The sequence below is a fragment of the Abrus precatorius genome, unplaced genomic scaffold (genome assembly GCF_003935025.1).
Source record: "Abrus precatorius isolate BTA unplaced genomic scaffold, Abrus_2018 Scaffold3, whole genome shotgun sequence".
Classification (NCBI taxonomy): Eukaryota; Viridiplantae; Streptophyta; class Magnoliopsida; order Fabales; family Fabaceae; genus Abrus; species Abrus precatorius.
This window is the reverse complement of record NW_020874373.1, coordinates 24,460,362-24,604,540: the sequence shown is the minus strand read 5'-3', so window position 1 is coordinate 24,604,540 and position 144,179 is coordinate 24,460,362. Positions and strand designations below refer to the sequence as shown.

The following is a 144,179-nucleotide window of genomic DNA, read 5'->3' as shown; positions in this document are numbered from 1 at the left end:
CTGAAATGCCTGGTCTAAGTCCTAGGTGGGGAAAGCATCTGTTCTAACCACTTTTCAAGGGTTTCAAAATTCAATGTGCATATCTCTCTGATCTAGCTGTCTAGTCTTAATTGTGTCCTCATCAGGGATCCCTTCTTTTTAAGATTCAAGTAGCTTATTGCTCTTCTCCTTCTCCCTTATCCTTCCGCCACTGGCTCAATGAATTCTAGTAATTTGTTCTAACCCAAGTGTGGACTCATTCCTAACGCCATAACCATTTTTTTCCATTCTTTCTCCCCGTACAAGCAATCTACCCCTATGTCTGTCTGTATAAATGGCCCTAACATTGCATTCTAAGCGCCAATCTCGATTCAAGCTGAACTATTGAAACCATTTTTCAAGAGTAGCGGAACACTTTACCTTCCTTTTACTGCTCTGTGGTACTGCTTTTGCTTTGTTCGTAAATAAGAGAAAGCAGCTTCTATTTAAAGACGTGGGAAGCTCTAAGCAGAAAAAAAAAAAGAGTCTTTCGTTTTTCGCGGGTATCACCATGTGGCTTAATCCCGATCACTCTATCAAGAATAGAACAAAATAATATAGCGCACATCAGAGAAGAGCCTCCCCTCTTTGTAATATAATAAGAGAGGCCCCTGTGTTCTTTCTTCATAGATGGAGCAATCCTCACTTGACACTCCGTCCTAGCGTAGGCGATTAAAGTAAAGCCTCTGCCTCTATTGCTTGATTGAAAGGATCAGACACTTTCCTCTACTTTTGATAGCAGAATGAATTATATTATTAAAATAAGTAAGGTAAACTTGCTTTTTTCGATTGTACTCGGATAGCGGCCTGGGCCGTCCTGGAATGGGAATAAATTAAATTAGATGGACTGGACTTCGATGGGCTTTGTTTGGAAAGCCAGGAAAAGGTGGCTGAGGATTTGAATGCTAACATTGGGCTAACCTTCACTCCAATAGAATGGGGAAACGAGCAGAAGCATATTTTGTCTGCGGGCAAATCTGTCTTCATCACAGGCTCTGCTGGGACCTATTGCTTGAGGAAATAAAAAAATGACCAATATGTGGTTTTGTCATACAATAAGATCCAATTTTTTTGGACTCGTTAGGTTTGGCCCATTACCTTAAGTGAGGCCGAACGTGTACACCTTTTGTTATAAAGATGTGATCTTATCCACCGATGGGTCTTGTTCTAAGCCCAACCCTCTCATCTTATGGCCAGAAACCTTAAATCACGGGAACTTCCCCTTTTTGGTGGACAACCTATGTTGGGCTGACTAAGCCCACTATCCTACCTAATAGGGTCCCATCTTGTGTCGGGTTAAGGGCGCTTAGTGGAACCTAATTTTTTCACTTGTACTCACTCCAATACTTGTCAAATTTTTCTTTCATCTTTATTGCCATATTTTTTTTATCAAGTCATCTTCATTTGTCAAATATACATTCAAAAGATGTTCAATCCTCCATATTTCTCCAAAATATATATTTGACATAGGGTTAGAAGAACCAGAGAATAAGTTGGTAATATTGTAAAATGGCTTCAAAATTTGGCATATCAATTCTGCCCTTCTCCACTCATCATTATTAAGGCACCATTTTCTATAATTAGTATCATATAATGCTAAGTTATGAAAGGCACAATGATAATTGATTGCACTTTCAAGCATTATATAAGTGGAGTTCTATCTTGTAATCACATCTGGTTTTAACCCAATTGTTGTATTTATCCCACCAACATCTTCAACACATTGAAAAAATTGTCTTGTTCTAGCCTCTGATGCTCTCACATTATTCACACTTTGTCTAAGTTTTTATAATGCATCATGAGCTACTTTCAAGCCATCTTGAACTATTAGGTTTAAGATATGAGCACAACATCTTATGTGGAAAAACTCTCCATTAAGTAACAAATTATTGGACAATACTAAATGCTCTTTCAAAAAATTTTGCATGTTGTCATTTGAAGATGCATTTTCCAATGTGAGGGAAAGGGCATTTTTTTCTATGCCTCAATCTTTCAAAAATTCCAATACCTTCAATACCAATTCGTGTCCAATGTGTGAAGGTTTCATGTGAGCAAATGCTAAAATTTCACTGTTCAAATTCCAAATTGAATCAACATAATGAGTTGTTAAAGAAATGAAACTATGATTGGTGCATGCAGTCCAAACATTAGAAGTCAAGCAAATTCTTCCATGAATACGAGCCAATTGCAATTTTAACTTCATTTTCTCAACTTCATAAGTTTTTAACACATCATCTTTAGCAATGCTTCTACTAATAGGAATACAATCTTCATTTAAAAACTTTTGATACTTTCTAAACTTTCTCCACTCAATAATATTAAAAGAAGCACCATGCTTAATAATCAACTTAGAGATAATTTGATGATTAGTAACAAGGTCAAATTTTCTTTTTTGCAATCTTCCTTTTGTATCAATTACCATCTTTCCTACATCTAAAAATTTAGGAATTAACTTACAATCATTCATATGACGTTTTAAATAAGTTGTCCTATTCTTAGGGTCACACCCTAATTTTTTTTCCACATGCCTTGCATTTACACTTTAGTTTCCCATCTTCAACACCAATTTTCACAAAATAATTCCAAACTTCAGAGGTTAGAGTCTTAGGCTTTTTGGTTTTTTTTTTCTAACTCTAAGTCATTAATTTCTACTTGTGAACTATCTAAATTTGGTTGAGTTTCAGGTGTTAGATTGCTTTCCACTATTTGACATTCTTCCAAATTTTCCAATCCCACACTAGAATCCATTGACAAACTGCAAATAATTTAAAACTTATTTAGCTATTGAACCAAAAAAAAATAAATTTAATAACTAAATTAGAATGAGAAACTAACAAGATAATGAATTAATTAAAAATAAAAAATCAATGAGCATCAAGCTAAATTTAATTCACCTAAAAATAAATAAATATTTAGTATTCAAATAGAATACTGGAATAGAAATAAAGTACCTTAAATGGAATATTGGAATAGAAATAAAGCAACTTGTTCAATGTGTCTGCATGTGGCAATGGAATACTTGAATGCAATTGCAAATGTCTCTCGTTCAGTTACTAGCGCGTGTGAAAATTAGAATTCAAATGTAATTTGCAATTTGTGTTTAGCGACCAACATGTGGAGAGAAGTGGTGAAGCAATGCAAAAGTAAATAGTTGAGACTTTTAATTTTAAGGTTCTAAAACTAAAATATATTCCCTCCCAAAAAGTCATGGTTTAATCTCTCTCTCTCTCTCTCTATATATATATATATATATATACTGGCTGGTCGAGCCCACATGGGCCAACCCGGTTAATGTTTTATTAGGTATCGAGCTTATCTAAAGCGGGCCAAATTGGTCCAAAGTAATTTTTTAAAACTCAAACCTGCCTATTTAACGAGTTTTTTTTTCTTTTGTCTAATCCATCAGTCCAACCCATTTTCCCAGCTCTAATTAAGAATTGGTTACTAAGAAACCCCTTCTAAAAAGCTGTAAATAAAGGTCCCATTCCGTTTTGAGTTTATAATCCCAATACAAAACTGGTTCGGCCATGTAATGACTTAAACTATTTATATATAAATATAAAATCTTTTTAAAATGGTCAAAAAGTTAATTTTTTTAAAATTAATCTATTTTATAGCAAAATTTTTCATAATACTTTAATAAAAAGTTGATAATTGTAATAATATTAATGCGAGAATAAAAGCAATAAATAATTATTATTATTAAAGCATTATTTTATTCCATTGCTATTATTATTTGATATAAATCTTTTATATTGTCTTTCTATTTTATATTGTAAAATTGTATTTTTTAAAATTATTAACGATAAATAAAATTATTACAATAGTTTATAATTCTAATGTATAATTTTTTTTTTATCTTTTATGCATTATAAATCATTGAAGTCTATGTACACTTATGTTATCTAGCTTAGATTTGTGTCATATAAATTTATTTTAAAAAATATTAAATCTTATTTTAACTCTAATTAATTAAATAATTATTTTATTAATTATTCTAAATATATTTGTAAATATTCTTTTAATTATTAAATAGTTAATTTATTAATTCTTTAACTAAGTTAAAGTTATTTTATCTCATTAATGTAACAATTTGTAATTCATCTTTAATTAAATAATTATTTTATTGATTAATCAAAATATATTTTGTTAAATATTTCTAATTTAATATAAAAATTTATAATATTAACATACAATTTTTTAACTTTAAATTGTTAAGACTTATGTGTAGATGTTACTGTTGGATATTTTATGAGTGAACTAACATAAATTAATTCATGCTGTAAAATTTTGTTTAAATCCAGATTAATTAGATGTCAAAATTATTGAATTATATTGTTTAGCCCATATTATAAATAATTATTGTTATTGGGCTTATCAACGGATAGGTTTGTATGGTTATTATTATTGGGTTAAGTCATAGTGGGTAGGTTTGACCCATTTGATTATTAACTAGAGAGGCCCCTGCTCCTAACCACTTTAAAGTAAATGTTGTCCCATTGAGACAGCTTACGTAAAACATCTGAAAGGGTGATAGGAGGAACTTTCTCTCTCTGTTTTATGACTCTTTCATCAATCATAGAAAGCACTCAGTCATGGACTCATCAACTTCAACTGTTCCGGGTAATTCTAACACTGATCTCATTATTGTATTTCTTTATCACTTGTCATATTAAGAATTGGATTATAATTTTTCCTTCAAATGGTATTAGAGCCTGTCTAATTCTGATATGTTAGTCTTATTATCATTGTTAGAAAAATATATTGATACATATAATGAGCTCTAATAGATCAATTTAAGTTTTTTGTGTTTTCTTTGATTAATCTTAAAATTAATTTGGGGCTTTTGTTGCTGATAATATTGTGATAATTTTGACATAAAAATCATGCAAAACAAATTACTATACAAAGGAGATTTTAATTTTGAAATTACAAACCCTAATTTATTTTTTTTGTTTGTCGCGTTTCTGGAATGGGTGAAACAATATTACATTAATCACTTTTGCTGAATCAACATTTTATGATAATTTCTTTTATATTATTATATATTGTCGAATCCCAGTTTTATAAAAATTTCTTTTATTTACTGTGTTTCGACATTGTTAATGTTACTCGAATCTCAATTGTTAAATTCACGTTTTATAAGAATTTTTTTTTATTACTTTGCTAATAAAAACCTTACGAGCGATAAAAGCTTTTGTTTATTATCTTTGTGGATGAAGGCAATTGAGATGGAAATATTATATAATATTACGCTATGTTTCATTGAGATAAATTATACATTCTGTGATGAAAGATTCAATTAAAATATCTATAATAATTTACTCAATTTGTACTTCATCGTATGTTTATTGTTGATTATTATAATTATGTCATATTGTTGTTAAAGAATTTTGTGACATAATTTTATTTATTTTTTAGATGTGTTGATTCTAGACCCTTTTATATTGTTGTTGAGTATTTATCATAACTGTGAACCACCTTCGTGGGACGGATTGTGATGAAATACTATTATATGAAAAAATATTATTATTAATGTGGCATTGGGAATTATTTTAAATAATGCACATACCTTATCAGTTTGTCTTTATTAATATAGTTCCTAATGATTAACAATTATATTTTAAAGTTTTCAGTATCCTCTTGATATTAGCTTTAAGAATATGATTGTTTTTCTGTATTGTGAGAGTTAACTCTTGTATTATAATTCTGGACCCTTAGGCAGGATTATAATTGCATGAGGTAACCTTATTGTTGTCATAAGCTCTATTTTGTCTATCGAGTTTCCTTGACAAAAATCTCCCATTTATGTATAAACTCTAACTTTGTCAATGACCATGAACTCTTTACCAAAGCTGAATGGTAGTAATTATGAGGACTGGGCTGATTCTGTTAAACTGTTCATTGCCTTTTCTAATGTCGATATTGCCCTTACTGAGGATGAGCCAAATGCTCCCACACCTGAATCTTCCGTTGCTGATAGAAGAGAATATGATAAGTGGACTCATTCTAATAAAGTGTGTCTAATGACTATGAAGTTTACTATGGACAAGACCATCAAAGATAACATTCCCGAGACGAAGAATGCTAAGGAGTTTCTTGAGTCTGTGGGCAAGAAGTTTAAGAAGTTTGATAAGATAGAAAAGGCCTATTATCTTTCTTTGTTGACAAAGACTAGATATGATGGCGTGTCTGGTGTTCGTGAACATGCTATGAAGTTTACTAATTGGTACAACAAGTTGAAATCTATGAAAGTGGAGCTTGGAAGTGATTTTCTAGTTTGGCAAGTGTTGGACTCTCGTCCTTCTGAATTTGATGTTTTGAAGACTTCTTATAATGCATAAAAGGAAGAGTGGTCTATTGATGAACTTGCAACCATCCTTAATTAGGAGGAGCAGACTATGAGGAAAGGAAAAACTCAAGTTGCTCAGATGATTTCCCATAAGAGTTATAACAATAAGAAGAATCACTTTGAAGGGAAGAGTAACAAGCCTCAATTCAAGAAGAAGGGGAATAATAATTTTGGACCTTCTTCAATCCATGAAAATGGTGAACCATTTGGTGTGAAATGGAGATTCAATGGCACTTGCAAGCATTGTAATGTGTATGGGCACAAACGATCTGACTACTTTAAGTTCAAGAAGTGGCTAGAGTGGAAAAAGAAAGGTATTCATCTAGCTCTAGTGTGTTTTGAATCTAAACTTGTTGATGTACCTTCTCATACTTGATGGTTAGATTCTGGGATGACTATTCATATTACAAAATCTGTGCAGGAGCTCAAAACGAGGAGAAGGCCAAATGATGGAGAGGTGTCTGTTGCAGTTGGAAATGGAATGAGTGTTAAAGTAGAACATATAGGAGTAGTGGCTTTGAAATTAAGTACTGGACATGAATTGATTTTGCAAGACACTCTTTGTGTACCTTCTAGGAGAAGGAATTTGATTTCAATTTCTGTTTTGGATGATTGTAGTTACTCCTTTCAATTTGGATCAAATAAAGTTGTTTTTTATTATAAATCTGTTGCTGTTGGTTATAGTATTAAGTTGAATGGCATGTATATGTTGAATTTTGATTATCTTTCTATTGAACAACAATATTCCAATGTTAATAATGTTGTTGGGCAAAAACATGGGAAATTTGTTGAGAATTCTTCTATGTTATGGCATAAGAGATTGGGACACATATCACGAGAAAGGATGGAGAGATTGATCAAGGAGAACATTCTTCATGATGTGGACTTCTCTGATTTTAATACTTGCGTTGATTCTGTGAAAGGGAAGCTCACTACTGGAATAAGGAAGAAAAGGATTGCTAGGAGTGAAGGAATACTACAGTTGATCCATACAGACATATGTGGACCAATTACTCCCATTGCTCTAGGAGGATTTAGATATTTTATCACGTTCACTGATGACTTCTCTAGATTTGGTTGGGTTTATCTGCTACGTGAGAAATCAGATTCTTTGGATGCTTTTAAAAATTTTAAAGCTGCTACTGAGTTAAAGTTCAACTCACAAGTTAAGTGTGTTAGGTCAAACAGAGGTGGTGAATTTTATGGAAGGTATGATGAAACTGGTAGAAATCCTGGTCGCTTTGCAAGATTTTTACAAGATTTTGGTATTGAAGCACAATATACTATGCCAGGCACTCCGCAACAAAATGTTGTTGCTGAAAGGCGAAAGCATACTCTCATGGAGATGGTTAGGTGTATGCTTAGCCATTCAACTCTTCCTGATTTTTTGTGGGGAGAAGCATTGAAGACAACTGCCTATATTTTAAATCATGTGCCTAGTAAATCAGTTCCAAGGACTCCATATGAACTTATGACAGGGAGAAGGCCTACTCTGAAGCATTTTCGTGTTTGGGGTTGTAAAGTAGAAGTTAGGCTCTACAATCCAGAAATAAAAAAGCTTGATTCAAAGACAATTAGCGGTTTCTTTGTAGGATATTGTGTAGGCTCCAGGAGTTCTAGATTTTACTGTCCCACTCATACCACCAGAGTTATTGAGTCTGACCGTGCTGTCTATTTTGAAAATAATTCAGAACATGTTATAAATCAAGAGCCACATATTGTCAACTTTAGAGAAGAACATGTCACTATTCCTGTGCCTAGTACTTCTTTGTCTGAGCCTATGCCGACTGTTGTAGCCCATGCTGAAACCACTGATCCCATTGTTCATGCTAATGTTGATCCAGATGTTGATCATAATGTTCAGAATCTTGATATTGTTGTGCCTCAATTGAGGCGATCTGAACGTGTTCCTAGATTTACTGGACCTACTAAGTTCAGGGATTATTTTGTTTATTTGCAGGAACATGAGTTTACTTGTATTGAGGATTCTGATCCCATTACTTTCCATGAGGCCGTTTCTAATTCTCATGTTTCACAATGGTTAGATGCCATGGAAGATGAATTGGCTTCCATGCAAAAGAATGATGTATGGGATTTGGTGGAATTGCCCAAAGGTTGCAAACCTGTTGGTTGTAAGTAGGTCTTTAAAACCAAACGTGATGCTAAAGGAAGAATAGAGAGGTACAAAGCCAGACTTGTTGCTAAAGGATACAACCAAAGGGAGGGCATAGACTATAAAGAGATGTTCTCTCCTGTCTCTACTAAAGACTCTTTTCGTATTGTAATGGCGTTAGTTGCTCATTTCGACCTAGAACTTCATCAGATGGATGTAAAGACAGCATTCTTGAATGGTAATTTATTGGAGAATGTCTATGTGAACCAACCTAAGGGTTTTGTTGAAAGTGGTAAGGAACATATGGTCTACAAATTAAAAAGGTCCATTTATGGTTTGAAGCAAGCTTCTAGACAGTGGTATTTGAAGTTTGATCATATTGTAAGCTCTCTTAGCTTTAAGGAAAATGCAGTTGACCAATGCATTTACCTAAAGAATAGTGGGAGAAAAATTGTTGTTCTTGTTCTTTATGTCGATGACATCCTTTTGGCTAGTAATGATGTGAGTTTTCTAAATGATACTAAACAGATGCTTATAACTCATTTTGATATGAAGGATCTTGGTGATGCATCTTTTGTTTGGGCATCGAGATTCATCGTAATAGATCTTATGGTATCCTTGGGTTGTCTTAACAAGGATACATTGATAAAATCTTGAATCGGTTCAATATGCAATTTTGTAAGCCCTGTGTTGCACCTATTCAAAAAGGTGAAAAATTTTCCAATGCCCAGTGTCCTCAAATTGAAAATGAAATGGTAGAAATGAAGAAAATCCCTTATTCTTCTGTTGTTGGTAGCCTTATGTATGCTCAAATTTGTACACGTCCTGATATTGCTTTTGTTGTTGGTGTACTTGGGAGATACTTGAGTAAACCTGGTATGGCACATTGGCAGGCTGCAAAGCGTGTTTTGAGGTATCTAAAAGGTACCAAAGATTATATGCTTACATATAGGAGGTCAGATCATCTTGAGGTGATAGGTTATTATGATTCTGATTATGGTCTTTGTCCAGATGATCATAAATCTACATCAGGTTATGTATTCATGTTAGCTGGAGGAGCTATCTCTTGGAAGAGTGTCAAATAGACTCTTACAGCCACGTCAACTATGGAAGCAGAGTATATAGCTTGTTATGAGGCTACACGTCAAGCAATATGGTTGAAAAACTTTATTGCTGAATTTGATTTCGTGTAAAGCATCTCTAGGCCTCTAACTATATATTGTGATAATTCTGCAGTAGTTAGTTTCTCTCTCAATAATAAAAGCTCAAAGCGAACAAAACACTTTGAGACAGTTTATGTTTGTGAGAGAGAAAATACAAAAGTTTAAAACTCGTGTCGAGCATATCTCTACTGAGCTTATGATTGCTAATCCCTTAACAAAAGGGATAATTGTTAAAGTTTTTGTTGATCATATAACCCGTATGGGTGTAATAAAATCTCTTTAATATTTTAGATTAGTGGAAGTTTATTCTTATATTTTGTTATGACCTCGTATTTATGATGTTTTTGTGATATTGATAATATTTGAGACATTATTCAAACAATAGTCATTGTTATTTCTTTTTGCCATATATAATTGTTTTGTCCAATTTAAATTATTATGACTATTATTGTATATGCATATACTGTGATGGCAAATTATGGAGACATTTTGGACCCAGTCTCAATATTGTTGTTCTAATAAGATTTATTGAATCTTATGAAGCATCTTGGGCGGATGCTTGGGTCATTTTGTTGGGAAAATTGCACTTTGTTTACAGCTTGGCATGCCGTTTTGTTGTGCTTTCCCATTTGTCCATATTTCACTTTGTTGTTGAGTCACTGGATATAAGTATCTTATAATGTATGATCTCACTACTCCTTCGAGTATGATTTTCTGCGTTGTTGAGATGCTTATAGTTTGTGTTGGCTTATTTTGGCATCTTGTTGTGACCATATATTGTTGATTAATCTGGAATAATATGATGTTTTGATTTATGTTGTCCAAGTGGGAGATTGTTGGATATTTTATGAGTGGACTAACATAAATTAATTCATGCTGTAAAATTTTGTTTAAATCTAGATTAATTAGATGTCAAAATTATTGAATTATATTGTTTAGCCCATATTATAAATAATTATTGTTATTGGGCTTATCAGCGGATATGGTTGTATGGTTATTATTATTGGGTTAAGCCATAGTGGGTAGGTTTGACCCATTTGATTATTAACCAGAGAAGCCTATGCTCCTAACCACTTTAGAGTAGTTGTTGCCTTATTGAGATAGCTTACGTGAAAGATCTGAAAGGGTGATAGGAGGAGCTTTCTCTCTCTGTTTTGTGTCTCTTTCCTCAATTATAGAAAGCACTCAGTCATAGACTCATCAACTTCAACTGTTCCGGGTAATTCTAACACTGATCTCATTATAGTATTTCTTTATCACTTGTCATATTAAGAATTAGATTATAATTTTTCCTTCAGTTAACATAAGGCAAAAGCAATATAAATTTTATTTTAAGTTAAATGATATTTTATCTCTATCAAAGTATATAATTTATTAATCATTTTATATATATTCTTTTGAATATTTTCTTTAATTATTAAGTAATTAATTTATTAATTCTGTAATTAAGTTAAAATTAATTTATCTTATTAACGTAACAATTTGTAATTTATTCTTAATTAAATAATTATTTTATTAATTAATCAAAATGTGTTTTGTTAAATATTTTTTCAATATAATAATTTATAATCTTAGTGTACAGTTTCTCAACTTTATGCATTATAAATCGTCAAGACTTATGTGTAGGTGTTACCTTAAGTCAAAAAGAATATAAATTTCATTTTAAGTTAAATCATGTTTCATCTTCATTTAAGTATATAATTTATTAATTAATTAAAATATATTCTTTTAAACAATTTTTTAAATTATCAATCAATCAATTTATTAATTTAATAATTAAGTAAAATATTATTTTATTAATGCAAAAATTTATAAAACTAATGAATAATGTTTCTATCTTTATACGTTACAAATTGTTAATCCTGATGTGTACATACATTACCTTAGGTCTAATGCAATATATTTTTTAAAAATTAAATCATTTTTTAATTCATTAGGTAATTATTTTATTAATTAATCTTAATATACTTTTCATTCTCTTTAAATATTCTCCTTTTTATTACTTAAATAATTAATTTAGTAATTTAAGATATAAATTATATTTCTAACTTAATTAAATGATTAAGTATAGGGGTATCAAAATAGACTTAACCCAACGAGCCGACTTATCTAGCCCACCAAAATCGGTGGGTTAGGTTGATGCTATGGATCCATTAGTCTGTCTCATTTTAGTCCACTAAAATGCGGGCTAATAATAGGTGAAGGTGAACTAACTTGTTAGACCCAAAAAAAAGTTTTGAAATTAAAAAAATTAAATATTAATAAAATAATTTTTATTAATATAAAAATATTTTTAAATATTTTTTATTATTTATTATAACTTTTTTTTGGTTAGTTTTTGGAAGACTAGTCGATTAATCTAAACATTTCCCAACAATGTCAGGTGCACCTTAACAACGCACTTTATTTAGATTTGGTATGCTTATGCACCCCAATAACTTTGGTACTGCAAACACGATGCCTCTGCAAGGTTTCTTTTTTAAATTTGTTGTGGATTTTGGAAAACTATTGCTAAATGCTAATTACTTAACTAAAAAAATGAAATAAGGATGTATAAAAAATGAAATAGGCATATAAGGTTGAAGACACTTTGCAAATAATGTATATTGCACCAGAAAAAAGAGAGGTTTTTAATTTCATAAATGTCATTTTGTGTAATAATGATGTTGATCATAGCATGATACGTGCATTAAGATTACCAAATATTATTAACAACTTGATATGGAAGATGGAGTGCCAATTTTGATATTTGACTTTGCTTTTCATACTTTCTTTTAGAAATTGTCTTTAAAATGGAAAGTAAGGGAGAGGGAATGAAATGTTTCATTGATCGTTATAGTCCAATTCACTTTTGAGATTGTTTCTTTTTGGGTTCCCTGTCTAAAATTTGTACTTAGTTTATCAGTATGAAATCTAAATATTTGACATTAGAAGAGGATTACTTAATTTTGTTCAGTATAGGCAAATGCAACTAAAATGGTACTACTATTATAGTATTATAATTTTGGCTAAACTGTATTTTGATTGTAATTTAAATTTTTACAAGCATTCTTAATTTGGATAATTGGTGGAATTTTTGGTTGGCAAGTAAATAGACATTCTTAAGTAATTAATTGTTATCTAAATTTGAAAATTATTTGTAAGCCATGAAAACTTTATTATTTTGACAAATTGCTTAATATTATTTATTTGTTAGATATGTCATCTACTAATATATTATTATTTTAAGAAGTATTAAGTCAAAATTCTCCTCAAATTCAAATACATATAAAGGGAAAAACTTATTTAACTTGGACACATTGTAAACAACTCATTTAGGAGAGTGGAAAACAATTTTGCTATGTCGTTACTTTGATAAAGTTATTAGAGGAAGTGACATTAACTAACTTATAGGTTGAAAAATGTAGGAAGGTGTTAGCATATATTAAAAATCAAATGCAACAATTTATTGATGAATGCATAAATAAGAAAAGGAAAGTTCAAGAAGAATGTGAGGAGGGTAACAATCTATTAGATGAAGATAAAATAAGAACAATTGATGAATAATTGTTAATGAGAATGTCTAATCCTCCTAAGCATACACCTTCTACATCTCAACATGGAAGAATGTCACTTAGATAGATAATTATTTTATGTTAAGAAAAACTACTAGAGGTCAAGTTAGCTTAAAAGTATGATCTTGTTATCTTAAAATGAATAAATGATGATTCTATGTCTTTTAATGCTATTAATTTATCATATTATCAATATATGATTAATGCTATTTTTTTGTGGTCAAGATGATTGATGCTATTTGTAGCATGGGTTCAGCTTACAAAGGTCCAAATTTTTTTAAAAAATTGTGGTTATTTATTAAATAAGTGCGTTGAAGATAAAAAGTCACTTATGGAGAGTTATTGAGATATTTAGAAGCAAACTCGATACACTTTTATGGATGATGAGTGGACTAAGTATATTAAAGGTAAACTCTTATTAACATTTTGGGTTTATTGTTCTAAATGAACTATTTTTTTAAAGTTTGTTAATGCCTCTCATGTTTTTAAAATTGCTAAATTATTGTGTAAGTTTTTCAAGGAAGTGGTGTTATATGTTGGACTTGAAAACATTATCTAGTTAATTTGTGACTAATAATGCTACCAATTATGTTGCTACTTGTTATAAGAATTTAAGTTTACTAAGTTATTTTGGTCTTCTTATGTTGTACATTACATTAATTTGATACTACACGACTTTGGAAAACTACAGGATGTAAATGAGATAATGGCACATGCTTCAAAAATTACCAAATACATATATAACCATTATTATTCATTGTATTTGATAAAAAAAAAAAAACAGGTTTCATCTATCTCCAACTCGTTTTGCAACTAATTTTATTGCTTTGCAAAATATATTAGTTAAAAAAAATGCACTAAGCGCCATGGTAACATCAAGAGAATGGACAACATCACCTTGTGCAAAAGAAGACAAAGCAAAAATTTTGTGAAACACATCATAGATTTAGGGTTTTGGAATAAATATGTTGATATTGGCAAACTTACCAAGCCTCTTGCTCATGTGTTACGTATTGTTGATAGCGAAAATGATAAAGAGGTTTAGAAGAAAGTATAGCCTTATTTATCTTAGATAATTGTTAGGATTCTCAACTTCCAAAATATCTTCACAATGTTGGTTATTGGTTAAATCCAAGTTGTCGCTTCAATGTTGAAAAATTTGAAAATCATAAATTCACAATGTAACGCCCCGAATTTTGTAATATTAATTATTGTTATTTATATAAAAATGCATATATATATATATGTGTGTGTGTGTGTGTGTGTGTGTGTATAAGTGTAAATGAATGTTGTAAATTTGCATTGAATACGTAGTGATGGTGTTTTTCTGTGTAATGAGTATGAATATGTGTGTGTGTGTGTGTGCGTGTATATATATATATATGTATGTATGTATGTATGTATGTATGTGTGGAGGTATGATTAATTGAATTGGACTGATCAGGCTGAAAATAGGCTAAGTGCCTAGTGTAGAGAGCTTTCGTTGTAACGAGAGGGCTCTAGGCGAAAAGGGCAAAATTGTCGCATTCTCGCTGTAGCGAGACATGTCTCACTGTAGCAAGAGAGCGATAGAGAGGGCTGCATTTTTGGGTTCCATCTCGCTGTAGCGAGATTATGCAGAAATTAGGGTGCAGTTTCATCTGAAATTTTCGCTGCAGCGACAGAGGGCGTCGCTGCAGCAACAATATCTTGCTGTAGCGAGAGTGTCACAACCAAAGATGATTTAAAGGGATTAGGGTTTGAGTAGATTTCATTTCTCCCTTCTTCTTCGAAATTCCTCTGATCCCTTCACTCCCAAACCCTATTCTACCGATTATATTGCCTCCAAAGCCGTTCGTGAGCTAGATCGAAAGTTGGATTTAAGTGGAGGATGCTTGGAGGTGAGTTTTTATGGTTAGGGTTTCGATTTTTCATCCATTTCTCTATTTTCGTGGTTTCCCTGGGTTCTCATGGAGTTTCTCCATGTGTTTAAGGCAAAATCCGTGAGGGGAGCACTTCTTGGTGGATTTAGCATGTAGGACTTTGATCCGAGGTAAGGGAAGACTCTACCCTATCTCAATGTGTTGTAATTCTTGTGTGTGTTGTTGATTAATGTAATGTGGCTAAGATAGGGAGTAGAAATTGTGTGTTTGATGGAAATTGGTGTGCAATGTGATGTGACTGGAATAGTTAGGCCGTAGGGGTGATTGTGTGTGATAGAATGCCATTAATTGGTAAATTAATGTTATTGTGAATAAACGAAGGCTATGTGCTGTACATTGTGGATAAAATGTGGGCTATGCGCCATGTTATGTGAATTGAATATAGGCTGTGTGCCATGTGCAAGTATGAATATTGCATGTATAAATGAAATATCTGTGTGAATGGGGCGTGTTAGCGTCGTTATAATGTGTTATGGATGGTTCAGCGATACACTGGGGGTGTGGAAGATGAGGACGGTAGAAATACCTTGGGGAGGAGAGAGTGGTGGTGACACCGACTGTGGAACAGGTGCACCATGGGCCACACACTCTCTTACTGACTAGACCTCTGACCATTACCTTTGCTGAGCGACCCGTGACTGCCCACATGGTATCCGTAAGGCGGGGGTAACCAGCGACCATTCATAGTGAAAATCTGTGATAACAGTGTCACAGTAAGCGTGGCGGCGCGCCTTAAAGGTGCAAGTGTGCATGATTGATTGGTGCATTGGTGTCAAGTTAAATTGAAATGTATGAAATGTTGTTTATGTTGTATCTGTATAAATGTGTTAGAAATGAGTTAGAGGTGAGACTCTATGTTTGATTGTATTTTGATAGTGTAAAGTACTCACCTTTACATTCATTTTTCAGGTAATCAAGACGATCAGCATCGGACCCAGTGAAGGAACGGATAAACTGCTATAGGACTTAGGATATTATTTTGAAAACCGTTGTATTTGAATAAGTCCTATAGCAAATGTTTGATGTAATTTGTAACCCATTTTCTTTATTTGAAATGGTTGATGAAACTTGGACTGAAAATGAAAATTTTATTATTTCAAAAATTTGTGAAATTCCTTATTTATTGAAATTAAACTTAAGGTGTTATAAAATGGTATCAGAGCAGGCCTCTCTCCCAGTACGGTGTGGTTCGAGGATGAACTACGCGGAAGCTGGTAGGCATGTGACACCTAGGCACTACGCGAGGGCGGGGAGTGATCGTCGGTGCAATGTGACACGGACAAGGAGCGGCTACCTAGCAAGCTTCCGGTGGTAAGGGGCACATGAATGAATCAAACTTACATCGGAATGAGAGGGGGATCCAGAGACTGTGTATACAGTTAAGAATAGCTTAAAGGAATTGATTAGGACTACCTACACCAACAAAATGCATTTACTTTTCGGTGGCCAATCACTTAAGAACTCCAAAGTTAAGTATGCTTAACTTAGAGCAATTATGAGATGAGTGACCTTCTGAGAAGTTCCCGGAAAGTGTGCGAATGAGGACAAAGCACACTGAAAAGTCTAAATTGAAAAGCATGTTCAAGCTATTTTTAAAAATAAGCATGTTTTTTTATTTCTCTTCCTATTTTGGACAATCAATCAGGTTCCATGTTCAAGCTATAATTCTTTATATATTATTCTCAAATATTTGTTATTATAATTAGCATTTCTTGGATCATGATTTACAATTGTTGCATCATAATTTTGATTACCCTTATTGATGCTAGGGTTAACTACTTCATAATCTTTTGTAGGCTGAGATACTAGTTGAGTGATAACACCATCATAGATGAAGTAATGAATAGGAGTGAGAGTGGTGTTCATAATTTACATTTTACCAAAGATTTTGCAACCAAAACCTTACCAACAATAGAAAAATTGAGATAAATTTCAACACAAATACGAACAAATCTTCTCATCTCTACATTCATGGTTCTAGTATTAACCTTAATAGGAGTACTCATAGGTAAAGCTATATCAAGTAAAAAAAAAAAAAAAACTCTTATCATAATTAACAAGATTTAGCCTAGAAAATCTAATCCACACAAGAGTTCTTTCTACCTTCGTTTTTGCAACCATAAAACATTGGCTCCAATCAATAACCATCAAATAACGGTCAAGATCATCCAAGGCCCACCATCGATAACTTTTGTACAATTTTGTTCCAAATCAAATTTCACTATAGAATCCATTATTTATATCCATGACATTAAAACTTCCCAGTAGTTTTCATGTTTGTTTCAGGTTTTTCCATCATGAGTTTGTAGTCCATGTAGTTTTTAGAAGCTTGGTAATCAAAGCCTTAGCAGTGTGGTAGCTCAATAAGTTTAGGAGTGATAAGAGAGTCCTGGTTTTACACAGAGCAAACAAACTTCATCATAACCTTTTTAATTTGATATTATAAATGATAAAGATTTAATAAAATTAAATAATTTTAAATTAATTTAGTTTATTGTATATTATAAAAAAATTACTTAAACACCAATAATTAATATATATTAATAATTATAAATTTAAGAGATAAGACTCTTAAAAATTAAACTCTAAATTTTAAAAAATATAAAAATTAAGATAAATTTTACAAATATAAAATTAGTTATATATATTAGCAACTTTAATCTCCAAAATTTAGAATACAATTATTAAAGCTGTTAGTATAAAATAAATTTATTACAATGGGAGAAATTGTAATTCACACATCATTTTCAGTCAAATTTTAATAGATTTTATTAACTTCAGCTTTTAGAGCTGAGTTTAAATATACACAAATATAAAATTTTTATGAAAAAAAATACAGTTGTTATATTGAAGTTATAAAAATATAATAAATACTTTTTTTTAATAAAATTTTATTATTATTAGCTACTTATTCTCAGCTCTAAAAGTTGGGGTTAACAAAACTCAATTTTAATTCTAAAAGAACACATTGCAAGTTTGTTTATCCACCCATATTTTATATTTTGTTCTTTTATTTTTTTTAACTTTGTTTGAAAAGTTTTGTTATTTTAAATTTTTAAGATTTATTTAAATTTTTTTACCTATATTCTTATGCAATGATTATAAATGAATTTTAATTAATTAGTTATTCATTTTTATCTATTTTTTCTTCTCTCTGGATATTAAATCTTAGGTACTCTTAAATTCTTAATAAATATTGATGATAAAAAATTAATGTTCAAGTTATAAACATGTATTGTAACCCATATTTAATTATGAAAAAAATTGTCTTTGAAACGCAATTGTGTAGTCTCAATTAAAAAAAAAGGTTAAAAGTATAAATAGAAACATTTTAGTTAAAATATGGTAATATACTGTATCAATTAAAAATTTGTTAATTAATGTGAAAAAAAATCTTAAATAACTAAATATAAAGAATAGAAATATGAAAATATTAAGATTTTAGTAGTTTATAAAGGATTAAAAAAAATTAGTTCCTAAAAATTGTAACTTTTCATAGGTTTTGCTTTTTAATTTTTATAAATAAGTTCTTTAAAAATATTTTTTTGATTTTCACATGGTCTTTTTTTCTTCGTAGGTTATTAATTTTTTTTGTTACTTGCCTACATGATATATAATTTGACTTTTATAATCTAACATAGAAGTGATATAAATAATAAAGTGACATCTATAATTTCATTGTTGACATCTCAAATTTTGATATACAAAAAACTTTAAAATTTACATGAATTTTAGCTTAATACATAAATGAACACAAGACATCATTTGTTAAAGGAAAGTTAAACAAAGTGATGAACCATGAATCAATAGTATAAATAAGACATTGAATGCTCATATCTATTATAGTTCACATAAACTTTATTGTTGACAAAAAAAAAAAATGGGATATTTACATAGAATAAAAAAATTATTCTTCTTTCGTAAAGATAAAAATAACTTTTTAATTATTCTACATGCTAAATACATTATTGGCAAAGAAATTAAATGTTCATAAATCACTTTTATGAAATCGTTGTTCTTATTAAAATACTTTTTAAGAAAGAATACTTTGAATATATTTGATGTTCACCAGAATATATAACACTTTACAAAGGAGACATCCACCATACCATGTAAAATGCAGATGTTATTGGTAAGCATTCGTTCTAAAAATTTATCGTAAAATTCTTTTGTTATCATTAAATTTTCTTTAAAATATTTAAATAACTTTTTGTATCTTTGTGAGATTGTAGCTTGAATAGGCTTTTAGTATAATACTGAGAATTAAGTATGTAAAGGCTTATACAATAAGACCTAAAGAGTGAAATATTTTGAGTTGTAAAAGTATGTTAAAGTAAAATTATTAACAGTTGTAAGGCATAGCTTTGGAATTATAAGATGAACCAATTCATTCTTCTTAGAATTCCTATTTATTCATTTTCACCATAAAAACATATCTTGCATTGAAACTTAGTTTCATTTTGTAAACATCTTTACTTTGTTGAGTATACCATCTACAGTGTAAAATTGACAATTATTAATAAAATTTAATTTGTAAAAATTTTAAAAAAAAACTTGATTCAACTTTCTTTCTTCGTAATTTTTTACTTTCACTTTCATCTTTATCTCTTATATATTTTAAAATCTCAATTTAGAAAAAAAAATTGTTATTATAACTTAAAATTTCATTTGGAAATATGAAAGATGTAATATTATTAAGACATAATTTTTTCATGTTATATCCCAATCAAATTATGTAAGGTAACTCAAATGTTATGAAGATAAATAACAAAATAAGTTAACAAATCACTAATAATAAAGTTAAATAAAAAAAAACAATGTTTGAAAAACTAAATTTAAAAAGTTATGAACTTTTAAAGATAAAAATCTTATTTAAGTATTTAGTCAATTGTTATTACTCTATAATTTATTAAAAAACAAACAAATAAAAAAACAATTGATTGATTCATAATTTAAATACAATACTTTATTAGACTTTATGTTGAACTTTGAGTCAAAATTTTAAAATCAGATAAAAATAACGTGATTTAAAAAAATGCTAATTTTTTAGGATTTTTTTTGCTATATTCAATATTTGATCATATTATAAGGAAAACATTACTTTTTTCTCTAAAATTGAAAGGAAAAAAATTATTTTTTCTGTAGACTTTATTACTCTTCTTTTTTATTTCGTTTTTCACTTAGTAGGATTTTATAATGTAATTTATTTACAATTTTACTAACATCAATTTGAAAACTAATTTAAACATATAAATGCAATATATTTTTAAATATATATATATATATATATTATTAGAAAAAATATAACAAATATTTATTGCTTTTTTATTCTTTTAATATTAAGAAAATATTATTATTAAAATAATAATATTTTTAAACAATTTTTTTATCAAAAACATTTTTTATATCATCACAAATTTCATACTGAAGAATTTCTTGTCATGTGACCTCTAGTTTCACACTTTACAGAAGAATTTTGTATATTAGAGAAATAAAATTTAGGAGATCATGATTTAATTTTTTAAAAAAATTAATAGTACTTGAACTTTGTCTTACGACAGTGATTTTATAACATTGTATAAGCAAGTTGTTTGGGGCCCACGAGGGTACATGGCAAGGAATGGGTGCACTAGTAAAACATTCATTTGATGTTTCTTTCTTTTCCAAGATAATAGACCCATCTCAGCCCGTAATCTCTCTTCTTATCATTTTAGTTTCTACCCAATCATGATACAAGTTGTGGAAATCTTTCCCGTATGTTAAGAGAAAGGGAGGTACTCCTATTTTTTTTTTTTAAGAGTTCATTTTAAAAAATATTAAAAAATAAATAAGTCAATATTTATTTTAAAAAATATTTTTTAAATAATTTAATTAATCATATAATTTAATATTAATATTATTAAAATATAATATTATGGGCACTAAAAATATAATTAAACTTATTTTTTCAATCGTTATACATAAAGTTGTACACATTATTTCTTGTTTATCTTATCTTATTTTTTGTTTTTATCTTTAACGTAATCAAATAATATTATAAATATTTTGTATTATTTTAATTTAGCTTATTTTAAAAAATTCTTTATTTTTATTTACATTTAATTTTAAAAATTACATATTTATTTATCAAAAAACAATTAATTATACTAATTAAGAATATACATTTTTTAACTAAAAAAATTGAAATGAGAGTGCTTCAAGGAAACGTAAGTTATACTATTGTAATAAACATTAATTTCATCTCTTAAAAAAATTATTAATTTTATGTAAATTTAATAGCTATCTCAATTTGTTTGTCATGATATTAATAAGGTAATTACAATTTTTTTATTTTTTAATAATTCTAATTGTGGCATTCATGGCTCGCTGAGACTAAATTACATCTCCTAAAAAGTAAAGTGACTTATATGTTTATAATATGTAAATGATTAATATTTTTCTTAGAAGTAAAATGGTGTTAGATATTTTGTAAGATAAAATTGAATTATGAGTTCAAATCATAGAGGCTAAATATATGAAAAGCCCAACAAAACTTCACTGTTTGGAAAAAAATTTTGAGAAATAATTTTAAGTTTCAATTCAAATTCTAGTTCTTTTTTATATGGTACTCTAATTGGATTAGACTTGTCCCAATTGTTAACTTAGTTGATTTTGTTCACATCTCATATCAAAATTCCAAGTTAGCGAGTTATTTGTTCATGACGTTTGAAAATTGGATTAACTTCTTACCTATATTCTTCAACACATTAAAGCTCATATACACTAGCTTCCTAGGCTAACAAATAGAAATATTGAAGACCAATAATTTTGGAAAAGTACAAAAGAAACTTATTTTGCAAATGTAGCTTATGCTTGGCTTAGTTATTTGAGATTCAACTCTTTACCAATTTCAGGTTTTTATTAGGTCCAAAAGTTACTAGTAATTAAGAAAGTTAGATCTTTCATTTGACTAATATTTTGTATCATCATTGTAGATTTACTTCTTCAAGCTCATATTCCTATGTGTTCTCATAAGTTTGAAGACATTAACTATTGTATTAGATATTGTTGATAATTACTCTAAAGAAGTTTGGTTTTACTTAGAGTGTCATTTACCTATTATAATTTTCAAGACCTTACTACCACTTAGATTGTTGCCTTAGCATGACACATAAATTCTATTTCCTATTTATCAATTCTTTGGTAGCTTTGACGTTAGAGGAATAATATATTCTTTGCGAAGAGAAATGAAGTGTCTATCTTATCAAGATTTCATTAGTTAATTTAAAAAGGATTATTTTTTACTAATTTCAAATAAATTAACTCTCAAATTTACTTATTTTTGAGATCTTTTGAATACTTCAAAATTAATGTAAATGATAGCTATAAAATAAACCATATGAACTAGTGGTGTTATATGAGATGTAATAATAAATGACTAACAAATATTATTTTCTTATGATAATAAATTTGCTTTTTGTATTGAGTTGAAAGTAATCTTCTTAGATCTCCACTTAGTAATATTTAAAAAAAATTTACAGTGTAATTTTAAAATTTGATTATTTAAGAGTGATGAATCTTGTTAAAAAGAAATCAAAATATGTTTAGTGTATTTTATTATATAAAATATTCATTATCTCATGTAAAACTTTTCTCATGTATTTATCATTTGTGAGGTTAATATAATAATTAATAAACTAGTTTATTAGACATTTTTGTTTAAAAATCTCTTTTATCCTCTAAATTATTCTTCAAACAGTATTTTTAAAATTTTTAATTTTAAATTAATTACATATTTTATAGTTTGTCTTTTTATATATATTTTTCCTCTGAAAATAAAGAATATACTTTTTCTAACTAAAAAAAATTAAAATGAGAGTGCTATGACAGAGTGTAGGTGGTACATTAATTTCATGATATTTTTTAGAAAAAGTAAAATATGGTCATACTGTGCAGAGAGAAGGACTTTGAAGCAGAAGAAACATAGAATTTACAGAGAGAATGGTCAAACATTACCGGTGGCGCCGGTGAGTGGTTGATAAACCTCTCTCTAACCTTCTTTCTTTACCTTTCTCTCTCTTGCTTGGTCTTCGCGTTCTGCGGAGCTTGTTGGTTTCTCTGACCTTTAACCTTTACACCCTCTGATCCAAACAAAAATCTCAACTTTCTTCAGCAATTCAGCTCTATAATTTCTGGGCAGTGCCTTTGTGATATGGAGGTGACTTCTCTTGCTTTTTTCTCTCTCCTCGTTGTCATTGCTTTTGGTCCTTGTTTTGTGTGTCTCTTGCTGCTGAGAAAATTTGAGGCAAAGGGTAGGGAATCAGAGTATCAATCTCTTGCATTATGATGTAAATGTAGTCTTTTATGTTAATTTTTTTATTTTCTCTTCATCTTCTGAAGCTCTGATACAGTTGACCAAAATTTGATTCTTTTTTAGGTTTGCATATAAATCAACTACTAGTAACTCGTTTTCCTGCTTATTGGGACCGTGGGGCAATTCATTTAGAATATTGGGATATATGATTTTCTTAGTCTGTGGTCGAATGTGGAAACTAGTCTCATAAATCAGTCTCCTTTAAAACTTTAACTAAGCTTGGTGCAATGGATTTCTTTTGTTTTCATGGATTTTGGATTTAGTAATATGATATCCAAGGTCTATTTGGAGAAATAGTAATTCTTCAATATAAATTATGGTTGAATTATCATAGACAAAATAAGAGCTATGTGAGCGGTATAAAGTATGCTCTTCTGCTGTTCCTATGTTTGAGGAAAACCTTCTATGAGCTGTAAATTGTTCGCATTTGAAAGTAGCATAGGTTGGTGATGCACATGCAATTGATAATAAAAACTTCACAGCATCCAACTGCAAAAGATAACGCTGCTATTTTAGAAATGTGTTATGCTATTGGGCAGATGACCTATATCATGTTGGATTTGATCTTTGAATATTTTGGGAATCCAAATTATATATATATATATATATATATATATAAAAGGCTATAATAACCGATATTTCTCATTATTTGCTTTAGTGGTGTTATATATATATATATAACAAAGGAAAACATGTGCCCCAACTGGTGGCTTCTTCCACTTTCCATCAAAGTTTGCTTTAATTAAGTATTATTTTGATATGCTTTACGCAGATTAATTTACCTACAATTAAATCCTATGCATTCAACTCTAGATAAACCTACTTTCAGCTGTTATAAATGTATTTGGCCTTCTAAAGGAAAAAGGAGAATATAATTCTTTATTTAAAACAAAGAGGTGCCTTTGAGCTTGTCATTCGCTGGAAGATTACTTATATTTTCAGTTTTTCCAAACAGAAATCTCTTAGAGATGCAACTGTATTCGATGGAATTGGAAATCATCCTTCTTTAGCAGTTCTATCATTTTATATGAAAGTGAAATAAATCCTTGTATACTATATAGTATATATTGTTGGGTCCACAATTTTTTACCGCACCATTTGATAGAGTAAATCACCCAAAAAAGAACAAATGACAAGTAGTATCTGTAATGTATCAATCTCACTTGAATGGAAAAATTTAATAGTGACTGAATACAGAAACAAATGGGGAAGGTGAAACAGAAAAACATGAGAATATCCAATAAGTTTTCTTGTAGTTGTTTAAGTGTGTAATTGGCTATTAATAAAGCCAAAACTTTTGAGTGTATTGGTTTTCTAATAAGAAAATTATTTCTAAGTATTCATATTTGTCATAACAACCATATTTCGACTAAGCAATTTATTTTAATTGCCAACATCTCTTGCCCAAGCCTCAGGCCTAATTCTTACTACAATTCTTCCCGGCTGTTGTTTCCTTCTCTCTCTTATAAGTAACTTCCCAGAATGCATACCCCTTATGGGCCCCCATTGTCTTGCCTACTCAGCATAACTAACTCTCCCCCATATCCTTTGCCATGTGGCACCTTGTCACCTCTCCTAGAATATACCTTCCAAGCTGTGTCGTCTCTGTTTACCCACTGGTCTAGTAACACCACCTTATTTCCTGAGTCAGTACACACTGGTCTCATTATCATTTCTCTATTGAAATAACCTTTTAAGATGTTGAATCTCCTGAAGTGGTCAAATTCATTCCTAATTGCAATGAAAGCAAAGGAGCAACATGTTTTCTTTCCTTTCTCTGTTATTTCTCCATTGATAATTCTGATCTGATACTGGAATGATGTTTATTAACATTCAAAACTTGTATCAATTACTTAATCGCATCTTTTCAATTTGTTGATTTGACAGCAACGTTCTCATTTTCCAAAGTTTGGAAATTGGGAGAGTGGAGAGAATGTTCCTTATACAGCTTATTTTGACAAAGCCCGGAAAGGTCTACCTGGTTCAAAGATGATTAATCCAAATGATCCTGAGGAAAATTCAGATCTAGTTTCTTCTGCTGACATACCCCTTTCAAAACCCAGAATTGATTCAGAGGATCCATCTGCAAAGGGATCAGGGAGATCAACACATGAGTTACAAAAGAGTAGGGAGGATAGTGATCCCAAACAGTTTATTGACTCTCCGGCTCGTCATGACAATGCAAGCAACAGGAGTGGCAGTGATTATGCCCATCGGCATGGAGTAGCTTCTGCTGACAACCGTAGAAGACCTTCAAGACAAAGTACTGGGTCTGAATACAGCATTGACCGCTCACCCCTTCATCACCAGGCAAAAGCCCCTGGCAGAGATAGTCCTTCTTGGGAAGGAAAGAATTCATATGACAGCAGCCATGGAACACCAGGAAGGTCCCGACTAAGACCACTTAACCGAGGGGATGAAACTGTTAGTTTCCTTTTCTACTGTCCTGTTTTATTACCTTGCGTAGCGTGAAATAATAAAATCATATGAATATATATTGCCTCAATGATTAATCAGTGTGCAAATTTCTAAGGTTTCTGATTTTAGCATTCTGATTTGGCAGCCTGATAAAGGTGCTGCTGTTCCGAAATTTGGTGAGTGGGATGAGAGTAACCCTGCATCAGCTGATGGCTATACTCACATTTTCAACAAAGTGCGTGAGGAGAAACAGGTTGGGACCGGACATGTGCCAGGCACACCAAATGGGAGACAATATCTTGTTGGGAACCAACCTGCCAATGACAAAGCTCAGGTATTCCTTCTACACCTGTTTAATATTTAGTCAGTAGATATGTAACTTCGGAGTTTTCATCATACTGATGTTTCATTGACTGTGTTTTTATTCTTGCTTCTCCAGAGTTGCTGTTTCTGCTGGGGGAAAAAATGATTTATTTGCAGTGTGAATTATATTCTGAATAGGAAAGAAGATAAGAATAGCGTTGTGAATGGTCATGAGCTTTGTGTAGCACATGTAAATATTCAAGGCTCTCTCTTCCCAGAAACATCATTGACACACGTTTGTCTTAAATTTGTACCCTTTTTTTTTCCCTTTTCGTATCTTTATTTTGGTCAGTAGAGATGCTTTGCATGCAGGATTGTGATTTGTCCTTTTTAATCTTTTGTTATGTAACCGCCACTCTTTATTATTCAATTTATCTGTATTTAGCTGGGATATACAAGATTTGTTATGTAATTCTTTTATAATGAATTAATGGGTTGTGATTGGGTCCTATTGCGCTGATCTGTTGATCTCTTGTAGCTTAGCTCAATGATTCTATTCAATAACAAACAGTTTAGAAATAGATTTGTTCTTTCTCTGAGCAAGTTATGGTGGTTCTTAAAAGAGTTCATGTTCTGGTTGAAATTTGCCAATTATTGTTGACCTTTATGCCCGTGCCATCCCTCTTTGCACCTTTTTATTCATAGATCATATGTGAAATTATACTCTTTATTTTAAGCAATATTGTGAAATTCGGTAGGCTGAACATGTATTTCATATTTTCTAGGTATTTATTTCAGCAATTCCTCTCTCTCTCTCTCTCTCTCTCACACACACACACACACTCACATACAGGCACACAAATAAAAAGGTTGCATTTAGATTGCTATTGCCCATTGCAAAGATTAAGGGCTGCTTGTTAATTTTAGTAAAATTGATTTTGATAGAATTAGTTTTAAACTGTTTAGCATTAGTGAGATGTGTGTCTAAATTAATTTTGTCACAGTAAGAAGAATTGATTGTGTGTTTGCAGATGAAATGGAACTTTTACTCATGTAATTATAACATAAGTGAATCCATTGATTGCACTAGAAGTAATTGGTGATAAACTAAGGTATCTGACCACTTATTTAATAAGTTTTTTTTTTTAAACGATGACATGTTGTAAATTTAACAATAAAGCATATTAAGATAATTGAAAACAGTTATACTAAGAAGCATACTGAAATAAGTTTAAAATAATTTACGAGAATATGGGTAGTCTTACAACGATGCAGTGGCCATCAGGGTTTATCTAGTGCTAACTTCAATCTTTAGACTTTGAATTTAAATAATTAATTAAAATTAAATTAAAAAAATTAACTTTGATCTTTAGAATTGAGTTTAAATAACCAATTGTACTAAGATTTTGTTTTAAAAAAGTATTGGTCATATTTTTATAACCTTAATTCATTAAATATGTTCTTTTTTATTTAAAGTTTACTCATTTTAAATGTTTGAATTTAATTCTAAAGACTAAAGTTAAAAAAATAATTATACTTTTCATTTTTTTAATAAATTAATTTTTATAAAATTTTATTATTTTTAGATACTTAAACTTAATTGATAATACCTATATAAATTTTAGTGACAGAAAAAAAATGTTCAGATTCAATCATAAAGCTTGAAGTTAATAAAATTATTATATTTGAAGTGGTTCTTTTTAACATTTATAAACAAGCTCAAACTATACATGAGCCATCTTCTAGCATGCACAAAACTAAAATTGACAAAAACAAAAAAAAACAAAAAATTATAATTGACCATCAGCAAGTCTTCTAAGAAATAGTTTGTGAATAATGCGAGAAATATTTTATCTTATCAATAGGTAGGTATAGACAATAATCCAATAATTTGTTCTTATTTCAAGTTCTTATAATAAATAGTGCATTAGAAAGAAAACCTAAAGTAGAAAGAGTGTATAATTAGAAGATTAAATTAATGTAAATATTAATTTTTGAAGGAATAAAAATTAGAATATTATAATATAATTTATAAACTTATTTGAGTGTATCTTATTTTCTTTTATAGTCTATAGCTATGCACTCTCTAACAATTCTTATTTTGAAACAATTGTTTGAATCAACTTTTTGAACAATTCTTCATTGTATATCATATGATGTGTGCATCCACTGTCAATTAATTAACTTTCACCATTGTCACTCGTGACAAAGCAAAACAGGTTGCTACATAACTATAAATACGAAGATGAAAAAAGCAAAACCAAGACAAATGAAGGAAGGGGTCCATCCTTAAAACAAAGATAGATGAGGGAAGTTTGTCATCCTCAAAACAGAGACAGACATGTCCACTAAAAATAGAGATAGAGATGGAGATGGGAGAAAATGTTGAATAGAGAAAGGGAGAAGGAAGATAGGTTAGGTGATGTATTTTGATAAGACTATTTTACTCTTAAAAAACTTAAAACAATGTCAGTTTAAGGGGGGCAAGTGGGGAAAGTCAATTTATTTTAAAAGATAAAAAGTCTTTTTACCAATAAAAAAAAGTCTAAAATTGCTTCATTCTAAAGATAAAAAGAAAAAGTCAACATTTTTACTCTAACCCGCAAAAGGCCACAAATTAAGTTGCGATGACGGCCACATCAAAATGCTCTACTATGGCAGGTCTGTGGCAGCCAAAGGTTGCTCTGCCGTGCACCGCAGTACTATTGACAACTATAAAGCAATCAGGTTAAAAATATGGGTCAAGTCAAAACACAAACAAGCTTAAACGGACATGGCAGACTTGTGCGTGCCTACCGATCCTACGATCTTGCATGACAATTCCATGTGATCTTACAAATCTCTGATTTTGCTTGTGAGCTAGCACGGTATGGTGATTCAAGATTGTAGAATCGAACGATTATGTGTCAGCATGCAATTTTGACTACGATCAACCACTTGAGCCTCAATTTGAGGTTGCTTTTGTTCTTGATAATTTTTGCAATATGACCAAGCTAGTTGCAGCTTATATTAGGTCTCTTCCAATATTTGAAGTGAGGATGATAAATTTTTCTTCAGTGCTAACAAGGAAGATGATTTAGTTTCTCATCTTCTCTTTTATTGCCTTTGTTAAAACTTTTTTCTTACTCAAAATTGCTCCCTTGAACCTTCTTTTTCTTTCCTTAGTAGTCATGACTGAATTTTAGTTTGGCCTGTAATGCACCTTCAGTCATGCCTTCCTCCTTCATGAGTCTCCTTTGTTCTTAGGCTTGCAATTGACAAATTTTTTGAATTTTCCAAAGAGGAAAACAATCATGAGAATTTTTTGAACAATTCTAGAATTAGAAAACTCAATTCCAAGAAACCTCACTTTATAGACAATGGTTAAAAGTCTGTCAAAATAGTTTTTCACTATTTATGACTCCTTCATCTACTACATTTGAAATTCCCTAATCAAATTTAGCATTTCCATCCCTTTGACTTTCTCATGTCCTTCATATTTCTACTTGAGAAAATCTCAAATGGCCTTTGCTAACTTCAGAGTCATAATTCTAGTAAAGATTGTCAGAGAAGCAGCAAAAAATAGGCAAGATTTTGTCTTTAATTTTCGTTGTTTTCTTTCCTTATGAAACTTGATTTGATTAACCATTGGATTTTCTAGTAATTGTTCAACCTCATAATTCTCCTCAACAGCCTACCAAAAATCACTTGCATCAAGAAAAGCCTCCATTCTAATTTTTCATAGGTGATAATTCTCACCCTACAAAACTAGTAGTCTTATGGTTGGGTTATCAAATTACATTTATAATTCTCAATGTAAGTGTTTGAGTATTTGGTGGAACTCTCAACCTTACCAAGTCCCTCAAGAACAAATAAACCTCAAATACCAACTTTTGAAAATAAGAGAAATTTAGGAGGCTATTAAATTGAAAGTTAAAACTCACATTTTATTTTATACTAACAACCTTTAAATACAAGAAAGTTATAACCAAAAATTGATTCTAATTCTACCCATTAATCTAGAAATAAATCACAAATAAAATCGTCCATAAATGTGTAACAACCCATTAACATTAATAATTTCTATAATAAAAACTCATAAAGTAGAAATTTTAATGAAATAAACACTAATAATAGATACCAGTTCAGATTTTCAATAGTTACCTGGTATTTCTCAGAGCAATACCATGCTTGTCTGCAACTACTAAAGAGCTTAGCTGCTTTCCAGGTACCACACCAGTCAATAAGTGCAGCTATAATTAAGAAGAGACTCTTAACAAATAGATTTGAAACAAATCCCATTTAATAGAATGTGCATAAATGTACTCCAAAGACCCAAGTCAAACAAAGTGCTAATTCACTTATCTTAATGGGCAAGCAGGCTGCTGGCCATATATTAGATATATGTCTAATAAAAAAACTGTAGAAATAATGTGAAATATCAAAACAATAACAAAATAATGTGACTATGTGAGCATCTTGTTCAGTGTAACTGAATTAAGTGAGATTGAAATGTGACATTGAATTAATTATTTTCCTGACAAAAGCATGGTGCCAATATGAAGCAGTAACAGTCTGACAGAAAGGAGGGTAAAATGTAAGCATTCTAACTCATGCAGGATTCCATGACACTAGTTCTCGGTTCCCAAAATGAGAGAATCATGAGTATAATTTGTAAATCAATAGACACAACTAAGAAGGCCAGCAAATAAAGATACAAACAGAAACAGCATCTATATTCACCCCGCCAAAGCAAAGGAGTACTAGATAATTATGATAACCTGTTTTTCATCCAGGGCAGTTTATGCTAAACAATTAAACATTTATAAAACTTGGGGAGGAAATGAATTTATATTAATTGTCTCAACAAAATTTGTATGATGGGATTATTTCTGCAAAAATGAAACAAAAACATTATGATGATGAGTAAACTAACCTCCAATGCCAGCGGGTTTGTGGCTCTAATCAGATATCAACAATCAAAGGAACTGGAAAAATGGAAAACTTTCTCAGAGTGATCACTGGCCTTCTAGATGGCTTATCTGGATGGCACATGGCCTTTCCATTGTTCGTGCCGATCCCTGAGAAAACATTTCATTGATGGAAGGACACACGAAATCCAACGCCATCCAATGAAATGCTTTTTCCTTCTTAGTTGGTGCGTAAACCTAGCAGTTCAAGGGCTTAGTATAATTTATCACAATCCATGGGTATCACACAAATTATATGCACATCATGTATTAGTATGAGGAATTAAGTTCATACCTGAAGCAGGAATTGTAAAGGTCTCCACAAATGTCACACACAGATGACCTCCCAGATGGTATATTCAGAGGATGAAGCCCTCACAAGAACAGATTATATTATCGTCAGAAATTGAACTTTCATTGAGTAAAGTAAGCCAAAAGCAAATGTAATATTTCAATGAGATGATACAGTACAGTGTTCGGATCCAATTGCAATATGAGACTGGAGTCCCATATTGGAAGTGTGAGATTCTAATGTGGTGTTTAAAGGCTTGGGCTCTCCAACTACAGTGGTTAAATTGTGTGGTATGATTATCCCAAGATTCTTATCATACTGAGTCTCCTCCTGCTTCACTTGGTAAATACTGACAGTAAAGAGACTGTTGATTCTTGGGCTTGTCAACAAACCAAGTAAAAGGTTCAAGTTACAGGATTTCCATTCGTATCGGTGTCCATGTGCTTTGAAATCAAATAGAAATTCAAACATATTAAACAATGACTAACAATATTTAACTTGACCACAAAAGTGAGAGTTTGACAGGCTTGCTGGCGGCTCCATGTGATCAAACATGTCCACATAGAAATCATCAAAGAAGTTATGACTTTGGGAAATAGACCTAAAGAGCAAGGGCCAGAAAAACAGTTTGCAGCAAGATACCTTAGAAAATAGTTGGCCCATCAAAATTTAAATTTAGGACAAAACAAAAATATATCACTCCAAAATCACAAAAGCCTAAACAGATATCGATTTAGCTTTTTATTCATACCTTCAAAATAGGAAATATCACTAACAATGCTTAATTGGTGTATCCATTAGTAGTCATAATGTTCAAACATGGACTTCAACTATATTGTAGAACTTATGACTGCTCTGCACTTGTCCTGGTTAACAAGTTCAATTTTAGGTTGAAAGCGTTGCAGTACTTGAAGATAAAAAGAAACAAAACCAAAAATAGTTCAACATCATATTCAAACATGATAATTGGAATATTGGCAATTGATATATGAAATTTATCCAAGAAGATCTTGCAATTTCAACGTTACATCCAAATTGGAATAAAGCATATGTTTACAATGAAAGTGTCGAGCAAATAAATTTGGGGGAACAAGTAAGAAAATTCAAATGAAGAAGCTATGAATCATATTACAACTGACTAAGAAAAGAGTCAAGTTGGTGCAACATCAACCACTGCACATCACTTATTACTAATCTCAGGCACAGCACTGTAGTTAGAGAAGACACTTTCTAGAAGAACCAGCTCTAATCAGAAACACATCACAGCTTCTCAGTCAACCTGACCATGAAGGAATTCACTGCAGAAGCATCCAGAACAATCCACGACGATTCAAACAACTCATGGAAGAACTCAGCTCCAATCTCCTCAGCAGCAGTCCTAAACGCAATCCCGAATGCATTCCCCTGTGCCCCAGCCAAACGCGGCCTCCCACAAACCCCCACAATCAGCACCTTACCAGGCTCCTGAGACAAGCAAGCACAAAGTAGAGGCTTCATCCTCGCCCCCTTCTCTCTCAAAGCATCCATAAGAAAATAACAAAACTTTGTCAATGCCTGAGGGTACCCTAACAACTTAGCATCACTGGAATCCTCAAGCTTCACCCACCGGAACTTCCTCCCACTCCTTATACTCCCATTCTTAGTAATTGCACTACTCCCTTGCCTCAAAATGGCCCTCTGAATCCTAATAGCATGTTGCATCCCGGTTTTCAGCTTCTCAACATTATTCAAAGAGAGTGAATCATAAGCCACCCCAAACTGCTTAGAAGCACAAGAACCATCCGATTTCACGAAAGACTCAAGCAATGCAGTTACACCATACACCACATCTGCAGCAGAAACCTTGGAACAATATCCATGAATCCTCAAGAAACTTCTGTAATAAAAATCAGTGAGTCCATACTCAGGCAAAAACCTCTCGAACTCGTGCTTCATCTTGCGCTTTACCTCCACATTCATGTACTGAAACTTTTGCTGGCAATCCGCAAGAGCAAACCCCATCCTCGCCAGCAGAAGCTTGAGCTTTTTCATCCCATTCTCGCTCCACGTCTTCAGCTTGGTGGCAATGTACGAAGAGCACAGCATGGAATCGAAAAGGTTCCACTCCTGCAATAGCATGAGCCTAGGTTGATCCTCGTAGGCGATTCGCGACGAATTTGGAGCACGGATTTTGGTACCGTCTTTTAGGGTTACCGAAGTAACCGCATCCAAATTACCCGAACTGTTTATGTGCTGCTCCAGCTCCATTACTCCGTCTTGGTACCTCTCGTCGCTTAACCTCTCGTGCACGAATTGATCTGTTAGTGAAACGCAAGCTAGCCAGAGCAACTCGTTGGTGTTCTTCCTGAGAAAATGTGCCAGTTCATACATCAAACACCCCGAGGGCTTTCCATGGAAGGTTCCCAATCGGTAATAGTCTTTCTTTAGTTTGCGGTATAGTTTAACCGGATCTTCTTCTTCTCCTTTCTCGTTTTTCTTTCTTCTCTTTCTCGATCCATCCATGTTGCCGTCATCGTAATCGGATTCAGAATCGGAGTCCGATTCCGGTTCGGATTCGGATTCAGAGTCGGTAGCGGTGGTGGCGGCGTTGGCGAGGGTGGTGAGGTCAAAGTCGTAGGCGAGATCGGCTTGTTGCTCGTCGTCGTTGGTGAAAAGGATAACGACGGTGTCGTTTTGGTCGCTGAGGTTGCGGAGGTGAATGGGGCGGTGGCTATCGACGACGAAGACGCGGGTTCTGGGTCCGAGGTTGAGGGTTTTGCAAAGGTCCCTGTGGTTACCCCAATTAATCAAAACGATGGAGAGGGGTTCGTCGTTTGAGGCGGAGGAAGTGTACTTGTGGATCTCGTGGAAAGACGACACGGGATAGCAGGCGTATTGAATGGAATCGGATTCGAGGATGTGGAAGATGATTTTGAGGGCGCAGAGAGAGTCAACGTCAGAGGTTGAAGGGAAAATAAGAACGGGAGAGGAGGAAGATGAAATTGCTGATTCACGAAGCTTGGCGTAGAACGAATCCACTCTTTGCTCTCTCATCATGATAATTGAGTGGTGCAACAAGAGGGAATTCCGAGTTTCTCTGTGAGTGAAGGGAGTGTTTGGATTGAGTGGGTCATCAAAATTGCAAGTTGAACAAGGTCAGAATTTTCAGGCTTGGGAAGATTGTGGAAAATTTTGAACTTTTTTCTGCTGTTAACAAAATTCAGGTTTTGAGTTTTAAATTTTCCCTCAAATTTTGAATTTTTTGGGAGCGCCGGGAAAACCTTGGCGCCTTTGTTTTCTGATTTGGATTGGCCATCCCATGTGCATGCCTATCAGCACAAGCCACAAGGGAGGGGGTTGTACAGTAGTGGAATAGGGATGAGGTAAATGGTGTGTGCTCACCGTTGGATGGGGATAGTGTTTGGGATTAACGATTTAGATTTCATCAGATGTTTTTAAGGAATTACTCTCTCTCTCTCTCTCTTCCTGTTCTACGAGAAAAGCATATTTAAGTGTGCATATCGCATTTTTCATATGACCTGAAAAATAGAATTTTTGTATATCCAAGAATTTAAATTTGAGATTTTATTTAAATAATATTAAATTATTTATCATTTAAACTAATTTCTGTTGATAATAGTATTAAATATTAATTTTAAAATTTTATTAATTTTAATTTTTAAGGCTGAAAATAAATAGTTAATAATAATAAAATTTTATTAAAAATATTTATTATATTTTTATAATTTTAATATAATAATTATATTTTTTTATATAAATTTTCTATTAATTATAGTTAAACTTAGTATTAAAGATTGAATTTTGTAAAACTCATGAGAGTTTTAAATTTTTAATTTTACATATTTATGTATATAAAACTAATAAAATATTCATAATTTAAAAAAAAAATATTTTACAGTATTGCACAATATATTTAGTCAGAAGAAATAATATTGTGAGAAAAATATAAATTAATAGAATTTAGATTCAATTCTGTAACTGCACTATTCTATCATGTTATTTTATATTTTTGCTTAAGTTAATAATACACTTTCGTTTAAGAAAAATATGAAATTTTGTCTAACTGCACAAGACCCTAATCCAAATTTTACTTTATTTTTATGGTTTTAAATATTTTTAATTAAATGTCTATGTTTAGTTTACATAAAACTAATAAAAAAAATTATACTTTAATAGAAGCATACATGACGCATGGTAAGTGAGATTTCTTTTTGTCCTATAAGTAAATAAAAATGAATAGATAATTGAAGTTAATTTTATTAAGAAAATAAAGTCTAATTTATTCATTTTTAATACTTTGTTTGAATTTGAGTGTTTAAAAAAATAAAATTTTAAATAAATTATGATCCCTAAAAATATTACATTTTTTTATTTTAGCTTCAATAAAAAAAACTATTTAGTTTTAATTTCCAAAAAAAATTATAGTTTCAGTATTTTATGAGAAATTAAAAGCATGTGTTTTTTGCTAACATGATGACTAAAATTTAATAAAAAAATATAAAAAATATTTAACATATTTATATATATGATATTTTTAAATAATAATTTATATAAACCAAAAATGAAAGAAAGAATGAAAAAATAACGAAAATAATACAACAAAAATAATAATATTTTGAATTGTTTAGATTGAATTAAAGAAGCAAATAAAATAAAATAAATAACATATATTTTTCATCTCTATAAACATTCATATATTTTGTTTTGGTTTTCTAAAAAGATTTTTCTTGTGTTTTAATGCTTTAAAAGTTTTACTTAAAATCTATGTTATTATTTTATGATGACGTAACATGCATAAAACCTAAAGTTAGCAAAACAAACTATCCGATTTATTCAGACTACTTTATGGTAAGGGACACATGCTTTTGCAAGTTGAGCTCAAAAATTTAAATTTATTTTGGACTTCCAAAAGTAATATCCAAAATAAGTATATTTTATTTTATTTTTTACAAGTTCTTATGTTTAACTTGCTTCAATCTTAATTGAATCACGCTAAAATTACTCAAATTTAATTTTAGTTCAAAATTCAAGTTATAAATTTAATTATTTAAGGAGTATCTGATTTGTATTCCACGTGTTTTCATACCAAATTGCATTGGTGAAAAAAAAATGTATTGCATGTGTGCGTGAAATCAGATTACAAAGATATTTTTTTCAATCTTGCACTCTTAAATATCTCAGATAGGAATCTTTGATTAAAGTCAAAATCTCTTAGCCTTTTCTTTCACTGTGGCTTCCTGCTTGAATAATTCAATATCTATGATAATCACCTCATGATCTTCTATATTTTATATTTATTGCATTAAAAATATATATATATAATATAAAAAATATTTTTAATAAAAGTTTGCTATTTTACATATTATATATATTTAAACTCAATCTAAAATTTGAAGTTAACAAAAACATTTTAATTTAGTCATGTGTGTGATAACTCAAGTAATAAATATATTAATATTGTTAATATTAAAAGCAAAATACAATGTTAATGAATTATTATTTATGAACTACAGTAATTATGTGACACATACATATAACATGATGCAGATACAAAAAGCTATTAGAGGACATAACAAATGTTAAAAATAATGGAATATAAATAGAACTTAAACACGCATGGGATATCTAAAATCATTTATAAGATTATGTTTAAACGTGAGTTTTAAAATTAAATTAAAACTTTGACATTAATTTTAGAATATCAGCATTAGTCGAGTGAGCATAATTACTTAGTGATGATATTTATTAGTTATTCTAATACCATACATCTTATTTGAAGGCAATTCCATACTAACCCACTATTATTTTATGTCAAAACAATTGCAAGGATAGTCAAGTTAAATAATTACGATTATTATAATGATGATGTGTCAACTTTATAACTAGTTTAGTCTACATATTTTTTGTAGTTTTAATAAAAACCTTTTGGTATATTTATTTTCTTAGTGTGTTTTTTTTTTATTATTTTGTTGGTGGATCAAAGATCAAATAAATTAGAATTGTCAATTATCAAGAGATAGGAGAAAGTTGGGTTTGACACGTAATAATAAAGACATTTAAGTGTTTTTTTTTTAATTTTGACAAAATTTTTAAAATAAATTAATTGTTATTTTTTTAATATAAGACCCGTTTATTTTGTTTTTTTTTCGTCAATATATTCTTCTATTTAATTATTTTTTTAAAATGAAATATTAAATTATTATTTTGACTTTTTGTTAGACATATATTTGTTTATTCATTTTTTAGGATGCTAAGCGCATAGTTTTTACTAGCCATTTATAACATTTATAATATATTCAATTTTAAATGTTATGTAATGTACGTTGTATCAATTTAATTTGTAAATGTTGTGAATCATTTCTAAATAAATCATGGCAGAAAGGTAATAAGATATGGAAAAATATTTGTTTGATGTCCTTTGGCCTTGAGTGCATGATTTTAGAATATTGTTGATTTTAACTTGGGGACAAAAATTGAATATACTTGAGTATCGAGGGTAGCCTGCAAGCCGAACCTCTAGTACTGGGGTTCTTCAAAGGTAAAGGAAGATTGAGAAAAGTATTTCAAGATGCTTTAACGACCTTTCAAGAGTAGTATTTTTATAAGAGACACTCTAACGCCTAAGGGTATATGGTAGTAAGATGGGTACTTGGGTTAAGGAATTTTCCCTTTACATAAGTATTATTAGTTGCAGTAAATTTGTTGTTATACCAAGGCAAGGTAGCTGTTTAGGTATGGAAGTTCGTTTAGCACTAGTATGGTGTGCATGACACATTTAATAACATTGACACTTTGTTAAGGATGTCAGAATTGTCAAGCATTGAGAGTATGCTCATGTGACATTGGAGCTTGAGGTTGTCTGGTAGTTTATAACCTATATGGTGACGGGGTGCAGTCTATAACCGCAGTCGGTGGTGAATTTGATGGCAGGCTCCCTTTTGCAACTGATCTAGATGAAATAGTGGTAGTATGATGATTTGATTGAGGTAAGATATTTGACTTAGGATTAGGTTCCACTGAAGGTTTATTGAAATTTTACTTTTATAACAGTGACGTTTATTATAACATAATTATTCTTTTTTAATATATTTTTTAACAATTTAAAAGAAAGATATATTCATTTTATCATGACGTGCCTATGAGCTTGTTACTCAAAATTCGAATTCTTTAATAGAACTCATTACAAGTAGTAGTCTTAATGACTACTTATCATTTTTAAACAACCCAAAATCGATTATATCTTAATCAACAAGGCATCGATTATTCCTACTAAAAGAAATACGTAAGTTATAGAGGATGTGATTAAGAATGATAAAAATTATGAAAAACACAGTAAATCAGTACATGGTCATTTCTTTAATTATGTACTTAGTAACCTATTTGATCTCTTTGTTTTAAACAATAGACAATTTAGGAGACATTTAAGAACAAAAAAAATATGGTCTTGATGATGTTGGTAATTAGAAGCATATCACTAGCGGTTTGCAATTCCAAACAGTTGTTGACCAGCCAATTATGGAGCAAGTTCATGACTATAAGAACTTGGTTTCTAACATCCAAAATGAAGGCATGAAAATGTGCAACATACTATAAGAAAATGTCTTGCTTGAGAAATTTTCTCCTTCACAGAGTGAATGTCGAAATTACCTTATGGATAAGGATTCACTTTACAAAAACTCATTGGCTACATGAGGACTAAATAAGTAAATCACCTCAAAATTATTCCACCTTTCTAAACTGCCTCAAAGATAAGTATAACTTCATCATTTTAAACTTGTCTAATGCTAATCTCGTTAAATCTAATAATGTCAAATTTTTCATAAGAACGGTACAACAATAATAATAGAGAGTATAATGTTGGACAACAAAATCAAACTCTCAAGCCAATCCTGTAGAAGATAATGAAATCATTGTTGCAATAATAGTTTAAACTAACCTAGACAACAGCCCTGTTCATTGGGATACAAGAGCTATAAGATTTGAAGAGAATAATGGAAAAGCTAGTCTACATGAAAAACTCTAAAGTTGTCAGGGTTCGTGGTAAGGGAAAATTTCTCGTAAAACTCACTTTAAATGCAAAGAAACATAGTCTTTAGGGCTCTAAATTTGATACTTGAATATGACATGCTATTATAATTAGAAATGGGAAGGAAAGATTGGTTATTTCGTTGCCTATTTGTTTTAAGCACTATTAAAATCAATAATAATAATTATGTATTACTTTTACATGATTGAATCTCTTAATCATTGATATGGATAACTAAGGCACGTTAATATAACATATATCAAACAATTGTGAAATATAAACTCATTGTCTTTTATGAAGAATAAAAATTCTATTTTTAAATGTCTTGTAAATGTAAAAGCTAAACATGTAAAAATGCCACTTAAATCCATAGCAAATAGACAAACTAAAACACTTGACTTAGTACATTTTGATTTGGCACAGTTTAAGAATACCATGAGTAAAAAAGGTATTATATCACATTTATAGATTATTTTTGTTACACAAAAGTCTATTTAATAAGAACTAAGGATGAGGTTGAGGCTACATTCATTAAGTATAAAACTAAAGTAGAAATTAATTTTATAAAAAATAAAATGTTAAAATTAGATAAAGATGGTGAATATAAATCAACTAGTCTCAAATAATTATGTAAAAAGAATAACATAATACATGAGTTTACCACACCTTACACATCAAAACAGAATAAAATAATTGAAAGAAAAAAATAAAACATAATATATAAAAAATTAGACAAGATACCCAATAAAATATGAAAAAATTATCTTTCAAATCTAAATTAATTTGAAGTATGAAGTTGTTTGACTAAAATAAGACTATCATATTTCATGTAAACACATATAAGTTCTTAAGCAATTGATGTAATTTTCATTGGCTATGTCCAAAATAGTACTGCATATAGATTTATGAGTTTAAATGACAACTCTATATTAGAATATAGAGATGATGAATTCATTGAGCATATTTTTCATTTAAAGAAATTGAATTATGCAATAGGGTTATGTCTTCTTTTGTTGTTATATTATTTTTGTTCCTAATTATCTGTCTTATACATGAATTTAGAAACTTAAAAATAAGAGGAAATTAGAACAAAAATTATCACCTCTTTTAGCAAATTAAGAGATCTTGATATTATAAATGAAGAAATGATTTATGCTTACATGTTAAGAGAGGATACCAAAATCTATGAAAAAATAATAAGGTTAATAGATTCTAATTTTTGGAAGAGATGATTAAAAGTGAACTAAATTTCATAAAAGTATCCATATTTTGAAAATTGATATATTTGCATAAGGGTGGTAAATCTATTAATAGTAAATGGATTTTTAAAAGAAAATATTGACCAAATAGATCAATAGAAAAGTCTAAGGCTAGACTACTCGTTAAAGGATTTACTTTAAAGAAAAGGTATAAATTTTTTTTACACATGTACATTAATAATCAAAATTGCTATTGTGTGTGTTTTGATAGCTTAAGCAACAATTCACAACTTAGATTATGTACCAAAGGGATGAAAAGTTTGCTTTAATACTCATTAAATGGATGTTAAGATTGATTTTCTAAATGAAGATTTAAAAAAAGAAATCTACATGAAACAACGGAAATGATTCTTATATCAAGGTATGTAAGTTTACAAAATCTCTGTATAGCTCTAAGCAAGAACCAAAATAATTATATGAAAAATTTAATTACATAATGGTAAATCATGGTTTTATGATAAACACATTTGACTCTTGCATGTATTATAAAATGATAGATTTTGATGATGTTATTGTATGCTTATATATGGATGACATGTTGATATTTGGAACATGTTTAGAAGTGGTAATTGAAATTAAAGTTATTATACTTAAAGAATTTACAAATTCTTTTACAAGAGATTACCTAAGAAAGTTGTCTTGGACACATTGAGTGATGAGTTTAAAGTCTTGAGTAGAAGAAGTGGTTACCTAATTAGTGGTCAAATAAAACCAAATGATTATCCTTTTAAGCTAAAATTAAGAAATTAGTAAAATAACAAATAATGATCTAAGAAAAGGCTAATAGGAAGATGAAGATATAAATTTTATAATGACATTTTAAAAAAAGAAAAAAAAAGAAAAAATGAAAACATAAAAATAAAAATTGGGAATAGAGGCTAAAAAAGGAAAAAAAATAAAAAACTAAAATTGAGGAAACAGAAGGGTGACAAAAAAGGAAATAAGAAAAAAATGGAAATTAAAAATAGGGAGGAAGGGATTGAATCAAGAAAGGAATGTCATTAGAAAGGGAACGTGAAAGTAGAAGAAGGAGCAAAGTAAAAGGAAGGTTACCAACACCAAATTAGAAGTAAATTCTTAATTTTTGTTCACATACAAGTAAATTACCATGTAATCATTATGTATTTTCTATGATTGTCCAATGTAAATACGTAGAATAAAATTGTAAACACTAACATATAAACATAAGCAACATAAATCGATTAAGAATAGAAGGATAAAAAAAGAAAAAAAAAAGGGAAAGCATGAGTAGATAAAGAAAAAGGGAGAAGGGAAGGGAGGAAGTGTAAAATATTAGGTTATTATTATTCTATCTCAACAAAAAGAAGATGAAGGAGATGTTGTGAATTTTTTTTCTATTTTTAGCTCATTTTTCTGTTTTATTTATTTACAACTTATTTTATTTATCTCTTTAAATCTAATTTTAATTTTTTCAAATAAGGATAATGTTAACAACAATATAAGATATATTTTTTGATATATTTTTTATTATAATATTAATGTATCTTGTTGAATTATATTTTAATTCCTTTGATATATAATAAAAATGAAATAAATCAAATTTTCAACTCAACAAAATTAAAATGATGCACCTATTTCATTTAGTCAATAATTTTAATATTTGTCCCTTTAAGTTGTAAATTTATTTTTTACAAATAATAATAATTAGAAAAATTAAAATTGATTGAAACATAATATTAATTTTTTATCTTTAGATTATGTTATATTTGTCTTTGAATTTTGAATTTGACATAAAATCATATCTTTTTGGAAGAGGGCAAATGATATGTTTTTAGATTTTATACTTTATATAAATGGTCTTATTATCATTGGCAACTAGACACTTAACACTTGACCATTGACACTTGATCTATCCTTCTCTCCTTTTTCATCAAAAAATTGTGTTTCTTTTAAAGGCAAATTAATTATAAAAGTTTTCCTTTTCTTATTATTTTTACTTATGAATGTTTTGTGTTTTAGTTACCTTTACTTTTATCTTTATGACTACGTGTAACTAAATACTTTTTGTTATGAGAGATAGAGGTTGATTCTTGTGATGTAACATTACCTTTTTTAACTTCAATTTAATTTTATACAATATTTTTATTTGTTAATTAAAATTACCTTTTTATTGTTATTTATATTCTTAAATCAATCAGTCAAAGAATAATCCTAATTAGCCAATTGACAGGTGATTGTGCCATTAATAGAACCAAAAGGTAATATGTAGTTAGGAGTTATCAGAAAATCTATCACTCAGACTTGCAATTAGTTAATTGAGTTTAATAAATTTGATATTTTTTAATATTTTTATTTATCTTGTTACTTTATATTATTATTAGGGTAACATAGAGATAAGAAGATTCTCATTATTGCATGATCATTGAATAGTGATAACAATAGATTAGATGATTAGTAGTTATTTTAACTACGTTGAATAGAATTGAAATGGGAGACACATAGGTAATCACAAGAAGAAAAAACCAAAGTCTCAAATTTTCCTCCATATAAATCAACTATCCGATTTCTCCACTTTTTTATTTTTTATTCAATTCTAGATTTTATTTTAATTCAACCATTAAAGTATAATTTATATGAATAATGTGGGTTGTAGGTGCACATACAAGTCTTATTTATCATTACATATTATGTATAAAATAGAATAAAAATAAATACAAATGAATCAACTAAATCCCTCATTTTAAGGTAACTGTTATTCATATTCTAACATGTTAAATATGTTATCTAACACTCCTGCTTAAGTTGAAGCATATATGTCACATGATCCAAGTTTGTTACAAATGTATTCAACGTAAGACCCTCTAAGGGACTTAGTGAACATGTTAGCCAATTGGTCATTGTAGTTGACAAAATTAGTTGTGATTTCTCAAGAAATCACTTTCGCTTGGACAAAGTGATAGTCAATCTCAATGTGTTTGGTTTGTTCATATAGAAGATTGTATTTGATGTAATGTGAAGTGTACCTTGATTGTCACAAATAAGTTTCATCTCTTAGATGTTTCCTAATAAGTCTATATTTTTGGGTATTGTTATAGCTTATTTTTATATACTTGACTCATATTAAATGATGATTTAGCATTAATTTTGCTATTATTTGTTGCATTTTAGCATGAAAAAATCACCATTGAATTGAAGAAGTATTTTGGTCAAATTAGAGGAAATTTAAGATATAAAGAAGGGCCATGCATAACAAGAAGCACAACCTTAATTAACAGTTAACCTAAGAGTACTTCGTGACCATGCATGACCATGCTAGAAGGTATGCACGATCATGCTTCTTTCCTAGTGTAACTAATTTAGAGACTTTCAAGGAGCTTGTGAGAGAGAATTTGAATTTTAAATTTAACAATAGAAAAATCATATTTTTTCTATTAATAAGTCATATATTTGTTAGAGATAAAACATATCTTTTGAAGGTCCAATCATTATCTTTTCTTAGATTCCACACCATATATAAAAGGGCCTCGTACACTTGATAGAAACACACTTTTTCTTAGCTGACATTTGATGACTTTTGGAGCTGTTTCGAAGTTGAGATCATTGATGAAGACATAGGATACATTTTCAGAGTCTGAGTAAGTGATCAAGAGTACTTTTTGGGAACAAGAACTCTTCTCATCTCTTTTCTCCCTTAGGATTCTTTTAGTTTGTGTTCCTTTTTGAAAGAATATGGAGTTCTTTACAATTGTTTCCCCTTATTATTTTATTATGAGTAGGTAAATCTATAAGTAGGGTGTTGTCCAGTATGGACTTTCTATATATCTCCATACTAGTATGATATTGTCCACTTTAGGTCTAAGTCCTCATGGTTTTGTTTTTGGACAACAACCAAAAGGTCTTATACTAATGGAGATATCTATCATATTTATTTGTCTTTAATCCTCCCCAATTCTAGTAAATGTGGACTTTGTTCGTACATCCCAATAATCTCCCCCCTCAAATGAAGTTCCACCCTTGAGGCACAACCCTCCCCTAGCCCTGGAGAGGTCATTTCCCTCTCCTAAAGGTGCACCCTTACTAAGCCCTTCCCTGGGTAGGGTGTAGCCATCACTGCACATTGAGAAATTCATTACTTAAGATTCACCATGCATACCCACATCCACATGGCACAACTTGGGGATCCAGGTTCTTATATCACTTGTTAGTCTAGTATGGACATTTTGTATATCTTCACACTAGTATGATATTGTCCACTTTAGGTCTAAGCACCTATGATTTTATTTTTGGACATCGACCAAAAGGTCTTATACTAGTGTGGAGATATATAAAATGTCCATATTGTTGATAACAAGTGGACAATTGGTGCAGGGTGTGCGATAATTGTTCAAAGGCATTGGTTGGCATTGATGCAAGGTGTACGATGAAAGAAACTTTTTGGAGCGGTTTAATTCCAAGTGAGTATACTTTTTATGGTGGAATATAATTGTCAGTATAGACAATGATTGCTGGTGTAGGTAATGAAAAAGGAATATGTGTCTATTTTAATCACGGTAGAGATTGTTGGGGTTGATAAAAATATTACATCTTGAAAATCCCACATTATTCAAGGTATATTGAAAGAAAGTGGACTTGAGTCTATGGTGTCAAGGCATCCCAGTCAAAAACACTTTAAGCCTGTATTTGACTTTTCTTATACTCTTGTATTAGAGTGTTGTGAGGTTTAGTTTAATTACTTACTTTGGAGAGTGTGAGTGTATTGGGGCAAGGGAGAGTAGTCTATGCATTGTAAAAATTTTCACATAGTATTATTTTCTGGTTGTCATTAGACAATGACCATGATTTTTTCTCTGATTTTGGAGTTTCCATGTTATATTATTGTGTTGATTGTTTTTATCTTATTTCTCTAATAGAAGGATAATTCTCAAGGGGTAAAGATGATATTTCTTTTCTTCTTCATTTTTTCCCAACATTGGTATCAAAGCTAGGTCAATCCAGGTGACCAGCTTAGATGAGTAGATGAGGCTGCGGTAGAGAGAGCTGACAGTGTGACACCCATGGCCAGTGTAAGAGTGCACCATAAAGGAAATGATGACACTAGATGAGTCCTAACAAAGAGTTGGTGGCACCCATGTGTGAAGGGTGTGGAGCCTAAAATGTGTCATTGAGTAGGCGAGAATCCACATGGAAGAGAGCAAGAGTTTTTCTACTGTAGACCGTGTAGACCGTGGATACTTGTGGATGAAAGAAATTCTGCTGTGGAGGGAGCCAATATGAAATAGATAGGTTCATACTTGAGGGAGAGTGTTGGAATTAAGTATGAATTAAGTGTCACATAGAATGGAATATAAGCAAGTTAGGGGTCTATAAGGAGATGAACTCATGCACTCATGGCCTTAAGGTTTTGAAGTTGTATTATGGTGTCCTACTCTTTGTGAGGCTCCCTACCTAAAATACTCCCCCACCCAACATAGGGTTATGATGGAATCTTTGCATACTTTATGTGATATTTATTTTTAATAACAATTATGGTTTCCTTTTTAGATTAATTTTTGCCCAATTGTGTTTATATATTTGGAATTAGTATCATAATTAATTGCATTGTAAGCGACAGTACCACACATAATTAATAAAACTATAGGATAAGACAAGATAAATAATTAAGTGACCAAATATTATTAAATTAATAAACACATAGGCTTTTTATGCTTTCCTATCTTTTTTGCGTTGCATGACCATTATGAGTAATAACTTAAAGGGAAAAAATGCTAATATTGCATAACTATTGGGTGTTAGTATTTTTAGTATGAGTGATTGATGATCATAGGAACATTGAATTAGGGTTAAACTAAAAGTAAATATAAAAAGGTGCAAATGTGAAATCATATGCCCTAGGTTCATATCAAATAGTTTCTTATTAGTTGTGTTGTTTTCTTTACCTTTTGATTATTTTCTCTTCTATTTTATTTTTAGTATGCACTATTTTGGTTCAAGCAATTAAATCATGATAATCTTGGTAGTTGGAAACAATCTCTGTGGAATGATATTCTGGGAACTTAATCTAAGAACTTATTTTGTTATTTTTTAATAGGTACACTTGCTAACGAACTTCTTCTAATTTTAATTATTGGAATAGTTGTGTAAGCCATGTAAGCTCACATGCCCTTATTGCCATAGCATGGTATTCAACTCATGCACTAGATCTAACTATGTTCTATTTTGTGCTCCTCCAAGAGAATATGTTTCCTCTAATAAGGACATAGTATCTAGACATGGATCTTCTATATGATGGTGATCATGCCTAGTCAGCGTCAAAGTAATAAGTGATCTTGCATTACCTTTATTTTCAAATAATAATCCTTGTCTTGGTACATTTTTTTATGTACCAAATAATGTGTATTACAACATCACAATACTATAAGAGGATTGAGCAATTTCAATGCCTAAGAAATATTTGATGAGACCTAAATTTTTGGTTTGAAATTGATGAGATAAATGTTCTTTGAGTCACAAGATGTCATTCGTATCATTGTCAATTATGATGATATAGACAACAAGATAAAAGCACCTTGCGAAACAAGAGTGAATACAGAAAACATAGTGATTAGCCTCAGACCTGGTCATGCCAAATTGTATCAAGCTAGAATTGAAATGTTCAAACGATGCACGAGGGGACTACTTCAAACCATATAGAGAATGACACAAGTGACACTCAAGGCAAGAGTCACCTATGGGAATAAAACTTGGTAGTTGATCCATTTAGACCACCTATTGTAATTCTTTAAGTAAGATGGCATTTTTAATATCCAATTTATGAAGAGGCCAATGATGAATTGCGACTATGTCAAGCAAGAGGCAAACTGAAGTGATCTTGGCTCAATCCCCATAGTCAAGAACAAAAATTTGTGTGTATTCTTTGGGTACTAGGCGAGTTTTTAAATGATCAACTTAGCTATCAGGTCCGATCTTTATTGTATAAACCCAAAGACAACCACTTGTAGTCTTGTGTAGAGGTAAACGAGACTAATTCCTAAGTGCCACTAGAATGTAAAACAAACATTTCATCCAACATTTCCTGTCACCAACTAGAATCAGCCATGACTTCACTTATAGTTTTAGGAATACACACAGAATCCAAATAAGAAATAAAAGAAAAAAATAGAAAGGTGATAAGTGATCCTATTTTAAAGTACAAGCATATTTAGGATTAAGATAATGAGTTCTAAAACCTTTACAAAGGATAACGGGAAGCTCAAACACAAGTAATGTATTTACAGAATTGATTGGAGTAGCAGATGCACCTCGAGGATCAAAAGAAGGTATGGGTGGAGGTTGAGATTGTCTCTGATATGTAATCATAGAAAATGGTGTGAGAGCAATAACTGAAGCATGAATCATGAGAGGAATAACTGAGATAGGAGATTTTGTAATTATAGTAACATTGCTTTCAATGGTAAAAGAGAAAAAAGTAGTCTCAAAGAAAGTAAGATTGGTTGAAATAATGTATCATTGAAGCAAAGGAGAATAATAATGATAATCTTTCTGAAGTCAAGAGAGTAACCAAGAAAGAGACATTTTAGAGGTTTGACATTGAGCTTATTTTTACTTCGAGTGAGATCATGAATAAAACAAGTACAACCAAAAGTTCAAAAAGGGACAAAGTAGAGATCTTGATGAGGAAATAAAAGAGATTGTAGAACCTGGTTTTTAAAGACAGAAGAAGGCATACAGTTGATTAAGTAATATGTTGTGAGAATAACATCACCCTAGAATTGAAGAACCTTATATTGAAGAAACAAGATACAAGCTATTTCAACTAAGTGACAATTCTTTCTTTCATTAACACCATTTTTGTTATGGTATATGGGTACGAGATGTCTAATGAATAATAACCTAGGAAGTCAAAAACGACTGAAAAGTAATAGATAAGTATTCACAAGCATTATCAGTGCATAAAATTTTGATAGATGTACCAAATTGATTTTGAATTTCAGCAAAGAAACCTTGAAATATAGTAAAAGCTTTTGAACAATTTTTCATTAAGAATAATAAGTACTACAAGAAAAATCATCAATGAAAGTTACAAAACAATGATAACCTAAGGTAGAATTGACATGACTATAACTCAAAATATTTCAAGTATACTTTCCTAATTGACAAAATTTACAAGTAAGAGACGACACTTTAGAAAAACTAGGAACCATGAGACATTTTATTAAGACTATGATGACCTAAACGCTATTGCACAAGATCATGAGAATCAATAATCGCATAAGCAATTAGTTAGGAAAGGTGATATGATTATGTCCTACTTCAATCGTTTGTCTAGTACGTCAACTTGGAACAATAGCAAAAGTTGTTAGCAAAGGTAACAGAATAAGGTAGAGTGCGAGTAAGTTTATCGACAAAAATTAAATTAAAGGAAAAATCAAGGACATAGAGAACATAATCTAAAGAAAGAGAAGGAAAAGTACATTTTTTGCCAATGCCTTGAACCTTAATTTGAGGGTCATCAACTTGGGTGACATTTGGTAATTAGTGCAAATAAGATAAATTAGAAAAAGATTATTTGTTACCAAACATATGATCAAATGCACTTGAATAAAGAATCTAAAGACTAAGAGATGAGAATTGAGAAACAAAGGTTACATGATTACTAGGTTGAGTGTAACACCTCAAATTTTGTAATATTGTTTGATTATTAATATAAGCATGTGAGTTTCTATTTGAATGTGAATTTGATGAGTATGATGATGTGAATGCATATGTGTATGTGTAATGATGTAAATATGTGTGAATACGTGTAGATGAACGTATATATATGTCTAATTGTGGATGTGGTGGTGTATTGAGAGATTGAATGTGTTTGGATTGATTGAAAATGTAGGCTAAGTGTGTGTTGCAGAGGCATTTTCGCTGTAGCAAGAAAGCCCTGAGCGTAGAACATGAGTCTGTGGTGTTTTTGCTGTAGCAAAAGAGCCCTGTGAGAAGGGGGTGATTCTATTGCATTCTCACTATAGCGAGAGATTCCTCGCTGTAGCGAGAAGGCAATAAAGAGGGGTGCATTTCTGGGTTGCAGTCTTACTGTAGCAAGAGGGCCTCGCTGTAGTAAGATTCTGCAGAAATCAGATTGCAGCTTCCTCTGAGATTTTTGTTGTAGCAAGAGGGGGTGTCGCTGCAGCGAGGTAGAAAAAGCTCATTTCTCATCCCTCTCTTCAAACTCTTTTCGATTCTCTCAACTCAAAATTCTATTTCACCGATTAAATTGCTCTAAAGCTGTTTAGAAGCTAGATTGAAGATTGAAATTGTATTTGGAATGCTTGAATGTAAGTTCTACGGATTAGGGTTTCGATTTTTCATCATTTTCTTTGATTCCTCGATTTCTCATAGGGTTTTTCTATATTTAGGACAAAAGTTCATGTGGGGAGCACTTTCATCATGTATTTGTGTTGTGGGTCTTCATTTTGATTTAAATGGGAACTCTACCATATCTCTTTATGCCTAGAATTCGTTTGTATGGTTATGGTTATGAATGTGATTGACTAAAACATAAGAGGATGTATATTTTAATAAAAACTATTTGATTGTGTTGAGATTTTGATGGAAAGATTGTGTAGAATATAGTGTGATGAATGTTGAATAGTGTATATGATGGAATGGATTGATTTGTATGGATTGTGATGGAAAATATTGTGTGTTTGAATACAATGTGATTGATGTTGAATATAATGTGTGAGAAAATGGTTGAACCCGTTGTGAGTGATTGTTTGTGATTGTATGCCATTTGTTGAAGATGAACAATATGAAATGGTTGAATATGTGTGGAGATGGCATGTCAATTGTGATTGTAGTTGTGTTTGAAATGTTGGAAAACTAAGAATGGTTCAGGGATACACTAAGGGGTGTGGAAGATGAAGGTGGTAGAAATACCTTGAGAAAGAGAGGGTGGTGGTGACACCAACAATGAGGGTGGGTGCATCACAGGCCACGTACTCTCCTCTTAACTCAGCCTTTGACTAACACCTTTGCTTGGGGGCTCAGTATCGCACACGTTGTATCCGTGGAGTAAGAGTTATTTGGCAATCATCCATGGTGTGAACTGAGTATGTTCTTAAGGTTGAGGGCATTAGGAATCTGTGATCACAGTGCCACAGTGAGCGTGGCTACGTGCAGTGAGCGAACCTGTGTGTGGATTGGAATGAAATGTTGACATGTATTATTTTATGCCTATTGGATATATGATTTGAATATTGTTGAAAGGGTGCGTAACGTGTGAGGTGAGTCTATGTACTTGTGTGTGATAGTGTAAAATACTCACTCTTACATTTATTTTTCAGGTGACCAAGACGATCGACACTGGGTTCAGTGAAGGGATGAATGATACTGCTATAAGACTTAGAATATTTATTTTTGAAAATATGATGTATTTGAATTAGTCCTGTAACAGTCATTTGATATAAACTTGTAATCCATTCTTATTTTGAAATACTTGATGGAACCATGTGTTGGGAATTATTTAAATAAAATTATTATTATTATACCTAATTTTGCAAAATTTGTTTATTTGAAAAATTAAATTAAGGTGTTACATTGAGCAACAACAACAATAGTTACAATGAATTGCATGGATGTAATCTGGATGGAATGGGTTATGCCAGAAAAAAGGGTGCACGATAAATTTGGTGCAAACATGCAAGATAGAGAGAAGTCACGTATGCATGAAAGGGACATCAAAGAAGAAGAGTGTGATGGTAAAAGGGAAGCTCACAATAGAAATAAGTACTTTTTACTGTTCATGGATAAGTGTATTCGTCGAAAAGTAATAAAAAAAATTTTAAATTAAGTTTCTAAAATATTGTCCCATAAAGATGGTACCCAAGTATCAAGAACTTCTTAATTCAATTATTTGAACTTAAAGGATGCATAATGAAATTAAATTGAGAATAAATCAAATTAATGAGTAATTTAAAGCAATAAAACAAGACACTTTTGATTGGACTATTAGAAAAAAGAACTTAGGGCATACGATTTCACATTTACATTTCTTTATGTTTACTTTTAACTTAATTATAATTTTAGTTTTCTTATGATTGTTAATCACTTATACAACTGTTATTAACACTCAATGGTCATGCAATGTTAACAGTCTTTTTCCTAAACTATTACCCTCAATGGTCATGCAAGGTAAAAAAAAGAGAAAACACGAAGCACTTTTGAGCTTGTTAATTTACTAACAATTGGAAAAGAAAAACTAAGTTTGATCCACCTAATTTTTTGTCTCATTTTATCCTATAAGTCTAGTAACTACATGTTGTACAATTGTGTACTATGTAATTAATTATGAGATACTAAAAGTAGTCAATTTCTAACATACATTTATATGTACTAAAATAGAAACCAATCACAGACAAAAATTGAAATTATTATTATATGTAAAAATCATATAAAGTTATATAAATGGTTCACCATAACTAGTTATGGATTTAGTTACCCTTTGTAAAGTAAACAATCAAAATAGTTGCAAATAAATTCATATACATGAAAGAAGAAAGAAAACTAGAAAAATCTCCTAAGATAATGGAATGAAAATAGTTTTCGTTCTTCAAATACACTTTCAATCACTTGCTTGAACTTTGAAAAAACTTTTTTTTTACCTTCGCCAGTGATCTTACTCTCAATGACTTCGAGTGTTGTCTAATTCGCTACTCTCAAGGCTTTTTAGATAAGGTTTAGAATTCACTAGAGATGAATGTTATTGCCTTCAAGAGATATGTTTTATCTCTGATAAAGATACGATTTTTTGTTGTTAGATTTAAAATTTGAATTCTCTCTTCGCAATCTCTTAGAAAATCTCCAAGTTGGTTGCACCAGGAGAGGAGCATGGTCGTGCATACCCTCCAAGACAACCATGCATATGTCTCGAAGCACAAGTGTGTGGGCTGCTAAAGCATGGGCGTGTATGTTGCAGCGAGACCCTATTTTTCATTCAATTTAGGTCTAATATACACCTAAAATCTAATTGTGACATTCTCATGTCGAACTGCACAATTAATATAGAAATTAGTATAAAATTTTAATAAAATAATTGTCACACATATAGATATAGGTTGTAAAAATATACCAAAATATAGACTTATCATTTATCCTAAAGTTGAGATTGCTTATGGCAAAGTGCAAGGAAAAGAAAGTAGGATAAAAACCAAAGCTCTCAATACTATATTAAAGTAGAATATATCTTAATGTTGTGTTTTGTAGGTGCATATATGAGTCTTATTTATAATCACATATTAGGTACAAAATAGAATCAATCATAAATATAAATGAATAAACTAAATCCTTAATTCTAAGGTAACTATTATTTACATATTTTAACATGTGTTAAATATGCTATCAAACACAAACAATCTCAACCTTTGAATTTTATTAATATCTAAGGAACAATAATAGTAGGTGTTTGCAATATAATCTTTGTGAGAATGATTCTGGGAGGGTCTTAAAATGCTTTCTTTTACTACAATTTACAAACACACTTGTCTGTTGGTTGAAATTTTTTTGAGATTTGTAAATCTGTAATAGTCTCTCTTAAAGTGTGTTCTATTATGTAGGATATTCATCATCTCATGCAAAACTTCTGTAACATCCTAATCCTTAGTGCCCCTAGTTTGCTGAATTTTGACAAAATCGTTGTCAAAATTTTAAAAATTAAATTATTAGAAATTAGTCAAGGTGACTTTGGAGTTTTATATTTATTAGATGATTTGTGTTTTTCTAGAATTTTTCTGAAATTTTTAGAAAATACTCAAAATTTATCTATTTTGTGAGTATACTGATAAAAACTTCAAATTGAATTTGAGTATAGCAAATGAAGTCAAAAAAAAAAAAATTCTGAAAATCTTACAAGAGTCTAGTAATGCTAACAAGATCTCAAAAAGTAAATTTTTACAACACAATTTGATAAATTTCAAAATTCTATTTTGCAGCATATTTAATTAGCAGATAATAAATAAATTGTTTCGGGGGCAATTTGAGTAAATTAAAATTTTAATAATCATCTCATTATTATTGTAAACATTCTATTACCTTGTTTAAAAAAAAAATTTCCTACCTATTAAATTGTAAAAATATATATTTGGTAAAAATGTAATTCTTAAGTTTTTTTTTAAAAAAAAATAATAATAAATTATTTGAATTTTGACTTTTATAAGGGACATAGGAGAGAGAAATACTTAAAAAATTCTTAAAAATTTCCTAAAATTTACGGGCTCTTCTTCTTCCTTTTCTCTTCCAAAAACCTTCACATTTCAAGCTAGAAATTGAGGGCAAAATCTTAGTTTTCTTGAGGAGCTTCAAGAGGTAAGTTTATTCCCCTCATCCTCCTCTACATTTGTATGGTTTCATTTTTTCAAAATGGTGCATTTTCATTTTCTCTCCTTGCTTGGCTTCACATGAATAGGAATGGGAAGAGTGTTATGGTGCTTTTGTTGTTGTGATTTTACACCTAGATCACTAGAATGATGCTTGAAATGGATTATTAGAAGTAGTTAGGCTAAAAACCTAGGAACTCAAATTCGTATGTTTTAGTCCATTGAATTCTGGGACTTGTGTGGACCGAATTAGGAGTTGGTGTCTTCATAAAAGTTGTAGCCCTTTAAATTATTGAAATTTAGCAACTGGTTTCACATCAAACGGATATTTTTAGCTCAAGTTATGCCCATTTTACTATCAGATATTCTAGCAGTCACCTTAAAAGATTACCCTGTTCCAACAGCCACGGATTTCGAATTACTGGGACTGATATGTGTAGAATTGGGACTCGAATCCTTCATAAATGTTGTAGGAAATTGTATTATTGAAATTTTAAAATTTGTTTCATGTCAATAGCTTATGTGTAGCATGAGATATAGTCAAATTACTAAGGTATGTTCAGAATGTTAGTGTAGTTGAGCCCTGTTAGAAATAACCTCTGTAAACTGCAAACTTCCATTATTCTATACGGTATTTGAATTTTATTCCTTCATAAGAGTTGTAGATAAATTAGTCCTTGAAATTTAGAAACTGGTTCCATTTTAAAATGTTAAGTATATCTTGAGTAATGGCAAAAACACTGAACCTTGTGCAACCTGCTCGAAAATTTCCCTGTCATAACTTGGACCAACTTTATTGTACAATCTATCTTGGATTAGACTTTGATCTCTTCATCAATATTGTAGACAATCACGAAAATTCCAAAACACTGAACTTTGTTCATGTTCTTCATTAGGATTCCTCCTACTCTAAGCGTATACCAAATAGAATAATTTTCTAAGTTGAGTGTAAGGTGAATGTGGGCTTAACATATTGCCATGATTAGATTAGAATAATGAATGAGTTTAAATTCTCATGAGATAGAACCGGAGAAGGTTCTAACTAGCATTTCATTACATGTATAGATTTCGCCGGAAATCAATCTCAACCTCAAGCTTTGGAAGGAACAAGCGTGGAGTAAGAGGTAAGGGGTGGGTTATATAGTAAGGATTACATCATAAACGTATTTAACCTTACTTGTTGAAATTGTCAAATTTTGTTATGATTGATACTTTCAATTTTATAATTTGTTTAATTTCAAGAGATGAAAAAGGTTGGTTTGCGTGTTTGATTGTAAAAGTATATGTTTGAATACTTCATTGAGCTATAAGTTGTGTTATATGATATGAATTGTCCTTGAATGAGCATTTATGTGCATGATGGTTTTCATGGGAAAGTTTATTGAAATTAAATTGAAATGAATAAATGATGGGTGGTGAATCCTTACAAACTGTATTGGGAAGTTTTTCTGATTGTAACAGGTATCTAAAAAAAAATAAAAATTTTGGGAAGTCCGTATTACAAGGGAAACTCTGTCAAAATTTTTGAAAAATGTTCAGACTAAAAAAAAATAAAATATTTTAATCATTTTGAACAAATTTATGAATTTAGGAATACGGGACTTTTCTAAGAAAAACCCTTAGGAACTCATGCATTACTCATCTGAAAATGGTATTTTGTGCAAACTGGGGAATCGGAGACTATGGACTCTGAGAATACGATAGGGAGGCCCTGAGGGAGGACTTGGGGATAGGAAGGGTAGTGGTTGGAAGCCCCAAAAGGCTTAGGCTCACTACCTGTTGTCGGGGATCCCACTGTACAAACTCTCCTGTACCTGACTGTACTCTTACCGTATATCATGGTCAGTGAGCTACTAGGTTTATATTTGAGCGTGGGTCTCAATAATCCCGTGGGTGAATTTTCCATACCTAGTAGTGTCAACTCCTGGCTACCCCAGCACTGATTTGAGAAATGATCTGGGCCCGCATGCATGAACATATTAGTAAAAGGAACTAGGATCATGCATCATCATCATCATGTATTTGGAATGTGATTGATCTGTGAATGTTTATGATGTTTGATTTTAACAAGATGTATGAACTATGGCTCACCCTATTGTCTTTCTATTTTTTTTATTTTCTATGTGTTTGCGATACTCGTTGGATTTGCTCGATCACTCTTTGTAGTAGAGGGAGATGGCACAGTTACCACTTCAAACGAATATGGTGATCAGGTTCCTCAGTCCAGAACCACACCGATGGCATCACGATTGGGATAATCACATTCACACATTTGCTGGCATACTTACTATAATACTAAGGAGAGCGACACCAGGACCCGGAGGTGGCAATGTACCTTTCACCATTAGGACTAGACTAACTCTTGATTTGGGTAATAACAATCCCTTTCAACCCATACCACCACCAGTTCCCCCTCCAGCTGAGGAGGAGGAAATGAATATTGATGTTCCTGAGGATTATGATCCTCTAAACATCGATGAGTCTAGTGACTCAGAGATGGGCTCAGATGAGGGGGATTCATCACCCAAGTCTGAGGATATGGATTCAGAGTAGGACTGGAAGCACCTTACTTTTTGTGTACAGTGGCAAGAGTTAGTTGTAGGCATTCTTTTGTTGTACATAGGCTTATATGGTGTTGGGCAGTAGCCACTTATTTTGTTTAGTTATGCTGCTCTGTAGGAAATCATTTCCGGTGTTGCTCTTATTATTTTGAAGAATTGTATCTAATATTTTTATCTGTATGTTAATTATGTTACTAGACGAAATGGTGATTGAGTTCTCTGGTGTATAGTGACGTGTAAGCAGGGAACTCATTAACCATTTGCCCTTTGGATTACTGTAAACAACTATTTAAATACTTATGAAAGTTTACTTTTATTATATGCTACGATGAAATTCAGAAACTTCATATTGAAATTTGCATGTGAAAATTTATTTTGTGATTAATGATTGGAAATATCGACATTATGTATGAATGAATTATTATTGGTTTAAAAAAAAAATCACTAATTAAGGGTCTCTATAAAGTAGGGTGTTACAGCTTCTCTCATATATTCATATGTCATGAGGTTTACTCAGTAGTTGACAAATTAATTCATTTGATACTTTTGTCTAAAGATCCTGTTACCTTTTAGATGATCCTCTAAACATAGTTTTTAGACTTCTAGTTTTAGACAGTTTAAATGTTTTGTAGTTTTCTTTTTGTATTTTTTTCTTCTTTACCAAAAGAAAGAATTTCACATTATCTCACATTAGGAAATATAAATTTCTAATGTGGATTTCTCTAACTAAAATGGACAACTTTTGTGGTGTGATTTTTTTGAGGTTTTGTTTTGATGTTCGGAGGAGAAGGGAAGGAAAGAGTTTGAAAGGAGAAGGAGGGGAAGAGAAATTTCTCTCTTATTTGGATGTTTAATATTGAGAGGAGAGGATAATAGAGATTTAATCATAAATGATATTATTATCTTTAATATTTTTTATTCATGTTTTTATTTTTTTTCAAAGAATACAAAAAGTTAAATATTTTTCTCTTTAAAAATTAATATTATTAAAATTCATATTTTAAAATTCATGTTTTTATTCTTTGTAATTTTTAAAAAAAAATCAATTTAAAAACTAATATATTTTTTTTCTTAAAAAATAGAATCCTAATCATAAATGCATATAAAAGAATGAGAAAGAGAAAATTTTTCCTGGAAAAACTATAAGAAAAAAACTAAGTTAAGAGGGTTTTAAGAAATTTATAGAAACCTTCTAACTCTTTCTCTCCTAATTAGTTAATTTCTAAACCCTCTTTTTACCCTCCCCTCTTCTCCTAAACTTTAACATCCAAATATAGCCTTTAAGTTCTTGTAAGATGGTTTTATAACGGTCATGCATGGCCTACATTTCCACAACAAAACAAATAGCACTGGGAGTAACATTTTGATGTTGAAGCATGTGATTATCCTTTCAATCTATATTGAAAATTTCATTCTTTTCTTAGGTTAAAATAACTGATATTAAAAAAACATGATAATGTTGAAAATATATTTCTATCTTCACTCCTAATCATAACTTTAGTTGATAGCTTTTATTTTCTACTTCTTCATTTTTCACTTACCAACTAAACCCATCTACCTGTCTTTTTGAGACAGAAACATAGTAATAGTTACTTCTTCGAAAAAATTTACGATTTCTACTCATAGATTCGATTCTTTTCCATCTAAATAATCTGATTGTGTGCAGCTGGAGCTTTGGGATTAAAGAAAGTGTATGTACCTTGCTACTATGGTTACAAAGATTTCAAATAATTTGTTTATAATAATAATGTAACATTTCCTTTATGAATCAAAGATTGGGTTGGGATTCTGTTCACGTATTAGGCTAGTCAGCAATTTTTCGTAAAAGCTGGTGTGATTTTTTCTAATTAAAAAAATTGGACCTTTAACTTTTCTTCCTTTCTATGATCTCATAATTGTGAATGATGAAAAGGCAAAGCACACACACAAGTATTAATGCATGTAAATATGATCCTCCAGGATTCAATCCCACGTTCTTGCAAGAGAAAGTAGAATTATTTTATTTCAAGTAGCAGATATAACCATTACATGGCACAACATATACATAACACAAAGGACATAATCCAGCTAGCTGCTGCAAGGGACACAACCAGTAAAACTCATACATGTTATTTAGTTATTTAGATATCACTTTGACTCGCACTTTGTGATATCTACAACTCCAACTTTTATCATGGAACAGTGGGGGCTTTGGCATTGCTGTGGCCTCCATTAACTTTAGGACTGCCTTGGTAAGCCACAGCAGTTTTGTCATGTTTGAACCACCACCAAGGACCCAAAAAATGAAACAACCAAGGATGAAGAAAACCAAAAAAAGGCCAAAGTCCCCACAACCCAAAATGTTGAGGCTCATACAGAAGATCATGATCATGATTATCTTTCCCTGGGAAACCTCTCTCAGCAGATGCAGTACCATTTAGAATTGCCATAACAAAGAGAGATAAAAGCAGCAAAGCAGTGCTTTTGGCCATAGTGTATGAGTTGCTCTTAGTTCTTGAACTTTGTTGTGCATGGAGAGAATTGACTCCAAATGAGTCCAATTTATAAAACCATAAGTCAGAGTGATTAGACCCTTCGATTACCTGAGATGGGAATTGAATTAAATTGACCGTTGCGTGAAGAAACTGTTTTTCAGGGAGTTTAAGGTTAAGGGTTGGCAAGTGGGGTAACATAAATGTTGTGCTGTCAAATGCCATGGGGGCGTGATTTCCTTAATCCTTATGTTGTTGTTGTATCTATACAAGGTAGTGCTGCTAGTCAAAGGAGAAATATTGTAATAATTTCAGAAATTAAGTTCATTGATTTTTGTGCCATTGGCTAAAATAATCAGTATTGAATTTGCATTCTGGTAACGTGTCTTCCAAGTATAAAGAATGAAGTGGGATCTATGGGTTATTTCGTGAAGCAATGAACTCTTTCTACGTGAGTTGAAAATGATTTTATAACATGCATATTTTTGTTGTTGTGCACGGAGAGGAGAAACCAGAAAAATTAAGATAATGGAAGTTTAATCATAAATGACAAATTAATTTTATTCTTGTTAATATTAATCTTAAAAGTCAAAAATAAGTAGCTAATAATAATAAAATTTATTTTTTAATTTTTTTTTGTTTCTTATCCCGTTTAAGACAGATCCAATCCGGATTATCTAGATGTGTTTTTTATATACACAAAGACTCGAACTCGAGAATATGGTGAGTGAGTCTACACTAAAATTTTTTTGCACATATAAAGACTCGAACTTAGGACCTTTAAAAGTTAATAAACCGCTTGCCTCTTGTATTAACTTTCATAGATAATAATAGTAAAATTTTATTAAAAAAAAAATTATTTATTATATTTTTATAACTTTAATGTAATAATTATATATTTTTTCATAAAATTTATTTATTTGTGATGCTTAAACTCAAACTTAAAGACGGATATTAACAAAATTTTAATTTTAACTTAAATTCGTGTAAAAAGTTTTATACCTGCATCTAATATAATATATTCCCACATTATTTAATAAGTTTGCGTAAACTTATTAAATAAAGTATCAATAAAATATTAGGTGATAATATTAAAATATATATACACCCAAATTCAACACTTAACAGTTTTCTTGCGTCAATTTTGAGTGAGACTTTGAATATAATTCAGGTTTAGATTGCGAGGCTAAATTGAGATATATGTATCTGTAAATTTTCAAATTACGATAGAACTTGTACAATTTTTATATAGTTTATTTGCTATACTTTGGTATTTATTTATTCTGAATGCGATTGCCAACATTATATATTTAGATGGCTTTTGTCATTCATAAAATTTTACAAAAAAATCTATTTCCATTATTATTAGGATTCAAAGGGTTTAGTTTTCCTCTCTCAACTAGAAATTTTTTTTTTTAAGGCTTATTTATATAAAAAAAATATTTATCAAAATAATATTTTTTAAAATTATTTTTCTATTTAGAGTTATTTTTACCATGTCATTTCAAGTATCATGAGTAGAGGTCATACCTGAACAAGTGTCAACTAAATTTGCTTTGTCAGCATAACTATTGAGTATTGTGGAAAAATTGACCAATATTTCCTTTCCTTTCCTTTAAGGGGATGATATGATGGTTATGACTCACAAACATTTTTCACAATGGTCAAATTAATGATATAAACACCTTATATATATATATATATATATAATAAAAATTTATTAAATAAAAAAGCATAACATCAACAGAACGTCAGAATTTGAATAGCAGAGAATAAACAGAAAAGGAGTTTGAAATGCGTGAACAGTAAAAAATAAAAAATAGTAGAAATGCTAGAAAAACTGATTTCTTCTATTAACAGAGACGCGGGACAGAGAACACCAGAAAAGCTCAAAATCGAATAGGTGTGTCAGACGCGCCGCTAACTCCCGCACCCACTGCAACCTAACAAACGCCACTCAACGTGACAGCCATCAGCTGCACTGTGCCGTGCCAGCGCGACCCAGAATTCAAGCTGCGATTCTAGAACAAAACTGGCAACGTATCAAATCGCAAATCATGCAATACTAACTACCATGGTTGATAGTATTAAATACTATCATTTTCAATAAAAACTTATAATGTATATCGTCCAATATAACCCATCGTAAGAAAATTAGACAACATTGAATAACATGAACTTGGCCGAGTGATTATTGTTTCAACTGGTAAGCATAGAAACCTTTGCTCGTTAAATTAGGCTTAGGTTTGATTCTAGATTATAGTAATCCTTATAAGGCCTGTGCCACTGGCCTAGCCTTGAGGTGCATTTTATACAGTTTGTAAGTACAAGCAGTAGTTTGGACCAAAAATAAAATAGGTACAAGCTGTAGTTTACCCAAAAAAAAAACCAGAGTAAGTACAAGCTGTAAGCATAGCCAAATATTCATACAAACAAAGTGCTACCACAAGCGGGAATGAGTGAAAATTTGACACATTTTACAGTTTAATTTCACAAAAATAACACTTACTAAAGAACAACACAGCTTGAAATTAAAGACAAAATTTGTAGATTATAACCACCTATTCCAACAGTAAGCACTTATGCTACATTATTCAGATAAAAACGCACAGCAGTTCGTTGGTTATGAGCATAAATCACTTTTGATAAATAACATTTACTTTGCAACATATAGTCAAAAGGAGAGAGAGAGAAAGCGTAGAAGGACCATAGATATTAAGAAGAAAATGCTAACAAGTGCACTTAAGACATTAGTCAAAGAATCAAAAGAATTTTTTTTTATTGAAAAACATAAAAAATACACTCGGTTTTTATTACAATCCAATATAATTTTTAATAAAAAAATACTCATTATTTGTTAATTCCTTAACAAGTCTCCTAAGGAAACTAGTTAGTAAGACCCATACTAAAAAAAGCACCTTTCCCTCCCCATTCCCCTTCCCCCAAAAATTGATTAAACATGAAACGGAATAATTAGCTAATTGAATTAATTTCAAACGATTATTATAAGAACACACATTCTTAAAAGTCATGCAGCAGATGGCAGATCCATACCAATATTCTGGATATAAATGATAGGACTATAAACTCCTGTAAGGTACAGTAACTGACATTTATGGAATCTGATCCCAATGCATCAGAAATTAATGTCAACCTATGCGACCTATCTACAGGATTTGGACAATCATTTAAATTTATGGTCATGACAAGAACGCAACAACAAATTCTAGCTTTCCAATCCCTATCAAGTGCATGAACTCTAAGCAAAATATTGGGCGAAAATTGATAAGAAAACCCAAGAAACATGAAACAGAACAAGATCAAAACAGAATCATGACTAAGATGGAAACACACTTAACGTTCCTCATCTTGGAGCTTTCTTTCTCCATTCGGTTCGTCCCCGGTTTATCTCAAGTCCATCAGTAGACAACCTAAGTAGATGCAGAAACTGCTGGTGTTCGTGTTGGTCTTCCCTTGCTATGGCAGATCCGTTTGTAGCCTTCAGTTCTGGAACCACCTCGGTGCCCTCAATCGGTTCCACACTAGTGAGGGAATCAACTATGTCTGTTTGTTGGCACTCTCGTCTGTAATCCAAGGTAATACTCTGCAACTCATGGGTATCAATGATTTCTTGAGGCATGCTCTGAAAAGAATGGTTAGTTAGTTAGTTACTGCAATATGATGAGAGACTTTTTTAATAATAAAATTAATGATTTGTCACATGTATATGTATTTATGACAAGGAAAATAGTAGCATAAAAAACAACAAACCAGGAGAGAACAAAAAGAATTCCAAATCAAATGAAGTGTACGAAAATTCATTTTTCACCTTCCTGATGTTATTTCCAACTCTAATTCACTGGATGTTTCAACATCACTGAAGATACGATAATACTATCAACACTAACGGCTTCTAAGATCTAAAAATCTTAATATCACTTATTTCAACTTTAGGCTAAACAATAAAGAAAAAAAAATCCTAACATGATCTCAATTAAAATAGTTTCTAGTAGTCCAGCAACAGACAGATAGGCTGCTCCAAATATATTCCTTACCATACAAATGGTTAAAAGAATGGTACAAAAACCATTCTGGATACAAGATTTAAATTGGTTTCTTTTAAAAGCAATTTTTAAACTGTAAAATATCTGCTTAATTTTTAAACAAATGGTCCCTCTATTTTTTTTTTTCATTAAGATCTTGAGCAGAATTAAAATATACTTTTGTTACTTGTACAAAAAAGTCAATCTTAAATTTAGAAATGGGTCAAAACAATGTTCTTTCAGTTTGTTGGTGTTGAATATGAAAGAGAAAAATTGTAACCTTAAAGCAACACCATGCCTATGCAATTGTGAATATTCTAGCAAGAAAACTGTATATAGGAAAAAAGAAGTGAATTATGAATTGCAAGCCCCAGTCACATGTCATTCTGAAGAAATAACACATATACAAGTAACCAAAACTAAAACATATAAAAAACGAGTAAATGCATAAAATATGGGAAACATATCAAACAAGAACATCCAGGATAAAGTCATACACTCAGTCATGCAATATGTTATAGAATGTAAATTGTCAGTCCAGCCACTGAATTATAATAGTGGTTCTGATCTAAGGTGCCAAAAGTTAGAAAAATTAAAGAAAATAAGTATGAAATGAAGTAATTGATATTTTCTTATATTTGAAAATCACCTTGAAACATGAAGCAAGAGAACCCACCCCCCCCCCCCAAAAAAAAAAAAAACAAAATGCAATAATGTAAATAAAATTAGAGCATGGTATAAACTGTTTACCAAAACCAGATTTTGTGAGAAATAGACTCACTGAATAGTGAAATAGAAAGTATTTCAACAAATTAAAAAGAGAATATAACAACCTCAAGCACCCATCCAATATAGGTGACATTGTTAACATGCTGATTCATGTCCAGATCTGCTCTTCTTGGCTGCAAAATTTAAATAGCATAGTGAGAAGGCCAAGCACTTGCAACTATTTACTCGCCAATTAATGAAATTCCTTTTTTTGTGAATGTTAAAAAGGGGAAAAAGAGAAAGAGTAAAAGAAAAATGTTCTTTGAGCCACCAAATGATCATACCACAAGTCCAAGTCTGGAATACGGAGCAGAGTCTTCCAATTTCGGAATTTTCTTCAAGCTATTACTGTCCTCCTCAGGAATTGCCAACCTAAGATCACAGGAGAGAAATAAGAAAAAGGAAACAAATTAATAACAAATACAGTGGCAATCCAGCCCGGGTATTAAAATTTAAAACATGGCTAGTCACTAACAGTAACAGGACAAGCAATGTAGTAGGATTGTTGAGCCCATAATAAATCAAGCGCACTACTTGTAGTATGCTAAGTCTAAAAAATATTGTTCAAAATTCAATTTTGTACCAATTACCAAAGAAATAAGACAAATCTTTTCTATGAAGTCTCATCATTAAAAAATGAAAGATAGCATGTGTAGTAAAAGTTCCCATGACTCTATTAGAAATCACTATGAAACTTCCTCACACCCTTCCCTAAAAGGAGAAACAGGCAGAAGCCACAGAAAGTAATCGGATCCAAGTTCATTCTGCTGACACAAATGGTGTCACACTTTCAACAACCACGACAAATAATGAAATACATGTATGTCTGTGTGTTTGTGAGTATGACAAATTACATTGACAACACTTGAGAAGTTTTACAATATTATACCCAATATCCCTCCCTGTTTCGATCCTACATTGACTTCCTTCAAGTTATATAACACCACTGTACCCTTAGTATACACAGACCCCTCATGATTTTTATGTTGTTCAGTATATTGAGGGAGGTTACTGTAATTTAAAAAAAGGAAGAATATCGAGTGTAATCATTAAAACCTTAAGGGGTGTGAATGTAATTATCCCCACACACGCACTAGACTAGACTTAATTAAGATGCTTTTAAAATAGACTTAAGAGACACTCGATAGAAGTTTTGAGTTGCTTGAGGGGGAGCAGTCAGTATCCTGGATATTTACAAACAGAAAAGAATAAATAAATACATTTTACATTCACAAGAACAATAAGGAATTAAACTATTTCCTGCGACTAATCTTTTCTGTTTTCACTAATACATCAACTCCATAATCTTTTCTGTTTTCACTAATACATCAACTCCATCATTCCAATAAAATCAGACCCGTAGGATAACAAAACTGAAAGCAGTTCCCCCCCCCCCCCCCCTTTTTTTCCTCCCAATACAGCAGCCAGGTTGAGGGCAGCTCACCTTTTTTTCAGTAACAGTGCTCAACTTTTTATCCCCCATAAATCTTAACACATAGAGTGGAGACTCCAGATTTGTTATAGAACAAGGGAAGAGTCAGACTGTGATGATAGATTTCAATTCATAAACTCGAGTGATTTCAAAATAAATAGGACATATAAATATGTGAACAACTGTCCTAGAGTTTATTTGACCATCCATCAACAATCTCATCAGTGCATTCCTCACTCTACTTAGTCAATGGCTTAACTAACAGCCTGCACTGAAGTTTACCACAAATGATTTCAAACAGGTAAGCTCCTTCCAGGAACATCCAAATAAAAATTGTAAGATGCCATTTAAAAATGAACCTTTGACGCATGCAAGATAATATGTACACTATATTTTGTTCTGGTTAGAATCCATATTGACTAAATAGTGTAACCGTTTGCATTAGGGAGCTAAGAAGACACAAGAAATAATCTCTTATCTGTTTATCAAAACTCTTGCTAATACAACAACAATTAAGAGCAACTAAATAAAGCAAATCATCAAGCAAATTCCGAATAAGTTGTAATGCATTCTTAGCAAATGATAAAGAAAAGCAACTACCTGGGCTCTCGAGGACAGAAAACCAGATACTCCTCGCGAACATCATCAGAGACTTTTTGGAGTCGTCTGGTGTCCTGATTCATCATTACCCACTTGCTGAAACAAGTAAATGTAGTTAGATGATCAACCATGTCAAAGTATCTAAATCAAATTATTGCATCAGATAGAAGAGCATACAACAAAACATAAACATGTCAAATTTAGAGATGCAAAGGCATCAATTGTTAATTTAGATAGTTTTCTTTCATATTTGGATCTTAGAACAATATTACTCCTTCTAGTCTTTTTTATAAGGCACCTTTGACTAAACTACATAAACCAATAAAAGTAATTAAAGTTGATTTTCTTAAATTTTTTAAAAAATATGTCAATTTCACCCTCATTTAATATCATTGAATCTAACGTCCACTATCAATATTTACCTTTGATGGTTTTAATTTTGGTTTCCACCAACTCCATTTATTAAGGGAAAATAGAAAAAAGATAATAAATGTTCCACTGGAATTATAAAATGCCTTGTAATAAAGACCACTAAACCTTCTAAAAAGTACCTTATAAATAGTAGAGCGAGTATTTCTTAGTTTTAAGTTTCATATAAAATCCCTAACTTCATTGTGAGCTGGGGATGAAGTTTAACAACCAGTAGCTTAGTGTCCTATCCTATCCTTTAGTCACTAAACAGCATAAGTTATATTATAGTAATCAATAACACATAATCACAAGCACTTGTGCAGCAGCACATGGCGGAGTGGAAAGCACTTCAATTGCAGAATTTTATTTTATTTTTGTCACAGCTGCTTTCATTGCCCCCAAACACTGTAATTTGCAGCATTATATCTCCGCAACAGAGAAGCCAAGTTGAAAATCCCATCTTGGCCATCAAGACTGTGTCGTTTTGAGGCATTTTTAGAGGCAAAGCTGTCTACTGTTTTTTCCAAAAAGTTTAAAAAACCGTAACCCTATATTTTGTTTTCTTCCCACGTTTTCTCTTCTCTATTTGAACCTCTCTTCCTTCCATTCTGCCTGTGTGACCAAAGTGGCAGTGCCTCACATCTTCGGCAATTTTCCAGCAACATCCAACTTGACTCTTCTCTCTATTTTTCAGTTCCTTCCTCTGTTCTGTTCTCTGTTGTTTCCTTTTTCTATCGTTCCCTCTCTGCATCAGTAACATATTTTGTTTGCTTCCCTTTTTTTTACTTGTATGTTTTGCTTGAAAGTTAAAACCAATTACTTTTTATTGATAATTATGGATATGTCCTGAATTTTAAACATTTTTTGCACATTATGTGTGTAATTATGTATAAATACGGATTATATGTCTACATAAAAATTTTTAAAAAAAATTGTGATAATCCCACTATGCACTATCCTGCTATAGTCTTTCAGAGTCAGAGGTAGGCTGATAAATACAGGTTATATAGGCTTATTTTTTATGGTTGGTATCAAAAGAAAGTATCATTAGCTAAAATGATAAAAGGGATTTTTCAACAAGAGGTCAATAGGCAAAAAGTAACTAGATATCATCCTAAAAAATGAAAGCATATCCTACTGGTTGTTAACAATTGATTAGAGACTACCATCTATGCTGAAAGGTTCCACTTCCATGCCAAAGAAAACTCAGAAGACTGTACTCCATAAGTATAGGATTTACCATCAATCTAATATAGGAAAAGTATGTAAAAGTGCCACAACCATAGAATTCCATGGGAAAATCTGTACCTTGTTGCTCTCCCAATGACTTGATCAGTTGCATAGTCTTTCAGTATAAAATCACGCCTTGTTCCAACCCTTCCTTCCCCTTGACACCATGTTTCTATCTCAACAACGTCACTCCTGTTGGAATCACTTAAGTTAGACTTTTAAGATTAGAATTTATAAACTGAGTGCTATAAAGAACAAAAACCCACCAAGCAGGGTATTTGTAGATTTCAATGTGCATGCGAGCAGTCACCCATATGAGACGCAATTTTCTCATCGTAGGTGTGGTTGCAAAACCATCAGTAGAATATCCAACACTCTGAGCATGATTACATCCAACCTCCTGCAGCACAACAAAGTCACCAGCCAATTAAAAAATCAGTTAAGGAATACAATAGCACATGTTCTTTGTATTAGATTAGATGAATTCAGTTTGTTTAATCAAACAACCTCTAAAAGACATCCAAATTTATTTTCATAATTTAGAATTCAACTTTAATTTTGTCTTTCGGTATGCATTAATGAAATAATCGGAAGATCATATAATCAAAAGAACTTGTATATTTTCATAAGACCGAGACTAGAAACGAGAGCTTTAATTCTTACTATGACAATTGTTCTAAAACACGGAGTTAAAATCAAGGAAACAAATTGGTATCATGAAAACGAACCACAGAGATGAAAAATAAAGCACAATTTTCCAAAATTTTATACTCAATGCATGGAACTCAGTGCCATCCAAATCTGCACTGATAAAATCGGCACAAAACACCAAAACCAAAATACTAAAAAACCCATAACCCTCAAATGCCACAATTTTTCAATTTGCATTTCAGAAAAGGTTTCCAAACAAAAACATAAAAAAGAGGAAACAAAACCACCGAAATGCCAAAAACCTTCACAATTCACATTAAAAAAGAAAAACAAAGGTACCCATTGCCCAATCCAAAACAAGCAAAAATGCACAACAACCAAAAACACCCAGATGCCAAATATCCCACCCCATGCACAATCAATTAAAAAAACAAAAGAACCAAACATTCACTTCTCTCATAAATAATCAGATCAAGCAATCAAATCACCAATCAAAATTAAAAAAAAAAAAAAACCTGCAAGAGATTAGCAATGGTTTCAACAGTGGCAGTCTTGTTAATCCCAACTTCATAACTCCTCACAATGAACTTTTCCTTATAAGACAACCCATCCTCCGTCAAGCTCCCAAGCCTCAACCGGTCCGCCAGGTTCCCGGTCTCCAGTTCGACCCGGTTCACCACCGCACCGTCCTTATCCGACACCAACGCCAGGACCGGGAATTGCCTAGCTGCCGGAACACGGAATCCGGCGAAGGCGCTTCTCCTCCGGCAAGGGAGAAGGGAAGCGGGTCGACCCGTGAAGCCGCATTGGGCGAGGGAGTGAACCCGGTCCAAGCCATTGCACGAAAGCTTCAACATTTTTTATTATTTTGAACAAAAAAGGAAAATGAATTAAAAAAAAAAAAAAAGAATCTGGGTCACTGGGTAGGCGCAGAGAAGAGAAAAGAGAGAAGAGGGAGATGCAAGTTGTGAATAAGTGGTTTTGAATTGAACGATCTTGTCAAATAGATAGAGATGGGAAGAGACAGTGAGTGAGGCAATGTGGCACGTGTTCTCGATGCCCTTCTTCTTTTCGCCTTTTGCCACTCATCTTCTTCTCCTCTGTCTTTCTAACTTTTCTACTTTTAACCGTCCAGTGAAAAGGACTAAACATTTATTTTTCTGCTTTTCTACAAACCGTAAATATCTAATTTTTAGGATTAATTTAGATAATTAGTAGTTAAATTAAATATATTTTCAAGTCTCTACAATTATTAAATTTTATTTAGTTTTCATAATTTTTAAATTATTATTTAATATAAAAAATATTTAGACTTAATCTATGTCGTAGCATCACGTATCACATACCACATTTTCAGTTTATAAAACTCCATATATGATTCACGTGAATGTATGATTTTAAACAAGTGTTGGAGAGTATTATAGCCATAGTTTGGGAGAGAAGAACTGAGAAAGGGGAGAGGAGATCTTGATGATGCCAAAGAGCACAAGTTCACATAAGATTATGGGTTTCACAGATTATGGTCATCCTCATCGATTTTGCGTAAGTTGGTGTGTAAGAGTGGAGAGAACTTGGTGTTAATTAAATCTAGTAGTGTGAAGAATCCTAGGAGAATATTCTGGAAGTGCCAAAATTGGAAAAGGTACTTTGTTGCAAATAATTCAAATGGACTAAGGATGAATTCACCCTTCGAGCAATTGGAAATAGTAGACAACTATTATAACACTTGGAATAAGAGACTGAAGAATTGAAAGTAAAAAAATGTGAGAAAGTTGCAGAAGACGTTACGAGTAGAAAGAAACAAGGGAAATGTTTAACTTGTATTGTAATATTTACTTGGACAGTGATATTATCTGTGTGTTTGATTTCTACTATGAAATTGACAATTTTAAAACAAATTGGGTAAACTTAGGTGTGAAGATATATGAAATTAATGTATTTGTTGATCAACTTTGAAATTTGTGTGTTTTTTTTTTCAAATGAATTAATGAAATGTGTTTATTGCGATTAACGGAGGAGCTATGTGTTGATTTGGATTTGTAAAATTCTTGTATATAAAGTCTTTGAGAAAGGATTAGTTGTGAAAAATTTATTAAATGAGGTTTTAAACCAAATTCTTATTAAAATTCAATATTATATTCACTTCTATAAGCATCGTAATCAAGTATTTAATGGTTTCCAGTGTTTTAGAATAACTTAAGAGATGAAGTTTCGAAAGTCACTCAATTTGGTTTTGGAAAACTTAATAAATGAAATCATGGAAGTCATTTAAATACACAACAATGTGTGACAAAAAGGTTTAGCTTCTTTAGTTCCGACAAACATACAATAATACATAATTGTCCAAATTGTGATAGAAAGATTATCTCATAAAAACATGCATGAAAATATTACAAAGGTTAATAATTAACAAGTAGTTACAACAAACTGATCATGTACTCAAAAAACAAAGTAAATCATTAAAAAAAATAAAGTCTTATGAATTCCATCTAATTGTTTCTCCAATGTTGCTGGACCCAAGTGTTCAACTATGAATCCCTCTTCTATTTTTTGGCCCTACTAGTTTCAGAGGGATTAACTTCATCATGTTGATAGTAGAATACAGTTTAGCCTATGTGACTAAGCACAACTTTTCAATATTGGTTCATGAAGCTTGAATGACACTTCTTGCATGATTCTATCAAAGAAATATGAGTATTTAATTTCACACAACCCATGTTTACAAACAGAAACACAAAGCCAAGAGAGAAATACTAGAGTAGTTCATGTGAGCTTCGAACAATTTTGCAATTGGTACAATGTGTGGTGGCAGGGAGTGTAACACTTCAAGAATACTTAAACTTTTCTTTTACTGTTCAGTATAGCTTCAAAACATGACCAAGTATCTATATCTATTTATGAACTACATGTCCTTCACCTCCTACATAATCAAATATAAGTTGAAATGATAAATATTAGTTATAACGTCAAGGAGGCTCAGAGGTTCAAAAATTTGCTTAAGCAAGCATAAATTACTTAAGCAAAGATAAGACACAATGGTAGACTTTGCAAAATCAAAACTAACTAGCAAAAATATTTTTGCTTGAGTATGGCAGATGTTTTGTTCTAGCACTCTAAAATTTGCTTGATACATCTAGAAAATGGCTTAAACAAATATCACTTTCAAAAAGGTAGAAAAGTGATCTGCTTAAGTGAATTTGAAAACTTTTAAACACTTTTTGTATGCTAAAGAGGATATAAATAAAAGAAATGAGTTTTTTAGACATTTTTGTAAGGGCTAAGAAAAAAACAACTTCCAACATTTTTGGAGCTTGAAGTGAAGAATCTCATGTGTTCCTAGGATAACATCCCTAAACTCTCATATATATATATTTTTGGATAATATATTAATGTTTATCTCTCTTATCAACATTAGTGATTCTTTCTTGTTCTAAACGCTTGTCACACAAAGCTTGATTTATGAGTAGAGTTTAATTGGAAAATATTATCTAGGTCAATACTTGGAATGAGTCACCTAATGAATCATGTTTCTAGAAATAGGGCATAGGTTTATTAGTTGCATAAAGCATAACACTTAAGGCGATAAACTTCTATATATAAATATGCAAGAGATTGGTATTTGTGCTAATAACTCAGAATCTTAGTTTTAATTAAGAGATTATGTTAAGTGGATATATTTTGTTGCATTAACGTTGGCAAGGGAGTGAATCTATATATGTGTTTAAAGATATGCATAAGAGGAAGGTTGGGTAAAATTGAATTTCAATTCTTCTTTCACTAATATTTAATCTTAGTATTTATATTTTCTTTATATTCATCAAACCTCGATTTCTTGTTATGCATGCAAACAACCCTTAAATATTTTGGTTGGTGAATACATTCTTGTATATATTTCAATAGACTTATAACAATGATTGTTTAATGTATTATATATCAAGCAAGTGTTTATGGACAACCTTACTTCTTTATACTTAAATAAAACTTCGGTACACTTATCAATGATACAACACAATCCCATTTGATAGAATTCATTAGGAAAAGTAATTCTCGTAATTTTTAATTAAAAAATACAAAAGTTCAAAGAAAACATTTCAATGTACACAACTTATTTGGTCCTTTGAGAAAATTCCAACAAAATGGTCTTCCTTAAAATCCTACATGATAATCCAATTTCAATTTAGAATACCAAAATTCTTTGCATATAGTATTATATCACCATATGTTCTCATTCACATGCAAACATTTTACTCACAAAATCTATCAGTTTTACCACTTTGAATTGCATGCACCACTAGGTTCTTGTTCATTGGCAAGACTGATCCTTAAATCTCAATAATGTTCTTTTAGTCACATAGGTGAAAACAAAATTCTAATATGATGAAAATGGATTTCAAGACACTTCCTTCATATGCTTAGGGATTTTGAACTTAAAAAACTTTAGGCTTGTTTGTTTTAGTTTTGATTTTTAATTTTTAAAAAATTATTTTAAAATGATTTTAAGAAATGTTTTTAAGAAAAAAATAAAAAAATAATTTATTAGTTTAGTTTTTAAGATTATTTTTAAGATGAGAAAATATAAAAAAAAAACTTGTTTGATAAATTTATTTTTAAAAATAAGTTTGAAAAACAAAAAAAAACTTGTTTAGTTTTATTTAGTTTTTTATTTAGTATTTTAAATTATATATATATATATATTTGATATTTAATTTTAATATTTTTATTTACTTAAATATATTTTGTGTATTTAAATAGAATATATAACTACGTCTCTGTACGAACAAAAATATATGTGATTTTAAGTTATGTTTGAAAAAATTAGTTGATAAATTAATATTTAAAATATTTTAAAAGAATTAATAAATGTAAAATAATATAAAATATATTAAAATATTTTTATAAAATATTTTATATAAAAATATCTATAAAAATAATGAATCTCGAAAATTATTTTACATATAAGACATTTACATCATATGTTATATGATTAGATAGCTGTGTAAGTCAAATAAGCTGCTGAAAAATATTGATTAATGTTTGGTAATTAATTCTAAACATTTTATACTAAGCAAGGACTAAAATAAAAAAATTATAAAATTTTAAAATTAATTTTGATGATTTTATAGAGATAAAAACATATTTAATCCTTAATAATTTTATTAAAGATTAAGTTGATATTTAATTATGTCAGTTACAATAGGATGAGAAAAAAATTAAAAAATAATTATAAATAATTTAAGAAAAATTAATGACAGTAAATTGTCACCAAAACTTATCAAAGAAAATATTTAAAAGAATTTAATTAAGAAAATAATTTTTAAAATTAAATTTAGGTTTAAGAGTTGTTTAAGTGTAAAAATGTATTGACACTCTATAATGTCCATTAAATAAAATAATTATCTTTTAATTATTATTTTTAATTTTGAAAAGAGGAGAAAATTTTGAAATTGATATTTTGTCTTTTTAAATATAAATTTAGATAGAGAAAGTATATTTTTAAGAGATATTTTTGGTGTTTTAGAATTAAGAAGAAAAATAAAAATAAAAATATTTGAGCTCAAGGGTCAAGTTCTTTTTTTTACTTATCCTGATATGTAATGGAGAAATAAAAGTTACATAATTCTTTAAAAAAATCAAGTTGGGATAAGTTTTACAATTGTATTTTTTTTTTACTCTCTGAAAAATTAATTTTGATTTTTAAAAATGTTTGGTTCTTAAAAATTTTCATATTAGAAAAAAAAATATCTTTTATATGAGAAAGATCATTTTTTTTTGTTTATGAAATGAATTTTTTTTTAAAAATATTTATTTTATTTGAAAAGAAATCTTTGCATTTAGTCTTTCATTTTAAATTTGAAAAGAATATTTGTTTTCTTAAAATATATCTAATTTGAATAATGTGAGAAAAAAATTTAAAATTTGAAAAGATTAAATTTAAATTAGGATAGAATTATATTAAAAAAAACACTTCTTTTATTTAAAATATAAACTCACTCTTATACCGATTCAAGCAAGCACATAAGTATTTAATAAATTCTTAATATCTAAATAATTTTAAAAGTGAATTCACCTGTTTAGTTAAACATTAATTAATTATTACATGAATTTAAAAAGAGATAATTTATTTTTACACACAAGATAAGTTAGTAAATATCTATTCAATAAAATTCTTATAATCTAAATAATATTAAAGATAAATCAATCAATTAATACTCATTGATTGTTGTGCAGATTAAAAAAACTATTTATATAAAAAGAACGTTAATTGATGTGTTTTTTTTAAGATTTAAGGTTTATTATTATACTTAGAAAAAGAAGTAAACGAGAATAAGAATTAAGTTGTAAAAATGTGATAAAACATAAAGAAGAATTATCATACAAAGTAATGTATTTTTTTTATACTTAATCTATTTACAAAGAGCTTTTAATTTAATTTAATAGTTGATTGATGAAATTAAATGCTTATAAAAAATTATTAGAAAAAGTAACTTCAATAACTTGATCTCATTCTTTAATAAAATATATTGATAGTATATTATACAGTCATTTAATCATAAATTATCATGTTAATATAAATATAAATTTTATAATAACTAATTTAATCATATTTATAGAGTATTTTTATTAATTGATAATATACAATATTTACACTAACAATACTTTAAAATTAAACTCATATTTAATTTACTTTTCAAAAACTAAATATGTGCTAAAAGTAAAAGAATAATTGAAAGATTAAAAGATATTACAATTATTGTTTACTTTATTAATTAAAATTTTGATTACACAATAGTATATATAGAAAAAATGGTGAGTTGGTATACGTTTCAGGTATAGATCGAGAATAAGAAGAGTTCAATCTTCTAGAAATTTGTCTCTTGTCCTTGGAGAAAAAAGGTTGCTAGGAAATGGTTGAGCTACTAAACGCTCAAGCCACCAACTGCAAATTGGTATTTGAAGATACACAAAACAGTGTAGCCAGCAAAATAAATCACCAAAAATAAGTCATCGCCATGATATGATAGCTAAAGAATTGACGGTGGCTGTTAAAGAAATGGTCACATTGTTACTTCATATGTAAATATTATTCCATATTTGATTTTAAAATTTAATGCCAATTGACCAATAAGATTTAAGGAAAAAAATATATTAAATCTTACACGTACTCATAAAAATGATGCAATATCGTTGTAAAAGAAAAAATAAACAAAAAATAAAAGTTGATTAATATATTTTTAAAATATTTAATCGTAAATGACATTATTGTCTTTTATATTTTTTATTTATATTTTTTATTTTTTCAAAAATTGCAAAAAATTAATTATTTTCTCTTTTTAAAAATTAATAATATTAAAATTAATATTTTTGTTTTTTTATAATTTTTTAAAAAATTATCTTTAAAAATCAACATATTTTAAAAAAATCTTAATTATAAAAAAATATGAATGGAGAGAGAAAAATTCACAGATTGGGAGAATTAAAAAAAAATAAAATCAACTGTTAGGAAATTTTGGACCTTGACTCTTCCCTTCTATTTAGTTATCATTGAAATAGGGTTAAAGTGTTAAACTCCACTAACCCCTACTCTCCCTTCGTAAACATAACATAAGTGATAATAATTCATTTTCCATTCACTCCTATTCTCTTTCTCTAAAACTCATTACCTTACTCTAATGCTTCACATTAGGATTTATGATGTGAAAATGTATTGAGAAAGAATTCAAAACACGATCAAAATTAGTTATTACTCACTTATGTCTTGTAAATAACAGGTTAGTTGATCAAGAAATGTATGGCAAAAAGAATTCAAAGCATGATTTTATTTTGTTTTTTATCTTGAGTTATCACAAACGAAAGACAAAGCCAATTTCAATAATAGGTGAAGTTGAAGCTACTCAATCATTCAACATAGGCAATATTTTTCTATGTTGTATACACTTTTTCATCAATATGAATTAAAAGCTAACTCGTGCACTTGATTCATCCTCTTGAATAATTAGTTTGCTTGATCTATCCTAATTTCAAAATTAATGAGAACTAAATAATAAATTTATTGAAAAATGAGTATTATAAAGTGAAAGTAAAAGATTTCATTTATAAACTTATTTTTAAATATATTTAATAGTTAAAATATTTTAATGCATTATTGCATCATTGCTAATTAAATACTAACTCGTGTAAGACAATGCCTAAAACATAGTTTTTAAATTGTGATAATTTTGAGTTGGATTTTATCAAGAGCATGAGTGATGACAAATCATTGCTAAAAAAATAGCAGTAAAAACATGTTTATGCCGCTAAAAATAGTGTGCAAATGTAAAATCTGTAAATTGATAATTTAGCCAATATTGTACTTATCAGTGATATTGTTGGCAAACCATGAAACACTAGTGGAAAAATAACATTCTACAGTTTGAACTTATAGATATTCAAAGATGTTGCTCTAATACTTGAAGATGAGATTAATGACATTTAAAGAAGTTGAAATTTTTTTAAAAAATATTAATAATTCTTGAAGTGTTTCTAAACATTGTAATGATTTCTTTTTAATTACATTAAATTATTCATTTATACATGATATTATTTAGTTATTGAATTTTTTATATTTTGTGTATTTGAAACTATATCTGTCTTTTAGGGTTTAGGATTTAATGTAAAAAGAATAGCATATTTAAAAAAAATAAAGATTATACATGAGTTTAATGTAGAATTTAGATTTTCTACATATGTTGTGTCATCGATTCCATAAAAGCTAATGTAGAAAATGCATATTTTCTATTTTGGTTAGTTGATCAACGTAAAACTCCTTCACTTACTGCATCGCTAGTATCTACATCGATTGTCCAATTGATGTACAAAATTGTTTTTAACAAACGTAAATGGTTTTCTTACACTAGTAAAAATCAGAATATTAATTTAAGTTTAAGGATCGGAGAACACATGTTGGGAACCATGATATGCAAACATTTATGCAAGCATTCCAAAAAGAAAACTATAGTTTATATTAAACCAACAATAACATATGCACATAGGCAAATAATTCACAAGAATACAAAATCATAAGTAAACACAGCATAAAAGTGATCAATAACTTAGAATGAAAGAAAGATAACAGAAAGTAAAGCATAAAATGGAAAGTAAATTGCATTAAATTAAAAAAAAACTACATGAAAAAATAAAAATGGTGGCATGACTAGAAAAAATTGTTTTCAAAACCGCTGAATTTCAAGGTTTTTTTTATTATTTCAATCTAAACTAAGTCTAAGAAATAACTATTCATAGTGTATGAATCTAACAACCTAAAGACATTTTCTCCTTTGCTAGCAAGACTTTATTGACATGTTAACATCGATTCCACATATGTAGCATTCTCGTTGATAAGTTATCCTAAGCATCTTACAATGGTGTTTGCTTTTGTTTGCACTTTATTACTTTGATTTCATTTTCCTTTTGTTTGATGGAAGTTCAATGCTTGCGCCTAACACTAGTTTTCCAATTTTGTCAATCCTAAATATTTTTTGTCAATAGAATTGTGGTGGAAGTCATATAACTATCATTCTTAGTGGAAACCAAATAAACCATTAGTAAAACTAACAAATCTAAAGAAATTAGTAAAGTAATGGAATTAACAATACTAGAGAATGATAGTGTAATTGAGCCAACATACAGAAAAAAAAAAATATTTCACTAGATAACATCAGCTGCATAAAACATGTGATGATACCATATCAGTTAAAAAATTAAATTTGATTAGTTTACATTTGATAGAGTTGTTGATCAAAGTTAAGTAATAAGGAAAATATTTTGATGGATTGGCATTTGATAGAGTTGTTACAGAGGTAAAGATAAATTTGTTAAGGAAAAAATTAATTGAAAAGATGTGGTCACAAGTACAAATATGAATTTGTCTATATTATTCCAAGTTCTTCCCATAAAGTTGTGACTTTTTGTAAAACATTGGCTTACACAAAGGGAACCTTAAGTGTAATACAATAACTATTTCTTTAATTGAAACACTCTAGGATACACTTTGACCTTTTGGTTTGCGAACTTGAAAAGCAGTTAATAAAAAAATTAATCTCTAAGATGCACTTGGAGAACAGTTACTTTATAATCACTCTCTAAGAAAGATTTGGAGAGCAATTGAAATTTAATCATTCTCTAAAATCTATTATTAAGAGAGCAATTGATACATGGAATTACTCTCTAAAATGGAAGAATGCTTTGAAGAGTAGTTTCTCATGTAATTGCTTTCCAAGTTCAATTTTAGAGAGCGATTTCATATGTAATTGCTCTTCAAATTTTATTTTAGAAAGTGATTTCATTTTGGAGAGTAGTTATGAGCTAATTGCATTTTAAAATGAAACCCTAAATACTAAAACCTAGTCATCCATATCATTGCATTCATTGTCTGTTGTAGTTACCCTCATATTTCTGCATCATCGATGTTGCATTCGCACTCCCAACGAATATACTTCATCTCTGTCTTTTATCATTGTGAACAAACTTTGTGCTCTCCCTATACTTAAACACACCAATGCTTGAAATGAATAATGCACTCTCGTCTTTAACATTGACATGAACAAAGGTTGAGGTCAAAGTACACTTCATTGATGTTATTGACATTGAAATTTTATGTATTTTTAATGAAATTTATATTTAGCTTTTGCGTTGTGTTGCTAATGTCGAACTTTAGGTTAGTGGACTTAGCATTATTGTACATAATTAGCAATTTCACTCACAGAGAGTATGTAGTTTACATAACACGATGTAATAGAGATAAAGTTGTGATGAGATTTTTGGGTTGTGTGCTTCAATTTTTAACTTGAATATATATGTTATGATTTTGCCATATTGTATAGTCTTAGGCAGAGAATAGAAACATGCCACAATATATAATGATGAGATGAACTTGAATGCATATAGTCTTAAGCAGGGAATAGAAACCTACAAGAAAGTGTTATCAAAATTGTATTTAGTTTAGTGGGTTTGTTAATAATTTGTTTATAGATTCCTTTATGTGAACACTAAAATTTTGATTTAAATTTTTTTTTAATAAAAATGAAAAAATAAAAAAATAAAAAAATCTGAATTTTAATATTACAAAAGAAGAATGGAATCAAAAGGTTTAAAAAAAAAAAACAAAAACAAAAATTTGTCTTAATAAAATAGGAAAATTTCAGAATTAATAGAATATGACAAATAATTAAATTCTTGAACCAATGTTACTTTATACATAAAAAAGGAAAAATTCAGAATTTTGGGCCTTTTGTGAAAACCCTAACAATAAAAGGAAAAAAGGACCATGGAGCAGAGAGAGACATCAGGGGAGGCTAAAAATTTTTTGAGAGGAGGCATTCTAAAACGGGGAGAGAAAAATAGAAAATAGAGAGAAAGAAAGGTTAGTGGAAAGGAGGAAGAACAAGAGGCAAGCAAAAATTTTCAAGAACATCAAGTAAGCTTCATCATACATTTTACACATTCTTCTTCTTCATACATATTTATATTTTGAATAAACATTTCCTATATCAAATCAATCTCAAATGATAAAAAAAATATTTTAAACCACCATTTCAAATATCCATCTCTCACCACCTCTCCACCCATTCCTCCATCTATCATCATCCACAAACACAAAACTCACCATAAAAAAACTCTCCCTACCTTGTCTCATTCCTCTTTCTTTTGCTCTCAATAACCTTCACAACTCAAAACCATGGCCTCCATTAACCTCACCTCCACCCTTTCATAACCTTTTTTCATTTTTTTTGGAGAAAAGCACACCCCTAACCCTAAAGTCTTTCCCTCTCAAATCTGAAAATTTAAAATTTGAGACCATTTTATCCTTTTTTTATTTTTTTATTATTTTTTTGTCTGAATTTTTTTATTTATTTTATTTTTATCATTATTTAGTTCAACATATAATTTATTGTTTTAGTTTTATTTATTTATTCATCATCATTATTATTTGTTATTATGATAATTATTAATTTATTTAATGAATGAGTTTTTATTATTTTTTTTATTTTTTTTATGTTAACTTTGTTTAAATTATTTTATTTTATTTTATTTATTTAAAATCTCTTGATACCGTTTACTTTACAATATCATATCTGAGTTGATTTTTTTAAAATTATTTCCTTTTTTATATTTCATTATTTATATCTTCTTTTTTAGGATTGTTATCTTTTATTTTATTTATTGTATATTTGTATCATATTAATGCGATTTAATTTTATATTTATGATTATTTTATTTTATATTATGAATACTAAATTACTTATTTTTTTTATAATTAATTAATAAATAATAATATAATTGTATCAATTTATAATACTAACGTATAGCTTCTCTATCGTCATGTATTATAAATTGATAAAGTCTATGTGTACCTACGTTACCAAGACTTTATGCAATATTAACTTATCACATATTGTCATTAATTAATTAGTTAATCACTTTAATAATAATGCAAGATGTATTTCTCTTCTAAATACTAATTTACAAATCAATCAACTAATTTAAATCTAAATTATTTTATTAAGAAATAATTTATAATGCTAATGTGTAGCGACTCTACCTTTATGCGTTATAAATTGTCAAAATCTATGTGTACCAACGTTACCTTAGGTTTTATATAATATAAATCTATCAAATAAAATTTTTAATGTTTTTTATTAAATGAGTATCTTCTTTAATCAATTCAAATAAAATTATTTTTTTTATTTTCTTAAGTCATGTTTCAAATTTTGATAAATTAAATTACTATAATTTATTCATTTTATAAATTTTTATAATATCAATGTGTAATTTACATTGCCTTCGATAGTCTAATAAATTATAAGAAGTTTATGTATAGCTTACGCTATCTTAAATTTATTTCAATATTAATCATAATCAAAATTAAAATTCAAATACTCCATTTACGAATAAAATATTTCTTAATGATTTGCAGTATAGTTGTGTGATCTTCCTTCATTTTCTGTATTGTTTTCTCGTAGGGTACATGTATAACTGCATTATCTTGTATCCTAAACATTATAATTTTTACGAAAAATGATTTTAATTCTAAAATAAATTTTTCTTTTACTAAACTTAATTATAATCAACTAATTTCATAATTTTTAGATAGAACTACGTGGCTTTGAGTTTCCCATTGCATCCGGAGATACGTAGGAGCGGGAACCGTACCCGTCAAGTCAAAATATTTTTTAAAATAACCCGAATAATATTTCAATAAATAATATTTCTTCTTCTAAAATAAAATAATTAATGTTTAGGGGTTAAATAAATATTTTTCAAAATTAGAATAATTTTGTACAATTAATTTTAGGTAACCGTTTTTTAAACGGACGTTGTAGGGTGCTAATACCTTCCCTACACGTAAATGACTCCCGAACTCATTTTTTGGTTCAAAGATCGTATTATATTTAAGTTTTTCCAAGGTTTTTCTTAAAAATAAACTTTGGTGGCGACTCCTCTGATATTTTGGAACAAGTTTGTCATCCATCGTACCGTTGCGATCGCCCGGTTGCGACAGATGGCGACTCCACTTGGGAAATCTTTTAGAGAGTCAAGCCTTTGATAATTGATCGTGCGAATTTGTCTTATTTTGTTTCTATTTGTTTAATCCCTTTCTTTTTATTTATTTGAGTCAATTGTAGTGTTTCTTTTATTCGTGCATGTATTTCGTGTATGAATTGCGTAATCTCATTGTATGCTCATATTGATATTGTTATTAATCCTAGGGTAGATGACTATTGATAATTTGTATATTCTTGTGTTGTTTAATTTTTGCAGCTTTTTATTTTTGTTGAGTTGATAAGGTTTGTATGCTCCCTCACACACTACCACTTACACATTTATCACACACTTTGAGCGGGGCCTTATACCCGGGTCTGAGTATGCTTAGGATTAGAGGGGTTATGTAGCGGTGTCATTTTGGATGCACGTCCTATTTGGCTATCGTGAAAACCCTAGCTAGAGTTTGACCTTTTTCTTGATGTCCCGCATCTAGTAGACTCCCTACTGTTGTGGTCAACATCAAGGATTGGATCTTAGCTCTAGTGACCTTTTAGGATTACAAGCCACCTTTTGTGAGTTTTTACACGTAAAAGAAAGTTATAGATCTTTAAGTTAGACCCTTTAGGTGACCTGAAATAGAACACAAAAGGGGGTATTCTTTCCTTATTTATTCTTTTAGAAATTATGTGAATTATTAGTGCCTTAAAGTTTTTAAATAAAAAAGGAGAAGATTTTTTTTGGAATAATATAAGGACTAGTAATTCACATGATTCTCTTAATTAATTTTTTCTTACATCATCATCATTTCATTTATCATTGCATATCATTTATTTGAATATCATGCTTATTGCCATCCTTGTGACACTTGTAATAAATTTAAAATCAGTTTTGAAATAAGGTTAAGGATGACAATTTGCATAATTTCTTACATAATTGCATTGTCATGTGAAGCATTACCCTTATAAGTATCAATTCAGATTTATCAAGAGAAAAAACTAAAAAAAAAAAGGGTAGTGATTCATATTGTTCTCGCATTATCATAGTCATCATATATTTGTTTCATTAATCATAGTCATCACATATTTGTTTCATTAATAAAAATCCTAGTTTGATTCATTTAGGATTAATGTTGATTCTTATATGGACATTTATCTGTTTAGAATCAATATTAATCCTTATGACTACTAGGATCCTATGTTAATGAAACAAATACAAAATTTGAAATAATTTCTCATCATTTTCTTTTTATTCATAGGTTGAGGATCACAAAGTTTTTGAATATCTAAGAAAAATGAAAATTAATGTGGGATCAAGTAGCAATGATTCATACACTTGAATTAAGAAAATTTTATATTTTGGTGATGATCCCACATTAATTCTTGTTTAAAAGAAAAACTTAAAGATGTTCAACAACTGTGATGATTCTTCAAGTTTTCAATTTTCTCTTTAAACATGTTCTTCATTGTGTTAACTTCTTTTTGACTGCATCATTTTTTTATTGCATCACTCACAAACTATTTCAAAAAATTAAACAAATATAACGGGGAAACGTTTTCTAAAGCATCCTTATAGAACTCGCGCTCAAGCAAGGATCATGGATGAGTTAGAAGAGCACAATGAAGAACTGAGGAACGATGTTAATCAGTTGAAAGAACAAATGACACAAATCCTAGAGGCACTGAAGTCTTTAGAGAGAAGAACCACAGAGGGGACCCCTATTCAAGCACCTCCAGCACAACCCACTCCTACCTATCCACCAGGTTTCACCCCTACACAAGGACCGTCCCAAAGTTTTCCTCCTCATGAAACAATGGTGCCTTTGACCTTACATGTAGAAAGGCCTCCACAACAAGCTTTCAATCAACAAGATGTCCAATTTCCCCCATATGGCCTTCCCCAAGGTTATACGCCACCAATAGCTGAGAACCCACAAAACACTGGCCAGCCATTAAATCAACCCAATCCTGCACAACCTTCAGATCCACAAATCCAATCAACCCAAACATCCATCCCATCATATGCTTACCCTCAAAATACCCATCCCCAAGAAGCTCATATACCCCACATTATACCTACCCCAAACCAACCGATCCACCACCAACCACAAATCACTAATCCTAGCCTTAATGGAAACCCAACCATATCACCATTCCATTCCCATAAGACCTTAGAAGAACCCCAGCCCAATTACTCAGAGAAGCACTTCCAATCCAGAGAAAAATTACAAATATTGGAAGAAAGATTGAGAGCTATCGAGGGGAGCAGCTATGGCATTGGGGGAAGCTGCAGATCTTTGTTTAGTCCCAGATGTGATAGTTCCTCCAAAATTCAAAGTGCCTGATTTTGATAAGTACAAAGGAACAACATGCCCAAAGAGTCATCTGATCATGTACTGTAGAAAGATGGGATCACATGCCCATGATGATAAGCTGCTAATTCATTTTTTTCAAGACAGTTTAATTGGAGGAGCTTTGAGTTGGTATATGCATCTTGAGCGTACTCGTATTCGTAGTTGGAAAGACTTGGCTGATGCTTTCCTAAAGCAATATAAGTACAACATTGATATGGCTCCTGATAGATTACAACTGCAGAATATGTTAAAGAAGGAGGATGAGACTTTTAAAGAATATGCCCAGAGATGGAGAGAAGTTGCAGCTCAAGTGGAGCCCCCTTTGTCTGAAAAAGAAATGGTGGCTATGTTTATTGATACTGTTCAATCACCTTTCTATGATAGAATGATTGGAAGTGTTTCGTCAAACTTCTCTGATATTGTGATTATCGGAGAAAGAGTGGAAGGAGGAATGAGGAGTGGTAAGATATTTCACAATTCGGGCGGACCCTCCAGTTTGAAGAAATTTACAAATGGTCCAGGAAGAAAGAAGGAGGGAGAGACTAATGCTATAGCCTTTCACCCAAGAGAAGTTCCTTTCATCAGACCTAACCCTGCACCTTTTCAATTCCAACCCACATTTCCTGTCCCTCAAATGTCTTACTCATATGTCAATGCTGTTTCATAGAATCCAAGTCTCCAATCTTATCAGTCGCGACCCTACCAACCTGCTCCGCCTACTTTTCCCATAGCACCACCCATGAGACCACCCCATTGGAACCAAAACCCAAATCCCAACCAAATAAGTCCCCAAAACAATCAGGAAAGGAAGCAAGTTCAATTTGACCCAATCCCCATGTCCTACACTGAGTTACTACCTCGCTTATTCCAAAGTTCATTAGTTGTACCCTGCCCAATGAAACCTGTAGAACCGCCCTATCCAAGAGGGTATGAACCAAACGCTAAGTGCGAGTATCATGCTGGTGGCATTGGTCATTCAACAGAGAATTGTAGGGCATTAAAGTTCAAAGTGCAAGACCTAATTAATGCCAAATGGCTAAATTTCAAGGAGGATAATCCTAACATTAGGAGTAATCCCCCACCTAGGCATGGAGGATCATCGGTAAATGCCATCGAGGAAGAGTCTACATATGTTTTAAAGAGGAAAGTTGAAAAGGTTACCACTCCTCTTAAGACTATTTTTGCTGAGCTGTGCAAGACTGACTTAATCAAGGGTTTTGTACATGAAGGAAATATATGTGATTTGCACCCTGATGCAGACCACTCTATTGAAGATTGTGAAGAATTCAAGCATGTTCTACAAACCTTGATGGACAAGCATCTGGTCCAAATTGGACACCCTAAAGAGAAAAATGAAGTTTTGACTGTCGATGGGCAATCCTCAGCTTTCCCGAAACCTTTGGTCATTCATTACACCAAATGTATGAATACCCCAACTACCAACGGACCTAGACCCATCACTATACAAGTACCGGCTCCATTCACTTACAAGGACAACAAAGCAGTACCATGGAAGTATGATGCAGGGGTTTACGTTGGCAATTTTAAGGAAAACCAAACACAAGGTGTCAATTCTGATACTGTCGCCGTCTCAAACATTGCTGGTGTTGGTAGGATGACCCGTAGCGGTCGTATTTACACACCTGAGGAGCTGAGAAAGGAGCGAACAAAAGAGATAGAGAGATCCTCAAAAAGGAAAGCCAAAGTGGGTGAGTTTGAAGACGCCGACGAAGAGAAAATGCCTGAAATAAAGAAAACGGTGTCAGATGAAGAAGCTTGTGAGTTTTTGAAATTTATTCGGCAAAGTGAATATCAAGTTGTGGAACAATTAAACAGAACTCCAGCACGGATATCTCTTTTATCGCTGTTGTTGAACTCTGAGCCACATAGGAGGACTCTTTTGAAAGTGTTGAATGAGGCTCATGCCAGCCATGATATCACTACCGACAAGTTTGGAGGCATTGTTGGTAATATTGTTTCAAACAATTATCTCACCTTCGCTGATGATGAAGTACCTGCCGAAGGAATGAGGCACAATAAAGCACTGCATATTTCTGTGAAATGTCGAGATCACATTATTGCTAGAGTGCTTATTGACAATGGGTCTTCTCTGAATGTGATGCCAAAAGCAACATTGTCAAAATTACCTTATGATGGGTCGCATATGAAACCCAGTGCCATGATAGTAAGAGCTTTTGATGGAACAAGAAGAGAGGTCATTGGAGAAATTGAAATCCCAATCCAAATCGGTCCTTGCACTTTTCATATTTTGTTTCAAGTAATGGACATCGTGCCAGCTTACAGCTGTCTTTTAGGGAGGCCTTGGATTCATTCTACAGGAGTTGTACCATCCACATTGCATCAGAAACTGAAGTTTATCATTGATAATAAGTTGGTGATTGTCTCTGGTGAAGAAGATGTGTTGGTGAGTAAGCCTTCGTCCACTCCTTATATTGAAACTGCTGAAGAAGCTCTAGAGACCTCTTTTCAGGCTTTAGAGATTGCAAATGCTACTTATGTTGGAGAGGGAGCTCCAATCTTAAAGCCTCGATTGTCTAATACATCCATAATGACTGCTAAAGTCATGCTCGATGGAGGTTGTCAGTATGGATACATGTTACGGCAAGTCATATCGAAAGCAACAAACTGGTTACAGCTCCATAAGAATAAGGATAGATTTGGGTTGGGATACATGCCCACTAAAGCTGATAAGAGAAGAGTCATGGAGGAAAAGAAAGAAAGAAGATTAGCCAGGTTGGAAGGTAGAGAGCCTAAGACTGAAGGGGCCCCCATTTGTGATCTTCTGAAAAGCTTCTATAGTGCTGGATTTGAGTTTCAAGACTCAGTGGCTGCTGCTGCTGATGTGGATACACCTGAAGAAGAGGTTGTGGACCTAGTCCGTACTTGCCCGCCAAACACAGAAGTTGGCAATTGGGAGATCATTGAGTTACCTGTGATTTTTAATAGCTATTCAAAGTAATCCTTGAAGTTAATCCTATTGTTTTGTTTCAAAGCTTTAGGATATCATTACTTTTTGAAAACGCTGATATATGATTTCTTTTTGTAAATTAGGACACATGTTTCCTTTTAAGTATATTTAAATGAAATGCGATTTGAATTCTCAGTAATCTTTCGTGTCTTTTTCTTTATCAGTTGAATCTTGTCGTTTATTTTCTTTTTGTCTCAACTCTCGCACAATGCAGATTCGAAAGTGACATGTCTGAAAGTAACAGTGCTAATATCTCATCCACTAATTTTGATTGTCCAATTAATCAAGCTGTCGAAGATGATAGTGATGTTGATTTACCCTCAGAATTTCTAAGATTGGTTGATCAAGAAGTGAAAGAGATCCAACCTCATGATGAACCCACTGAGACAATCAATTTAGGGACTGAGGATGATAAGAGAGAAATCAAAATAGGCACCCTCATGAAAAAACAAGAGCACGACAAGTTGATTAAACTCTTGCATGATTATAATGATGTCTTTACATGGTCTTATCAAGATATGTCAGGTCTAGATGTTGACATAGTCGAGCATAAATTGCCACTAAAACCAGAGTGTTTCCCAGTTAAGCAGAAATTAAGGAGAATGAAGCCTGAGATGTCATTGAAGATTAGAGAGGAGGTCAAGAAGCAATTTGATGCAGGTTTTCTTGCTGTGGCCAAATACCCTTAATGGGTTGCTAACATTGTGCCAGTTCCCAAGAAAGATGGAAAGGTTCGGATGTGTGTTGACTATCAGGATCTAAATAGAGCCAGCCCTAAAGATGATTTTCCATTGCCTCACATTGATATGCTAGTAGATAATACAGCTAAACATTCATTTTTCTCTTTTATGGATGGTTACTCGGGTTATAATCAGATCAAAATGGCTGAAGAGGATATGGAGAAAACCACATTCATTACACCTTGGGGCACCTTTTGCTACAAGGTCATGCCTTTCGGTTTGAAAAATGTCAGGGCAACATATCAAAGGGCGATGGTGACATTATTTCATGATATAATGCATAAGGAGGTTGAAGTCTATGTGGATGATATGATTGCCAAATCAAGGACCGAAGAAGACCATATTATGAATTTACACAAGTTGTTTGAGCGGTTGAGGAAATTCAAATTACGCTTGAACCCTGCCAAATGTACCTTTGGGGTGAAATCAGGCAAATTGTTGGGATTCATAGTAAGTCAAAAGGGAATAGAGGTTGATCCTGACAAGGCAAAAGCAATCATGGAAATGCCGCCTCCTCGCACTGAAAAGGAGGTTTGCGGATTTTTGGGGAGACTGAATTATATTGCTCGATTCATATGCCAACTAACTGCCACTTGTGAACCAATTTTTAAGTTGCTACGGAAAAATCAGCCGATGGAATGGAATGAAGATTGTCAAGAAGCTTTTGAGAAGATAAAGCAGTATTTACAAAATCCCTCGATACTAGTGCCGCCAGTGTCAGGGAGGCCGCTCATTATGTATTTGACAATGTTAGAAGGATCCATGGGATGTGTTTTAGGTCAACATGATGAATCGGGTCGGAAAGAGCACGCCATTTATTACTTGAGCAAAAAATTCACCCATTATGAAGCTAGATACTCTTTGTTAGAGCAAACTTGTTGTGCCTTGGCTTGGGCAGCTCGTAGATTGAGGCAATATATGTTGAGTCACACGACTTGGTTGGTGTCAAAAATGGACCCAATCAAATACATCTTTGAGAAACCAGCCCTTATTGGAAGGATTGCTCGTTGGCAGGTCTTATTGTCAGAATATGATATTTTGTATGTTACTCAAAAGGCAATCAAAGGCAGTGCTCTCGCAGATTTTCTAGCTCATCAACCGGTGAATAATTACCAGTCAATACAGTATGAATTTCCTGATGAAAATATAATGGCGCTGTTTAACGAGAAAGAATCTTCAGTAAAAGACGAATGGGTCATGATGTTTGATGGTGCTTCTAATGCACTCGGACACGGGATTGGTGCTATACTGATTTCCCCAGAGAGGCAATATATCCCAGTCACGGCTAGATTATTATTTGATTGTACGAATAATGTAGCTGAATATGAAGCATGTGCTATGGGAATTCAAGCAGCTATAGAGTCAAAGATTAAAATTCTCGAGGTATATGGTGACTCAGCTTTGGTTATTCACCAGCTGAAAGGTGAATGGGAAACCCGAGATGCCAAATTGATCCCTTATCAAGCCTATATCAAGGAATTGGTGGGGTATTTCGACGAAATTACTTTCCAGCATATTCCTCGTGAGGAGAATTAATTAGCCGATGCTTTAGCCACTTTGTCATCAATGTTTGTAGTAAGTCAAAAGGAAGATATGCCATTCATAAAGATGCAACAGGTTGATCATCCTGCCTATTGTCAAATGGTTGAAGAAGAATCTGATGGTAAACCTTGGTATAATGACATTAAAAATTTCCTCAAACACCAAGAATATCCATTAAATGCTGCTGAAAATGACAAAAAGACGTTGAGGAGGTTAGCAATGAGTTTCTTTCTAAACAGAGATGTGCTCTACAAAAGGAATCATGATATGGTTCTGCTTAGATGTGTAGATGCTTCAGAGGCACAAAAGATCATGGAAGAGATTCATGAGGGCTCATTTGGGACTCATGCCAATGGACATGCTATGGCAAAGAAGATTCTACGAGCGGGATATTACTGGTTGACAATGGAGGCCGATTGCTTTCGTTATGTAAAGACATGTCATAAATGTCAGACATATGCTGACAATATTAATGTTCCTCCAACAAATTTGAATGTCTTATCATCGCCCTGGCCTTTTTCAATATGGGGAATTGATGTAATTGGACCCATTGAGCCTAAAGCCTCTAATGGTCACCGCTTCATTTTAGTTGCTATTGACTATTTCACAAAATGGGTTGAGGCTGCCTCGTATGCTAGTGTGACCCGAAATGTGGTGGTGAGATTCATTAAAAAGGATTTGATCTGTCGGTATGGCCTCCCAAGCAAGTTGATAACAGACAATGGCACTATTTTGAACAACAAAATGATGAAAGAATTGTGTGACAACTTCAAGATTCGACATCATAATTCCTCTCCCTATCGCCCAAAGATGAATGGAGCAGTTGAAGCAGCCAATAAAAATATTAAAAAGATCATCCAAAAGATGGTAGTGACATACAGGGATTGGCATGAAATGCTGCCATTTGCCTTGCATGGATACCGAACTTCGGTTCGTACTTCAACTGGGGCAACTCCATACTCTTTGGTATATGGAATGGAAGCAGTACTTTCTATTGAAGTCGAAATTCCCTCTTTAAGGATAATAATGGAGACCAAATTGGAAGAAGCAGAATGGGTGCAATCTCGTTTTGATCAATTGAATCTCATTGAAGGAAAACGGTTGAATGCGTTATGTCACGGTCAACTATACCAGAGAAGGATGAAGAAGGCTTTCAATAAAAAGGTTCGCCCGAGAGAATTCAGTGAGGGAGATATGGTACTTAAAAAGATTTTGCCAACGCATAAAAATTATTGTGGCAAGTGGTCCCCGAATTATGAAGGACCATATGTGGTGAAAAAGGCTTTCTCAAGAGGGGCTCTAATCCTCACAAACATGGATGGACAAGATCTTCCAAACCCCATCAATTCTGATGCTGTAAAAAAATACTATGCTTAAATATATATATATATATATATATATATATATATATATATATATAATAATTAAAAAAGAGGAAAAAATAATTAAAAAAAAAAAAGAAAGAAAAGAGCTCGCTAGGTTAAAAACTCGAAAGGGCGACCTAGGCAAAAGTTAGAGCGACCTGGTGAGCTGAAAACTCGAAAGAGCGGCTCAGGCAAAAGTTAAGGTCAAATAAATACTACACTGAACTGAAAACCTAAAAGGGCGGTTCAGAGGGGCACTAACTTCAGTCGCAAGAAAGGGCTTCAAATCGAGAAATATGATCGACTGGAATACTAAACTGGGGCAAATTTTGAGAGGTTAAAGTTGAGTCAAACGAAAGATGGATTCAAAATACCTTACTGGGGTAATTTCATTTTGGCAGTTTTGTTAATGGATGATCAATTTACATGAGAGATTAGCACTGTTCATCTGGAAGACGTCACTTAATCGGCATAATATTTCACTATTTTCATAGTCATTTCGATCCTTTGATGTATTTTTTCGTTACTCATGTCATAAGTCTTCTTTGCAAATTCACCATTTCTTTATTACAGTCATTCCTATGTTCCAAAAATATTTATCTTTGTCTTTTGTCACCTTCCATTCAGCTTATATACACCACTTTGTTTACTCAACTTCTTCAATAGAATTTTTATTGTCATTCCAATAATTATATACTAAAAGGAAACATGCAAATTGCTAAAAAGGTAATAAGAAAATATGATTACAGTTGGAAGCTTAAAAATTCACACAGTAAGTTCGATGAATCTCCTGATAAGTTTAGCATGGCAGAAGAAGTTGACTCCTCTTGACGATGCAAAAATAGATGGCAGTCCAATTTGATTGATGTCTTACCTAGCTCAAATTTCATGAAAGAATTGATCCTGACTAAAGAAGTTATTCATTCATGAACCTTGATGTGCATGTTTCGATAAGGTTGGAAGAATTATCATCTCCGAAAAAAATATAAAAAAAATAATAAAATAAAATAAAAAGGACAAAGCTTGTTTTGATTTAATAAGTCTTATTATTGCGTTCGACCTCATCATTCAATAAATTTCATTCCAAGTGTTAACATTCATCCAGTTTATACAATCGCATCATTACATTAGCATGCATTTGTTTTTATCTATTATCACCTTGTGAAGTTTAATTTAAATTCATTATCTGCTTTACAATTTTTATGTGCAGTCCAAGACTATGATCTAACTGAGTTCTTTACTTTTCATCAAAATTCAGAAGTTGATTGATGTCTTTATTTTCCTGTCTTACTCTTACTATTAAAGTTCAGAGGATGACTATCCTTTTATTTTCTTTTGCAATCCAGAACATGATCAACCTTTTATTTTTCTGTCTTTATTTTTACCTTTCTTGTCCTGGTCCCTTTATGTTTTTATCGAAGCCTAAAACTTGACAGCATCTTTCGCATTCTCTCAAAGCCCAGAACATGACTGGCACATTTTACTTTTCTGTCAAAGCCCAGAATCTGACTGACATTTTTCGCTTTTCTATCAACGCCCAGAACCTGACTGGCACATTTTTTTTCTGTCAAAGCCCAGAACCTGACTGGCACATTTTTCACTTTTCTGTCAACACCCAGAACCTGACTGGCACATTTTACTTTTCTGTCAAAGCCTAGAACCTGCCTGGTACATTTCACTCTTCTGTCAAAGCCCAGAACCTGTCTGGCACATTTCACTTTTCTGTTAAAGTCTCAGAACTTGACTGACACATTTCACTTTTCTATCAAAGTCCAAAACCTAAATGACACATTTTACTTTTCTCTCAAAAAACTCAGCATCTAACTAGCACATTTCACTTCTTTGTCAAAACCCCAGAACCTGACTGGTTCCTTTTACTTTATTGTCAAAAGTTTAGAACTTGATTTACTTTACGTGCAACTTTTATTTTTGGCTAAAGTCCATTATCTGTCGGGCAATCTTAGTTTTTAGTCAAAGCATAATGTTGTATCATAATTCTTGTTATTATTTGTTAAGCACAAACCATCAAAAATCATGGTTTCTCTAATAGCTTCTGATGTTGACTTTTTTTTTATGTATCTTATCATTTTTAAACCAAAATTAGTTCACTTCTTTACTCAATTTTTATCACTTTAATATGAAACTTGTTCATACATATTTTTTGATAAAAACTGAGTAAAGAGGGGCAACTGTGAATACTAAAATTTTGATTTAAATTTTTTTTAATAAAAATGAAAAAAATAAAAAATCTGAATTTTAATATTACAAAAGAAGAATGGAATCAAAAGGTTTAAAAAAAAAAACAAAAATAAAACAAAAATTTGTCTTAATAAAATAGGAAAATTTTAGAATTAATAGAATATGACAAATAATTAAATTCTTGAACCAATGTTACTTTATACATAAAAAAGGAAAAATTCAGAATTTTGGGCCTTTTGTGAAAACCCTAACAATAAAAGGAAAAAAGGACCATGGAGCAGAGAGAGACATCAGAGGAGGCTAAAATTTTTTTGAGAGGAGGCATTCTAAAACGGGGAGAGAAAAAGAGAAAATAGAGAGAAAGAAAGGTTAGTGGAAAGGAGGAAGAACAAGAGGCAAGCAAAAATTTTCAAGAACATCAAGTAAGCTTCATCATACATTTTACACATTCTTCTTCTTCATACATATTTATATTTTGAATAAACATTTCCTATATCAAATCAATCTCAAATGATAAAAAAAATATTTTAAACCACCATTTCAAATATCCATGTCTCACCACCTCTCCACCCATTCCTCCATCTATCATCATCCACAAACACAAAACTCACTATAAAAAAACTCTTTCCCTACCTTGTCTCATTTCTCTTCCTTTTGCTCTTAATAACCTTCACCACTCAAAAGCATGGCCTCCATTAACCTCACCTCCACCCTTTCATAACCTTTTTTCATTTTTTTTGGAGAAAAGCACACCCTTAACCCTAAAGTCCTTCCCTCTCAAATCTGAAAATTTAAAATTTGAGACCATTTTATCCTTTTTTTATTTTTTTATTATTTTTTTGTCCGAATTTTTTATTTATTTTATTTTTATCATTATTTAGTTCAACATATAATTTATTGTTTTAGTTTTATTTATTTATTCATCATAATTATTATTTGTTATTATGATAACTATTAATTTATTTAATGAATGAGTTTTTATTATTTTTTTTATTTTTTTTATGTTAACTTTGTTTAAATTATTTTATTTTATTTTATTTATTTAAAATCTCTTGATACCGTTTACTTTACAATATCATATCTGAGTTGATTTTTTTTAAATTATTTCCTTTTTTACATTTTATTATTTATATCTTCTTTTTTAGGATTGTTATCTTTTATTTTATTTATTGTATATTTGTATCATATTAATGCGATTTAATTTTATATTTATGATTATTTTATTTTATATTGTGAATACTAAATTACTTATTTTTTTATAATTAATTAATAAATAATAATATAATTGTATCAATTTATAATACTAACGTATAGCTTCTCTATCGTCATGTATTATAAATTGATAAAGTCTATGTGTACCTACGTTACCAAGACTTTATGCAATATTAACTTATCACATATTGTCATTAATTAATTAGTTAATCACTTTAATAATAATGCAAGATGTATTTCTCTTCTAAATACTAATTTACAAATCAGTCAACTAATTTAAATCAAAATTATTTTATTAAGAAATAATTTATAATGCTAATGTGTAGCGACTCTACCTTTATGCGTTATAAATTGTCAAAATCTATGTGTACCAACGTTACCTTAGGTTTTATATAATATAAATCTATCAAATAAAATTTTTAATGTTTTTTATTAAATAAGTATCTTCTTTAATCAATTCAAATAAAATTATTTTTTTTATTTTCTTAAGTCATGTTTCAAATTTTGATAAATTAAATTACTATAATTTATTCATTTTATAAATTTTTATAATATCGATGTGTAATTTACATTGCCTTCTATAGTCTAATAAATTATAAGAAGTTTATGTATAGGTTACGCTATCTTAAATTTATTTCAATATTAATCATAATCAAAATTAAAATTCAAATACTCCATTTACGAATAAAATATTTCTTAATGATTTGCAGTATAGTTGTATGATCTTCCTTCACTTTCTGTATTGTTTTCTCGTAGGGTACATGTATAATTGCATTATCTTGTATCCTAAACATTATAATTTTTATGAAAAATGATTTTAATTCTAAAATAAATTTTTCTTTTACTAAACTTAATTATAATCAACTAATTTCATAATTTTTAGATAGAACTACGTGGCTTTGAGTTTCCCATTGCATCCGGGGATACGTAGGAGCGGGAACCGTACCCGTCAAGTCAAAATATTTTTTAAAATAACCCGAATAATATTTCAATAAATAATATTTCTTCTTCTAAAATAAAATAATTAATGTTTAGGGGTTAAATAAATATTTTTCAAAATTAGAATAATTTTGTACAATTAATTTTAGGTAACCGTTTTTTAAACGGACGTTGTATGGTGCTAATACCTTCCCTACACGTAAATGACTCCCGAACTCATTTTTTGGTTTCAAAGATCGTATTATATTTAAGTTTTTCCAAGGTTTTTCTTAAAAATAAACTTTGGTGGCGACTCCTCTGATATTTTGGAACAAGTTTGTCATCCGTCGTACCGTTGCGATCGCCAGGTTGCGACACTTTACTTAGGACTGGTAAAATGAAAGTAGTTTGTATTTGTTAGTTTAAGATTGCTCCTTGGTAATTAATTCACGGTCATATGTGACTCAAAATAATAACCTAATTATTGTAATATGAGATAAGCCATCAAAGTCATCTCTCAAGTATCATAAAAAAAAAAAGTAAATTAATGAAATAATTAAACACCTTATTCAAGAATCAAGAAAAAAGTAATGACACTCGATCATTTAATCTAAAATTAATAATATTTTAATTTGGTGGTTAAAATTTGAATTCAAATAAAACGTAAATCCAAACCAAGTGAACACAAAATCAATTAAAATTTAAAAATCTCTAGAATTCAATTAAAATATATTAATTTTCTGTACTACTTAATTAACCCTGATTTCTTAAAATTGACTCATATACTTCAAACAAATAATGATGAATCAATTACTTCTCAATTATAATTAGAACAAATAAATTTAATTCATGAAATTAAATAAAAGAGAATATAGTAGAAAACTTGAATTGAAAATAAATGTTACAAACTGATTCTTAAGAATGTTACATTTCTTTGATCCTTTATTTAGATAATGAAACTTTCTCTTCTATAAATGGAAGAACACTAAAATCCAAAGTTGAGGGAATAAGGAAAAAGACACAAAAATAAAAGAAAATTATATATGTGTGTTCTTTTCCTTTCTCCCTTTAATAAGTTTAATTTTTTTTTAAAAAATAATCAAATAACTAAAAATTCTAATCCTAATAATAAGCAATCTTAATAAAAATCTAGAAAATCAAATTGTACCGATTTTGAAATTTAAAAAGATATCATAATTTAAGGAAAGAGATATCCTAATTGTTAAATACCTAATCTCTTAAGATGAATGTGTAACTAGCTCCTTGATTTCACTTTAGGATTTGTATTTGTTTGGATTTGTTGTCTCAAGGTGAATTAAAGCTCTAGATGTTAGCTTTCAAACGTTAATGGAATGAGTCCAATCAAATATTTGTAAACCAAGATATAACTTTAACACTGTATACTGGTCAAAATTTTCATTTTGCCTCTTTAACTTCTTATTTAGACCCAATTCTGGCTCTAAATGTCAAGATCCATCCTTTTATTTCTCATGGGACTTCTAGGTCCATCTCTTAAGTATAAAGCAATAATCACATTAAAATGAAGTCTATAGCTCAAGTTATAACCCAAATACTAAACAATGCCAATATATGTGCTATGTTAAAATAATTGAATTAAGGCCTAATCAAGACTCAAAAAGTAGAAGTAGCCTTAATCAATTCAATTATACATGGTTTATGTACTAAAATATAAAGGGAATATATATATATATATATATATATATATATATTCAATTCATCAATAATGAAATGATATGTCTTAGGCAATTGACTATATTTTATTTTTTTAAGTTTGTTGTATATTTTGTTATTTAGTGAAACACGTCACAATGCACATTATTATGCTTTTGTGAAATGTTGTGAATACATGTAAATTGTTATCTAAGTGTACTTTGAATTTATTATTTGAATTCAAATTTTTAGTGAAACGTTATTTTTCCATTTAAGATTCAAGATAATGGTTGAAGAAGTATAGTCAGCTTTAGCTCTATGCCGTTGAAATGATGACTTCTGTCACAATCTTGTGAGATTCGACTTAAGTTATCTTACAATGTGTAGTAAGCATATGTGTTGTTTTTAGAAGTTGTAACAAGTGATTATGGTAAACAAGTCTTATTCTTGCTAATTAGTTCTAGTGTTAGGTTAGTGCTTAGTAACTTATGCATATCTATTATCTTCCTTTTGGCATCCCTTTTTACAATAAACACATCATCTACCTTTCACCTGTTAAAGTATTATTTTCTAACTTTGAAACCTACTATCTTTATTCACTCCAAAATTCTAATATTTCTTCAAGACTTTTAAACTTTAACCCAATCTTGGCTTCCATGTGACATTTTGACTAGTAATTTGATCTATATTCTAACAAAATGAAGATAAAATATCCAATGTAATGATTCCTCTATCAACTAATCTAAAATGAAAACAAAATAGCAAATATTATTGTACCTTTAAGCTAACATAAATGTTTTAAGAATCGAAAGAAAATGAATAAAATAAATGTGTTTCAAGATGTTGTAAGATGAAAATTGCATAGGAGATTCTAATTTTGTTTGTCAAATAGATCCTTTCCTCACCCTATGCTTAATAGAAGATGCTTTGTATGAGTTTTTCATAGAATAAAAGACCTTAAAGTATATTTCGTCAATAATATGTCACTATACTTATCTTTGACACCAAAATCTCACAAATTTTGGTTAAGTTAAACTTAGAGGTGATGAAGTGATTCTTTATTTTCTTAAGTGAACAACTCTTGCTTAAGCACAAATATGGAGCAAAAATTCGCTTAAGTGAATATACATAAGTAACACTCACTTAAGCGAGGTATCACTTGCTTAAGTGAATATTGTGATAGTTAAAGATTTTAAAAGTGAAATTAAAGAGGAAAAAATTACTCTTCTTTACATTCTATAAACTCTCCTCTTACCTCAAATCTCAATCATTTTCTTCCCCACAAACACAACAAAGTCATTAAATATGTTATCTCATTATCCCTTTCTTATGTTTACTTTATCTTTTTGTTGACATATGTGATGTAAAAATTTTTGTGATTTAAACCATTACTAATAGGTCATGAATTTTCAAAATTCATTTTAGAATTGTTGTCTTAGTATAATATAATAAGTATGATAAAAATAGATAATATGAATTATCTAAGATTGTTGTGGTTTTCCTGTATTTTGGGCATTACTCTTTGAAATTCACTTAAGCAGTAAAAGGCCCGCTTAAGCAAATTTCACACAAAACTATATTTGTTGATTGACATAAATTTGCTCAAGCAAACTAAATATAGCTTAAGTAAATAGTCGCTTCAGCGAGTCTTCATTCGCTTAAGTGAATTTAACATAGTATCAAATTGTTGAGGCTTTATAAGATAATTCCTAAATGCATTCCTCTCTTCTCTCAGTATGAAGTATCTAACATTCTCTGTATTATTGCAAATTTTGTTGCAATTATTTTAGGATAACACCTAAGAAGTCCATCCCTCAAAGAAAAAGACAAAGACATGAATTGGCTAAGGTTCCCAACAAAATGAGGAACTTATTAATGAGTAACAATAGTCAACACAAACACCAACTTAACCATTGCCACAATTTTACAACCTTAATGGGTTAGTTTTAGGTTCAAAATCAGCACAAAATATCATAGATTTCTTGATTTGCAACCAAGGGAATAATTATTACCTAAGTGCAAGGTGGTCTTAGAGGAAAGATAGTATAAAGACTCTAAGCAAGGAATAATCATAAGGAAATTGTAGTACTTGAAAAATCTCCTTAACCAAGTTCATAAAGAAATAGTCAAAGAATTTTACGCAAATGCATAACCATTGACCTAAGACAAGATAGAGAGAAAGTCCTGGGTTTAGAGGCTGGTGGTTTATGAAAGGGACATTATTTCTACCTATTAGGTAACCCCATGACCTTAGCAGAAAGGGAGTTTTGCTAATACCAGCAACATAGAAAGAAAATATAAGATTTATGGATGCAACCGTAGCTGACACCTTATGCATCCATAATAGATCATATAAGACAATTGTCGTTAAGAAGTCAATGAGGTTCAAGAGGAGAAGTTTGAACACTTTGCCCCAAATTTGGACATCCTTACTCTTTACCAACATAGTCTTTACCACTCATACCTAAGATGTTTGCATGTCTTGAACATATCTCATTTACAACATAATAGAGAAGTTAATTATGAACATAGCCACAATTATTTTAGAAGAAATTTATCCTTTTATCATCTTTAACCCCTTTATTTTTGCAACAACCACAAAACCTTTAGGATTCTTAGCTCTTATCATTGCTCTATGTGCTTCCCAAAGTGTCATGACTGCTCCAAATCAACAATCAAATTGAAGAAATCCATTAATGGACACTTCATAAAAAAATTATTACACCAACCACTGGAGCAGCCTAATGGACCTTCTTCTCAACCCTCCTCATTACCAACATCTAGAGCATGACCATTATCCTCGACATCCATGGTTGATATGATACTAATGGAATCCTATCTCACGCCATCTCACTCACATATAGTAGTAGATGGCAACAAAATATTAGTTGTACATGCACTGAATTATTCTTTTTACAAGTAACTCTTGTATCATTTATTATTTTAACTTATATTTGAAATTGTTATTACAAGTCTTTTTTTACAAATTGAAGGTATGAAAGGATCATTGGTTTGTTTGTGTAACATTCTTAGTATAATTCAAATAATTTTCCCTAATAATACATAGTATTTTGAAGTAAACTTCATGAAATTCGTAAAGGATTTGAAAGATTTGGAAAAGTTGCACAAACATATGAATATAAACTGATAAAGTCAACAAATTTTAAAACTTTGTAGGTATAAAAGTCTCATTCATAATGAAATAAAAATGTATTTTCATAGTTTGAATTTATGGATAAAATGAAAGCTAGAATTTCAAATTTTATATATATATATATATATATATATATATATATATATATTGAATTCATGATACAAACAAACTATTTTTTAGAAGAATAAATTTCTAACTAAAGTTGATATAAATTAAAATTCAAACAATTAATTGTTGAATATTACATATAACCTTGAATCATCATTTACAATGATTACATATTATAAATAACTTTGAATATAAACTCAATCAATATTATTACAGCTTTCCTTATAAACTTAAATCCTATAAAGCATTTCCTTTCCTATCATCCCTTGAGAGTATGATCCTAACGGATAGAGCTTCTTTATTTCTTTTTTACTTGAAAATGTTTGTCAGGGTGAGCATCTCTCGCTCCACTAAAATTCTTATTTTATAAAATAATCAAAATAATGTAGAAACATTTTCTAATATAATATATAACAAAATATACAGATTCCATTTTTAACAAATTTAACTAGACAAAAATTATTTATATACATCATTTGTCATTTTACCATATATATTTCATTTCTTATGTAATCAACCCAATCAATTTCAATTCTTGAACTCATACCACTTTATTTATTTATACAATTTTAATCAACCAAAAGTCATTTATGCACATTACTCCACACTTAACCAAACATCATTAGCCAATCAATAATTTCGTGATACTTTATCCATTTCAAATTTGAACACTTCATTATAATAGTATTCTAGGTACTATCGGGCCCCTAAATTGCTACCAACACACTTTCCCTAATTACGAAGAACTCACACAGCATGGATAGTCACCGGTAAGCTAAACCATACACAGATACAACATGGGCATTCACGGCCTTCCTAGCAAAGGTATAGGTAGGAGTTTAGAAAAGAAATGAATGTGAGACTTGTAAATGCATCCTACTTTTAATCGTGTACACATCAGTGAGCAATATTTACCACTTTGATTCTTCCAGATTTTCATAATCAACTCTAGACCCTATACCCCTAGTATATCCTTGAACTATCCATATGGTATTTCAACATTGGCACATCAAAATCACACTATTTATATCAATCAATATTGTCCAATACATGTCTTACAAACACACTAATCAATGTATTACAACATATATGTTATAATCTCACCCGTCAATGTATTATAACACATATTATAATTGCACTAATAAGTGTTTTTATGACACACATATTGGTTATTCCTTTTTCTTTTTCTCATATTCTTCTCAGCAATTCTCAATTATTCCCACCAATTCTTTCCTTTATCTTTCACTTATAACATATTTTCTTTCATCTCTTTCTCATAATTTCATTAAACAAAACATGTCTAATACTTCATACACCTAAACTTAGTCTAGTTCATATATACATGGCAAAACACGTTTCATCATTCAAACAGCCAAACAATTTTCATCAATCAAACTAGATCAATAAATCATGCATATAGTTATAAAATAGGAAACACATCATCACAAGCCCAATACAATACACTGAAAATTGAACACCTTCGAACTCAGACTAATCTCGCAATTCATAAATAATTTGCCGAAGAATACACTCTCTTGATCTTAATAAAGTCTTCTATTCTAAAGTTTAACATTTTCTACTTTTTTTTTATCATTCAACACATATATTATTCAAAAAGATAATGACTTACAGTATCAGTTATACATACATGTATATATATATATATATATATATATATATATATATAAAGTAATTTGTCTATAAAACTTCTTACACTTATTCTCGTTTGTGATTTTAACCATAAACTATGTTTTAAGTGATTTTAAATAAATCAAAAACTCTTTTTATACCAAAAATCTATTTTCACTATATAGTTGCAAGAAAACTTTATAGATTTTCTATTTGGAATGAGATGGTTCAATTCTTTCAAAATCAATATATATAGATATGTATATAAATAGAATCTAGGGTTTGGGTACTCCATTTACCTAGAAATGGATCTCTTAAACTTAGTTCTTTGTGGGCTCTAGAGAAAAACTCTGTCTTGACCAGAAACACTACTCAAGGACTAGAATTCTCCTTAGATTCAATTGGAATAGACGTTTGAGTTTAGATTTGAGAGAGATCTAGAGTTATTAGAGGTTTTCTCTATAGGGATGAGGGAGAGAATAAAGAGAACAGAGAAAGAAAGAGAGAGAGAGAGAGGTGGTTTTAGTGAAAAATAAAATTTCTCAACGTGAACTCCCTTAAATACCCTTTAAACCCACGCGTTCTCACTTGAGCGAGCGAGTTCTTGCTTGAGCGAGTACATTTTCGCTTGAGTGAGAAAATCATATGATGGTTTTTCCAGCCTTTTTTTGATATTCTCGCTTGCAACACCTTAATTTAATTTTCAAATAAATACATTTCACAAAAATGGGAATAATAAAAAAATTTATTCAAATGGTTCCCAATACATAGTTCGATAAAGTATTTAAAAATAAGGATAGATTACAAGTTTATATTAAATGATTGCTACAGGACTAAGCTAAATACATCATAATTTTCAAAATAGCTTTTTAAGTCCTATAGTAATTTCATTCATCCCTTCATTTGGCTTGGTGCTGATTGTCTTGGGCACCTGAAAAATAAATATAAAAGTGAGTACACTACACTATCACACACATATACACAAGTATAGAGTCTCACCTTACCCATTCCATACGTTTTCTAACAGAATTCAAATTATTTATCAACAAACACAAGTAATCATTTCATCATTCCATTCTCATTCACACACCGATGCGCTCACTACACCATCAAACAATTTACATGGAACACTCACGTGCGCTCACTACATGTTAGTCACGCTCACTATGGCGCTGTGATCACTAGTTTTTTATGCTCTCAACCTCATGGACTTACTCAGTTCACACCATTTATGGCCGCCAGATAGCTCCCGCTCCACGGATACAACGTGTGCAGTATTAAGCCCCTTAAGCAAAGGTGTTAGTTAGAGACCAAGTCAGGAAGAGTGTGTGGCCTGTGGTGCACCTACGCTCACTGTTGGTGTCACCATCACCTCCTTTTTCTCAAGGTATTTCTACCACCCCTATCTTCCACACTTCCAGTGTATCGCTGAACCATCATAGTTTCCAATCAATTCAAACTCAATCACATTCAGCATGTCATTCACACACATTTTCACTTATTTTATATTATTCATTGTCAATAATGGCATGTCTGCACATATTTCATCATATTACACTCAATTACACCACATTTTCATCACAATCTTATTGCAACCAAGTCACTCCATCATGCAAACATTTCTCAATACCAATAACACTAAGTTCCACACAAAATTTCCACTACACCCAGTTACAATCAAGTCAATTTCATCCAAATACACATCTCTCTATGTTTTATTTCCATCACATTCCAATACATAGTAAATTAAACAAATTCTAAGTACAATGAGATAGGATGGAGTTCTTCCTTACCTTGGATTGAAGACCTACAAAATAAATCAACGGTAAAATAGCTCCTCACATGGATTTTCATCCTAAACACATAAAACTCTATGAGAAATCGAGAAAATGAAAGAAAGGGACAAAAATCAAAATCCTAACCTATAAAACTTACCTCCAAACGCTCCAAACGTGATTTCAACCTTCAATCTAACTCCCAAACAATTTTGGAAGCAGTTTAATCGGTGAAATAGGATTTTGAGTCAAGAGAATCGCAGAAGAAGGAAAATAAAATGTGAAAAATACATTTCCTCGAACCCTAATCCCTCAAATACCCTTCTGGTCGCGATATTCTCGCTACAGCGAAAATATCAGAGGAAATTACACTCTAGATTCTACAGAATTTCGCTACAGCAGACCCTCTCGCTACAGTAAGACTGCACCAAAAAATGCACCCTCCTCTATTGCCTTTTTACTACAGCAAGGAGCCTCTCGCTACAATAAGAACGCAACAGAGTCATACCATTCGCTTATGACCTTCTTGTTATAGCCAGAATCTTCTCGCTACAACAAGAATGCCCCTGCAGCACACAATTAGGCTATTTTTCCAATTAATCCTGTTCAATACACAAATCAATATTCACATTTCAAATCATCACACACTTACATACTCACATATACTCATATTCTACACAACACACATTCATGTCATCACATAAATCAAACCATGCATCCAAACGCCACATATACCTATATATACACATCCAAATAACAACTCACGAATTTATATTAATGAACACATTATTACAAAAATCTGGAGCATTACATCGCCTAGGCGAGAGGTATTCTCGCTTGTATGAGAATAGATCCAGAGAGCTACCAAATTTTCCTGCGAAGTCACCTGGGCAAGTTACTTCTTGCTTGAGCGAGCTATACTCTTGCCTGGGCAAGAGGATAGTTAGGGCGATATTATCCTCTTTCGCTTGAGCGAGACTTATCTCACTTGAGCGAGAACGCTCTAGAAAGCTTAGTTCAAAAATATCTGTCTCGCTTAAGTGAAAAATCCTGTACTAGAATTTCTATTATTCTCAAAAACAAGGAAATAAAAATAAGGGTTTTACAATTTGGCCATAAGTTCACTCTATATGAACATCATGAAGAGACTTCTACTTTCGCATAGCCTACACCAGAAAAGTTTGTAGTAAATGTCTCATGACTCGAAGATAGCCCTTCCTAACTAAGATGAAACTTTCACATTATGATGTAGTAATGCTAAATGAGGGGGCCTAAGAGATGGATCAGAAGAGCAAGAAGGAGCATATAATGAAGATTATGCTAAAAATTCTAAGAAAGATCAAGTTTAGCCTATGAAAGATAAGGAGTATGTGTTAGAGATTATCACTCCACAACCTAAAAAGCGATTCTATTTTTGCTTGAGCTGAATCAAGTTTGTTTAAGCAATTTTGAGATTTACTTAAGTAGATTTGATTTCGCTTAAGCAAATAACAAAGTTCTCAATCAATACTCTTTGTTTAAGGTTAATTAAATTCTTTTAAACTCACTTAAGAAAATATCAAATAATTTAAATAAAATAAATATTATTTAAGTGAATTCAATTTATAAATTTTTTATCACTTGACATCTATCGTTAATTAAAAAACAACTTGTGTCGTCATGATTTTCTCTTGAATTCTCCAAACTTGTTTCGCTCCATTCCTGTTAGTTTATGTGAGCTTCAAATTTTATTATGTGAATTCATCCTTAATTAAATTCATTCCAATAAATGAATCTTGACTAGAGGGTTATCTAAATCCGTCAAACACATATCCACTATCAATTTTCGTTGACTTCGCATATCAATTTCTTAAAGGAGATGGTAGATTTGACAGCCTAGACCGTAGAAGCACTATTGCTCTTGAAAGAGGCTTTAAATATGACTAACTCCAAGGGCAAATGAACGTGTGCCTACTAGCTAGTTGAAGGACCACTAACTGTTAATTTCCTTAGACCTAAAAAATGTAAAATAAAAAAAATTAAAAATATATGTCGTTAAGATAGATAAAAACAAGAAGAAAAAATAAAATAAATAATATTTAATTATTTAGATGAATAAAAAATTACAACAACATATACTTTTGCAATAATAATACCATGCCTGCGGGACCCACACATTATCTTGCATCTCCCTCCCTATTAGACAAATTATCCAATTGAAGAAAAAGGAAAAGAAAATCACAAAACCCGTTTTTCACATTTTTCTTTCATCCAAAATCAGCCTTTCCAAATAAATAAAACAATAGAGTGGATGAGAATAAACTCTTATCCTTAATTTCATATTCACAAATTGTAAAGCAAAGCAGGGGAATAATGGTTAATGAAAGTGTGCTAATGATATTAAAAATGCAGAATCGCCAATGAATGAGTTGCAAATGATGGAGTAGCTTTTGGGTGCAAAAGAACAGCTTGAAACGTGCTCACCAAGCGAGACATGAGAAAAAATTATAAAAAGAATACAACAAAGGATTTGAATTTGTAGAGAGGAGGAAGAACATTTGTAGCAAAGGAGATAATGCTTTGAAATGTGCAAAAAGGCATAATATGCCACTTGTTTCATAAATAGAAAGCAAAATACTTTGGATTAAAGCACAGGCTGTTAAGCCAAAACCCTCTGAGTTGTTACATTAACGAGTGTTCAAGTTGACAAAAGAAAAAGGAGCAATAACGAGTGATTGCTATTGTATTTATAAATTTGAGAGAATATTTTATATTTTTTTAATTAATGGTTGTGATTCTTTTAATATTTTAAATATTAAAAGATATTAATATTTTTTTTAACTAAATTATTAGTTAATTATTTCTCCGCATAAAATTAATAATAACGATTGTTCTACGTATAAAAGAAAGTATTAAATTTTTTTAAAGAGGTAAATTATCAAAAAAGATTTTATAAAAAAGTAAGATAATCAATTTAGAATAAGGCTCTCACTTCATAATTGAAACCCATTTAAAATATTACATGTGCTACTATAAATTATTTTTCAAAAAATGAAAAGTCAAAATGATGTGATCTAAAACTCAAATATATACTATTTTCAATTTTTGATATATATTCTTTCCAGATATTATAAAATATAAAATTTTTTCGCTAGGAATTATCAATACATAATAAAATAAGTCTATATGGGTAAAAATACATTTTTCAAACCTTTCAAGCCTATACACAACCAAGAAGACCATTTTACAAACAAAATAATATAAAAGACACATATAATGTTGTATTGTTGTCAAGATTTTAGTTTGGTTATTCAAATCTTCAAACCCTAAGATTTCTCTTTTAATTTTGGTTCTCACTTCGAAGTTTAGAGAAATATTATAAGAGTTTTTATTCGTTCAATTTTTTATTATTTGGCTTAAATATAACTGCTCAATTCCTATTCTTTCCACTCTTTTGTTAATTCTTTAAATAATAATTTAAGTAAAAGTTTATTAAATAAATTTTTAGTTATTGGATAGGGAATTTATAATATTTAGGTAAGATAACCTTTCACTTTTTGTGCTTTACAATTTTTTCCAAGCCAACAAATCGTCAGTTTGATTGAGTTAATAGCTTGAAGAGGTTGTTGGAAACAAAAAGTGAGAGTAAAGTTTCAACTCTATTATACTATTTCCGGTTCTATTTGTTAGAAAAAAGCAACTAATTCACTAATATCAATAAAATTAATTATATACTATAAATATTAATGTTATTTTAAAAGTGTTCATCATATTAAATAATTCAGTTTTTTATGTAAGAAATAGGTGAGTACTTCATTAATATAACTTTATAATAAATTAAATGTATAAAAGAAATTTAGTAATTAATATATTTAAAAATAAATTTTTATTTCTTATAATTAGGACAATTTTTTTTTATAGTTGATCCTTATAAATAGGACTGAATGTAGTTTTTATGAATTATGATCAAATTGTATTAGGTGTCTTAATAAAAAAAAAAACACGTTCAATAATATTTTTATTTAAAAATTAAATTTATCCATTTCTTATAATATTGTCATAAAAATAATATATGTAAATTTTTTTCATAATGAATGCTTTAAATCATATATTCTATATTATAATACAGTGAGGTAATGAGGTAATTAATATTTATATTGTATAAAATTTGTAAACTTGATTTATTTTATAAAAATTTTGAATTAAAGAAATTTATGTTTTTTTAAAAAAGTAAAAATATTATTTTACTAAATTTCACATTTGATATAATTTTGAGACATTTTCAACTAGTTAAATCCCTTGAACTATATCTACACCTACTTTTGTAAGTCAAGAAAAATCCAAACTCATACTCAAAATTTAGCTAAATTTGAATATTTTTTTTTTATCTAAGTCTAGTTGAGGTCAAACAACACACAAATTTAAATTTAATTGTCATGCTTACGTTTCACTGGAAAATTAAAAAAAAAAATTAATTTGAATTCCTTGCGTATCAATTGTATAAATTTTAACTCAAGGTCCGATAATGTGTTATTTCAAAATATGATTATAGTAACAAGAAGGTATCTACATATTCTCGGTGTTATTTCTATTTTGACAGAGATTTTCATGGTTGATTTAGGCTTGTGATGTGTTGTTATTGTTAAGATGGTTTTGAGATCAACCTTTGAAAACAAAAGTAATAAAAAATATAAAAAGGTAATAAAACATTTTAGACGATGATTACCATATAACACCTACTCAACAAAAAACACATAAATGGCCGAAAATTCTCATTGTAGGGAATATTCTTAACATCTACTATTCTACATTATCAAATAAAATAGAGAATGAGTCATCGAGCTTTGCACAGTTACCCTGTTCCTTACACCCAAAACACTATAATTATATATTTACATAATATCCTATTTTGTTGAATTCCCTTGCTTTATTTAATTAATTTTATATTTATTATAATAAAAACTTTCGATAATTTAGATCTTCCGTAGTTTTTCTTTCTATCTTATATATGTTTTTATATTTATTCAATACCAATAATGTTTATCATTATTTTTATACATGATGCGGATCTAAATCCTCTCATACTAATTCTCATTATCTAAATTTTAGTCAATTAAAATATAATTTTTACACTTTTTGAACTAATATAAAGAATTAATTAAAAATATTAAATATAGTACAAAATTGCAACAAGTATAAAAAACATAAAAACAATACACGCTTCCAACGATAAAATATTAAAATCTAATATTATAAATTACGATACTATTTATCTGAAGTATAAAAAAAATATAATGATAAAAAATAAAATGGTATTAGATGAAAAAAATAATGATATTAAAGTATTTGCTGATTTCCTTCCAAAATAAAATATTAGAAAGTGTAATATACGTCCTAAATATTAAATAACTTGTTTTCATCCAGAAGAAAAAATAATATTAAAAATTGATATCAATTACTGAGTTATTATTAGCCAATAAGTTAATATTGTTATTAAGTCCCATAAATCATAATACTAAGTATAATCTTAAAGTGACTGAATCGAACCATTAATCATTAAAAGAATTTACTTTTAAATGATTATTTTCATAATCATCAGCCAGTGATGAGTTGGAGTCCTATGGGCAATATATGATTACTGAATGAACCATAAAAGTCAACGAAGTTAAATCAAATCCGATATAACGAATGCTGTTTGAGTCGTGATTGTACTTGCACAGTCACCTTCCACATGGGAATTCCATAGGCATAGTTGTCTCAACATTTTATTTTACTCTGTTTATTCATTTCTGTTCCCTGTAAAATGAAAACCCAACAACAATTTAATTTGTTAAGATGATAAATAAAATAGCGAAGAAGAAAATAAGAGAAAAGAGTGATAGAAATAAAATAAAATTTTTATATTTATTTTTATAAATAAAAAATTTAATTTTCCTAAGTATAAAAAATTAAGATAGATTTTATTAAAACATATCAATTGTATTAAAAATATAAAAGTGTAATAAATATTTTTTATACATTTAATGTTAAATTATATAAAAATTATTTCTATAAAAAATCATTAATCTATTTTTTATAAAAGCATAAGAAAAATCGCTTGAGTCTGATTAAAAAAAATTCATTTTTTCTTTTTCTTCCTAAACAAACATTAGGAATAGTAATAATAATAATACGTGCAACTTTTGTATTTGCGGTCTGTGTGACTGAGTATGTTATATTTTTGGCATAATATCTTTCTTATCAAGCTTTAATAAAGCCATGTTCTTGTTCCATTTCATCAGCATCAAGGTTCAAGGACAACATTGAAAGTCCTAGGATAAGGGGGAAGAGAGTTACTCCAATCTCTAGTTGAAATTGCACTTGCACTTTTCTGTTTCTACTACATTACTTGTGTCTTCTTCATTGTTGACTAGTTTAGTTACCACATGTTCTTGGAACTGAGAAGCCACGCTGATTAGATCCAAGTTGAAGTCTTTGGAGATACCCATTACTCCAATAATACACACATTGCCATGGGTGGTCTCAGTCTGAGAGAATCATGGTGTTTCTGCAAAGGGGTGAGCAAGTCTGAAAGAATGAAAGTTGCTATTTTCTCAGGAAAAGGCCAAGCCATGGCCACAATCACCAACACTGCAACTTCCAATGGCGTTTCTGGCACTGGATTTTTGATCCACCGGAACCTTCTCTTGACCACTCATGCTAATCTTCCCTCGGTGGTTGCCGCCGACAGCTCCGAGATCCGCCTGCACAACGGTGTGGCTGCAACTCTTGTTCCTCAGAGGTACCCTTTTACGATTTCATTTTACTTGCTGACATTTTTATCATATGTTTACCAGAATAGGAAGAAAATGTAAGGAAGCTGTCATTATCTTTTCGTCCTATTTTTATATTTTTATTTTTTTTTCTTTTTGGGGTGGTTTAATTTTTGTGTATTTGGAACCTTGAAGATTAAAGGGGGTAGGTAGAAGAGGGAGGGAGGGAGGTAGGTAGCTTAGTGGAGGATTGAACCGATGTTAAGCTTGAAGCTGGTTGGCTTTTGGGTTAAGATTTGTTTCTGGAAGCTGGTGAGCAATGCGATTAATGTGGTATAGTTGGATTGAAATTCATTTCTAAATGTTTGGAACACTTCAATGTTAAAGTTGAAGAGTTTTAGATTTTTAGTAAGAGATCCTAGTGGTTAGAAGCTACTTGGATGCTGACTAATTTGAGTGGAGTCAGGAAGATTCACTTGTGGAGGCAAAAGCTCTCTTATTGTCAATTTTTTTTTAAGAAGACTCAAAACTTGATACTTTGCTTGAGGGAATTGAACTCTTTGACAACTTGGACAAACAAACATTTAAAAGGAAATATTGACACATCTTGGTGTTTTTGAACTATTTCTGTACAACATATTCCCCACCGCCCTTCTTGTTTCTACGTGAAGTTTCATTTGACAATATATTCTTCCTTTGTTGACTTTTTGTATACTGCAATTGATGTTTGAAATTTCATGTTGCTCATTTCTTTTTATAGCAGTTGTAGTTAATATTAGTTCACTTTATCAAGGATATTCATTAGACTATGAATGGTGGTTGCTAGTTTAGTCTTTTACTTTAGAAGGTAATTTCATATATGTGAACCAGTATCATGTGATTCCATTTCCATTCGGTGATGCATATATTACATTGTTGTCGCATATTCACATATTTAAATGCTCAATTACTTAGTTTTCACTACACCTGGCATATACTCACCAACAAGGACAACTAGCAGATTGATAGAACCACCAATTGCAAAATATGAAGTTTTAGATCTTTATTTTGAAACTTTGAATTTATTTAATCATGGTCAAAGCTAGTTGTTTCTAGGAATAGAAGGTCGATAAGAACCTTGGGAGAACCGCACTATAAAATTTAAATGTTGTAGTTGGAGAGCTCATGGACTTATAAACCCCACATTAGAATCCCATACTTCCAATGTGGCACTCAAGTCCTATATCTTGCAATTGAATCCTAAGTTCCTAACATCTCACCATGCTCACGCAAGCTGGTTGTGAACTAGTGGGAGACATGGTGGAAGGCTCTAATACTAATTGCTAAGAACCTTGGAAGAACCATAGCACAAAAACTAGCTATTATAGTTGGAGATTTCAAGGCCTCATAAACCCCACATTGGAATTCCATACTTTCAATGTGGGAATCTAGTCTCATACCTTGCAATTGGATCCTAACACAGATCAAAATAGTAATTAAAGATTACTGTAAGTATCGCTTTGTGTTGTGTGTATTTATTTCAATAATCTAATAGTTATTGTAACTTTTTCTAGTTATGATCCTTGGTAGGATTATTTATTTAAATGTGTGAATATGTATTCCTTCAAGATGCTAAAATTTATTTTGTTTAATGATATGATTTTATAGATGGTAACTTGTTATTAGGATTTGCACGTCAGGTGTTGGGGTAGTTTATGGTAGTTCAAGTCTTGTTCTTTAAGAGTACTCTGTCTCTCTGAAGAACTGATGCATATGGGGTAATACAAGAGTTACATGCCAACAAATCAAATTACACTCACACCTTTCTCAACTTTTATTCAGCAAAGGCAAAATTGTTTAAACAGAAGGTCTGAGGATCTTCTAGAAAGCTATCTTGTGTTTCAAATGTTTCCACAATATTTTACAGTTTATTCCCTTCCATTCACTCCATTGATGCAGTTATTTGTGCATGATGTTTACATGATTTGCTTCACATTTAAGAAATTATTGTCATTAGTAACTTAAAAATATCCTATTTAATATACCTTGAATATATAAAAACTAGTGTATAATCTTTATGTACTTGATCATTGCTAAAAGGCTGAGAAACATATTTATGAAGTGTGAAAAGTCATGTAAATGTTATGTATTATATTTAAGAAATGAACAGTTCATGGTACATGGAGTGGAATTGAGAGACATGCTGGAAGGCTTTGATATCAATTGATAAGAATCTTGAGAGAACCACGGCACAAAAACTAGCCATTGTAGTTGGAGAGTTCAAGATCTCATAAACCCTACATTAGAATCTCATACTTCTAATGTGGGACTTAAGTCCCATATCAATTGGACCTAACAAAGTCAAATTGTGATTTTGATATTTAAGTGTTTTATCAAACTAATAATCAATCTTAATAATTTGGTAGAGTTTTCTGCATAGGAAACATTATGAGAGAGGAGTAGATATACAACACAATTTTCCTTAGTTAGATCTGTTGATAAAATGAACCCTAGAAAGAGTTTCTGCCCATTGATTATTGTCTGGCCATAAGTTTGAATTTTGCATCCTTAATCTGGGGATTTTAAGGAGATATGGACATTTTATTAATATATTTGAGCAACTTCTCTTTATCTCTTGCCCTAGAAGCAAGTCTTTCTGCTGATTTATTTTTAGTAGTTGTCTCTTTCACCTCACACTTTTAGCTGAAGTCATAACAGAAAACATAGTCATGTAATAATTGACTCACGTAAAGAGCAGAATGTGTCACAATGTAGAATCCTCATGGCATTCAATGCACACCAAAGTTTGCACCAGTTTGAGTACTTTTTTCTGGACTAATGTATCCAATATATTAGCATATTAGTCCTGACTTTGCATTCTGAAACTTCAATCAACACTTTCTAGTAGCATGTTTGAAATTCCTCATAGTGCTCCTGTTGGTATGTAGAAGCAGACAACATTTTATTATTTGATCAAATTTTTCATTTAATTTTTCAGAATTTGCAATTTTAAAGTTATGTTTGCTTTGAAAGCGTACTAGATTGGGTTATTTCATACTCCAGTATATATATCTCTTTGGATTACATTATGCTCACTTTTTATGACTAAAGTTACATTGTGGTCTAATTTTTTGATGATTTTAATCATATATATTATTTCTTTTTTTAGAAAAAAGTAACTATCTCAGTCCACTGCATCAAAGTGATGTGAATTTCGGTTTTGCAATCTCAACCTGCTTCTTGCCTTCATGGATATTCAAAGACATATGAGAGCACAACTCAAGTGTTTTATCCTCAGCTATTCTTTCTTTTTTTATGGGGTCAGGAGGGATAGGGGTTTATTTTTCGACAATTTAAGCCATTGTTCTCTCCAATAAAATTTCTTCATCTGTGGAAGGCACGGTTACTTTTGCCAATCCTTAAAGTTATTATTTGTAAAGCAGTGGTTTATTTTTTATTACTTGGTTTTTCAGGTTTTTCATTACTAGTTCTGTATTAGATCTTACAATTGTGGGCTTAGATGATGCGGATGGAGACTCAAATGCACAGGGTCAGTGCCCTCACTACTTGAAGACCAGTTGTAAAACCAATCTGGATCTGGGAAGTGTAGTTTATCTTTTAGGCTACACTGAGAAACAGGAGCTCACTGTTGGTGAAGGAAAGGTGGTCATTGCCACTGACAATCTCATAAAATTGTCGACTGATGGAGTTCAATGGAATCCAGGTTCTGCAGGTTTTGATGTGCATGGCAATCTAGCTTTTATGATCTGTGATCCTATGAAATTAGCCACATCACCAAATACCAAATCACCTTCAACATCTTCATCTTCATCCTCCTCTTGGAAGAAGGATCTCCCTATGCAATTTGGCATACCAATTCCTGTTATATGTGATTGGTTAAACCAGCATTGGGAAGGCAACCTTGATGAGCTTAACAAGCCAAAGTTACCGCTCATGCGGTTGATGTCTACCGGCCCAAAGAGTGAGCATTCCTGTGCTTCCTTCACAATGCGGCAAGTTTTCAAGTCAAATGAGGGTGATGATGATGGCACCCCATCTTCATCAAACAATGCCTCAAAATCGAGGGAACAAAGACCAAGCTCTTCAGCTGTTACCAACACTGTTGAAGAAGAAAGTGTGATCACCAATCCCAATGCTGCACATATTCAAGGAATTCCCACTCCAGAAATATACGAATCACCTAGAGTAACTGCTGTGCCACTCAGAAGGAAAGAAAACACGCAAATACAGCTTTTGGACATTAATTTTCCGCCAAGGATTGTCAAACCTGCAGTTTTGCCACAAGAACCATCCAAAGAAGTGCATCCGAAGTTTGCTGAAAATTCTGCCACAGAACCTTTGCCTGAAACCCAGTTAAAGGGAGGACAAAACCAGGACAGAAGGCCAACAACTCCTATTGCAGAAGTTTCCTCAACAGGTTCTGTTAATGGAGCACAAAGTGAGGTTCAGTCTAGTTCATCTCCTGTGGAAGTACCCGAAATGCAAAATGGATACAGCAGTGAAGGAGAGACTATGTACTCTGCAGAAACTGCAGAGAGCCGCAATTATACAAGCCCCAGAGAGTTGAAGTTTCAACAAGTAGGAAGGAGCCAGAGTTGTGTTAGTCACAACAGATGGGGTGCTACACCAAGAAGCCAAGTTGCTCGCGGTATGATGGTGGAAAATCAGAGGAGCTTCATGCATGTGAAGAGGATGTACTCACAAGGAGCAACTTCTCAGAGAAGCAATGACTATTTCAGCCCCACTGTTTCCTCAATCATGAAACGTAACAGCTCAGAAAACCCAACCAGACCCAGGCAAACTGCTGTTCATTCTCCTTCACCAAGATGGATGTTTTGATGGATACTTTATATGTGATATTTCTATTTCATAAAGTGAAAAACTCTTAAGAAAAAAAGAAGAGTATAGTGGCTTTATATTTTTATTCTTTTTGTCTTCCATATTTATATGCTTATTATTTTTAATGGATCATGTTAAAAGACTAGTTATGGTGAATAAGAAATTCAAGCCAAAATGTAGATTTCTTTCAAAATGACGGAAGATGGATTACCATTTCCATGTTGAGTACAATGTTCTCTCCAAAAATTGAAGCCCATATTTTTCTCTTTCAGAGTTAACGTGTTCATGAATGAATAGCAAGTGGCCTACAGTATCAATTTATTGAAGTCATACCACACTAAAATTATGACAAGTTAGTTGCTAAAATGTAAAGCCTGGATCGAAATATGTATATACAATATAAATTCAAATATTAAAAAAATAGTGAACAATATTTTACATTAATAATTTATTTAAAAGTTTAGAAAGGGAAGAAAGAAAAGAGTTTGAAGAAGGGAGAACATGGAAAAAGAGAGTTAATATAAAATCTTCTAAATTAGGAGAACTTAAAAAATGAGATTAAGCAGGTTTTAGGGGGTTTATAAAACACCTTCCTCTTATCTAAAGTCTTCCAAACAAAATTATCATCATATAAATCTTCGTATTCCTTTTCTTTCTCTTTAAAAGCTAACTCTTAAAATAAATATCTTAAGTTTTGTTTGAAATTTTAGAGGAAGAGAGAAGAAAAAGTTAATACAAAACTCTCCAAACGGGAGAACTTTACAAAAAATATGATTAAAAAGACTTGGAAGATTTATAAATTTTTTTCTTCTCATCTAAAATCAACTCTCAAAAGATATCACATAAATCCATTTTTACCTTTTTTTTTCCCCAAAAATCAACTAAAAAACAAAGCTTTGAAGAACTTTCATGTTACAAGACGAGATTAAATTTAAATTATAAACAGTATCATTGCTACTGTACTGGTAAAGAAGAGCTAAACAGATATAAATTAATAGTTCGATCTCCAAATACTACTAAAAAATGTGGTTAGCCATGCAGGGGAAAATGATACCATAAGTCGACGCATGTCCACCGCCTGGACTGTTCTAATATATATGTGATTACATTATTTAACTCAATTTAGTAAAGTCAATCGTCATTAATAGTTGCAATCCAATAAAAAAATTTAGGCCATTAAATTTTTTCAATTACTAACAATTTGCCCTATAAGTTATCATGTGTGCTCCTTATGGCTTTAATGCATGAAAGTTGTTTTTGTGGCTTAAATACGTATTCCGTGTAACATGAATGCCTTATTAAAAGAATAATACTATATCTTATAATGTTTTCCTATTAATATTCCTACTTAAAGATAAAGAAAGTACTATTTTTTTTTTTCCATTTTTAAGACATTAAATACATTTGTTGTTTTACTTAATACTTTCTTTAATATATTAGGAGGATTAATAAGATGTAATAGAAAAATATATCATTTCTTTTATTAAAAGCAAATGCATCTTGTGCATAAATCGAGACTCCTAACACAATGAAATATGATTTAGTCTTGTTATCAAATAGACAACATACAGACACCATCAGTAAAGGTCAACAAACAAATTGTAATTCATTTTTAGATTGCAGAGGCTACAAACATAACATGTTTAATTGATCTTAAATCTAGAGAAATAATCACTTGTTTGACGGGACAAAAAAAAAAAAAAAACTCTCAGCAAGCTGAAAAAACAACTATTTCTTTAAACTAAAACTAAACATACACTAGTCCCAATATGTGAAAATAATATTATTTTATACTCACCGAAGTTAATTTTGATCCATTTTTACTGTTATGCAAACCTTTGTTAACTCATTAATTGAATTTAAGTCTTCAGTTCTAATCATTTCGTAGTTTTCAGTAATGTGATAGGTAGCACTGTTAAAACGTAAATTTATAAAGTTCTCTCATGTTAAGGAATAGTAACCAAATCTTTAGTTGGAATGCTCCAAAAAGGGTAAAAAATTGAAAGCATAAAAGTTAAATAGATAGGTAAACTGAAATATAATCCCAATATCTACTCCTATGCAAACAACTGGAGATTGTTTCTTTGAAACCATTCATCCAACATGGATATCAAGCTTAAGTGAGTTATGATAGTCTTTTTTGGTGACTAAGTTTGAACATATGATTTCATACAAACTTCCCAAATCCCTCGTTACTAGCGCCTTTGTAGTGGCTTTGAGCTATCATATTTTAATCAGTTTCAATTGTTCTCAAAGAATATAAGCTAGAACCAAAATTACAAAAATAAAATAAAATTAATTGATTGTAATAAAAAGAGCTGATGTACATTGGCCAAAATCGAAAGCAGTTCCCACATTAGTATTGTGTGTACAAAGTTAACCAAAAATCCTTTGCAACTCCCAATCAGGTGATGGTCAGCAGCTAATTCTAAACATAATAGAAGATTTGAGACCACATCAGCTGTGACTAACATCAACTCCTTTTTGCTTCAGATATTCTGTCGCTGCAACAATGTCCTGAAAAGAAGCAAAATAAGTTACATTCTTTCCAGACATACCACAAAAGGCACAGACCATATCGGAATTATAAGTTGCCACAACATCCAGAATCCAGCATTAGTATTTTACAATCTCGCCATAATGATGAGCTCTTTTTAATTGTATAACACTGGTTTTATTTGAACAGAGTTAAGATTTGGGGGAGTGAAATCATTTTCTAATAGTAAATTCAGTGCAAATTTGGCAGAGGAGCAGCAGTAAAGCACTCATACAAGGGGTGACTATGACCCCTTGTATTGGCAAACTTAGGTTCCTATTAAGCTGATGGCATATACTTTCCATCAACATATGGAAAGAGTTACTAAAATGCAAAATGTACAAGAACATGAAAAAAGCCCTCATTGATGAATGTAAACATTGGACATACAAAGATATTCATTTGCCTCTACCTAAATAATACCTTAATTGGAGCTTGACAATGAACAAGTTGCAGAGAGTATATCAGTGACATAACTCTTATTCAATGATACTGAGGATATCGATCCCCCACTTAGTGTGATGGAATTTTTCATAACAATGAAAAAGAGATCTGAATCATAAGCCCACAATGGGCAAGATGTGAAATCTCAGAAGATCCTTCGAGATTACATTCAATTTACAAAAGTATCCTCCCATGTCCACCCCATAATCTGATCTACATCTACATTTTTTTATCAAAGAGAAGGGATCTTGGTGACAGAATCCTACCAACTCCAGTAGCAAATGTCATGGCACTAACTGCTCAGGTAATGAGAACAACAACCAAAACACATACCCCCAAGCTTTACAACATATAACTTTGATGAATTTCAATAATAGCTAATTTTTCAACCAAAATAACTATGTGGAAAACTGGAAATTAAACAAAATCATCTTTGCAGTCCTAAATTTTTATCTATGCAAACAATTGTGAAAGACACTAAACTCCACATTACACATCTAGTAACATCCATATTCCAGAAGCACTATGAAAGCACAAACCATGGAATTAATTACATTGAATATTCAATGAACAGATAGGGTACAAGAATACCTTCTGCAACAGTAGAGCTTCTTGAGGACAGGTTGGAAAATTCATCAGACCAACTCCAACCATTAATAGTCCATAACATCCTAAAGACACAACAAAATATATGGGTAGCTGCACAGAGGGCAGAGACAAGATATAGTCAGCATCATGCAGATTAAAATTCAACAAAATAGAGAGACACCAACAGGGTTGATTCAGCTGGAAAGAAATCAAAGCATTTTGCTTATATCTTACAAGTTTTAGGCTTGAATCCCGCAGCCTAAAATCCCCCTTGATTGGGAATCTACATGCACAACTGTAAGCACTCATTGATGCCTATTGCATGCCCTAGCCTTGGAAACAGAATGCCTTCCCTCCCAAAAAGTTTTTTGCACCAAACAAAAGCCAAATAAATAAAAATCAAGCACATGATGACATGAAGACCTACCAACCAAGTATGACTGCGTGGAATTGTAGAAGTTTGTAGAAGGCCAATCCATAAAGCAGTGATGGCAATTACCAACATCAAAATCTTCACAATATGCTTCATTTATCAATCTGAAATTAGATCAATTACAAATGTGCGTAATTTTTATATAAAAAGTTTTTACAGATATAAATGTTTCACAACAAAACATGATATATGTAGGTATGTGCGCATGCATGTGATATAGAAAAAGTGGGGAAGAATCTGAGGAAAATAACAGGAAAGATACAGACAAAAAACCCTCAAAAGGTTGAAGCAAACAACCATAAAAAGTTCAAGCAATAATTGTCACAATTATTTACAAGAAAGTAAAACCTATGAGAACAATTCTTGATATGAACCATTAACTTTGAGCCATAAGAGTTCTCATTAGAAACTTCCATTCCTAAATAAAGTGTCAGAAATCAAAATGCAAATGCAGCATCTCTAGTGCCATGAGTCATGAATCCCTTTAATGGTTGTGACATTAAGCCTATAATTAGTACAACAGAAATGATAGGAAAAAATTATAAGAGCACAACGTGCCTAGAGGACTTAGCCCTAACCACTTTGCTTGTCTTCCTTCCATATCCTTTTTTACCATCTACAGCATAATTTCAGCAACAGTCCCAAATCTTGTACCAATATTTTATATTTCATTTGCTAGCAGAAAACATCCATTCATGCTTGCCATAAAAATTGTTGCAATCTCAAAAGCATGGATACATTATGTTAGTGCCATGTATTTGTCCAACTTTTCCTCTTAAGAAAAAGGTTCCAACATGGATATAATCATTTAAAATTCAAAACACTTACGCACAGGTTAAGTCTATTTAACACTTTTACACAATTTTTAATAACCAGGTTAAAAAAAAAAGACAGCAGCTTTGTCGCATACCAATCTCATGCTCTCAATTTTTTCATTTCATTTTGGTGCATATGACATGCATCCAAATGTTATAAATGTCGTATAATTGTGTATGATATCATAAATTATGAATTTCTTCGTTAAACAGACATACAACTTTTAGAATTTAGTGTCTGTCTTTATGTATGTGTTTGTGTTTCATAGGTTGCAATAGTGTTGAATTCTTTGCATGGCATCCTGGTATATTTACTGTATGTAGTTACTGCAAAATTTAATCCTATTTCTTTCAGACCTTCAGCCAAGAACCAGAATTGCAAATCTACTTGAACAAGAACAATCCTCCATGGTCATAATTTAAGAAAAATACTATTGTTTTTTGTACTATTGTTGTCACCAACATCAATAAGGTAACCACGGAAGTATGACAATCCAGTAAAAAAAAGTAAATTCTTCACTCAATAATCCAGTAATTTATGAAGATATGGATCAAAATCCACACCAGTTAAATTCATATTAATAAATCAAAGCATAGAACGTTCAAATTTTCTTTTTAAACATCCAGGAGCTAAAAAGGTACACCAAGTCAATCTCCAAAACATAAAAGAAATATCTAAACATGCAAACCCATTGGTCATTATCACAGATCTCTAGAGTTTTAGTCATAACATAGTTGTTACACATACAACATATTCAGAATGCTCATATAGCTTTAAACATTATGTAAGAGGAATTTTCTAAATGCTATACACAATACACATTTAAAATTTGTATTATAACAATTACTTTCAAAAGTTTGTAATGTCACAAATATGTCCTACCTTCATCATTGAATCAAAGACTAAGAATTATGATCTAAAGGAACCAAACATGGAAACACCTAAAGAAAATATAACTTAAGTAAAAGGCTCATGTAGCCAATGCCATCAGATGGGATTTCCATGAAATTCTTTTCATTGCTAACAACAATACGATAGTTAAATGACTCAAAGCCCTTGCGCAATCTCCCAGCATCATGTGGCAGTTACAGTCAGAACTCAGAAATTACCACTAATTAAGTTCATATTTCTCAAATACAATAAGTATAACACTAAACAAAGATCAAAGACATTGAAGATTTCCATCTTACCCTGTTTTGAATTAAAAAGAAAATGAACAAATATTAAAAAAGACTTAATGTATTGCTCTAACCAAAGAAACAAAAGACTTCCAGAAAATCAAGAACAGAAGAGTTGCCATTCCTACACAGAAAACAAATAAAAAAAAAGGAAAAAAAAAACACAAACTCATTGAATTTGATGAAGTATTTCAATTCATCACATACAACCATCACACATAAAATTTCAAAATGCTTACATTAACATAGCCTTAAAAATTAAAACTAGAAAACACACAGCATCTCATCATAGTAGCTCCAGTCTCTATCCAATCTTCAGGCAAGGGTCAAAATAAATAATCAACAGGAATAGGATTCATGAAGAAACCAAAATCCCCCACGACTACTTAACTGAAATAAAATATTTGCCACTTCCATCAGGTGGGATCTCCATGAGGTTAATTTCATAGTTTAATACAGCTCAAAGCCCTTGCGCAATCTCCCAGCATCACTGGGAAGTATCAAGCACAAACCCTATCAGCTAAAATCCCATGTCTAGTGAAAGAAACTATGAACACAAGCATGATCATACATCAAAGGCTTAGGAATTCAATTCAAAACAGAGGTTTCCATCAAATTCAGAATCACACAAATTCCCAAACAATGAAATCATTTATCACGATTATGACAACATATCCTATTGCATTGCATGACAAATGTCAATTGACTCAATATCTTTTGATTTAATGAGTTACTGAAAGGAAATTTTTGAATAACTGATTGTGAAAGAGGAAGTACTTGGGGGTGAATGAGAATAAACAAAGGAAAAGCTCAACGCCGCAAACCCTAACATGATAAAAGAAGAAGAAGAAGAAACTTCAATATATGAACAAAGAGTAAGCAACAGATTTGAATCTTCAAAATGTTTGAAACAAAACCCACACACACAAATCAAATTGTAGAGTTGGTGTTATGTAAATCGGAATGGAATGTAAATAAACCGACCAAATCGTCGAAGTAATAAAAAAATAAAATAAAACAAAATATAAAGTTTTTAAAAAAAAAAGCAAAAGAAGTAATTACACATTTCTTCCATTGAAACTAACGTAGATAGATACATCGAAGTTCCAAAGAAATCTTAAATTTATATAGCTTTCAAAGCTCTTGAATTCAGTTAAAATATTCCAATATAAGGTTCCAAAGGAACCCTCTTTTAAAAGCCAACGCGCACACACTTAGTTCAAAAACAGAGAACTAAACAGATTCAGTTGCTAATATGTCTACCTCAACAAATAAATCACCGATTTTGATTCAGACCTGATTAAGGAGTTACCGGCGTGAAGTGCTTCAGGGAAATAGATCTGCTCCGCTGTGAAGAAAGGGCTTTAGGAAAAATGGCGAAATTGAAAATGTAAACTAATCGAAACGGCAAAAGCTTTGCCTAGTAGGTCGTCTTTTCCTTTATATAAAACATGGTCACATATACAATGTGTCCTATCGTGCTGAATATAATTTAAAAAAGAAAAATAATAAAGTTTTAAGATTTAATTTATTAATAAATTATTTTACGCATAACTATTTTGTTAATATTAATATATCTATGTTAAAGTATAAACTAAAAATAATTTGATAAATAAAATATTCACGTGTAAATTAAAATAATGTAACAAGAATCAACTCATAGATATTGTTCCATAGTATAAAATTATTATTTTTAATTTTAGAAACTATGTGCTGCATGTAAAAATAATCATCGTAAGAATTTTCAGAAATTTATAAAAAATTTATGAAAATCGTAACATTTTAAATGAAATACTTGTAACAATAAAATATATATATATATATATAATAATAAAATATAATATTAATTTATATATATAAAATAATTTAAAATAATATTTTTTAGTTATAAAAATTGAATACTAATATATTTTTATGGACTTTTTATTTTAATTTTAATGTGATTATTCTAGCAATAAAAGTATTTGCATATAAATTTTTGCTTCCTAAAATACAAATCTTTATGCTGTAACTGAGATATGAAAATAATTTAAAATAAAGTATTTATTACACGTGATTCAAAATTTTATTTATGAAATTTAAATATTAATATATTTTTATTTAAAGTTATTATTCTTGAATAAATTAAACTATTTTTTATAATTTTACTTTTAATGTATTTTTATGTAAATTTTTTATCTAATATAATTTTTTATTTGTTCATTTTAAATATTAAATAAATTTTTTGTAGTGATCAAGTGATTGATAGATGTGTACCTAATCATGAGTTCAAATCTATACTTTATTTTTATCATATCACACTAGATGGAGGTCACTTTGGTTCTCAGAAGATACCAGAGAGAGTACTGGATAATTGATTTTATTGGCTCACCTTTTTTAGATATGTATATCAAATGACTACTAATTGTGAGATGTATTAGAAAGTAGGAGGGACTATTTCTCAAAGACATGAGATGTGATGAAGAGAGTTGTTGCTACCTCTATCAAAGTTTAAACAGAATTGATGTAGTGCTAGTCTAAACTATCTTTGGTCGTCCTCTTATGAACACTGGGTACGGGATTTTACATCAAACATGTTGTGAACACTAAGTTTAGAAAATAAACAAGGGGTTTGTTGTTTTCAAATTTAAAGACATTCAAATAGAAATTTAAGTTGAAAAATTCAAATAGCAAAATATATTAACCCCTAGTTCATCCATATTGGTTCCATCATGAATCCTCTTAAAAAAAAACACATTATTCTTTCCTAGAATTAGGTTAATTAGAACAAGTGTCAATCAACCCTAGTTTCTCATACAAGATTAAGCAAATCATTTGAGTTCCAATCCTTGGTCCTTAGAACTAACCAATCTTAGAACCAAACTCAAAATTAAGCAATTTGTGGTGCCGTCATCCTTGTTCCCTAAAATATTTTGTAAGGAAAAGCATCTATCTTATCACTTAAATATAACATTATTTAAAAGATCAACATCACAACACAATCATAATTATGAAACATAGGGAAACATAATAACATGAATCTCAAAGCAATATATATCACATATACATATATTTCATTACAAATTATTATATTCCTCTCTTTCAAATACACACTCACAGTGCACTGTAATCACAAATATCTGATGTCTCCAGCAGTTCTTGAGGTCTTACACAACTAGGTAAATAGTTGTCGGTTAGCCCATGTACACGGATACAACGTATACAATAGTCGGGCCCATTAGCAAAGACATAATCAGGAGTCTAGTCAGGAAACGACTATGAGGCCATGTGATGCATTCGCTCTCAGAAAGAGTGTGTACACATACGCGAATGTTGCTCACCACCCTACGTTTTTCTCAAATTTTTCATCGTCTCCGAACTCTAAACCCCAGTGTATCTTTATAACTATTCACACTAAATTTATTCCATTCAACACTTATAGTCATTCCAAAATCATTTCATTCTATACTCACAATATCGTGCTTAGTAAAGCACTTCCAAACTAAGTCTATCTCACTCATACCATTAGAATATAATTTCAATTTATCACGTTACTCATACCAACATCATATTCTATCATAGTCACAATATATATATATATATATATATATATACCTCAACAAATACTCTATACATTTCAACTCATAATTATTATATCATAACAATCTCATATAGACATACTTCACATAACCACACCATAATCACTAAGCATATTTTTAATAATATTTCATATTGAGTACTCATCATATATTTCATGTGAACGTATAACAACTATTCAATCTAAGCAACCAAACAAGCATATTCTCAGCCATCATTCACACATAATATATTTCAACCACATATTTTCATGAAATTCCTATATAATAGTGCCCCAATGAGCACAAAATAAATAATGCAATAGAATGAGAAAATAGAACTCTCCTTACCTCAACTTGAGCTTTTGGAGAGATATTGATGAAGATTAGAGTTGAACTATGAAAGTTCTCCTAAGTACCAAGAGATATCCATAATAAATGAAAAATACGAGAAACGATTAGAGGAAACGAAATTTAATCCAAAGAAACTTACTTGGAGTCGTTCAGATTCAACGTCCAAGCTCGGATTTGAAGAGTAGTCGAAGTTTAAGTGAGTTTATCTGAGTAAAGGAAGTGAGAAATCAGAGAGAATGAGTAAGGAACGTTAGGTTTGGAATGAATGAAATTTCTATGCTGCAAATCTCTTAAATACACCCTAGCCCCGCGCACTCTCACTTAAGCGAGGAACAACTCTTTTGAGTGACGGACTTCTTGCTTGAGCGAAATATAGCTTGCCTCAGGAAGAACACCAAACAGTGGTCTCGCAAAGCATTTCCTAATATTCTCATTTGAGCGAGATTGAGCTCGCTTGAGCGAGATGACGTCTAGAAAGTTGAATATTTTTTCTGAGTCCTCGCCTAAGCGACTCAGCTCACATGAGCGAGGTGACAATTGGGCTGAATTCATCTTATCTCGCCTGAGTGATATTGCCCTAGAATCTTGTGTTTATGGACGCTCAGTCTCGCTTAGGCGAGACTCCCTGCACCAAACTTCTTCCAAAACCCCCCATAATTCACTTCTAACACATTCTAATCCTACTTAATATTAAACAAAGCATCATTTACTAAATAATGAAAAAGAGGGTGTTACATCATCTATCTCGAAATAGAGAATAGTTATGGTGAAATCAAATGCATACAAAGTAAAAAGACAAGAAAAATGAATTCTACACTGACAGTAAAGAACAAAGCAAACTAAAATCAAATTTCTTTATATTAAAATAGTGTACAAATATTAGAAACATGACAACAATATATCTGATGAATTAGGAAATAAATTAGAGATGAAACACATAATGAATAATCTTTTATCAAACAAAGAAAATAAGAAGAAACAACTTTGACACTTATAGCACAAAAAGGAAAAAGAAAAAATAGCAAATAGGGTTCAAAGTAGCTGAGATCTTGAACCTAGTATTTTGAAGGTTTTGAATGTGAAAAATGTTGGGAACATTCAATTTTATATAAGCATCCATGGAGGCAAATGTAAATCTGCATCTGTTGTGTGACTTTCATACTTTTTCCCTTGCTCTCATTGTTCTCCTAAGCTCATCAAATTCCTTTGCTTGATTGGAGAATTTAGATTCTCTTATGCAATTCAATGATGATTATTATATTTTAGTTCCATAATCGATTAAAAGAACACGTTATATTTTGTATTGCTACTATTCATAATGTTAGAATAACTAAAATACTTATCCTCCCCTTATCTTAATCTAATATTACAGTTCTTGCATAAATAATTTGTATATTCGAATCAAGATAGAGAATAGAACCCATCTTAGATGGAAAAGAGAAACATAAAAGTGGCAAAACAAGATTTTAGATCCCAAAAATGCAGTTATAGAACAAAAGTTCTGCTTAACTGCTTGATTAAAAGAGGAAATGAAAGATATTTGATCCATTCTTGTAGATGTTGGAACCTTTTTCTAGAAAAAGAGATGCGAAAAACATCATTTTCTCTTCTCGCTCCTCCTTCGCTATATCTGGAATGGTGATAGTGCGAGAGTTCTCCTCTCTGAATGTCTGGTAAGTGCTAAAAGAATCTCTGTCCAAAACGTATATCAAACCTAAAAAAAAAAAAAAAGTCCTTTTATATTATTTTTTTTATAAATTGTTTTTTTGTTACTTTTCTGTTTGTTTTTTTTTTAATTGTATAAAAATAAAAATTATGTTACACCATCCTACTGTTAATGAATTTCCTCGTATTACTAAATTATTTTGGAAAAAAAATTATATATATTTTATTTTATACTTATTTTATTTAGTATTTTACTTATTGTAATATTTATTTTCTTTTATTTTATATTATTTTTAAAAAATTAATTTTACAAATTTTATTTAAAAATATCTATGTTATTTTGGACTAACACACATTTAAAAAAAATTATTTAAATTAGTTAAATTAATTGGTGTATTTACATCTATATAATCACATTTAATGAGCACTCATTGAAAACTAAGTGAATAACCTAATTTATGATAAGTCACTATAAAAAAATCCAATAACAAATATCCATCATTATAATAAACATTATAATATTAATTTTGATGATTAATATTATTTTATAATTCAATAATTATTCTACTAACTAAATAATTTTCAAAAAATAATTTTAAAAAACTTAACATTATTTAACTTAGATAGCATTAGTTCAATTGTTAGAAACAAATGTTAGCTCAACAAAATATTAATCACAGAAAAAAAAAACAATGAAATCCTAATAAAGTAGAAATTTTATATAATAGAGAAAAATATTATACATGATAGAAACCTCACATTTTATATATTATCTGTTGTTATTGTATTTTATTAAGTGAAAGTGCCATCAAGATTGTATTCATTTAGGTTGAGAATGTAAAATAATTTTATGAATGCATTATATGACATTATTTCTATGTATTATGGACTGAATTGTAGAAATGGAGGATTAGTTAGAAGCAATGACAAATGTTTAAAATAGGGAGAATGGTCTACTTTATTAACCATGAAGGAGTCTCTTTTGGATTCAATGAAAGAATTAATAGTCTTGATGTATAGGAACTACGGAACTTGGCTACTAAACATTAAATGTTGATATGCTAAGATTACATGGAGTATTGTTGATGGACAATACTTTGGTGAGTGTTAAATTAAAGTAAAGGGTGTATTCTTTTATTTATTTTTACCAATTTTTTTAGTTTCTGTTATGTTATGTGGTTAAAAGAGCTCAATCAACTCCCTTGATCTTATTTTTTTTATTTTGTATTTTTAGATACTTTGCCATAAAAGTAGATCACAAAGCAAACATGACTCTGTAGTCAATATTTGCTTAAGCAAATTTTATCCGACTTAGGCAAAAATGAGTTAACTTTGTTTAAGTGAGATTTTCTTTTCTCCTTAAAAATGAGTAAATTACGCTTAAGCGAAACAATATGCGCTTGCCAATGTAGGAAGCGAGCCTAAGTGAGATAGAAGAAGCCATAAGCATTCCATGCTTAAGCATCTCAATTCTTGCTTAAGTGTATAAGTATTTGCTTAAACCCATCCAAGCAAATTTAATCACTCTTAAGAAAATTTGTGATAGAGAGTCATTGATTTAAATTCTGTAATTCACTTAAGCGAATAGGATTTGTTTAAGCCATATCAAGCGAATTTAATTATTGTTAAACAAATTTGGGACAAAGAGCAATGATTCACAATCTTATCATTCGCTTAAGTGAATATGGATCTTCTTAAGTGAGTTTGACATTCACTTGAGCCAACTTGCCTAAAATGCAGCGAATTGAAATTAGCTTAAGCAAATAATGCATAAAATGAGTTTATTATGCAGAAACAAACAACAAGAAAGGATAGGCCAAAATGTGTTTATATATTCCATTTCACTCCAAAAATATAGTTGTTCAAAATGGATAAATATATAATGATAAGCAAACCAACATCAATAAATACTTCATTCCATTCCATTAATTAAATGAAATTGTTCAAATGAAATGTTACAATTGTAACATATGACAAAATAGAAAATATTTGAAATTAAATACATCCATTAATAATTTCAGATTTTAGAGTGATAATATTTGCAACATACTCCTCCTTTTGCATGTCTTTAATATGATCTCCCTCATTGTTTGCAGCATAATCCTCATCTAGTCCTCCTTGTTCCCATGCTTAGTCACCTTGTTCTCTATTTACTAGTTCATTTCCCTGAATGTCTTCTTAGGCCCTTCGCTGGTTGGACCACATCATTATTTACATAAGGTTGGTGTATGTGTTTGTGTTGATAATGACTATTGTTGGTCATTCATAGGTTCTTCATGTTGTTGTGAATCTTATCCAACATTAGGTTTTTGCCTCTTTCTTTGAAGAATAAATTTCTTAGTTGCCATCCTAAAATAAAAGAAACAATTTTAGAATAAACAAAGTTGAGTAACAAGGCAAAGAACTCACTGCTTTGCTGATATATTTGCTTAAGCGCATGAAGTTCGCTTAAGCGTGACAAAATTGTTTAAGCAAAAACGTGGTGCTTCATCTTCCCCTATGAAAAAATCTTCTTAAGCAAAATCATTATGCTTAAGCATATTTAATAGTGCAAAGAACCAACATGCACCCAAATTTAGATAGTATGCACATATAATCTAAATATGTTTTTTTTTTATCAATTTAATGGAAACATGTATGGGAATTAAAGGCATATAATCCAAAATTATAGTTAGGAAATTCATGTCCTAAAACCATATTTACATTGAAAAACAACACCAAGGAATATTGTGAGAAGGTTGAAGAGAAAGTACTTGACTTGCAATATGGCTTTATCCTTAAGAAATATTCTAGGTTTAAGGTTAAGATTTGGGAGAAAGGAGGAAATCTCAAGACAAGAAAAGAGGAAGTGGGAATAATGAAGGGACTATATGTTCTTATTCTTTAGTTCCACTTTTAAAAATTCTAACCACTGCAATTTTTGCTCAAGTGCCCTTTTCTCGTTTAAGCGAAAAAAGTTAAGGGAAAATATACTAGAAGAGAAATTCTCACATTTAAGCAAACTATCGCTTAAGCGATTTAGCCTCGCTTAAGCATATCTGTTTATTTTTTTAGGCACAAAACATAAGTGCACTTACATATTGAGGAAGAAAGAAGGATTCCATTAGCTTCCCTACTATGAAACACTGAACTAATTTATCTTGTGGAAAGATTTTAAAGAAAGGACTTGTTTGATATTAACTCCTTGAAATGTCCAAAGCAAGTTCGTGCCAAAAAATGTCTTTAAACACATACTTCCAACCTTGCAACATTAGCGTCAACATAAAGGTTAACATTTATTTGATATTTTATTTTGATTTAAGAATAGGTTTTTAAGGAATTATTTCTTATAATGTTTCCTCTTATTTTGTTGGAGTAAAGACAAAATGACAGGTATGAATGTTGCATGGAAGCCATGAGTTGAGTTACAGTTTGAAAGTCTTTAAGAAGCATAACAATTTTGGTCTAAATATGGAAGGCTAGCAAGATTTGGTGTGAGGAAACAATATTTTAACAACTGAAAGATAGATGATGTTATTACATCTTGTCAATATGTTTGTTGTAAAGAGGGACATCAAAAGAAAGATAAAAGAAATGCACAAGTTACCAAGCACAAACCAGTAACTAGAATTGAATGTATTACAAGAATATTATTGTCTTTGGAAAACAACAACAAATATGTTCTACATGAGTTTGTTGAAGAGCATAATCACCCATTACACCCTATAGAGACAACACATATGCTTGCTTTGTATCGTAAGATTAATGAAGTCTAAACTTTTGAGATGATTTGACTAAGTCCTTAAGATTGTGACAAAAGTCATCATTTCAACTTATTAGCACACTTACAAGACACAGAGCTAATATTGGATATACTTGTCTAGATTCAAAAAGTTATTTGAAGGCAAAGAGACAAAGGAGAATGGTAACAAAGAATTCAATTGTCTAATGCAATACTTTCAGTTACAGTTATTAAATAATTCAATTTTTTTCATACATACCAAATGGATGCTCAGGAATAAATCACAATTTTTTTGGAAGGATGCAAAGAGAGTGATTGATTACATATTTTTTGGTGAATTCATATCACTAAATACTACATAGTGCGCCAATCGTGCTAATAGGTCTTTAACATTGTTTTAAGGTTTTAACCATTATAAAAGTGTTGTTATCTTTGGGGCAATGTTGTTGTATGATGAAATAGCATAATCATTTCAATGGTTGTTTGAGATATTCTTGGAAGCATACAATAAACAAAAATTTAAATAATTTTTACAGACTAAGATCAAGCAATGGCCAAGATACTTGTTCAGGTAATGTCTAAGACACATAATGCTTTATGCACATGCCACTTAATGCAAAATGGAATTAAACACCTTGAGAATTTGATGAAAGGTAAAATATATTTTTTAAGAGTGGTGGAAGGAGATCCTAAACTTAGCACCACATGTCGATACCGTCACCTAGCATGAAAAATGATTAGGTTAGCCTCTAAGGTATCTAGTTCAGAAGAATATTGTCAAGTAGTCGATGAAAATATTAACAATTTAATCGGCCAAATCACAAAGTTTCAATTACAAACACAAAGTTATGACAAAAATAGAGATGATGAAGAAGTTATGGTCAATAATTATGGTACACAACCTAAGGGATTCAAGCAACAACCAAACATTAAAAGGAAAGTGAATAAACAATTCAAAAGTTAGGTTGAGTTACAAGCAAAGAAAAGAAAGAATAGAACTCCAATTTTAGATCAATTAGCATCCCCAGTACTTTTTTATAATGATTTTTAATATCAATACATACATGTATTTTGACTTCAATTTTATAACCATATAATAATATGTGTTTCAATATGTTTTAGGAATACCAATTAATGATTTGTAATCCATTTAAAGTACATTGTTCGGCAACTCCATGTTATGATCCCTCTCACACATTAGTCAATCCATTAAGTTTGACAGATTTGTTGAGAGTAATACTTTTCAATGTAACTTTACATAAATAAAATTTTCTCCTTTTTTACTCATTCACTGTTGTTCGTAATTTCTCTTCTTATTTGTAGGGACAACTTCATGATATCAACGATTTAATGCTTGATGTCCTTTGATTACGTAACCACCCAAACTTCTATTGTTTCTTGATTCTATATGTATTAATAAATTTATTGTGTATATTTCATTTTGAACAATTACATTTCATTAATGGAATGGAATGAAGTATTTATCTGTGTTAGTTTGCTTATAATTCATATATTTATCCATTTTAAACATCTATATTTCTAGAGTAGAATTGAATATATAAACACATTTTGGCCAAACCTTTCATGCGTTCAGTTTCTATATAATAGACTCATTTTTTACATTCTTTGCTTAAGCAAATAATTTTCGTTTAAGTTAATCCTAATTCACTGCATTTTAGTCAAGTTGGCTCAAGCGAATGCCAAATTCGCTTAATTGAATGACAAGATTGTGAACCATTACTCTCTATTTCAAATTTGTTTAACAATAATTAAATATGTTTGACGTGACTTAAGTGAATCATATTTTGTTTAAGCAAATTATAGAACTTAAATCCACGACTTTTGTCACAAATTCGCTTAAGAGTAATTAAGTTTGCTTGGATGGGCTTAAGCAAATACTTGTATGGTTAAGTGAGAATTGAGTTGCTTAAGTATGGAATACTTATGATCTTTTATATCTCATTTCCCACATTGGCAAGCGCATACTGTCTCACCTAAGCAAGATTTTCTTCGCTTAAGCGAAATTAACTCATTTTCACTTAAGCAAGCCAAAAATCGCTTAAGTGAATGTCCACTGCCAAAATTGTAGTGGATCCATATAAAAAAAATGTTAGCATTCATATAGTTTATATTTATTTTGAAAGAGTATTATAAAAATAGATAAAATTATTATTTTCATTCCTTAACTTTAGGGTAAAATTTACTTTCGTCTTCTAACTTTTTTTTTAATTCATTTTCATCCTCAAAGTATTGTTTTTTGTTTTACATGTTAGTCTTTTCCGTTAACTCTATTATATAACCTAACAGAGACGTCCTATGTGGCGTTGAAGTGGCTTAACGTCATTTATTTAATCTTACTTGGATATTTTTTTTATTTAAAAAATTATTGAAAAATGGTGAAACTTTTCCCTTTTCCCTTTCCCCTTTCCCTCTTCTTTCTCCTCCCGTAGCTCCCCACCCCTTCCCCAATGCACCAACCCCGTCTCCTCCTCTTGCAGCTCTTATTTCCCTTTCCTGTAACACCCATCCTCTCCCACAATCCTTCGTTCCCTCTTGCTCTCCTTTTTTTCCTCTCTGAAATCTTTCTTCTCTCCTCTCGTTCTCATCTCCACTGCCCCTTTTCCCCTTACTCATAACCCTTTTGTGGCAAAAGCAATATCTAGATTTAATTTTCCTTTTGAAATATCTCATGTTAAAATTTGTTAATCGAAGCATCATTATTTGTTGAAAAGATAGAATTAGAGTAAAAGAAATACAAACTATAAATTGATTCGTTGAATAAAATATATAACTTGAACCTAAACTTTTTCAATACTAATGTTCCAAAGTTTTGAATTTGAGCATATTCTTTTGGAGTTTTCTTGGGCAGAATTATATTTTTGATTAAATCACTCTCACTTGCCTTCAATAAAACATTCTGTTTTTCGTGCTCTCTTATTTGTTTTTGTTGTATAAGTGTTTCTATGAGTGTATCTATTTCTGCCCTCTATGTTTTTCTAAGGATATAGTGATAATTGGTGAAAAAGTTAATAATAGTAACAAAGAAAAAACAATTAATCTTGTTCATGATAATCATCAAGTTGAGGTTTGTATAAGATTTTCTTTTTTAAATTTCAGCAGATTGTTAGAGGCATGAATAAAAGAATAAACAATTACTCTGTTTTTCAATATCCATAGGTATTATTGATTTATGTAACATCAACTGATAACAAAAAATGATGAACTTCAAATAAAGAAGTTATTAGAATTACATACTCACTAGCATTTGAGCCTGTCACAACCAGGGGTCACGACGAGACAGCGACCAAATAGAGAAAAGGAAGAATGGTAGAAAAAGGGTTACAATCATTTAAAAAAAAATTGATGACAGTGAGTCACCACCAAAGTTTATTAAAAAATAGCATTAAAAAAACTTTTAATAAAAACAATATTCAAAACTAGATTTAGGCTCGAGAGTCATTTACGTGTAAGGAAGGTATTAATACCCTACAACGTCCGTTGATTAAAACGGTTACCTTCTAATTAATTGTGTAAAAATTATTTTAAAATTATTTTAACTTCAAAAATATTTATTTCACTCTTATAGAAACCAATTAATATTTTTTATTTTTTTTTTAAATTTTTTATTATTATTATTTTTCAAATCTATTTCTAATTTTAAATTTTTTTAAAGAATTTTAATTTTATGTTTTAAAATAAGGAAACATAATAAAAATTATTAAATTAAAGGAATGAGTTATTTATAAAAATATTATTCTTTCTTTCATTTTTGTATTAAAGAAATATATTTTAAAAAAAGGACTTATTTTGACACTTTATTTTTTATGAAATAAAATAATATTTTTATTTTTATTTTTATAAAGAAAATATGCTTGAAATTACTCTTAATTTAAAATGATTCTAAAAATATTTTGAATCTAAAAAAAATTTCAAAAAAGATTTTAGACTTGACAGGTCAAGTTCCTACTCTTACATATCTTATGTATGAAACGGAAGAATCAAAGTTGTCACATAGTTCTTTTTTAAAAAATTGAGTTTTGGATAAGTTTCAAAGATTTTATTCTTTTTTTTAAAAAAAAACTTAATTTTTTTAATTTTTTTTTTTAAGTAAATTCATTCTTGCAAAGGGTTCAAGTTAGCACAGAGCTACTCAATAAACCCTTACCATCTAAGCAATGTTAAAAGTGGATCCTCCACTCTATCAAAATTGCTTGCATGGATTCAAAAGACTCATTTTTTTTAGATAACAAAAAATTGATATACCTATTAATATGGGATTTTTGCACGTAAAAAAAAGGAACAAATAAGAGACATATAGAATAAATAAACAAATACAAGATTAAACAAAAATGATGAGGAAATAACTCTTATTTGATTTGTTTCTCCCTCTTTGTTATCAGATAAAGGAATGATGAGAAACAAATCAATGAATAAAAAAGAGAACACTTACTTGATGAAAGTTTTTATTTTTCCCCTCACGGTTGGATCTCTCCTTCGATTTATTCTCTGTAATCAACCTCGAGATATACTTTAGGATTTTTGATGTTGTCAGAGAGCTTTTTCTGATCCCCTTTCTTTCTTTTGCTCTTTGTTTCTCAGGCTTTCTTTGGAACTCTCTCTCAAAGAGATTTCAATTCTCTCTTTTTTTTCTCTCTCTCTCAAAGAGGTATCGATTCTCTCTTTTTTGTTTCTATATTCAAAAGTTGTCTCCCTCTTTGAAGACCTAAACTTTTTATTTATAGACATTTTCCAAAACTCTAGATCTCAATTATTTATTTATTTATTTTAATAAATGCTCTCTTATTTTTTGATGACCAGTAATTAGTTTTTTTTTCTTTCTCCTCTCCTAAAACTCACAAACTACTTTGACCATTTCTAAATCTAATTTTAAATTTAAAAATTGAACATTTGAATTTGATTTTTAAATTAGTTTTTATCTATTTTCTAAACCTCCTACAAAATTGAATCATTATATTTAATTTTTAATTTTAAAATTTATTTTTGAAAGGGACCCGAATAAAATTCGATATTCACAAAGCCAAATGTGACATTATGCCACATTCACTGCAACCATTATGCATATATAGTGTATTAATCTATTCAAGAATCTCAGATAAGCATTTCTCCAATGTCTCCAAAACAGTATTGATCCTAATGAGCCTCGAAGCCTATGAAGTATCCTATACTTATGCTCATTTATAATGCTTCATAGAAAATTGAAATATCGTTTGTTTCATGCCTTATTGATTCTTGAAGCTGTATTAGTATCTCATCATCAAGACAACTTTTATTGAGTGGTGTACCACAAAGATCAAGATTTCTTTCAAAGTTAGAGGCGTCAAAGGTCTGTAATTATCTTCCAAAAGGGATTTCTCTAGAGAGAGAGTTGTTTGACAAATCTAACACAACATGATCGTCAATTTTGGAAAATGAAGAAGGAATTTTGCCAAAGAAATGATTTCTTGACAAATAAAAAAAATCTAGTAACTTTAAATTCCTAATCTTAGGAGGAATTTCTCCACTCAAATTGTTTCTTGATAAATTCAAAGAAACCAATCCAAGCAGATATTCAACCTCTTTTGTTATTTCACCTGTTAAACTTTTGCATGAGATATCAATGCTCTTAAGTCTCACATGTGGATCCTTGAACCCATATTCCACACCTTTCCACATCAACGTTATGTTGAGTGTATAACCATCCTGAGTAATAGCACCATAATTTTCTAAATAAGTATTGTTGTACCAATATACATGACTTCGAATTTCAGTTGAGTTAATGCTCTTTTCAGACAATGCTGTAAAATTTATTAAGCATGATGGAATTCCTTTTGATAAGTTATTCCTTGAAAGATCCAACAATTGAATATGCCTTAAATAATAGAGATAGACAAGAAGATTTCTAGAGAAGTGATTCCCTTTCATGCTCAAGATTATCAGTTGCTGCATACTTTCTCCAATCCATGATGGTATTGGACTTGAGAACAAATTTTCACCCACATCCAACAACATTAAACTGTTGCAATTCTTTAAAGTGAAAGGTAGTTCACCCTCTAGACTATTTTTTCTTAAAATCAAAGCTTCCAATTTAACAGGGGAGCCCATAGATGGTGGAATCTTCCCAAACAAATTATTATTGCTTAAATCAAGAAACAATAGTAACTTTAAAGAATTCTAACACTTTGGTATCTAGGTGGCACAGAATGAGCTATGTATATAGTGATGGATCAAACATTTTAGAATTACTGGTGAAGTAAATCCAAAAATAATGATGCTACCTTTATAGTTGGTATTTCTTTTACTCTAATTCTACCTTTTTAACAAATAATGATGCTCTGATTAACGAATTTTAATATCAGATATTTCAAAAGAGAAATTAAATCTGAAAATTGCTTTTGCCACGAAAGGGTTGTGAGCAAGGTGAAAAGGGGGTGCGAGTAAGGGAAAAAGGGGCTGCGGAGATGAGAACGAGAAGAGAGAAGGAGGACTTTAGAGAGGAATAAGAGGAACAAGAGGGAACACATGGTTGTGGGAGGGGAGGGGTGCTACGGGAAAGGGAAAGGGAAAGGAGAGTTGTAACATCCTTGTTTGATTCAAAATAATAAGAAAATAATTTCATAGTTAAGAAGGAAAAATTAAATTCATTCCTTTTGTCAGTCGAATATAACACATGAAATTATAAAACATTTCTTTTATTTTTCTCAACTTATAAAAATTTAAATGACAAAGTAGTGAGAATTAAACCAATTAAAAGGAAACCTGAAAAAACATTAATATACATTATTCTATTGAGTTTACAAGAGTTTGATAATTACACAATATAACTCAAAATACATTAAGAGTCATCTATATCCTTTACAAAATATAAAATATAATAAGTTCTAATAAGCAGTTTGTCAACTAAAAAGACTGAAGACAATTCTGGTTGTCCCCATGCCATCCCTTTATTTCTAGAAGGTCTTCCGAATTAAGATCATCATCTGATCTAAGATAACGATCACCTAAATCCACAATGGCCTTCATGCTAATAACTCACTCAAAAGTTCATCGAGTTGGTCTTTCGAGATGATCGTGATCATGATATATGAAAAGGTAGGTCACAGCCGTTGGAGTTCTAACTATGCCTTGATAGAGGTACACACATAGAGTGTGTTTGATCCTATTGTTTACAGGGAAATTTAAAGGTAGGCTATAATATAGATCCATTTCCATCATAATTATATTCCTAGGTATATCGTCCACGTGCACAGAAAATTTAAAATAACAAGTCCTTTGATATTCGTTAAATATATAATTAAGCCTATTATGTACAGAACTATCTATAAGTCTAATCTTCTTTTCGGGTGCCGTCATTTTAGTTCCTTGAAATTTTATGTAAGGATGAGCCTTTACCTACATTACTAAGCATACAATCACAATTAAATCACACAATACAAGTAAAGATAATACAACAATCAATCATGCCACAAAATCATATCCAAATACATGCATCAATTATTAATTATTCAACTTATTACATTTCCTTTCTACTAGCACTCAGAGTTATTACTTTACACTTTCACTGTCCCTGAGATCCCTTGAGGTCTTCTTTAGCATAGATAGTTGCTGGATAGCCGCAGCTACATGAATACGACGTGTGCTGACCCGGCCCCTTTTAGCAAAAGCATGGTTAGGAGTTTAAGTAAGAAAACAAGTGTGAGGCCTATGGTGCTCTCACTCCCATTTGTTACGTGCAATTCAAGAAAAGCATCCACCACGCAATTCAAGAAAAGCATCCACCACCCTTATTTTCTCAAGATTTCTCAATCGCCTCCATCTTCCACACTCTCAGTGTACCTCTGAACTATCTAGGCTTATCCTTATCGTGTTCCTTTCTCATTTCTTTTCTCTTTCCATATTTTCCATCTCATTTCTATATTTCTCATTATGGATCTACTCTTCTCATTAGTCATTATGGCCCAAACTCATTATTTATTATATCCTGAAATCATTATTTGTATACTATCATATTATTCATCACTTTATTTTTCTATTTTATTTAAGTTCATTACTACATCATATATCAATCAATCATTATCGTCACCCCAAACTCACTCTACAACATATATGCATATACACTTAAAACAAAGATCATATACATCATCAAACACCACAAAAACATACTTCAATCAAATATATATTCATAATATTGCATTACATCATAACATTTTCATGAACGCAAATATACTACATTCTTAGTAATAAGATAGAGCTCTCCTAACCTTGAAGTAGAAATTTAGTGAAGGGTTTTTGAGAGATCTTGCTCAAAAAGTTGGGTTCTTCCTAAATATCATAAGAGATCCTATTTAGAGGTGAAAAACAAGAAAATAACTAATGGAATGGAGAACTAAGCTTTAAGATCTTACCAAATAGCAAGGAGAGTGAACTCCCAAGCTTGGATCAAAGAAAGATTGGAGCTTTACAAGGATTTTGGGAAAAAGAGGAGAGAGATTAGAGGAAATGGAAAAGGGTCATAACTTTAAGTATAATCCAAGTTTGTCAACTTGGAAACTCTTAAATACTTCTCAACTCGTGACATTCTTGCTATAACGAGCGGTTTCTTGCTATAGCGAAACCTTCTCTCACTGCAGCGAAAAACTAGCCAAGATTTCCTTTTGCTATGTGTCATTTTAGTTACAGTGAGAGAGCGTCAAAAATCCTAATTCTGGACACTCATTTCTTACTACAGCGAGAAATCCTACAACTCACACACCTAAAACTCTCCTAATTTCAAATAACATGCATTAACAATCCACACAAAATACAAAATTAATAAATAACAAAAATAGAAGTGTTACAATTCTCTCACCCTTTTAGAAATTTTGCTCTCGAAATTCACTAGATTAGAAGAGATGAGGATATGCCATCCTCATCTTATCTTCAAGTTTTCAAGTTGCATCTCCTTTATCATTTGCATTCAATATCACTTTCACTAGAGATATATCTTTACCTCTAAAGTGCTTAACCAGGCGATCGACAATCTTTACTAAAAATACATCATAAGAGAGGTTTTCTTGAACTTGTACAGGATCAAGTTCGATCACATGAGATGGATCAGGAATGTATTTTCTAAGTTGAGACACATGAAAGACAGGATGCAGATTTGAAAGGCTGGGTGGCAAGGCAATTTGGTAAGCTACTGAGCCAACCCTTCGCAAGATTTCGAAGGGTCCAATAAACTTAGGCGACAACATTTTGGATTTCAAGGCTCTACCAACTCCAATGGTGGGTGAAATCTTCAAAAACACATGATCTCCCACTTAAAATTCTAAAGGTTTCCTCTGACCATTATAATAATTCTTCTGTCTATCTTGAGAAACCTTAATCTTTTCCCTGATCATCTTGATCTGATCATTCTTCCTTTGAACTAAGTCAGGGGAATACAGAATCATCTCTCCAGACTTTTACCAACACAAGGGCATCTACACTTCCTTCTATACAATGTCTCCTATGGTGTCATCCCAATGCTGACGTGTTAGCTATTGTTGTATGTAAATTCTACCAAGGGTAGACACTCTTCCCAAGTTCCTTGTTGTTCCCTCATGCAGGCTTGTAACAAGTCTTCAAGAGTTTGGATGGTTCACTCTGTTTGTCCATTGGTCTAGAGATGATATACTGAACTAAGTTTCAACTTAGTCCCCAACGATCCTTGCAAGCTTTCTCAAAATTTAAGTGAATCTCGAATCTTAGTTAGATACGATGCTCATAGGCATTCCATGTAGCCTAACTATTTCCTTGATATACAGCTTTGTTAGCCTCTCTATCTTGTACTTCATGTTGACTGGAAGAAAATGAGCAGTCTTAGTTTATCTGTCCACAATCACCCATATCGCATCATGATTCTATTTGGTTTTTGGCAAGCTGGATACGAAGTACATGGAAATGCTAACCCATTTCCACTCAAAAATTTCCAGTGGCTGCAATTTTCCTGGCATGCGCTTATGTTCTGTCTTTGACTTTCTACAAGTTAGACATTTCGTCACGTACTCTTCTACCTCCTTCTTCATCCCGTACCATCGAAAGCTCCTCCGTAGATCTTGGTACATCTTTGTCGTTCCCGAGTGGAAACTCAGCTTACTCTTGTGGGCTTCTTCCAAAATCATCTACTGTAGTTCTTCATTCTAAGGGATGCATACTCTATCCTTGAATTTTATTAGCCCATTTGAATCACGATGAAACTCCAAGTTCTTGCCTTCATCCTTTTGGCGCATCATTTCCTGCAAATAAAGATCTTTTTGTTGCATAGATTAAATTTGAGCCAGGAAATCATTGCTGATCTTCAAAGTCTCAAGATATAGATTGTTGGTCGTAACTCCATTGCCAACTTTAAATCTATGAATTATTCAATCAACTTCCATTCCTTCACTATCATGGTTGAGATGTGCAAGGACTTCTTACTCAACACATATGCAACCACGTTCGCTTTTCCCGAATGATAGGATAACGTGAAGTCGTAATTTTTCAAGAATTCCATCTACCTTCATTGTCGTATGTTTATCTCTTTATAGTTGAACATATACTTCAAACTTTTGTAGTCACTGAAGACTTCAAATCTTAGCCCAAAGAGGTGCTTCTATATTTTTAGTGCAAAGATTACTGCTGCTAATTACAAATCATGTGTGGAGTAGTTGACTTCGTGTGGTCGAAGTTGCCTTTAAAAAATAATTTATTAAAATTATAATAATTTTAATAAATTATTTTATTAATAAAAAAAACTTCATTCTTAAATTTGTTTAAAAACTCTTGAGTGACTCCATGAGACTAGTTTGCTGGTTATTTGAAAACAATTATATATAGTAAACTTTAAATACAATATTTGTTAAGTAAATTGATTTTAAACGTATAAATGTATTTTTGTTAATAAAATTTTACACCACTTCAGCAACTTTTGAAATTTTATGAGGTTAGATTAATTTTTATAATTTTTTTTTACTTAGACTACGTGTATTTTTTAATAAAGGTAAATTATGTTTAAGTTGGATAGAATCCTTATAGATAATAAAACTCTTCTCCAAAACATTTAATACAAATTAAATATGATTAATTTGATATATATATATATATATATATATATATATTATTTTAATCCTTACATAAAATATATTTATAGTTTATTATTCATTTTATGTCCTACATAAAAAAATTTCGATGTTTTAAACCATGCACTTAATAATATTTTTTCTATTTAATCCAAAAATTGCTCTAACATCATCATAATATCGGGAACTAATTGGATTTTTTTACATAACGAATAAAATATAATTTTTTATGTAAAAAATAAATAAAAAATAATTAAAAGGGTAAGGACTACATTTTTTTTAACTTTTTTTTTTTTTTGAATAAACTGAAAGTACCCAAGTAAACAAAATCTGCTCATTTTCGATTTTCTTCAGTTTTCACGTACAGGAACAGGCAACGTCCCCCCTCATTTCTTTCATCCTTTGTTCTCTCTCCCCTCATATGAAACACTAATATTTCATTCTCTCAAATTCACAAGCACACGCAGTTACTTGGATCAACTAAAACTATTGGTAACCCAATTTTTCTTTTTGTTTTTCTACAAACTAAGAGATATAAGTTTTTTCTTTTTTTTTTCCTCTGATGATTTGTGCTTATTATCATTTGAATTTTGGCAAATCTGAGTTCAACGCCACTGTCAATATTGCGAGACGCTTGTTATTATTGGTTGGGCATGTTAATTTAACATGATAGTAGTTGACTGCTAAGTGTTCGATAAAATGCCAATTTCGATATGCTTGCAACTTTTGGTGATTGTTTGTGATGTGAACGTGTCGAGTCTCATCACTTGTGCGTAAGGAATTAGTGTTAGTTACATAATCAGTTATGAGTTAGTTTCTGTTATGAGTTGGTTGCTACTTGCTAATTCAGTTTTATTACCTAGTTTAAGTAGCTTGGTGTAAGCATCCTTAAGTTAGATTATTGAAGTTATAATTCATAAACTCTGATTTTTTTGCTCTCTTATTTTTCGTTCTTCTCTCTGGGCTCTGAATATACTTTCACCTGTGTTGGTTGCTTGATGGTAGTGTAGGCTAGATTTTTCTTTTTTTTGTTACAGTTACACTGTCTTTAGTGCTACTAAGTTGATCTTACAATATTGTGGTGCTTTCTGCTTGTCTTTTGAGGTGTTTATTGTAATCTTCTGATTTGATTTAAAATGCATGTTGTTTGGCTTGAGGTTTAGGTGAATATGATCTGCATATTTTGAAGCTAGTCACACTAACCCAGCACCTTTATGTTAGGACTTGGGAATGAGTCAAAAAGGAAGTGTTTTGTTTTGTTTAGTTTTTTGCTTAATTTTTCATCTGTGCGTTTAACAAATCCTATGCATAAGTTGATTTGTCTGTCTTATTATTGGCGTGTTCTCTTTTTTGTGCAGTATAAACTTGATTTTGGAGTGTTTTTCATAAGCTATAGGAGCTTGAGTTTGGCTACTTAGGTAATTACTGGTAGTGTTCATGGTTTTTTCTGCTTTTTTTTATCAAAACTTTTAGTATCATTCTTGTATGATGTTCACTCCTTTAATCTTTATTTCCTGTTTTGTAATTGAACCAGACCACTTTCAGTGCATTATGAAATATGACTAGTGATTAATGTTTGGTGCGTTGTTCCATCTCATCTCGCCATGGCATGCTACTTCATTCGGTTCGTTGTGTATCTAGAATAGGAATGGCTGTTGAAACTTTCATTTAGTGAAAATTTTGTCTGGTCATTGACACAAGTCTCTAGTTCTCCTACTCGAATTGAGAATAAATACTGTTTTGTGCATAGGCCAAAGTTACAAAACAAAGACAGAATATGAAGCATGAATAAGGGAGTGAACAAATCAAGCAAGAAAACCTATGAACAGGTAATTTTGGTGGGATACATTTTATGCTGCATGGCGGCATTATGGGCTAGTGTGAGCTGAGATATCTGAGTTAATGTGTGTTAAACAAAGTCTCTTTAGATTCATACCTATGAAGAAATATATCAGCTTCTAGCTCATATTCAGCACAATTTTGTTGATTCTCCGCTTAGGACTTTCATTTAATTTCCTATATGAAGCATTAAGGGAGTGAACAAATCAAGCAAGAAAACCTATGAACAGGTAATTTTGGTGGAATACATTTTGTGCTGCATGGCGGCATTATGGGCTAATTTGAGCTGAGATATGTGAGTTAATATGCGTTAAACAAAGTCTCTTTAGATACATGCATATAAAGAGATATATCAGAGCTTCTAGCGCATATTCAGCACAATTTTGTTGATTCTCCGCTTAGCTCTTTCATTTAATTTCCTTGGTGCATGCTTGGGATTGGATATCATATAGTGTTGTATCCCCATTAATTGTTCACTTATCTGTTTAGACGTACCTCTAGATTCAACAGTCATTGATATTAACAATGCTACTTAAAAGTTTTTTAGCGGACTGCCCTTCCATTATATGATTTGTATCATATCAATTCATAGGTGCTCTTACTATGCACATAATGGAACTAAAATCTAAAGCCTATATCAACTGCGGGTTTCACAGTATGTTTGTCATGAACTTTAAAAATAATTATGCCCAAATACAGATCTAGTTAATGTGTTCTACCTGAAAGGAGATTGGCCTGGTGAAATTTGTTGTTTCTATATGCTAATTGCAATTTTAATTCTGAGTTGTTATTACTCATACATCAAATTCTTTCATTAATTTTGCTTTCTTATTATTTAAATTTATTTATCCTCCAACTATCGTCTTATGCTTGAATGAACGGGTGTGGGACAACGATTAGTTCTGGTCCTGGACATCCTAAGTTTTTCTTCTACACTCATTTGCTTATAATTTCACAGTGCATCAAGCATAATATCATTTCATTATCCAATACAAATGGCTGGACTCGGTAGCTCTCAGTTAG

The 144,179-nt window shown here is 30.9% G+C and overlaps 6 protein-coding genes and 1 pseudogene across 9 annotated transcripts in view; 4 read left to right on the top strand and 3 right to left on the bottom strand.

Annotated features, from left to right (window-relative positions):
- Nucleotides 1-23,116: 23,116 nt before the first annotated feature.
- Nucleotides 23,117-26,713, top strand: LOC113863097 (RPM1-interacting protein 4-like). 2 transcript variants are annotated; one of them, XM_027496517.1, is made up of 4 exons: nt 23,117-23,319; nt 25,363-25,899; nt 26,039-26,227; nt 26,333-26,713. In XM_027496517.1, the coding sequence occupies exons 1-4, from the start codon at nt 23,314-23,316 to the stop codon at nt 26,360-26,362; spliced, it is 762 nt and encodes a 253-aa protein (XP_027352318.1). In that variant the 5' UTR covers nt 23,117-23,313; the 3' UTR covers nt 26,363-26,713. The 2 variants fall into 2 exon arrangements, with proteins under 2 accessions (XP_027352318.1, XP_027352319.1); XM_027496518.1 differs by having other exon boundaries at nt 23,117-23,449; nt 26,333-26,704.
- A 5,984-nt stretch (nt 26,714-32,697) lies between these two features.
- Nucleotides 32,698-34,473, bottom strand: LOC113863709 (cell division control protein 45 homolog). Its single transcript, XM_027497383.1, has one exon. It carries the CDS (start codon nt 34,471-34,473, stop codon nt 32,698-32,700), a length of 1,776 nt encoding a protein of 591 aa, XP_027353184.1.
- A 26,309-nt stretch (nt 34,474-60,782) lies between these two features.
- Nucleotides 60,783-69,188, bottom strand: LOC113862792 (oleoyl-acyl carrier protein thioesterase 1, chloroplastic). Its single transcript, XM_027495995.1, has 7 exons — nt 68,727-69,188; nt 67,827-67,960; nt 67,639-67,752; nt 65,920-66,015; nt 64,172-64,259; nt 63,953-64,021; nt 60,783-62,719 (listed from the first exon to the last, which is right to left on the bottom strand). The coding sequence occupies exons 1-7, from the start codon at nt 69,066-69,068 to the stop codon at nt 62,441-62,443; spliced, it is 1,122 nt and encodes a 373-aa protein (XP_027351796.1). The 5' UTR covers nt 69,069-69,188; the 3' UTR covers nt 60,783-62,440.
- Nucleotides 69,189-83,326: 14,138 nt separating this feature from the next.
- LOC113862364 lies at nt 83,327-90,730 on the top strand (annotated as a pseudogene).
- An 18,932-nt stretch (nt 90,731-109,662) lies between these two features.
- On the top strand, nt 109,663-114,953 carry LOC113862363. Its single transcript, XM_027495454.1, has 2 exons — nt 109,663-110,143; nt 113,567-114,953. The coding sequence occupies exons 1-2, from the start codon at nt 109,875-109,877 to the stop codon at nt 114,951-114,953; spliced, it is 1,656 nt and encodes a 551-aa protein (XP_027351255.1). The 5' UTR covers nt 109,663-109,874.
- Nucleotides 114,954-117,215: 2,262 nt separating this feature from the next.
- Nucleotides 117,216-122,365, bottom strand: LOC113863326 (dolichol-phosphate mannose synthase subunit 3). Of its 2 annotated transcripts, none has more exons than XM_027496875.1 (4): nt 122,261-122,365; nt 118,949-119,058; nt 118,525-118,632; nt 117,216-117,470 (listed from the first exon to the last, which is right to left on the bottom strand). In XM_027496875.1, exons 2-4 carry the CDS (start codon nt 119,048-119,050, stop codon nt 117,411-117,413), a joined length of 270 nt encoding a protein of 89 aa, XP_027352676.1. In that variant the 5' UTR covers nt 119,051-119,058; nt 122,261-122,365; the 3' UTR covers nt 117,216-117,410. The 2 variants fall into 2 exon arrangements, with proteins under 2 accessions (XP_027352676.1, XP_027352678.1); XM_027496877.1 differs by lacking the exon at nt 117,216-117,470 and adding an exon at nt 118,120-118,229.
- A 19,276-nt stretch (nt 122,366-141,641) lies between these two features.
- LOC113863226 (probable inactive dual specificity protein phosphatase-like At4g18593) overlaps nt 141,642-144,179 on the top strand; it is a 3,165-nt gene continuing 627 nt past the window's right edge. The window contains exons 1-2 of one of the 2 annotated variants that reach the window (XM_027496726.1): nt 141,642-141,809; nt 144,115-144,179. The exon at nt 144,115-144,179 is cut by the window's right edge and continues 207 nt beyond it. In XM_027496726.1, the coding sequence (XP_027352527.1) occupies nt 144,152-144,179 (28 nt within the window). In that variant the 5' untranslated portion in view covers nt 141,642-141,809; nt 144,115-144,151. Of the gene's footprint in view, nt 141,810-143,079; nt 143,222-144,114 lie in introns of those variants that run through there. The other variant, XM_027496727.1, reaches the window with a different exon arrangement.

Excerpts from the sequence above, each read along its gene's own strand:
- LOC113863097 (XM_027496517.1), top strand. Across the intron at positions 25,900-26,038 it reads TTAACCGAGGGGATGAAACT|CCTGATAAAGGTGCTGCTGT; the intron begins GTTAGTTTCCTT and ends CTGATTTGGCAG. Across the intron at positions 26,228-26,332 it reads CTGCCAATGACAAAGCTCAG|AGTTGCTGTTTCTGCTGGGG; the intron begins GTATTCCTTCTA and ends TTGCTTCTCCAG.
- LOC113863709 (XM_027497383.1), bottom strand. The coding sequence starts at position 34,473 with ATGATGAGAGAGCAAAGAGTGGATTCGTTCTACGCCAAGCTTCGTGAA.
- LOC113862792 (XM_027495995.1), bottom strand. The coding sequence starts at position 69,068 with ATGTTGAAGCTTTCGTGCAATGGCTTGGACCGGGTTCACTCCCTCGCC. Across the intron at positions 67,961-68,726 it reads CCATTGCTAATCTCTTGCAG|GAGGTTGGATGTAATCATGC; the intron begins GTTTTTTTTTTT and ends GTTGTGCTGCAG. Across the intron at positions 67,753-67,826 it reads ATCTACAAATACCCTGCTTG|GAGTGACGTTGTTGAGATAG; the intron begins GTGGGTTTTTGT and ends TGATTCCAACAG.
- LOC113862363 (XM_027495454.1), top strand. The coding sequence starts at position 109,875 with ATGGGTGGTCTCAGTCTGAGAGAATCATGGTGTTTCTGCAAAGGGGTG. Across the intron at positions 110,144-113,566 it reads GCAACTCTTGTTCCTCAGAG|GTTTTTCATTACTAGTTCTG; the intron begins GTACCCTTTTAC and ends TTGGTTTTTCAG.
- LOC113863326 (XM_027496875.1), bottom strand. The coding sequence starts at position 119,050 with ATGAAGCATATTGTGAAGATTTTGATGTTGGTAATTGCCATCACTGCT. Across the intron at positions 118,633-118,948 it reads CACGCAGTCATACTTGGTTG|CTACCCATATATTTTGTTGT; the intron begins GTAGGTCTTCAT and ends CCCTCTGTGCAG. Across the intron at positions 117,471-118,524 it reads AAGCTCTACTGTTGCAGAAG|GACATTGTTGCAGCGACAGA; the intron begins GTATTCTTGTAC and ends GCTTCTTTTCAG.